This window comes from Dasypus novemcinctus, unplaced genomic scaffold (genome assembly GCF_030445035.2).
Source record: "Dasypus novemcinctus isolate mDasNov1 unplaced genomic scaffold, mDasNov1.1.hap2 scaffold_274, whole genome shotgun sequence".
Classification (NCBI taxonomy): Eukaryota; Metazoa; Chordata; class Mammalia; order Cingulata; family Dasypodidae; genus Dasypus; species Dasypus novemcinctus.
In genome coordinates, this window is record NW_026688239.1 from 6,806 (window position 1) to 144,201 (window position 137,396).

At 52.0% G+C, this 137,396-nt stretch overlaps 9 protein-coding genes across 22 annotated transcripts in view; 5 read left to right on the top strand and 4 right to left on the bottom strand.

Moving 5' to 3' along the window:
* Positions 1-16,311, bottom strand: part of SLC2A11 (solute carrier family 2 member 11) — a 19,484-nt gene extending 3,173 nt beyond the window's left edge. Inside the window, exons 1-12 of one of the 6 annotated variants that reach the window (XR_009184803.2) lie at positions 16,212-16,311; positions 12,471-12,569; positions 10,551-10,711; positions 5,525-5,649; positions 4,968-5,097; positions 3,932-4,080; positions 1,733-1,920; positions 1,505-1,615; positions 1,068-1,169; positions 906-981; positions 534-661; positions 46-364 (exon numbers count right to left, since the gene is read on the bottom strand). Coding sequence is in view for 3 of the 6 variants with exons in the window: in XM_058292759.2 (XP_058148742.1) it covers positions 164-364; positions 534-661; positions 906-981; positions 1,068-1,169; positions 1,505-1,615; positions 1,733-1,920; positions 3,932-4,080; positions 4,968-5,097; positions 5,525-5,649; positions 10,551-10,711; positions 12,471-12,569; positions 16,212-16,232 (1,491 nt within the window). In the remaining 3 variants the exon portion in view is untranslated. Of the gene's footprint in view, positions 365-533; positions 662-905; positions 982-1,067; positions 1,170-1,504; positions 1,616-1,732; positions 1,921-3,931; positions 4,081-4,967; positions 5,098-5,524; positions 5,650-10,550; positions 10,712-12,470; positions 12,570-14,804; positions 15,526-16,211 lie in introns of those variants that run through there. The other 5 variants (XR_009184804.2, XR_011648211.1, XM_058292759.2 and 2 more) reach the window with 5 other exon arrangements.
* A 10,388-nt stretch (positions 16,312-26,699) lies between these two features.
* Positions 26,700-30,304, top strand: DERL3 (derlin 3). Of its 3 annotated transcripts, none has more exons than XM_058292762.2 (7): positions 26,828-27,181; positions 27,362-27,427; positions 27,594-27,667; positions 27,785-27,878; positions 28,226-28,421; positions 28,852-28,942; positions 29,485-30,304. In XM_058292762.2, exons 1-7 carry the CDS (start codon positions 27,089-27,091, stop codon positions 29,645-29,647), a joined length of 777 nt encoding a protein of 258 aa, XP_058148745.1. In that variant the 5' UTR covers positions 26,828-27,088; the 3' UTR covers positions 29,648-30,304. The 3 variants fall into 3 exon arrangements, with proteins under 3 accessions (XP_012383696.1, XP_058148745.1, XP_004466478.1); XM_004466421.5 differs by having other exon boundaries at positions 26,842-27,181; positions 29,050-29,618; XM_012528242.4 differs by lacking the exons at positions 27,785-27,878; positions 28,852-28,942; positions 29,485-30,304 and having other exon boundaries at positions 26,700-27,181; positions 28,226-28,706.
* Positions 30,305-30,307: 3 nt separating this feature from the next.
* Positions 30,308-75,349, bottom strand: SMARCB1 (SWI/SNF related BAF chromatin remodeling complex subunit B1). 2 transcript variants are annotated; one of them, XM_004466420.5, is made up of 9 exons: positions 75,067-75,349; positions 71,745-71,856; positions 69,868-69,997; positions 66,530-66,667; positions 62,664-62,791; positions 47,057-47,223; positions 38,039-38,229; positions 30,869-31,000; positions 30,308-30,626 (listed from the first exon to the last, which is right to left on the bottom strand). In XM_004466420.5, exons 1-9 carry the CDS (start codon positions 75,157-75,159, stop codon positions 30,587-30,589), a joined length of 1,131 nt encoding a protein of 376 aa, XP_004466477.1. In that variant the 5' UTR covers positions 75,160-75,349; the 3' UTR covers positions 30,308-30,586. The 2 variants fall into 2 exon arrangements, with proteins under 2 accessions (XP_004466477.1, XP_004466476.1); XM_004466419.5 differs by having other exon boundaries at positions 71,718-71,856.
* A 1,259-nt stretch (positions 75,350-76,608) lies between these two features.
* MMP11 (matrix metallopeptidase 11) lies at positions 76,609-83,959 on the bottom strand. The gene is made up of 8 exons (XM_004466418.5): positions 83,841-83,959; positions 80,459-80,661; positions 79,485-79,628; positions 79,267-79,400; positions 78,901-79,142; positions 78,565-78,781; positions 78,231-78,488; positions 76,609-77,427 (listed from the first exon to the last, which is right to left on the bottom strand). Exons 1-8 carry the CDS (start codon positions 83,943-83,945, stop codon positions 77,294-77,296), a joined length of 1,437 nt encoding a protein of 478 aa, XP_004466475.2. The 5' UTR covers positions 83,946-83,959; the 3' UTR covers positions 76,609-77,293.
* Positions 83,960-86,882: 2,923 nt separating this feature from the next.
* CHCHD10 (coiled-coil-helix-coiled-coil-helix domain containing 10) lies at positions 86,883-88,789 on the top strand. The gene is made up of 4 exons (XM_004466417.5): positions 86,883-87,039; positions 87,271-87,487; positions 88,336-88,483; positions 88,579-88,789. The coding sequence occupies exons 1-4, from the start codon at positions 86,999-87,001 to the stop codon at positions 88,596-88,598; spliced, it is 426 nt and encodes a 141-aa protein (XP_004466474.1). The 5' UTR covers positions 86,883-86,998; the 3' UTR covers positions 88,599-88,789.
* A 258-nt stretch (positions 88,790-89,047) lies between these two features.
* Positions 89,048-92,487, bottom strand: CUNH22orf15 (chromosome unknown C22orf15 homolog). 5 transcript variants are annotated; one of them, XM_058292767.2, is made up of 5 exons: positions 90,733-92,487; positions 90,326-90,412; positions 90,093-90,230; positions 89,832-89,906; positions 89,048-89,741 (listed from the first exon to the last, which is right to left on the bottom strand). In XM_058292767.2, exons 1-5 carry the CDS (start codon positions 90,755-90,757, stop codon positions 89,596-89,598), a joined length of 471 nt encoding a protein of 156 aa, XP_058148750.1. In that variant the 5' UTR covers positions 90,758-92,487; the 3' UTR covers positions 89,048-89,595. The 5 variants fall into 5 exon arrangements, with proteins under 5 accessions (XP_058148750.1, XP_058148748.1, XP_058148749.1 ...); XM_058292765.2 differs by having other exon boundaries at positions 89,048-89,906; XM_058292766.2 differs by lacking the exon at positions 90,733-92,487 and having other exon boundaries at positions 90,326-90,578.
* Positions 92,488-93,278: 791 nt separating this feature from the next.
* VPREB3 (V-set pre-B cell surrogate light chain 3) lies at positions 93,279-95,339 on the top strand. The gene is made up of 2 exons (XM_004466415.5): positions 93,279-94,218; positions 94,896-95,339. Exons 1-2 carry the CDS (start codon positions 93,957-93,959, stop codon positions 95,234-95,236), a joined length of 603 nt encoding a protein of 200 aa, XP_004466472.1. The 5' UTR covers positions 93,279-93,956; the 3' UTR covers positions 95,237-95,339.
* A 1,177-nt stretch (positions 95,340-96,516) lies between these two features.
* Positions 96,517-104,349, top strand: ZNF70 (zinc finger protein 70). 2 transcript variants are annotated; one of them, XM_004466414.4, is made up of 2 exons: positions 96,517-96,656; positions 100,003-104,349. In XM_004466414.4, the coding sequence occupies exon 2, from the start codon at positions 100,083-100,085 to the stop codon at positions 101,427-101,429; it is 1,347 nt and encodes a 448-aa protein (XP_004466471.1). In that variant the 5' UTR covers positions 96,517-96,656; positions 100,003-100,082; the 3' UTR covers positions 101,430-104,349. The 2 variants fall into 2 exon arrangements, with proteins under 2 accessions (XP_004466471.1, XP_071069745.1); XM_071213644.1 differs by having other exon boundaries at positions 96,633-96,736.
* Positions 104,350-133,496: 29,147 nt separating this feature from the next.
* On the top strand, positions 133,497-134,341 carry MIF (macrophage migration inhibitory factor). Its single transcript, XM_004466413.5, has 3 exons — positions 133,497-133,724; positions 133,899-134,071; positions 134,168-134,341. Exons 1-3 carry the CDS (start codon positions 133,617-133,619, stop codon positions 134,232-134,234), a joined length of 348 nt encoding a protein of 115 aa, XP_004466470.1. The 5' UTR covers positions 133,497-133,616; the 3' UTR covers positions 134,235-134,341.
* The last annotated feature ends 3,055 nt before the right edge of the window (positions 134,342-137,396 follow it).

A 137,396-nucleotide genomic window follows, 5' to 3' on the forward strand; every position in this document is an offset into this window, starting at 1 on the left:
ATTGGCAGATTTGGTAAACTATCACACTGGTCCAAAGGTGCACACCTTGGAGGTGGCTGGGCTGGAACCCAGGGCTGTTGGATGCAGACAGAACCTGGGCCGCTTCTGCCGCTGCATTCTCAGGGGGGAGGTGGCAACGGGGAAGGGGAGGGGAACTGTGGAGCTAGAGTGCCGTGGACCCAATGGCCTCCAGGCCCCTCCACGTGGGCTCCCGATGCTGTTTGGGAAAGTTGAGCCTGCGCAGTTCCTCGGAGATCTCCAGGAAGGTCTTGCCTTTGGTCTCAGGCAGGAAGAAGCCAGCGTAGATGGCCGCACAAACACAAACACAGAGGAAAGGAAGGTAGAGGAGGTGGGACAGGCCCTCCTGTGGGTTAAAAGAGACTCGGTGTGGTCCCAGGGAGGACCCCAGGTGGAAGGGCCCGCGTGGGATTGGCCCTTTTGTGCTAAGACCCAGCCCCTCCAGCCTGGGTCTCCATGGACCCAGGTCTCCAAAGACCTCCCAGCTGGCCCCCCAAGGGGAAGGGCAGGCCTACCGTAATGAAGGGGAATGCCAGCCCCACCAGGAAAAGCATGGTCCACATGAGCACCCCACAGACCACGTAGGCAGCTGGCCGGGCCATCTGGTCAAACAGCTCCGTGGCCAGGATCCCCGTCACTCCGGCTGCAGGGAAGGGTGGGGATGGGGAGGTGTTGCCAGACAGGGCTCCCTGCCCACATCTCCCCAGATGTGGGTGTGGGCATCCAGGCCCAGTCTGTACAAGGGACCCCTAAGTGCTCTTATCCAGCCGTCCCTCCCCTACCCCAGAAGCCTCAGCACGAGTGGGCTCACATCCACCCAAGGCTGGTTCAAACCTCCATCAGGCCTTCAGCAAGACCCACAGCCCACAGCCCCCTGGGCCACTTACCAGGGCCGATGCCAAAGCTGAGGATGAAGGCAAAGATGCAGGACACAGCCAGGTAGGACATCCAGGGGAGGGCACTCTGCAGCAGAGGTGAGGGGTGGGGTGAGGCAGGCAGCAGGCTGGCACCTGGCCGTCCCGACCCTCACCACCACCACCCCAGGCTACCTGTAGGCACAGGGCCACTGTAAGGAGGCTCCCCCAGAAGGTCATCAGGCAGTATCCCCCCGTCAGCAGCACCCGCCGACCCACCCTCTCGATCACCATGCACTGCAAACCAAAGGAGCCTGCTCAGCCACGGACCCAGGCCCCGATGGTTTCGGGATGGCGAGTGGGGAGAGTCAGGGAAAGGCTTGGTTTATTGCTTCAGAAGTTCAAGACATTGTTTGTGAATTTCCCAGAGCACCTTGGACCAATGCTCTGCTTCAGTTTCCTCATCTTAAAAGGGTGGTGTGGGTATCCGGCAAACAAGAAGTGCTCAATAAATGCACGCTAACAGGGTGACCTGGAGTGGAAAGGGACTTCACACAGAGGACTGAGGTCTTAACAGCCTCAGCGGCTGTGGGCCCAGAGCCAGGCCTGAGGCCCGGCCGGGCTGGACTCACGCTGACGAAGGCCGTGAGCAGCTCGCAGCAGCCAGTCCCGAGGATGGCATACTGGACCTTCTCTTGGGGAATTCCCGCCTCCTGGAACACCGAGGAGGCGTAGGCGTACACCTGGGAGAGGCAGAGGAATAGGGGGCCCATCAGGACTCCCTTCAACCTCCCTTGGCTGCCCGCTGCCGAGAGCACACAGGCCCACGGCCCGGGGTGGAGGTGGGGGGGGGGCCTCACCGTGTCGTTCCCACAGAGTTCCATGGCACTGCCCAGCACCACGAGGCTGACCACCTGCCTCCGTAGCGCCCGGGCCCGGAACAGCTCGCAGGGGTGCCGGGGGCGCTGGCCCTCGCAGGCCGCCTGCTCCTTCTCCAGCTCCTCCAGCTCTGCGGCCACGTCTGGGCCGCCCCGCAGTCGCCGCAGCGCTGAGGAAAGAGGCCAGCCGTGCTGAGCTGCCCCTCCCACCCCTCGTGGGCTCCCCGCCCCCCAGCTCTTTCCTCTCTGTGGCTCGGTCATTTCACAGGGCCGCAGGGGGAACCAAGCGCAAGGGAAGGTCCGAGCCTCAGGGTGGTGGGTGGATTATGTACCCCAACAAACACATATTCTACAGCTTCCTTTGCCCTCCTGTGGGGGGTGAACCCATTGTTAACTAGGACCTCCTAAAGATGCTATTTTTAGCTAAGGTGGGGGCCCAACTGAATGAGGGTGGGTCTCTATCCCAACTACTGGAGGCCTCATAAAGAGAACCCTACTTTATAGAAACCAGAATGGAGAGGATGTCACCACATGGCGGGAGGCAGAGACAAACCAAGGAACCCCAACGATTGCTGGCTGTCCGTACCAGAATACTGCAGACTTTGGGGAAACAGCATCACCATGTTGATGCCTCGATTTTGGCCTCCAAGCTCAAAACTAGGAGCCAACAAATTCCCGTCATTTAGGCCCAAACCCATGTGTGACAGCAGCGTAGGCCAACCAAGACGTGGGGACTTAGTGCGGCCACATGGGAGAGGAAATGACAACTGGGGAGATTGCCATTTCCTAATCCTACACCCCTCCCTGCATCCTCACCCTTTCCTAGGTGATTTTAAAGCTCCTCCCACTAAATGGGCAAGTATGTGACCCAACTCTTAGCTCTGGGTTCAGCCATGTGACTTGCTTTGGCTAAAAAAACAAGGCTGAGGTGAGGGCATGCCCATTCTCCAGTCTCAGCCTTGAAAAACCTTGGTCATTTCTACTTGCTTTTCTGCCAGGATCAGGAGGAGAGGCAGGCCAACTGCATGTGGAGCTGAGATGGCCCAAGATGGGCTGATGCTCAGCCAGCCTGCACCTGCATGCACGAGGCCCTCCAAGACCATCAGAACCAACAGCCAACTTCGGCCTAGGTCAGCCACTCTCAAAGGACTTGCAGCTTTGAGCAAAATGACTGCTTCTTTAGTCTGCCACTGACACTGTGATTGTCTGTTATGCATCAAGAGAAAAAGGGCTATATAAATAGGTACCAGGAGTCACTGCTACCATAGCAAAGGCCTACGGTGTGTGCCATAGGTTCTGAGACCAAGCAGAGGATGGTAAGAAACTGGAGGAGGCTGGAGAGGCAAAGGCCTGACACAGAGGATTGAACTTTGTGTCCCACAAAGACACGTTCAAGTCCTCAACCCCAGCCCCGGGGGGTATGAGTACATCTGTAAACAGGATCCTATTAAGATGAGGCCAAATGGAATCACGGTGGGCCTTAGTCCAAAATGACTGGAGTCCTTAGAAGCAGAAGATATGCTATAGATTTTCCAATCTCTACTTTGACTCACTTTGGCCAATGAAATGTTAAAGGGTACAAACAGACCAAAGGTTTGGAAAGTGCCTGTGCAACTGGATTTGCTCTCGTGTGCCTCTGCCACTTGTGTAATAAGAACATTCTGGGCCTAGCTCACTGGTACCAGAGAGACATGCAGTAGATCTGAACCACTCCAGCCCACACTAGCCTGGATTGGTCCACCTCAGCTGACCCCCCAAGATGACATGAGCTAGCCCTGCTGAGTAAATGTGGAAAAGATGCAGTAAATGATTGTTTTCAGCCACTGATATTGTGTGATTGTTTCTTGGATGTCGTCACTGTAATGGCAGCTGAGAAGACGGCCGTCACCCATTTGGCATGGACATGGGATGTCTTACACAGGTGTTTCTTCCACGTGTGTATGTGTGGCTCTTTCTCCACATGACCTTGGGAGGCCTGGATGGTAGGGACTGCATCTGGCCCATCCCTCTACCCTTGACAATGAGTTCTGAAGTAATGGTTGGATGGATTGTGCAATTTAGGCACAGAGAAGGAGAGCTTTTCCCAAATAGAAGAAATCCTAGATAATGGGGATCACCCACTTTGGTCAGATAGCCCACCCTTGGCCAAGGTTGGCCTGGGACCAGAGGGCAGGGACTCACCTGTCAGACAGGCCTCTGTGTCTCCGCGGTCAATGAGGAGGAAGCGTGGACTCTCGGGGAGGAAGGGCAGGGAGACGAGCTGGAGTAAACCGGGCACCAGGCAGCTGGACAGCAGCAGGGGCCAGTCCTGTGGGCTGCCCAGGAGTTCCCTGGAGGAGGCAGAGGAGAGGCCAGGGCCAGGCACTTCCAGGCCAGGGCCCTGCCCACCAGCCTGCAGGGGCTCTGCACTGCCCTGACCCTCTTCCTAACCAGTTTTGGGTCTGGATGCCAAGATCCCTTCCACCCAGTTAGGAAAGGGCAGGGCCATTGTCCCACCTCAACCTTAGCAACTCCTCTCCCCAGAGTCCTGCATTCTGCCCTCTTTTCAGCTTTGCCAAGACACGCTCCCCTTTGAAGATCCAAATCGTCACCTTCTCTGTCAAGACCTGTTCTGGGGAAGCGGATTTGGCTCAACTGATAGAGTGTCAGCCTACTATATGAGAGGTCCAGGGTTCAAACCCAGGGCCTCCTGACCCGTGTGGTGAGCTGGCCCTCGTGCAGTGCTGATGCGCGCAAGGAGTGCTGTGCCATGCAGAGGTGTCCCCCGCATAGGAGAGCCCCACGTGCAAGGAGCGCACCCTGCAAGGAGAGCCGCGCCACATGAAAAAAGTACACCTACCCAGGAGTGGCACCGCACACAGGGAGAGATGATGCAACAAGATGACGCAACAAAAAGAGCCAGATTCCCGGTGCCACTCCCAAGAATGCAAGCAGACAGAGAGAACAGACAAGGGGGGGGCGGTAATAAATAAAAAAATAAATCTTAAAAAAAAAAAAAAAGACCTGCTCTGTGCTCACTGACCTGGAGAAGATTCACACTGAACTGCGGTTGAACAAGACCCCTTTTGTGTATCACCCAGATGGATGTGGACAGGGTTTCAAAGCCCTCAGGCAAAGAAATGATACCTGATCTATCAGGTTGGTTGGGGAGAAATTTAGGGGATAGGCTTTTACTGGTCCCCTTAAACCACTCAGTGCATGTGGTGGTGGGAGTTACCTGAGTCCAACCACCTGTCCCATCACGATTCCCAGGGCCGTGAAGATGGCTGAGGTCATCGCTACAGCTCCTCGGAGCTCCTTGGGGGCACTCTCTCCCAGGTACATGGGCTGGATGTTCATGCTCACACCTGGACACACGTCATGGCAGAGACGCAGGCCGGTCACCAGGTCGGGTCCCAAGACACCTGCCCACCTCCTCTGCCTCGCTTGGCATTGCCCTTCACCCAGTCCACTCGGAGTGACTCCTCCTCAGCTGCTGGAGGACTCCAACTCCCCCCCCAGCACTTTTGAGGGAGATGCCTTTCTCGGAGCCAGTTCCCATTCTGTTCCCTCCACCACAGTCCCACTGTGTGGCAGTAAATTGTAGGTGTCAACCTGGCTCTAAAGGTTATTATGTCCAGTTGTTTGGTCAAACACTGGCCTAGCTGTTGCTGTGGTGGTATATTGGAGATGGGGCTTTAAATGTTTAATTATATTATCCTTTTCGAGGTTACCCATGTTTAATCACAGTGCAACAAACAAATCACAGATCAACAAAGGAAGTAGAGAGCATACCAGCATTGACTCCCATAAGCAATCTTCCCAGCATGATCATCTCAAAGGATCCAGCTTTATGGCTAAAGCCAAACAGGATGGCGGCAGCCAGCACAAAGACGTTATTCACCAGGAGGGACTTCTTCCTGGGGCAAGGGGAACACAGACCAAGAGGGGCGCTCGGTCCGAAAGGACTGTCCTTGGGGAACCCCCCTTTGTAGTTCCTACCAGTGCTGATCAGATCTGAGTGTGTGTCTGAACTGTCTCAAGGTGTCCAAGCTCTATGAATGGGAATGATTACTAGCCATTACCTGGGGTTGCCTGTGGAGCCTTGGGGTGCAGGCTCAACTCCCCACCCCCCACAGACCCCCAAATTACTCTCCTTTTTGCCTTGCACCACAGCAGGACTGTGGTGGCTATATAGCTCTTGCCAAACTCCTTTGTAAACTGGAAGGACTAATATTTCTAACCTGAGGGAGGAAGAGCAGGGTCTCAGAATGAGGGAAGGGAGGCCTGGAAAGCCAAGGACAGTTCCCTCGCATTTTCCTTCACATATTATAGGGTCACTTTTGAAAACTTCCAGGTGGTTTGGTATCCCAAAGTCAATGGGACAGACTCCAAACCAGGGAGGGGCATGTGAAAACGTCAGTTGCTCCACCACAAGAAAGAATCTGCTTTGGGTTCCTGATACCAAGCTCAGAAGTACTGTCAGACAGGTCACCCAGGAGAAACCCATAGTAGATCATACAGCTCGTGGCATGGATGGGAAACTGACGACCAGAGGAGGCCCATATTCTGCCCAAGGTCAATGGCACATCGGTAAAAGAATATGAGCCAAAGATTAGCTCTCCTGGATTTACAGAATGGAGAATGCCGGTAGATTATCATAAACTTGATTGTAACTAATATACCACGTCTGGGTTCCTCGCCGTTGTAAATTAATAAAGCATTTCAGTTGTGACTATTAATCTGGTGAGTGCATTTTGCTCGATTCCAATACACATACAACTCCAGAAACATTGAGCTGTCGCCTGGCAAGGGACAACTTTATACATTTACTGACAGGCTACAAGCAGCTCTCCAGCTCTGTGCCATCATGTAGTCTAAGGAGACTTGTGCTTCCACTGCCCTCTGCCTTGGGTGGCATTCTGCTGGCCTATTTCTTTGATGACTTCATACTGAAAGGCTCCAGGGAAAAGAATGGAGCAAGTACAATAGATGTCTTGGTAAGGTACTAACATGACCAAAGGTGGAAGATGGAAAATAAGGGAAAGGGGGAAGCTGCCACATCAGTAAAGATCCTGAGATCTAGTGAGCAAAGATATATCAACATATTTCCTCCAACATGCACAATAAATTGCTCTTCTAAGTAGCAAGGACAAATTTCAGAGGGTTTCTTTCCATTTTGGAGTCAGCAGATACCACACTGGATGTCAGGATCTGACACATTGGCCAGGTAGTTCAAAAGGAATCTCTCCAGGGTGTTGAGGTCAAGTTCAAAGAGCTCTGCCACCAGGCCTTTTAGATCTGGTAGATCCTATGGTGCTCCAGAGTTCTGCAGCTGAGTATCCTCAAAAAGAAGACTCACTGCCTACAACTGAAAACAGGAGGACTGCATCCAGCATCCATGTAGAATCTAAGCCCCCTCTTGATATAGATGTGGAATGGACACAACCAATCCAAGGTCCACAGGATGGAGGAATAGAATATGGATTAGAGTGGACGTACTGATATTCTATTCATGAACTATTGTGATTAGTAATCGAAGAAAATGTGGCATTGGTGTGGAGAAAGTGGCCATGGTGGCTGCTGGGTGTGGGGAATGGGAGGAAGAGATGAGACGTGGAGGCGTTTTGTGGACTTGTTGTCCTGGGTGGTGCTGCAGGGACAATTACCAGACATTGTATGTCCTCCCATGGCCCACTAGATGGAACGTAGGAGAATGTGGGCTATGATGTGGACCACTGACCATGAGGTGCAGCGGTGCTCAGAGATGTATTCACCAAATGCAATGAATTTCTCATGATGATATAGGAGAATGTTGCTATGGGGGGAAGAGTGGGGTGAGGGGGGTGAGGGATATATGGGGACCTCATATTTTTTGAATGTAATATTAAAAAAATGAATAAAGACAAAAAAAATTTTTTTAATTAAAAAAAGAAGACTCACAATGTAAGACTTTGGGTTTTGGAGTAAAGCTGCTTCTACTACAGTGAACTACTAGCTTCTTCACAAGAAACAGCTCCTAGTTTTGTCACTAGGCCACTATGGGGAAAAACACCAGACTGGGGGTCAGCAGGTGGGCATGAACCCATCATGAACCAGATGCCATAGGACATGCCTATCCTAAAGGTGAGAGAGCCAGGAGAACTCCATCGCTAATGGAAGTGGTACGTACCAACCTTGCCCCACTCGGGTCCTTAAGATTCACAAGAGCAGGCGACTCACATGGGCAAGCTGACTCCTACCATACTGCCCGCCTCTCCCTCAAGTCACACTCATGGCCTCTTGTCTGAAGTTTAAAACAAAACCAAACGAACCTGCCCCAGGTTTGCAGATGATTGTGTGTGTATGCTGGTTCTAGCCAAGAATGGAGAGCTATGGCTTGAAAACCCATTCGAAAGTGGCTCTCAAAAAGATGTTAGAGAAGTTTAAACTCTTCTGAGATGCAGGGTTTTGAGCATGGAGTTTTGTCCCTTTTTCAAAAGGTTTGGCTGGAGAGTCAAAGTCTTAGATGAAGTGAGATTTGAAGACTGGCTTCAAGGAGGAAAACAGATGGATCTCTCAGAACTGGCCCAGAACCTGAAAACATACGGTGGTGGACGGAGTTAAGTACCCCAATTTAGCCATGCTCTTGATCCACATTTCTGTGGGTGTGAACCCACTGCAAATAGGATCTCTTGAAGATGTTTTTTTTTAGTTAAGATGTGGCCAGCTGAATGAGGTTGGGCCCTAATCTGGATGACTGGAGGAGACATGGAGCTTTTTCCTGTAAAGTTTTTTTTTTCTCTTTCTGATACAAAGTATTGGCCAAAAAGAAATACCCCTTCCATTGGATGTCACTGCATCTGAGTCCAGCCCTCGGAATGGCTGTAGCTTCCCAACTACAAACCTGAGAACAAAAGTGACACCCAGTGAAGAGTGCAGCTAAGGGCCTCTCAAAGGGGCAGACCTGGAGTTGCCCTGAAGTCACCTACCTATAGACTTCTTGTGTGAGATTTTAAAACTTTTTGTTTTAGCCAATTGAGTTCTGGTTTTTCACCACTTGCAGTTGAAGACATCCTACAGATATACCTGTTAAATACACAAACATGGTACCTATACAATTTTGCATACAGCCAAGGAAGTTATGTTCCAGTAAAAGAAGAGCAGATGCCCAGGGAATTCACTACTGTGTTGTGGATTCCATCACCCAGAAAGAGATGACCTTAGAGTGTAAGCGCTTACTGTAGATCCTACTAATCAGGACCAAGCCCACTCAAGAATGAAGATATGAATCACCCCGATGGACAAAGAGCCTCAACCAGTTGATGTGCTGGCCCAAGTGAAGACTGGAAAACTGGAGGATAGAAGTCCTAAATACAAGCAACAGCTTCATGGCCAATTGCAAACACCATGAGTAGAACCTCTACCTGTCTTTCCAGGCTTTCTGTATCATGAGCTTTAAAATAAATTCAGGGAAACGGACTTGGCCCAGTGGTCGGGGCGTCCGTCTACCACATGGGAGGTCCGCGGTTTAAACCCCGGGCCTCCTTGACCCGTGTGGAGCTGGCCCACACGCAGTGCTGATGCGCACAAGGACAGCCCTGCCACACAGGGGTGTCCCCCGTGTAGGGGAGCCCCATGCGCAGGGAGTGCGCCCTGTAAGGAGAGCCACCCAGCGCAAAAGAAAGTGCAGCCTGCTCAGGAATGGCGCCGCCCACACTTCCCCTGCCAGCTGACAGCAACAGAAGCGGACAAAGAAACAAGACGCAGCAAGTAGACACAGAGAACAGACAACTGGGGGAGGAGGGGAATTAAATAAATAAATAAATCTTTTTTTAAATAAATAAATAAATAAAATAAAATAAATTCAGTGCTTTCCTTTTCCTTAAGTATTTCCTACTCTTCTTTCCTCCTTCTAAATAGTATCTTATGGTGATTATATTTATTATTAAGTGTGTGATTACAGAATATCAAGACAGGTTAACTGCAGGGCTGGCAGAAAACAATGGTCATCATCTGGGAATCCTGCACTCAGGAAAAAACATCTCCACTATATTGTCCCTGGTGGCTGTGGTGAGACATGGCTCTGAGTGTTTCACTCAGGAAGGGATGCTGATTGAATAATGTTAGGTAGGGGCCACTTATGGAATTGACTAAATGGGAGAAAGGTGTCCACCCAGGCTAGGTGTGTAGCACAGGGGTGGACTGAGGTAGCCAGTTTTTTTCTCCCCAGCATGGCTTCTCTCCCATGCTTTCAAAGATATAGGCATGTGGCCGGCATGGGACCAATAAAATCCCATCTTCCACATTTCTGGACCTTGAATTGAGACACTTGGAGGTAGAATGATATGCTTGGAGCAGAGCACACTGAGAGCGCTCTCCCTAGAAGAAATGTCCAAAAGCTCTGGCTGTTGAGCTCTTCAACACTGCTTTGGTTCCTGCTCTTCCCAAGTCATGGCTTTTAAACACCTCCTTTTTTTCTATGAGCTGCCCCAGAATCCTTCCAGTCATTACAATTTTTTACTAAGTTCACTAGTTCAGTTTCTGTTGCTTCCAATCCAAGAACTGTATCAAATAGATGAGGAGACCCAGGGAGAGAAAACTTATTTAAGGGCAAAACGCACTTGTGGGCAGATGTGGAACTAAAATCAAAACTTCCTCATAGTACAGGGCTCTCTCCTCTACCAAATCACCTTGAAAATGTATGGGGAGGAAGAGGCTGGGTGGGAAGCTGGTCTGTGCCTGGAACCCAACAGCCCTCTTTCTTCTCCCACAGTCCTCAGCCTGCAGACCAGGGGCCCCTCATTGAAGGACATTTAGGAGGTAAACAGGAAGCACTTACCTTCCCAGCACAATGGCCAAGGGTCCAGCAAGCAGCGCCCCGAAGAGGCCCCCCAGGGGGTACAGAGATACGATGAGTGACCACACCAGCAGAATCAGGTGGTCAGGTAATGGCCGGCCAGTCCGCGCCCGCCATGTCTCATTGGTGAATTCCTGAATATGCTGTGGACAAAGCCACCTGTCAGACTCCTGGCGAAGGTGCTTGACAAGACAGGTGGAGTAGCTACCAAGAATCCCCTTGGTCAGGCAGTAATGAACTTGACAGAGCACCAGCTCTGGCAGGGCGCCAGGTTGGCTCCTTTTGCATTCAATCTCTCCTTTAGCATGGACATTTTCCATTTGCTATGAATTTAGCCAACTCAGACCTTCTTTTCTCAAATCACTCATTTTTTTTTAATAACTTATTTCAAATTTTTCAAAAAATTAACAGAAAAAGGCAGCTGAACAAGTTATAGAGCATTACTCCTAAAAAGTTCTGTTCAGGCATTTTTATCTTATCTAATTCCAACTACTAACTCAATCGTTCCTCTAAGTGTTCAGGAAGACACACAGATGAACACAGATTACTTAAATGACAAAGTCAAGGTCTTCCTGTTAATGAAAAAAAATGAAGAGAAAAAAATGCTTCATCATTTTTAAGCACTAATTTTATCCTTTCTCCAAGGAGCTGGCTCACCGTAATTGCTTCAGTCCAGAATATGCTCCCACTTCTGTCTTCTGCTAGCGCCTTCCTTTGGGAGAAGTTCTTGCCCAGCCTCTAGGCCAGTCAAATACAAGCCCAGAATGATTATCACCTGACTCAGACCTGGCTAATCCCAGCGCTCCATCCTCCTGACCACATGACTAATCTGGGTTAGAGGGGAGAAATGTGATCTAAACCAGCCAATCAGACTCTTCCAGGATCTGGTGTTAACCTGAAAGACTTTTGTTGGTGAGGGAATGGGTAACACAGCTGGTAGGAAGTGAGTCTGGTGACAGCACTGTCACCCCCTGGTGGAGAACGAAGGTGCTTGTACCATCCCACATCCTCCCAGCCCCCAGTCCAGAGGCAGGATTCACAAGCACCCACTGAATAGCTACACGGGCCAGGCCATGGTTAGCTGCTGGGATTCAGGCCTCAGGCGCTGAGAGCAAATCAGCAGGAGAGATGAGACAGATGCCCCAAAACAACACAGCCCCATGGATGATGGCCCCCTGCAAGGGCTGGGTGGGGAGCTTATTTCCAGCTGTGGGGATTGCTGATGCCGGTGATGAGATATTTGGGATGAGCCAGGTGTACGGGGCTTCCCAGTGGAAGGAGGCTTAGAGGAAGGACCATGCCATAGGTATCTGGGGAACTGATTAATCTGCTTTGGTAGCAGGATTAGGGGAATGAAGGTGGGACACAGATGAACAAAGACAGGTCCTGATCCTGGGAGGCCTTGAACTTCAGATGGATGAGTTGTTTTTATTCCTGTAGGCACTACGGAGCCACGAATGTTTCTGGGCAAAGGGAGTGACTTGATCAAACTTAAGAGGATATAGGAGGCTGAGCCAGTGACCCAGGCAGGAAAGACAGGGTTTCTAACTAGGGTTGCAGCAGGCAATGTGAGAAATGGCTGGATTCTAGAGGTAGATAGGAAGGATTTGGGGTCTGAGAGAAGGAAAGAAGAGTCTAGGACAACTCCCAGATTTTGTGGGGGTGGGGTGTCACTGGGCAGATTTATCATGCAGATCAGGGACAAAGGAGGATGTGCAGGTTTGGGGGAGGATGCAAAGCTTGATTTGGAGCCACCTGTGGGTCATCCCCATGGACACAGACATGGACATGGAAGGGAAAGAGCCTTCAAGTGGATGCTGGGCTGAAGTCCCACATGGGGCAACTGTCGGCCCTTTCTCGGCACCCACTCAGGTGGTGACTGTGGGTGCAGAGGGTACATACCAAGGTTGGAGCATTGATGATGGAAAGATTGTAGCCAAATTGAAAAGTCCCTCCAATGCCAGCTGCACAGGTAGTCAGGAGCAGGACTCTGCCCTGAATCTGAGAAGAGAGAGAAGGTGGCAGGATGTCAGATAACAGCTTCTACCCGCCTCCCTGGCCTGGAGCCTACAGTTTCCAGCATTGAACTGATTTGAGCCAGGCAATGATGTCTCCACTTTACAGAGGAGGAAACTCAGACTTTGAGAACGGCAGGAGTTACCTAGGAGGTTTTCTACTCAGCCCAGAGTCCCACCACAGTCCTGGCTGCACTTTCTTGAGATGGAAAGCAGTGCCATGCCTTCCTTATTGGGCTGTCTCTTGGCATGTCTGCTCTGGCTTGGAAGGACAATCCCTTGAGCTGGGGGTCCCTGGATGGACAAGAGGAGATGTCATGTAGAAAGTCTCCACAGTTCCAATCAAAACATCCTCCAATGGAATGGCTGGGCCCTGAGAATCTGAGCTGAGCCGCCTTCTCTTATCTTCCATCAGCCTATTCTACAGTGAAGTTGCAGAGAAGCCAGAGGCTCAGAGAAGGGGCCACCTGGACCTAGGTGTGTGGGGCCTGGGGGTAGGGAGCAGAATTAGGAGCCTGGAGAGGCAGCTGCAGCTGGTCCCAGTGCCCGTTTCCCAGGGCCAGCTCTGCCTTTACTCCCACATCTTCTCTGATCTACTTCCTCATCTGGATATGGAGATACCTGCTGCATACTTTACACTGGGTGACTGCTGGAGGTATATCTGTGCCATACCAACCTGGTACTAAAGGACAACTTTTTATCCTAATGCAATATCCTTCTAAATGGAGAAGTAGTTCCCCAAGGCACCCGGCCATCGGGATGTTCCTGGTATTGCGTCCCATTTAGTTGGTATGCTTTTGGGTTTCATAATTTTATTATATTTTCCTGTTACAATTTTTTTTTTAGGTACTAGGCACTAAACCCAGGACATTGTACATAGGAAGCAGGACTCAGCCACTGAGCTAACATCCACTCCCCAATGAGAGTTGGTTTTTCGTTTGTTTGTTGTTGTTGTTTTTAAGAGGTACTGGGGATTGAACCCAAGACCCTGTATGGGGGAAGCAGGCGCTCAACCACTTGATCCACTCCCCAATTTTCCTGTTATAATTTCTAATGACAAAATAACATGCTCATTAAACAGCTTTTAAACTTCAGAATGTACTGAAAGTCTTACACTTCTCCAAAGGTATTTTGCTTCCATCAAGATATTTTCCTAGGTGTTCACAAGGTAGTTGATTTCACAAAAGTCAAATCGGTAAATCATCTCACCTATTTTAAGTCCTGTGAGTATTTATTTATTATTTTTTTTTAATTTATTGAGGAACCCAGGCCCTTGTTCATGAGAAGCAGGTGCTCAAACACTCAGCTACATCTGCTCCCCAAATTTACTTTTTAAAATACTTAAATTTGAGTTTCATGGCAGAAGGTTGTCGGGCTAAAGGTTTTCTGGGGAGTTTCCAGGACTTACAGACCATTAATTCATTCATCAGTCAAATTCATCTATTCATTTACCAGCTCCTGATCCTGTCTGGGCCAGGGACTGTTCTAGGGATGCTGATACAGCTGGGAAAAGACAGACAGGGTGCAGATATAGGTGGGAAGAGACAGATGGGACCCTGTCACCATCACACGCACCACTAGGTAAGCTACTGTACTGGGAGGGAGGCAGGAGAGAGAAAAAGTTCTGCAGGATATGATCTGGCCGAAGCCCTTGCCACACGTCTGGAGGGAGGGTCAGTGCCAGCCAGGCACCCTGGCTGGAAGTCTCATAAGCCCCACAGGCTTCCCATAGTTCCCATAAGGCCTACAGAACTTCCTCCTAAGCAGGAAGTCATAGGAAGAAGCCAGGTGAGAACTCCAGTCTGGTCCTCTGGGGCCACACTGCAACTCCAAGTGTAGCTACATAGAGGGGAGAGCACCATGATGACAACAGAGCTTCCAGAAGCAGTGGGAGGCCTCGGGAAGCATGGCACCTGATGACAAGGGAGCCTGTGGCAGGGGATGCTGACAGGTCTCCAGGACAGCAGGGAACCATTTCATTCAATGAGATCATGCAAGGAAATTGCCACGTGCTGCGCCTGAGCTTGATAAGTATTCAAATATTAGCTCTGATGATTATTAATAATTCAGCAGGCAAATATTTATTGCCTCCTTACTGTAGATGACAAACTATTCTAGGTGCTGGGAATATAGCAATGAGGGAAAAAAAAGACAAAAGCCATGACTTCACAGAGCTTTACTTCCAGTGGGGAAAGACAGGCAATAAATAAAAGGAACAAACCAAACCCATCGGACATCAGCTGGAGCTCGAGAGACATCATGCAGGGAAGGGTGAGCGGGCGTTTGAAGAGGAGGGTGCTCTTTTTAAGTAGAGTGATCAGGGGAGGCTCCCCGAGGGTGACATCTGCAGAAAGACTTGAAGGAGGTGAGGGGGTGATGCCATGCAGGTATCTGAGCGAAAGCCGTCCAGGTGGAAGGTAAACCCAGAGACGTGGTGGTGGGCAGTAGCGCGGGTCTGCTGCAGCCCCATTCCCTCTGTGAAGGAAGGCGGCAGGGAGCTGATAGGGGAGCTTAGAGGAGGGGGACAGGGTTAAGGAAAGACCAGGATGGGAAAGTCACAGGAGGGGACGAGCCGACCAGGAGTGCGGAGCTCAGGAGGCTACTGCCCCTTGGGATGTCTGGGCAACCCGAGGACTCGAGAGCCAGGGCCGTGAGACCGACGCTAGCCCGGGATGCAGCCCGACCCGCAGTCGTCTGAACTCACGCAACCTGCAATGGCCCCCGGGCCCGGCTCGGTCTCAGGGAGAATGGGGCCGTCGCGCCTCTGGTAGGAACCCGGGGACCTCCAGAGCGCTGCCCGCTCTGCCCAGCCCTCGGACACCTCCTCGCTGACCCGCGACGCCGCCAGGGCTGCGCGTTCCGGCCGCCGCGCCGCGCCGGGAACGCATGCGCACTGAAGGGAGGACGCCGCACTAATTTCAGGCCCACGCCAGAAGAGGATCGGAGGGCAGAGCAAGGCGCGTCAGGGAGGGGGCGGGCGGAAACGTCTGCGCAAGCGCAGTGGCTGTTGCGAAAGGCCTGGCGGGCGGAAGGCTTTCTCGCAGCCTGCCAGTACCAGGGCTGCGTCGCGTTGCACACGCAGGTGCGGTAGCGTGCGGAGCCTACCTCGCGCGAGGACAGCACCTGAGACGCATGCGCAGGTGCAGGGGGTGCTATAGGCGCAGGTGCGCGCTGCGGGTGGTTTGTCGGTCCGAGGCGGTAAGGGACCTGTTAATTCTTCATCCCGTCCTTTCCGCAGCTCCGAGGCTGAAAGCCACTCAATCCCGACCCGGCCGAGCCCAAGGCCCGTTTCCAGACAGGGAGGGAGCTCTGGTCCGAAGTCATCCCTGCCATCCCCCTGCAGCAGCTCCTGCAGGTTCCAGCGGGCGGCCCTGATTATCAGCTCCCTCCCCCGAAATTCCATGCCTGGCCATCGTCCCCCGTCTTCACTGTCCCCCTATTTCCCCGACCCCTCCACCCGGCCTACCTTTGACGCCCCTCTGCCACACGCCTCCCCCACCTGGCGCCCCTGCCTCTGGGCTCTTTGAGGGCCAAGCCCTAGATGTTGCACGGAAAGCCCCCACCCCAGGTGTCCCCACCCTCCCCCAGACGAGGGCCAGACTTAGGAGACACCGAAGAACAGACCCACCAGTCTCTGGAGCGCTCTCATCTGTCGGTCCTGGGCAGAGCTGGTGACTTGGCAGAATGCGGAGAGGAAAAGAGTGTCCGGTTGCCGCCAGGGAACCCATTAAGTGAGAGGCAGGCCTGGCCTAAGGTCCGGGTCGGCGCCCGCATTGGAGGAGAGAAACGACGGGGTCCACTGGGCAGGATTAATCTTTTATTTCTCAGGGCTGCTTAGGCCCTGCTTGAAATCAGGGAGATGGACAGAGGCCAGACTGAAACCAGCCTTGCCAAAGATGCTATTTGTGGTCACAGAAACAGCTGAAAGTGATCTTAAGTTGTCTTTGCATTCCTGAGATAGGACATATACACTGAAATGGATTCTGAAGTGTTTCTCAGGCTTGGTTTTCATGTGATTTTTGCTTGATTTCTAAAAATGCTATGTGGGGAAGCAAACTTGGCCCAGTGGATAGGGGTCCATCAACCACATGGGAGGTCCCCTGTTCAAACTCCAGGCCTCCTTGACCATGCGCAGTGCTGATGCGCACAAGGAGTGCCCGTGCCACGCAGTGGGGGGCCCTGCCCCCCCTCTTGTAGGGAGCCACATGCCAAGGAGTGGGCCCTGTAAGGATTGCCGCCCAGCGTGAAAGAAACTACAACCTGCCCAGGAATGGTGCTGCACACATGGAGAGCTGACACAACAAAAGGAAACACAGATTCCCATGCCACTGACAACAGAAGCAGACAAAAAAGAAGAACACGCAGCAAATGGACACACGGAACAGACAACTGAGGGAAGGAGAGGGAAGGGAAGAAAAATAAATAAAAATAAATCTTTAAAAAAATAAATAAAAATAAAAATGCTGTGTGTTTTTAAGGGAAAATACAATGCCTAAAATGCTAGCAGTTATCAAGAATGGGCATTTTACTGCATGCTTTTTCTGCATCTATTCAGATGATCATATGGCTATCTCCTTTAATCTAAATATGAGATTGCGTTCAGCAATAATAGATTTTCTAACGGCAAACCATCCTGGGCTTCTTGGAGTAAACACAACTTGTTCCTGTTGTTGTGCTGCCCTTAGGACATTGTTGGTTTCAACTGCTAATATTTTATTTAGATTTTTTTTTTTAAAACAGTCATTGCTTTACTTTCCCTAAAAAATGCATGGTGTTTTAATGTATGCTACGTTTATTCATGCAGAAAGTTGCTCAAAGGTGCATACTCTGTAATGCCTGTATATGAAGTTTAGAAATACACAAAACCACACTTCATGCAATGTGTGCATATGTATATGTACCAAAAGCTTGAGGGCACACATGGGGAGGACAAGTACCAAATGCAGAACTGAGTTTATCATTCTGAGTCCAGAACTCCTCCAGCTGAACCCCACACGGGAGTGCTTCTTATATCCAGCTGTCCCTTGGTCGTCCCTGAAATGCCACTTGGACCCCCTAACCCCACCCCTCACTGGAGTCAGGCTCTTAAGGTCCCGGCTATGAATTATAACTCTCCTACCAGAAAGTTCGTTTACCTGGACCCTGGGAGTTTAATTTTGAGCCAGAGACAGTCGTGGCTACCTGGATTTGTGGCAGTCAGGTGCTCACATCGCCCCGTTTGGGGCTAGGTGCTGATTTTCTAATCCTCCCAGCTACCAGCCCACACACAGGTGACCTTCAACCCCTTTTCGGCGGGAAGCCCCCCCCACCCCCACCCCGCAGAGCTCATGGCACTCTCAGTCGGCTCCCAAACCCGCTGCCTACCCCGGCCCGCGCCGGCCTCGTTCCAAAAGCACCTCCAAACCCGAAAGGAATTAGGGAGGGGGGTCGAGAGAACATCCCCAGACTCTCACAGCACTCAGGCTTTCTGTATTTGATTCCCACGTGGTCTCTATTTCCCAGGAGAGAAAGCCGAAGGGGAAGGGGGGAGGGCAAGAGTGGCGTGACCTGCCCATAGCCACCAGCTGGTCGGGGACAGCGCGACTGGTGGCCAGTCGTGGGTGGTGATTCCTTCTGCCACCGTGGAAGACCACGCTCCTTCCTGCACCCTCGGGCCTCCTACTCTGCAGATATGGAAACTGAGGCCCATACCGGACGGGGATGTGTCCCTGCCATACAGGGACACTAAACATAATCAGTACTGAGAAACCGGGAGGCAATAATTGCCTCCTACCGGTTCGTACTCGGCCACCAGCCGGCGGGCCCATCGGCTTCTATCCCCGCGGAATTGCGGGGCCGCCTCCCCAAACCGGGAACGTCCCAGATAATGCCCCTGCCGGGGACCCGGGCCTGGGGACCCGGAGCTCGCGCTTCAGGAGCATCCCCTGGATTCTGTCCCGCCCGCGGCTGTCAACCCCGCCCCTCCGCTCGCCCCGCCCCTCCGCTCGCCCCGCCCCTCCGTTCGCCCCGCCCCATTCAGGCCCCGCCCCCACCAGCCTCCCGGAATCCTCCCCAGGTAGCGGGGATCCGCTCCGGCCGCGCGGGGGCAGCAAAGCTCCGGCTCTGCAGACGTGAAACTAAGGGGCCTGAGCCCTTGCCCCGCCCCAGGTAGGATGGCACGGTCATCTGGAGGGAGCCACCCCATTTTCTGTCTCGCCTACCAGCCTCAGGGCTTTTTCACTTCCTCTGTCCTCAGCACCGCTCCGCGGCTGTGCCAGGTGTCGGGGCAGGGCCGTGTTTGGAAGCTGAGGACCGGGCTGTGTGCTCTGCGCCCAAAGCCTCGCCTCTCCGCCCCAGCAGGGACCGTGCAGTGATCTCGGTGGGTGCATCCCACCTGAAGTTGGGGGTCAGGCTGGACACCAAGTCCTCAGGCCTCCCCGTCCATCACTGTGGGTGAGCAGTGGGTGGGCTGACGGCGGATAAGGGGGGATTACAGGTTAGCCTCCGCAGGCTGAGCGGCCCTGGGCGGCCCTTTGGCCCCTGGAGCCTAATCTTCTCGTTTGAAAGGCCATGGTTTCTAGGTGCTTCAGTGGGAGCCACCTGTTGCCCTCCAAGTCCCTCCCCCTGGCAGCCTTCCCTGACTGCCTCCCCAGCCCCACACCAGAAGCCTCCTGAGGGGGTGAAGGGCAGGAATCTGGAGGCCGAGGGTGGACCTCAGGCTCTGTCCTTCTGTCACTGACCTCGGGCCACCAGGCTGCCAGGGCAGGCGGCATAGCAGGCCAGCCATAGGCCTAGCTGCCGCGACACCCATGAGTTTCTGCGGTCCTGCACAGGTTCTTCCTCTCTCCCAGCCTATTTGCTCTTCTGTGAAATGGAAACATCCTAAGAGCTGGCCTGCTGCCATACAGTGTGACACAGTCATGCTCCTGAGGATGGCTGGGCCCTCAGGCCCTCCCTGGGCTGGTCCTCTCCTGACTCCTGATAGGCCCAGCCATTGCAGGGAGTGATGGGGGGCGGGGAGGCCTGCCCAGAGGAGGAGGAAATGGAGGGCAAGGCCCTGGGACAGTTCCTGCAAACTGTCCCCAAAATCCCGTGTCTGCCTCCTCCGCAGAGCTGGCATTCACTCAGATTCTGGGTCTCATTTCCAACTTCAAGTTTCTAAAAGAAACACAGGGACTCAGACATGGCTCAACTGATAGAGCATCCGCCTATCATATGGGAGGGCCCAGGATTCAATCCCCAGGGCCTCCTGACCCGTGTGGTGAGCTGGCCCACGCGCAGAGCTGCCACGCGCAAGGAGTGCCATGCCACACAGGGGCACAAGGAGTGCCTGCCCCTCATGAAAAAAGCACAGCCCCCCCAGGAGTGGCGCTGTACACACGGAGAAGCAAGATGATGTAACAACAAAGAGACGCCATTTCCTGGTGCCCCCAAAGGTGCAAGTGGACACAGAAGAACACACAGCAGGTGGATACAGAGAGCAGACAATGGGGCAGGAGGGAAGTGGGGAGAAATAAATAAAATAAATCTTAAAAAAAAAAAAAGAAACATGACCCAACAGCCAGCTGAGACGGGCCCCTCCTGGCCTCCCCTTTGATATTTGATGACTGAACAGGGGGCTGACTGGTTCGAAGCTATCTTAATTAGAAGGAAAGAATGTCTTCGCGGTTGACTGCTCTAAAAATACACATGGGTGCAGCCAGCTGTGCCCACATCTGGAGGGAAGGAGGGGGCTGGGTTGGGGTGGCGGTTAGGCCACAGTCTGAAACGCTGATGACTGTGTTCCTGGACCGAGCAGGGAGCAGAATTGAGGTGGGGAGATAGGAGGAGGGGAGGGGGTGCCAAAGTGACTTGTGCCCAGTGACTGGGCCACATGCCTCAGATTTGAGAGATGGGAGGGTCCCAGGCAAATGGACAGGTCCTTCCTGGAGCCGCCCTCCCCAGCGCCAGTGAGTCCCACCCCTGCCCAGCCTCAGTTTCCTCAGCTGTCCAGAGAGGACACAGAGGGCCTGGACAATGCACACTGGTTCTTCTGCCAATCCCAGACCTGCCCAGAGCAAGCAATTGAAGTTCAAGCTTCTGACCTGATGATGATTTGGGGTGGTATTGGTCAGCTTTTAGGGATTTGTCATTTGTTTTGTTTACTTTCTTCCTCCAAATACATGTTCACCTTTATACCTAATTTTGCATCAGTTGCTTAAAGATGCCCGCCCCCCAAAAAAAACCCACAACGACAACAAAAAAAAAAACCTGGATCCATCCCTGGAGGAGGCGAAGGGCATGCTAGGGCTGGAAGAAATGTGGGGGCCAGAATTCCCATGGTATCCGGTGGGAGGATAAAGACAGCTGGTTCTCATCCTAGCTTGCTGGTAAGGAGCTTCCTGTCACAGTGGCTGGGCAGCCACCTGGCAGGGCCCGGGCCGTTTGGCAGGAATGTCACAGGGTAGGGGGGCTGTCAGCCAGGGGGGAGGTGGGGTGGGCCTGGGCCTTTCAAAACTTCTCCTGCCAGCGGGTGGCTCTGAGTTCCCTGTCCTGGGCAGGGGCACCCAGAGTGGCGATGGCCTCTGTCCCTCCAGGCCTTTGCCAGGCCAGAGGCCAGCAGGCAACATGCATGTAGCCGGCAGTGCAGTGTGGTCACAGGACCCAAGCCCACACCCCGGAGCCTTGGAGGTCAAGGGCGGCAAGTCCTCAGGGGTGCAGATAGCAGGACAGACACACTCAGGGACCCGTATCTCCACCCCCCTCCCAGGTCTCTCCAGTTCTTGCATTTCCGTGAGGTCACAGCCCCGGCCCTGCCATGCGGCCAAACCCACCAGGGAGATGATCTGCTTCTCCCCAAACCCCGCCTGGCCCCACCAGGCCTGAAAACAGCCGAGGCAGGGGAAGGGGAAGGCCCTGCCAGACGAGCCAGACGTTTTGACTTTCAGGCAGCGGCTGCAGAAGTAGGAAATGAGAATTAGGGGCAGTCGCTGAGGCCCATGCTGAGTCCAGTGGGAGCATCTGGCCAGCCATCACGAGCTGGAGACAGCAGAACTGAAGTCAGAGAGGATCCAACCCATACATGCCTTTGCTTAGCCTAGAGACCAGGCAGCACAGAGCAAGGTAGGGTCACTCACACCAGAGTCAGGAAAAAGTTCTTTCTCCAAAGCAAGGCTGATTGCTGGGGCATGGCAACCCAGAGCCCTGGTGGAGGAGGGTCCCAGGGGTTCCCATATGTCCTCGGCTGTGTGTCCTCAGGCCGGTAGCTTAACCTCTCTGTGCCTCCGTTTCCTGCCCCTCTAAGGAGGTGTCTACATAAAACCCCCGGTGTAGAGTCTAGCACAGATGCTGCTCTGTATAAGCAGCTGTCACCAGCCTGACTTCGGCCCTGACTTCTGAGCTCCTCACTTCTCCCAGGAGCACCCCAGATTTATTCCAGCCCCTGCAACTTAGCTCAAGCCATTCTCCCAGCCTAACATGCCCTCTCTCTCCTTTTCTTCCCGCCACTGTCCTCCTCAAGAGTCCCTGCCAAGGCCTGCGGCCCCTCCTTCATGCAGTCGAGCACCCCTCCCCATTTGGTGTGGGCTCCATGTCTCTCCTGGCCAGGGAGACCTCCTGCAGGACTGGGGGGGGGGGCGGGTATCCCCTCCCCTCCCACGCCCTTCAGGCCTCCAGCTTCTGTGAAGGTTCCAGGGCAGGAAACAGGTCACAGGACACAGGGCTTGTGGGCGGAAGGTCAGAAAGGGCTGATCTCGATGGGGGCAGCCGGCCGTGACTGTCACAGGAAGGGGCCCCAGCCCAGAAATCTCTGCCCTCACCATAGGACAGAGTAGAACCTTCGAGCAGGAGTGGATTCTGGAGACAAGTCTTTAACAGGCCCATTTCACAGGCAGGGACACTGAGGCCCAGAGGGGCAGGTCTCTCTCTTCACTGGGCCTGGGCCTGTCACAAAAGCATCACTGGGGATGGAAAGAAGCCTCATGTGAGCAGACGACGCAGGTTTCTGCAGCCAGGACCAGGGCTGCAGAGGGGAAGGGCCTGGGAAGACGGGGATGGGGTGGCCAGGGAGGGCTTCCCCGGGGTGGTTGTATCCCTCTAGTACCCAAACTTAGCCTGTTCCACATCAACTGATGGTCTTCCTAAAAACCAGGCCCTTACTTATGTCTCCATCAGACCTCACTGTCCCTGAGGTGGTTGTGTACCCCCCTAGCCCTCCTACCCCCACCCTCGGTCAAGTGCTCCCAGAAGTCTAGGGCTTAGACTTTTTTATTTTTTTAAGATTTTTTTAAAAAAATTTATTTCTCTCCCCTCCCCACCCCAGCTGTCTGTTCTCTGTGTCCATTTGCTGTGTGCTCTTCTGTGTCCACTTGTATTCTTGTCAGCGGCACCGGGAATCTGTGTCTCTTTTTGTTGCGTCATCTTGCTGCGTCAGCTCTCCATGTGTGCAGCGCCACTCCTGGGGAGGCTGCACTTTTTTTGTGCTGGGTGGCTCTCCTTATGGGGTGCACTCCTTGCGCGTGGGGCACCCCTATGCGGTGGACACCCCTGCATGGCACAGCACTCCTTGTGCTCATCAGCACTGTGCATAGGCCCGCTCATCACACAGGTCAGGAGACCCCAGGTTTGAACCCTGGACCTCCCATGTAGTAGGCAGATGCTCTATCTGTTGAGCCAAATCCACTTCCCATCTATGACCCATTTACTCCCTCTCTGTCATGTGTACCCCATCACAACTGCTGCCATCACCTTCACTCTGACAACCGCTTTGACCCTTTTCCCCCTTCTTCCTACCTACAGTCACCATTGGATCATATATTCCTTCATGCTTCAAGTCCTCTGTCCCCTGCCCCCAAGCTACCTCAGGGCCTTTGCATAGACTATTCCCCTGCCATGGCCTAGCTAATGCCTGCTGCTCTCCCCACCCCACCCCACCCGGGTATCTACTTATTTCTGGCAAGTCCAGATTCAGCTACCAGGTTCAGAGAGCCAAGATGAGTTGCTTCCTCTGCTGCCCCAGCACACCTGGACGGTTTGCTGTTCTTGGGCTTTGGCCTTGAGCAGCTGCTACCACGTGGGTTCCAGATTCGGTGCTATAAATACCCCATGACCCAGACAAGAAGGGCTGACAGGGTCACAGCTGCTCCTGGGAGGGCCCTCCTGGAGCTGCAGGGGAGGCCCACCCACTGTGCTGGGAGGGAAGCTCAGAGCCCCCCTGATGAAGAAGTGCTGAGGCTGGCAAGGGCCCGGATGTGTTGTCAAGAGGAAATTGCAAGCTGCCTCCAGCCGGCGTACAGATATCCATCTCGTCTCTGATTCTTCTGGTTTATTACCACAGGCATGTATTGCCTTTTGAGAAAAGGGCCTTGAAAGAAGATAGGTAAGCTCTGATTGCTTCCAGGGGTGAGCAGAGAGGCCTTTCTGGGGTAGGAGGCATTTCCACCATCCCCCCTTCCTCCCTTCTTTTTTTTTTTCCCCCAATAATTTTTTTTAACGTTATTGCAGTAACATATATAACATAAAATTTCCCACTTTAACTACTTTCAAGCATGCAATTCGGTGGAATTTATTACATTCACTCTCCTTGCTTTTTATAGAATATCTAAGCTGGTAGGGAGGAGAATGAATGAGTGAGTGAGTGAGTCAGAGAGCTGAGGCAGTCTGAGGAGGAGAGCACCATCGTGAGGAGGGTTGGAGAGGGCGGAAAGGATGAGAGCATGTCAAGGGCATTCGGCAATGTGGAGCTCAGGGCAAGGGAGGCCAGAGAGGACCCCAGGTTTCTGGATTGTCGCAAGGGCTGGGAGTATCTCCCTGCCCTGGTCTCCCTGTTTTGCAGCAGGCAGGGGCACAAGACAGGGAAGTGTCTCAGGGGGCAGGGCCCATTGCCACCTTGTGCCATCCCCTTGGCATTGGGGGTTCCTTCCTCTCCTCCGGTCCACTGACCCCAACACGGGAGAGAGAAGGCAGACCCAGCCAGCAGGTCTCCGCCACCCTGATCTTAAGACAGATAGCAAAACAGGTGTTAGCATCCAGCACCACTGGCTGTGTCTCTAGACCCCTGGGTTCAAGCGATGCCCAGGGCTTCTCTCCACAAATAAGTGCCTAGAAGGGTCTAAGAGGAGGGGACCTGTTGTCAGCAGAGTGGCCTGGCCTGGCCTGCGACTGGACAGGAGAGGGTCTGCTCCAAGCCCTGCGTTCTGCCAGGCCTCAGTTTCCCCAGCTGAGGATACTTCAGGCGTCTGAGAAGGACGCGTCGGCAGTAGAATCCAGCCTCTGCTCCCCTGGATGGCCAACTTGGCTCCCTCCCAGCCCCCACGACTGCCCTCCCCGCCACCCCCCGGGTTCGCAGCCTCCCAGGAATGTGCAGCCCCTAATCCTGGCGCCTGCCTTATCGGGGCCCCCAATCAAAGGGGAGATGGACGCCCCCTGCCATGTCGACAATGGCAACCCCTCCCGTTGGCCCCAGCCTGACCCTGAGTGGGGGGCTGGCCAGTGCCTGCTAACTGCCTGCAGACAGGAATACCTCCCCAGCCCCCTGTTGACTCTGAAACCCGACCCTCCCTCCCACTGGCGGCTCCTTCACGCCTGGCAGGCGCCCGCCCTGGCGTCAAGGTGGGGGTAGTGGCAGTGGGGGTGGGGGTGGGGGCTGGCATCTCTGCCCCACAACAGCCAGGGAGGAATCTGCCCTACCCAACCAGTCTTGGACATGACCTTGGCTGGCCTCGCTGGAAAACCAAGCCCATTAGAGAGGGGCTCCCTCAGCCCACCCCCGACCCCCACACACACCTCTCAGCATCCTGGTTTAACACCCCTCTGGTCTGGCCTGTGAAAATGTGACCCTCCTGCTGTATCACTAAATGGGGACAGACTGCTCCTGGCCCCTCATCCAAAAGCACATTCCCCCTCAGTGCTCCCAGCCCCTCCAGGGCAGGGTCCTCTGACCAGCTGTCATCAAGCACTGGTCCCACCCTCACTCCCAGAGGACCCCCTCTCAGGGCCCTCGCTGGACCCTCGTGCTCTTGGGGTGCACCTGAGACACCCGCTTGGCCAGTTCTCCCCCTGTGTCTCTGTCCACCTTCTTTTGGGCTGCAGGACCTGTCCAAAACAGCCCTCAGCTTCACACCACATCCCAAGCTGAGCTCCCTGTAGGGGTAAAGGGTGTCTGTCAAGAAGGCTTCCCCTCCCTCAAGCCTCCTGTTATCCCAGCTTCCAGGGACCTTGTGTGGCTGCAGCCCCAGGCCCTTCCCAGACCACTGGGCCACTTGCAGCCTTGTTCCTGAAGCCCTGTCCTGGCTCAGCTCCTGGACCCCAGAAACCAGTCCCAGCCTCAACTCTACCCTCACCCCTTGGGCAGCTCACACAGGCCCATGGACCCACTGCTGAGGCCAACCCACATTTAGATGGCCTGCCTGGCAGCAGTCGTGAACGTAATGAAGCTGGAACAGGACTCTCCATCCTGTCTGCCTTCTCCCTCAGGGTCCCCGTCTCAGGAAAGGCCACCACGTCCATCTACCCTACGACTCAGGTCAGAGTTAGCCTGGACTGCTCTCTCACACCTGTCCAGTCCACGAGCAAACCCCCCTCCCACTGTTGCTGGTGGCCTCTTCCTGCTCACTGATTCCTCTCCAGCCTTCTGGCATTCTTCCGTCCACACAGCATCCAGTGGAACTTTTTTCCTTGCATAAACATCCTAAATGACCGAGTATCAGCAGCTATTATTGTAGCACAGGCCTATTTACTCCCTGTCTTCTCTGCTAGACCTTTAGGGATGTAGCCTTTCATTGGCTGCTGTCTCCCAGGATCTACAATGCCGGGCACACAGTAGGTGCTCAATGAATGTATGAATAAATGGAGTTCCTTGGTCCCCCCAAAATAACGAGGCCCTCTCCAGGCTGTCCTCTCGCGCAGGCTGTTCTCACCACCCCCACGTCCCACCAGCTCTGAGAGTCCCTAGCCCGGCCCCCTCTTCTGTCAGGACCAGCAGGAGACCGCAGATTGGTGCGGGGCCCTGGACGTCTAGGGAGACTTGGACAAGTTTCCAGATCCTTTTTTACTGTGAGGAGGGTTGGATCGTCTCCGTTTCTCACAAGGGAGCAGGGCCCGGAGCGTCTCCCACCACGCCACGCCCCCGCGCGACCCGAAGCACGCCTCCCGCCACCGGCTTTCCGCTTCCAATGGCGCGAATCTTCGCCCCGCCCCCGCAGCGACCCGTGGGTTCTCGCTATTGGTCCTCCCCTAGAATGCCGCGAAGAAACGGCTCCTTATTGGCCACAGGTTGTCCGCGCTGCCACCACCGCCACCACAACAAGCGCCACGTGCGCGACCGTGGGCCTGCTCATTGGCCACCAGTCTCAACACGCCCACGCATCCTCCCCGCCCCCGGCGGCCTGCTTCCACTCCTCATTGGCTCCCCGGCCCAGGGCCCCGCCTCCCGACACTGGCGCCCTGCGCATCCGATGCGGATTGGCCGAAGGAAGGAGCGGGGCGGGGCCCCGAAGGCGGGTTAAAGAGCGGGCTGCAGGGCCAGCCACGCGTGTCTTAGAAGCTTCGATGGCGTGGCAGGGCCTGACGGCCGAGTTCCTGCAGGTGCCGGCGGTGACGCGGGTCTACACGGCGGCCTGCGTTCTCACCACCGCCGCCGTGGTGAGAGGGCCGGGTGGGCGGGGCGTCGTCATGGTTACAGCACAGAGCAGAAGGGGGCGCTGCTGTGATTACAGCCTCTGGCCGGTGGGCTTGGGGATGGGGTGGCCCGAGACACTAGCGTTTCGGCCCTGGGCGGGGCATGGATCCCGGGGCAGCCCTGACACGCCCCTGGTTCCGCAGCAACTGGAACTCCTCAGCCCCTTCCAGCTGTACTTCAACCCGCACCTCGTGTTCCGGAAATTCCAGGTGAGGCCTCCCCGCCCCCTGCACCTGCCGGTCCCGCCATACCCCTGGCACCTGCCGGCCCCGCCCCTTTCTACTGAAAGCCCCGCCCCTGACTCTGAACGCCCCGCCCGGTCCCTCCCCTGGCACCTGCCGGCCCCACTAGGAGCCTGACCTCCCTTCCCCGTAGATTTGGAGGCTCATCACCAACTTCCTCTTCTTCGGGCCCCTGGGATTCAGCTTCTTCTTCAACATGCTCTTCGTGTATCCTGCTGTGCCCGGGCAGGGGCAGGGGGTGGGCCCACCGGACGGGGAGCCCCGGGAGCGGGAAAGCTGAGCCCCGACCACCACCGAGGGGTGCTTCCTATACCTAGGGCGCAGGTTCCGCTATTGCCGCATGCTGGAGGAAGGCTCCTTCCGCGGCCGCACGGCCGACTTCGTCTTCATGTTTCTTTTCGGGGGCTTCCTTATGATCGTATCCTTCCCACGGACTCTGGAACCTCCGGCCGCAGAGCGCCGGTGTAGGGAGAGCCGGGTCACTCCAACTGAGGAGGACCTGAGGGTCCACTGGGTGCTGGGGTGCCCCAGAAAACCAGGCTGGGCGTGGCGTGCCGAGCCCTGAAGGCCCAGGATTGAGGGGAGGTGGTGGGGTGGGCAGGGTAGAGCTCCTGGGGACCTGCCAGGTGTGTCTTGCAGAGGAAAAAGAGACCACCAGGAGACTCCAGGGTTGTGGTTAGGGTTCGAGATGGAGGTGGGCGTTGGGTGGGGAGGTAGGACCAGACTTCGCTGGATGTGGCCTCCTGGCCCCTTGACTCGGGCCAGCTGCTGGGCTTTCTGGGCAGCCTGTTCTTCCTGGGCCAGGCCCTCATGGCCATGCTGGTGTACGTGTGGAGCCGCCGCAGCCCCCAGATCAGGGTCAACTTCTTCGGCCTCCTCACCTTCCAGGCGCCCTTCCTGCCCTGGGCGCTCATGGGCTTCTCCATGCTGCTGGGCAACTCCATCCTTGTGGACCTGTTGGGTGAGCCCACCTGTCCCCAGGGGCCCGCTTTTGCCTTTGGGACCCTATCCCCACCCCTCTTTGTCCTTCTGCTTTCCCAGGTGGTTCTCATGGTCCCCTGAGCCAGCCAGGCCACAGGCTTTGCATCCTCAGGACTGACTGGCTGACCTTGGCCTGGGACTGGCTGGGGGAAGGGGTGAAGCTGAGGCCTGGATTTGGGTTCCTGCTCCTTGGTCCCAGCTCCTCCCATGCTTCTGTGTGGTAGCCTTTCAGGCTCGGCCGACCCTGTGTTCTGCCCACTTCTGGGCCCTTCTAGGCCCAAGATGGGGGACAGTCTGCACAGGACTTGGGGCACTCGTCCTCTGGGACCTGCCTCCAAGGTGGGCTGTAGATGGGCTGGCAGACTGCACCGTGGAGGGTGGCCTTGGCAGTCCGGTAGCTTCTCCTGCAGGGATTGCTGTGGGCCACATCTACTACTTCCTGGAGGATGTCTTCCCCAACCAGCCTGGAGGCAAGAGGCTGCTGCTCACCCCTGGCTTCCTGTGAGTGCTGGAGATGGCAACCCTTCCCTCACCCCCCAACCCCCCCATGGCTCCCACCCCTTGGGGGGCCTGGTGCTGGCCTTATCAGGGTGGGCCCCTCCCCACAGGAAACTGCTACTGGATGCCCCGGAGGAGGACCCCAATTACCTGCCCCTCCCTGAGGAGCACGCAGGACCCCACCTGCCACCCCCACAGCAGTGACCCCCAACCCAGACCCAGGCCTGGAGGTTGAGCCCCTGCTGCACATATCCCACCTACCCTGGGTGGCAGTCAAGTAACCTACCCAGGAGGCCTTGCCAGCACCCAGGACCAGCATGAATAAACAGTGACCTGCAGCCTTTGCCCCTGCCAAGCCTGCCCTCAGCCCATCTGGAGGCAATAGGTGGGAAGGCCCAGAGAGGGCCAGGTACCTGCCCAGGATTGCCCAGCAGCGCTTTGGGTTCACAGATGTCAGCCTCTGGGTTCTGGTCCCAGGCCTTCTGGGGCCTTGGGCAAGTCCTACTCACTCTGGGACTCTGTAACCGGCTGTCTCTTGCCTGAAGGGCCAAGTCGCCCATGAGCGCTTCAGCAATGGAACTCTACAGACAGGGCCTGGAACCGTCCCCCTTGAACCAGAGCCTTCCATTGACTCCCAGGCACCTGTGGAAGTTCAGTCCAAGCCCAGCTGTCCCTGAGTGCCTGCTCCCCAGGGCTGTCACATCCTAGGACTCCATCGCATCCTGGCAAGCGACAAATCACTCCCTAGGCTGGGCTCTGCCCTGGCCCAACATGGGCTCAGGGTGGGAGCCAGGTCCCAGGGAGCAGAGCAGCTTCAGCCCTGCTCTTCCTGGGAAGGGACTGCCCTGGGCCAAGATGCTGCCGGCCACCCATTATGTTCATGGGAAAAAGCTGTGTACCAGGTGAGGCCACAGAGCCGGGACGACCTCCAGGGCTAGCCCTAGGCTGGGTGCTGGGAGCACTGCTCCCACTGCACCTCACAGCCAGCCCAGAGGGAGGCGCTCGCCCCAGCCCAGTGCCAGTCAGGTGGACATGGGACCCCAGACACCCCCACTGGGGCAGGAAGCACCCCCTGCTGCCTCCTTCCTCTGGGGGAAGGAGCGTGGGTGGCAGGGGGAAGCTGCAGGGCCTGCAGAAAGGCAGCATGTGCCTCTGACCCAGAGCCTTGCAGGGGCTGCGGGGGCTGAGGAGGGGTACCCTGGAGCCCATGACCCCTGCCTGGGGATTGGAGGGAGGGTGAGAACCCTTTTACATTAGCCCCAGCCACCCCCCATTCCCCCACCTCCCCACCCAGCAAGGCCCAGCCACCCAGGACCTGGATCTCCCCTCCTGCTTATCTTTGTATTACCACTTTGAAGAAACACAGTATGACTCGCTGCTTTTTATTTAAAAAGTGAGGCTGGCCCCACCTGGGGCTCCTATACAAAAACTAAACACAACTCAAAATGAGGCCTCTTCCTGACCCCAGAGGCTGGGGGACTGGGGGGCTGGGGGAAAGGGGCTCAGCAAATGGAATGTGTGCCCAGGGGAGGGTGGCATGCCCCTCTGGACGGCTCCGGGCTGCCCCCTGCCCCCTCGCAGAAGATGGAGGAGAACCAGTGCGGTCTGCAGAGACGCTCCCATGGGAGCTGAGTGCCGAGGGGCTGGTTACCAGGCTGGAGCGGTATTGGCCAGACGCCTCATTCGCCTGCAGGAGGGAAAGGGCAGTGAACCAGGGCTAGCCCCCTGCACCCCTCTGCCTGGCCTGAGCTCTCCCCCACCCAGGCCCTGCACATCTCTCCAGACCTGAACCCTGGGGCTGGGCTGTGGTCGGGCCCCACCTGAGGGCTTGCTTTTGGTCCAACAGAGGAACCCACCTGGGGCTGGGTGGGGGCTCACCCCCAGGGGCCTGCCACTCCACCGAGCCAGATACAGGGCAATGGGGGCTACCTGGTGTTCCTGTCCTGGTCGCGAATCTTCTTCTCCATCTCGGCATCCGTCAGAGTCTCCAGCAGTGGGCACCACTGGTCGGCGTCTCCTGTGTTCCGGATGGCAATCTCCACGGTGGGCAAGGGATTCTCACTGTAGGGTGAGAGGAGTAACTGCTAGTTCCCTGGGAGGCCCCCAGAAACCACGCTGCGCCCTGCCCCTGCAGCCCAGCAGCGGGAAGGCAAGAGCCAGGGCCTAGGCGCTCCTGCTCCTCAGAGCTGCAATCCTGATGGGGCAGCTGCAGGGTGCGCTTGTCACCCCAAGTCCCACCCCCAGACACACCTGCTGGAGGCACCAGGCCCAAAGGCTCTTCAAAGCAGGTTCTTGGCAGCCCTTTGCCACCGCAGCACCTCTGGGCTATAGAAGTGGCCCCAGTTGACAGGGCCGTATTGACAGATCCTGCCATGAATCACCCCCTACGGCTGGGGTGGGGAAGGAGACCATCCACATGCTCAGTGCCCAGGGCCAGGACCCTTCAGGGGGCACAGACAAGGGAGAGGGAAGGAGGCAGGAGAGAGGAGGAAGAGTCCTCCAAAAGTCCTCACTCCCCAAGGGCCTCTGAGTGTTATGTGCCCAACCTTTTGGCCCACCTCGGGGGGGGGGGCAAGCTAAGCTCTTTTTTGCTAAGGGTCAGAGAGCTGGACTGTAACCCATATCTCCCACCTGTCCCACTGCTCCCTGCTCCCCCAGCGGTTGACTCAGCTCCACCCCGAGGGGCCCCTGAACCCTCCTCCTGCCCAGGGGCCACTCTTGAGGGCAGGGTCTAGGCACAGTGAGGGCGGGGGAAGCATGAGCAGAGGCCACAACCGTGACAGGATGGGCACACGAGGAGTACCTGGGTGGCGCAGGGCTGCCACCCCTCTGGGCCTTGCTTCCCCCAGGAGGGCTCAATGCCTCCCCACCTCCACAGCTCCGTCCATGCTACCTCTGGAAAGCAGCGGAGCCTGGCAGACAAGCTTCAGAGGGCGGCCCTAACTGTGACCAGCTCCGATCCCATCCTTCCCCCACCGCAGCCTTTTCTTGGTTCTCTGCACACGCCTCCTCTCTGCCCTCTGCTGGGCGGCATCTGCTAGTCTCCTGACCCTTGGGTCGCCAGGAAAGACCTGCCCTGTGTGTATTAATAACCCCCCCTGGCCCCTGCCTACGCGCAGCCAGCCTTGCTCAGGCACAGCTCACTCTGGGAGGAAGGAGAGTGGACGGCACCAGTGAGGCAGGCAGGGTCCCAGGAGGTTTGTGGAAGAAGGGGACAGGTGCCTGGACAGGTGACCTTGGTGGCTTTGGCACCTCAACTGTGAAATGGGGGTGGTTTGCTGCTGTGAGGGATGGTGGGGGGAGTGAATGGTGGCAGCAAGTGACACAGCCACTGGGTGAGCATCTTGGAGGCCAGGTGCTGGCTCCCACTTCCCTGTGGCTTGAGCTGAAGGCCACATTACTGGGTGGCTACAAGTCCCTGAGCATGGCACACGCCCACCATGCAGAAGGCTCTTGGTCACGGACAGCCTGGGTCCGTGCCATCCAGGGCGGGCTGGACGCGGTGCTGCCCAGGGCTCACGGCCACTACACCACCCAGGGTGGGCTGGCTGTGGGTGTCCCCAGAATCAGACCTCCTGCTCCTCGTGCTCAGCCCACTGGCCCCAAGTCTGGGACCCAAGCTCGGGCTGTGACTCAGAGCCAGGGCCTGAACAGCGCCTCCCTCCCCACCCAGCAGACATCCCGGGGCAGGCCCTTCCTCAGCAGCCCTCACAGCTGTTCTCCAGCCAGCGCCTGTGGTTTGGCAATCCAGGACGGCCCGACCACAGACCCCAAACATCATCAATCACCTCGAGTGCCCCAAGCCGCCTTCTGAGGGAGGGTGGGCATACGAGGAGCCATGTCCACACCAGGGGAGCAAAACATGTTTTTCTCTTGATTTAAACAAGAGCTGGTGAGTAGGTCCCAGAGGCCCCTCTGTTTACTTCCCCGTGACTCTGGGAAGATTCGTGACTCTGGAAAGATTCCACTCCAGCGGATCTGTTCTAAAATAACTGCTCAAGTCAGCCACAGAAGAATGGCCTAGGGCCAGGCAGGCACAGCCGCTGCCCTGAGTTCCAAGAGGTCCTGGGGCTGCCTGCGGGAGCTGCCCCTGCTTCCCACTCTACAGAGGGAATAACAATCCAATGGCATCTGGGCTGCCCAGGACCCCCAACCTTCCTCCAAACCCCATGGAGTCCAGGTCAGACCCACATGCCCCAGGAGGAAAGGGCTGAGTCAGATGACAAAGGGAGCTAGACTGAGGCTCGGGGTATCTTGAGCCTCCTTTTCAATGTGCTCTCACTTGTACCTCACTGGATACACCTGACTAGCAGAGCAGGCTTCTCATCCCCACTCTGTAAGTAAGCCCAGAGAATGCCCACGACCTCTCAGCTGGGAGAGGGAGACAAAACATCATGTCACTCTTACATCTCAATCAGTAGATAGATAACAGGAGTTTTAAGACAATTCAATGAGGAAAAATAGTCTTTTCAACAAATGATGCTGGGATAACTGGGTATTCATGTACAATAGAATGAGGCTGGACCCTTACCTCACACCACATACAAAAATGAACTCAAAATGAATTAAATGTAAGAGCCCAAATTATAAAATTCTTAGAAGAAAACACAGGCATAAATCCTAATGACATTGGATTTGGCAATGGATTCTTAGAAAGGACACCAAAAGCATAAACTACAATAGGAAAAAGATGACTAGAACTTTATCAAAATAAAAAACCTCTGTGTTTCAAAGGACACCATCAAGAGAGTGAAAAAACAAACCTATAGACCAGGAGAATATTATTTGCAAATCACCTATCTGAGAAGAGACTTGTATCTGGAACATATGAAAAACTCTTACAACTCAACAACAAAAAGAAACACAACTCAAAAAATGAGCGCGTGGTCTGAATAGACATTTCTCCAAAGAAGATCTACAAATGCCCAATAAGCACATGAAAAGATGCTCCACATCATTAGCAATCAGGGAAACGCAAGTCAAAACCACAAGAAGATACCACTTCATATCCACGAGGACAGCTATAATCAAAAAGAGGGGGAAGCGGACTTGGCCTAGTGGTTAGGGCATCCGCCTACCACACGGGAGGTCTGCGGTTCAAACCCAGGGCCTCTTTGACCTGTGTGGAGCTGGCCCATGCGCAGTGCTGATGCGCGCAATGAGTGCCCTGCCACGCAGGGGTGTTCCCCGCATAGAGGAGCCCTGCGCTCAAGTAGTGCGCCCCGTAAGGAGAGCCACCCAGTGCAAAAGAAAGTGCAGCCTGCCCAAGAATGGCGCCGCACACACGGAGAGCTGACGCAACAAGATGATGCAACAAAAAGAAACACAGATTCCCGTGCCGCTGACAACAACAGAAGCGGACAAAGAACACGCAGCAGACAGACACAGAGAACAGACAATTGGGGTGGGGGGGGAAGGGAGAGAAATAAAATAAATAAATCTTTTTTAAAAAAAAGTATACTACATCAATGTTCACAGCAGCAGTTTGCCTAATCATTGAAAGAGTGGATACAACCCAAGTGTCTATCAACTGATGTATGGACTGTTACTCGGCCATCAAAAGGAATGAAGTTCTGATTCCTGCTACAACATGGGTGAACCTTGGAAACATGCAGTGAGAGAAGCCAGTTAACCAAAAATCACCTATTACATGAGTCCATTTAAATGAAGTGTCCAGAAAGGTAAATCTAGAGAGGTAGAAGGTGGACGAGTGGTTGCCAGAGGCTGGGGGAGTTGGGGGACATGGGAAATAACTGCTAAGGGATCTGGGGTTTCCTCTGGGGGGGACAAAATGTTCTAAAGTTGACAGTGGTGATGGATACACAACTTTGGGAATCTATTAATAACCACTAAATTGTCCCCTTTAAAGGGGTGAATTTTAAGGCATGTAAATTACATCTTAATAAAGCTGCTATTAAAAAAAAATGCAAAAAAACCCTGTCAGGTCAGGGCCCAAGGGTAGAGCTCCAGGAGTACTGGCTGCAGCTTACACTTAGTCAGTCCCAAAGTGACTCTGGGAGCCTTGGCCTGACCGCTGGTGCTGCCCCAGTGACCCTGGCTCCCTGCCCATTACTCAGGCCCTGCTGCCAAGTTCCCATGCCCTTGGCCCACCTTCCCCTGCAGCCCACTCTGGGGCACCCCAGATGTTGTGAGGAGCCTGAGGGCCGGGCCTCCTTTCGGCCCTCCCCACCCCATTCCTCCATTCCTGCCCCTCCTTGCCTGCTCACCATGGCCATGGCACATTTGTGGCTGACAGATTAAGGCAGGCCGCTGTGTCCTCTGTGTGCCCACCGTGGGGCCAGGGACTTTGCTGGAGAAACTCCCCTCAGAGGAACAAGCAGTGGCTCGCACGTCCCAGTGCCTCTCTGCCACTGCCTTTGTCCCCAAGCCACTGGCTCTAGGACATCCACATCCCGATCTGGCCCAGCTCTGTCCTTACCCAAAGCCATGCTTGCCCTGCCTGCTGCCTTCTTCCCCTCTGTGCTGCAGGGAAGCAGCCCACTTTCTGCCCTGGGTCCCCCAGGCTTGTAGGCATCTCAGCCCCACTCAGACATATGCCCCCTCCCCCACCACTGTGTGCAGTGACCCCTGTGGGAACCATCCAATGCCACTATCACCATGGCAGGAGCCACAGCCAGGCGCTGGGCTGGGCGCTGAGCATTGCAGCAGACGAGACTGGGCCTGGGAATTCAGTAGCCTTCTCACGTGGGCAACAGGGACCCAGAAAGTAAAAAATCCCTTTGAGGGAGCCCAATGACCTGCAGCAGCCCAGTTTGATGCATGGCACAGAGACCAGCTGGAGGTCCTTGTCAGCCCTCTGGGGCCAGTAACCCCCCGCGCAGAGATCCAGGAGCCCACGCTCCTTCAGCCAGCAGGACCTGTGGGAACTTGGGCAGGCTCTGCCCCTCAGCAGAGGCCTAAAGAGAAAACAGAGCTCCTATCTGTCTCTCCAGGGGAAGAAATGAAGAGTCACTTGTTTTACGCTCTGGAGGGGTGGTGGGGTGCAGGAAGAATGTGGCCTAGGCTCAGGAGTCACAAGTTCCAGGCACCCGCTTGCTGAAGCAGGCTGCAATCCTGTGCCTCAATGGGGCAGCATGGGACCTGACCCCTCTTCATCCGTGCTGCCCTCTTCCCGTGGGGAGCCTCCCAGTGCCCAGGACTGACATAGCACCCAAAAGCACACGCTGCCGGGCCCAATGCAAAGAGCAGCCCGCAGCTCTCCTGATGCCCAGAGAGGTGCTCGGCTGCCTCCCCAGGTCCAGTACTCAGCAGACAGCTCAGCCTTGAACCCCAAGGACTGGAAAGCTGTACACTGAGCACCACCAACCACCATGGCTCAGGGACTAGGCCACTCCCAGTTCCCCATGGCTGGATTAACTGGCCACGTGGATGAAGGAGGAATTCTGCTTACAGATCCTGATTTGCCACCACCAAGGAGCTAAGGGAGGGCTGCCCAGGAACTGCTAAGCGCATGGCTGACAACCCAGAGAGGGGCTTTAGGGATTCAGAGAGAGGCCCCCTCAACCAACTCTCAGGCTACAGACACTCAAGGATGGTGAACAGACAGCTCAGCACCATGCCCGCGGAGCAGGCACCCCACTGACCTCGGCTCACAGGCCTCCTCACGAGGCCCAGCTCCCCTTGCAGTGCGGTGGGACCCCCTGGTCTGAGGATGATGGATGATGGATGAGCCACCATGGGGCTCAGCCACCTCCCAGACCCAGGAACCTCACCCTCAAATTTATGACCAAGAGCCATCTCTTGGGATTTCTGGGAAAATAAGTGGAGACACAAACCTACTGACATACTCCATTAACTGTCATGTCTTTGCAAAAGGACCTTCGTACTTTTTCCTCATCTATCATTTTAAGCCGGAGTCCCTGCCTACATAATGACTACCAAATGTGGGACAATGACAGCTTGATGAACAGAATAAATCCTAACATCCTGTTTTGTTGTGCTGTATTTCTTTTTTTTTTAGGAGGTACCAGGGACCTCATATGTGGGAGGCAGGTGCTCAACCACTGAGCTATATCTGCTCCCATGATTTGTTACATCTTCTAGTAATTTTTTTAGGAGGTTCCAGGAATTGAATCTAGGACCTTGTACATGCAAAGCAGGCACTCAATCACTGAGCTACACCCACTCCCTAACATCCTGCTTCAATGCAGGGACACTTGGCCCCATCCCACGCCTCCCAACCTAACATGGAAAAGGCGATCAGAAGACAGGGTCAGGAATTCTGGAACGGGAGCCTAAGCGTAGCTCTCCACTATCCTCCTGTGCTGCCAAGGCAGGCAGGCTTGACCCCACAGTTGACCCAGAGCTCCCACCTCCCCTGGGAAGGCCAAGTCCCCCTCAAAGAGCCTTCATGCCCTGACCCATCCCTACCCGCACATAGAGGATGCTGGCCCAGAATGTTCCGCTTGCTCTTGTGCATCCTCAGCTGGCTTGAACGCTGCAGGCAAGCATCAGGGTGACCTGGTGAACTCACCAAGCGTCCTCTAAGGGAAGGCGCAAAGGAGGGGGAAGCTGCGGGGGAAGGTTGTGTGGAGGAGCCTTGCTTAGGACAACACACAGGTCTGTCATCAAAACAGTCTGTCATCACACACAGTGACTCCACTGCGGGGACAGCCTGGGCACAGGAGGACAGAGCACTGGGGCTGCAAGGGGATGCGACAGGCTGCAGAACACCAGGGGGCTTCAGGAGTGAGCTCTGGGAGGACGGACTAGTCACGGGGTCAATGTGGGGGATGAAGCTCAGACTCTGCAAGGCACCTCGCTAAGGGTTTCCAGATGTGCTGCCTCTTTAGATTCACTGTTACGGGGGAGCTCAGGCTGTGCACCAAGGTTTCTGACCTGGGGGTGGGAGTGGCAGCACCTCCAAGACTCCTGAGCTGGAGAAGGAACAAGCTCATGTCCCACCCTTCCAGTCTTTGCTCTAACTGAACAAATAGCTGCTGAGCCGGCTGAGGCCAGCCCTGCCCGGATCAGTCTGGGGTTGGAAACAGCCCCGCAGGCCTCACCACCCACCTGGAAAAGTCTTTTCCCAAAATGGCATGGCAGAATGGTGAGGGAGGGCCCGGGGCCGGGTCCTACCTGAAGGCGTAGGTCTTCTGGTGCCAGCTCAGCTGTCCTCGGATGCTGTAGGCGATGGTGGTGACAAACTCCCCACCTAGCCCGAGCTCGGAGCACAGCTTCAGGGCAAACTTTTCGGGCGAGTTCTCCTTCTCTGACATGTCCCACTCAAACTGGTCCACCAGGGATATGTTGCCGACGTGGATGTTCAGCTAGACAAGAGTCAGGCAAGTGCGAGTGAGAAATGTGGGAAACGCCGACCCCGAGAGGCCACAAAGAGGTGAGGGCAGCCTGATCTGGGGCAGCGCAGCCAAGGGTGGATCCTGGCCCCCAACTTAGCAGTTGAGAGCCTGGGCTGGGCCCTGTCCTTCTGCTGCAGTTTCCCAAAAGCAAATGGGGCTGACCCACAAACCTGGGGCTACCCTGGAGGGGCTTCAGCTCAGGGCCTGGTGTGGAAGAGCAGGCATTCTGAGGGACATCCCTGATGTGGCTCTGGGCAGCCCAAGTCCCAGGAACCTCTCCCCCTCGTCCCCTTCCTGTCCCCTGGCTCCCTGCACCAGCCATCACCTGCTCTTCTGCCCAGGCCCTCTGCCTGGAACCCGCTATTCGCCGATCTTTACATGACTGCACCCAGCAAGGTGGCCACTCATGCACTCCTTTAGTCAAAAATAAAAGTGAGGGGCCTCCCAAGGAGAGGTAGCAGGTAGTAGCACCCAGATACACAGGAAAGGCCAGCCTTGGGGAGCTAATATGCCCAAGGGAGGAGACAGACATGAAAAGTTAAATCAGTGATGGACATGGCATAGAAAACTGTGATGAGGGCTAAGGGGGAAAATACAGCAGGAGAATTCAGATGGTAGAGTAAGACATTTCAGGGCTCTGTCCCCAACAGAAATCCTGAATGAACAGCAAGAGTTGGCAGAAGCATCTTCCACAAAGCTCCAGAAAATAGTTAAAGAACAAGAGTAACAAGGGAAGCACTGAATCAAGAAAAAGGCTCCTGGGGAGCAGATGTGGCTCAAGCAGTTAGTGCCTGCTTCCCACATGGGAGGGCCTGAGTTTGGTTCCCAAGGCCTCCTAAAAACAAAAAAACAAAAACAAAAACAAAAAAAACAAGCAAAAGCAAGGACAAACCAATTCAGGTGAGCCGCTGTGGCTCAGTGGTTGAGTGCCGGCTTCCCACACAAGAGGTCCTGGGTTCAACCTCAACCTCCCGTACCTCAGAAAAAAAAGAAGGCTACTTAAAAGTAGGAAGACACCATGGCACGCTGGGTATCACCTCCCCCACCCCTCACTGGGCTCAGCATGGAGCAGGCCCACGTTCCAAGTGCAGATTCCTGGTCCCTTGTGCATAGACCGGGAGCATGTATGTCTGGCCCAATCTGTCTGGTGGTGGCATGAGGGACTCCCCATCCCGGAACTTGCCCTACATGTAGAAGGCGGCTCACAGAGCTCTCCTATGGAAAGCTGTGGGAGAACAGTCAAGTGGCTGCCTGGGGCAGGGGACTGCTGGCTGTAGGATATATAGCGCAATGCCTGCGACTGAGGAAAGTGTTTCCTGGACATTCATATCCTTGCAAACGGGGATTCCTAGGGCCACAGGTGCATGCCCAAGAAAAGCAGCATGCGCAGAAAGGACCAGGGTGGCGCCGACACTTTGACCTCCAGCTATTCTCTAAACCCACTGAATGGATAAGCCCTAAGGAAGAGCACTCCCACAGGACAATCTGTGAAGACAGGGAAAGCTCCTTTTTTTCCTTAGCTCCTGCCCTTCAAGGAATGCTCTGTCATAACACTAGCTGGATACAGGATTAAAGAGCAGACACCTCAGACATAAGATCCCAGGGGTAGCACATTAAAATAGCCCAATGTCCAGGTTTTTCTACAAAATATTTTAAAGCACACAAAGCAACAGGAAGTGATGGCCCAGGCAAAGGAGAAGATTAAAGCATTAGAAACCATCAGTGAGAAGGACCAGACCGACCTGGGATGTGCCAGACAAACACTTAAAAAAAAAAAAAATCAGGGAAGCGAATTTGGCACAACTGATAGAGCATCCGCCTACCATATGGGAGGTCCAAGGTTCAAACTCAGGGCCTCCGGGCCCATGTGGTGAGCTGACCCATGCACAGTGCTGATGTGCGCAAGGAGTGCTGTGCCATGCAGGGGTGTCCCCTGTATAGGGGAGGCCCACGCACAAGGAGTCCACCCTGCAAGGAGAGTCACCCCATATGGAAAAAAGCGCAGCCTGCCCAGGAGTGGCGCTGCACACATGGAGAGCTGACACAGCAAGATGATACAACAAAAAGAGACACAGATTCCTGGTGCTGCTGACAAGAATGCAAGCGGACATAGAACACACAGCGAATGGACACAGAGAGCAAACAACAGGGCGGGGGGAGCAGCGAGAGAAGAGAACAGAAAAAAAAAAAGATCTTAGGAACAGATGTAGCTCAAGTGGTTGAGCACCTGCTTCCCATGTACAAGGTCCTGGGTTCAATTCCTAAAAATAAAAAAAAAACAACTCTCCCTGGGGAGCAGATGTAACTCAGTGGTTGAGTGCCTGCTTCCCATGTACGAGGTCCTGGGTTCAATTCCTAAAAAAAAAGTCATATATATATAACATACATACACACAAAGAGCCAAAGGAAATCAGGAAAACAAGAGATGAACACAAGTGATTATCAATAGAGATAGAAATTATGAAAAGGAACCAAACATAGTTGAAATTAACAGTAACAGAAATTAAAAATTCACTGGAGGGCTTCAACAGCAGGTTGAAGCTGGCAGAAGAAAGAATCAGTGAATTATTTGAAGATCAGACCATTGACGTCATTCAGTCTGAGGAGCAGAAAGAAGAAAACGTTGAACAGAGGCTGAAGAACCTGTGGGACACCACTGAGAGAACCAATATATACAGGAGAGTCCCAGAAGGAGAAGACAAGAGAGAAAGAAGTTAGAGAGAATGTTTGAAGAAATAATGGCAGAAAACTTCACAAATGCAATGAAAGACATGAATACACAACATCCAAGATTCTCAACAAACTCTAACCCAGATAAACCCAAATAGACCCAAGCTGCACCATATTATAATCAAACTGTCCAATACCAAAGATAAAGAGAGAATTCTGAAAGCTGTAAGAGAAAAGTGACATGTCACATACCAGGAAGCCTCAGTAACATTAAATGCAGATTTCTCATCAGGAACCATAGAGGCCAGAAAGCAGGATTACGTAAAAGTGCCGAGAGCAAAAAGCTGCCAACCAACCAAAAATTCTCTGACAAAACTATCTTTTCAAAAATGAGGGAGAGATTAAGACTTTCCCCTATAAATAAAAGCTGAGGGTATTCATGACCATTAGACCAGCCCTACAAGAACTGTTAAAGACAGTTCTGTAGGTTTAAAGGAAAGGACAACAGACAACAGATCGAAGTCACATTAAGAAATAAAGGTCTACAGGAAGGGTGATAACACGGGTAAATATAAATGCCAGTAGTAGTGTATTTTGGCTTGTGACTCCACTTTTTACTTCCTAATGTCTTTTAGCAAAAAACTAGTTTTGGACTCATAATACATAAACATGGAATCTATGACAAGAACTACAAAAGGTGGGGTGACAAAGGGGTATAGGAACACAGTTTGTGTATACTGTTGAAGCTAAGTTGGTATCAAAGCAAATGAGACTCATAGATTTAGGATGCTAAATTTCAGTCTCATTGAAACTACAAAGAAAAAATCAGAAATACATAAGTTTATAGAGACAAAATAAAGCACAAGTTACCAGGAGCGGGGGAGGGAGAGGTGAGCGACAACAGGGAGAATGGGGAGTAGGGTCTGTTCAGGAAGATAGGAAAGTTCTGGTAATGAAAAGTGGTTGAGGGCACCACAATATTGTAAATGTGATTAATCCCACTGAATGGTAGCTTAGGAGTAGTTGAGATGGGAAAGTGTTATATATGTTCCCTTGAGATAGAACAATTAAAAAGGCAATGACACTTAAATAGTTACGTGGGGAAACGGACTTGGCCCAGTGGTCAGGGCATCCGTCCACCACATGGGAGGTACGCGGTTCAAACCCTGGGCCTCCTTGACCCGTGTGGAGCTGGTCCGTGCGCAGTGCTGATGCGCGCATGGAGTGCCCTACCACGCAGGGGTGTCCCCGTGTAGGGAAGCCCCATGCGCAAGGAGTGCGCCCCGTAAGGACAGTCATCCAGCGTGAAAGAAAAGTGCAGCCTGCCCAAGAATGGTGCCGCACACACAGAGGGCTGACACAACAAGATGACACAACAAAAAGAAACACAGATTTCCATGCCGCTGACAACAACAGAAGTGGGCAAAGAAACAAGACGCAGCAAATAGACACAGAGAACAGACAACCGGGGTGCGGGGGGAGAGGAGAGAAATAAATAAATAGTCTATATAGTATATGATCCTGGATGGGATCTAAAAAGAAGAAAAGGCTCAAAGGAACACTATTGGGATATATGAAAACCTGGAATATAGACTGTAAGTTTTATGTCAATGTTAAATTTCTTGAACCTAATAACTGCACTTAAGGTGGTTACATAGGCGAACATCCTTGTTCTTAGGAAATGTACATGACAGTATTAAGAGCTCAAGCGGGAAACAGACTTTGGCCCAGTGGGTAGGGCGTCCGTCTACCACATGGGAGGTCCGCGGTTCAAACCCCGGGCCTCCTTGACCTGTGTGGAGCTGGCCATGCGCAGTGCTGATGCGCGCAAGGAATGCCGTGCCACGCAAGGGTGTCCCCCGCGTAGGGGAACCCCACGCGCAAGGAGTGCACCCATAAGGAGAGCCGCCCAGCGTGAAAAGAGCAGCCTGCCCAGGAATGGTGCCGCCCACACTTCCCGTGCCGCTGACGACAACAGAAGCGGACAAAGAAACAAGACGCAGCAAATAGACACCAAGAACAGACAACCAGGGGAGGGGGGGAAAATAAATAAATAAATCTTAAAAAAAAAAAAAAAAAGAGCTCAAGTGACACAATATATACAATTTATGCTCAAGTGTTCAAAAATTGGATTGATAAATAGATAAATGGACTGATGATGGACAGAATGATATGGCAAATGTGGCAAAATGTTAAAAGATTTGTGGATTTAGGTATCCGGGGACATAGGGGTATGTTGCAATTCTCTGTATGGGGTTTGTATTGTTTTCCAACTGTCCTGTAAGTTTGGAAGTACTTCAGAATAAAATTTTGGGGAGAAAAAAAAACCCAATGAGACAGCAGATGGCACTCAATACATGTAGCCCAGTTCTCAACACCAATAAATGCTAGCTCTCCAAATCCCATGCTTCCTACATATACTTTTAATTAGGTCAAAAGTAAATTTCACAGAAGCAAATGCTATGATTTCTGGAAAATAAAGTATTTTCAAGGGAAAAAAGAAAAAAGGCCTGGAAAGGCCTACGGGGAAAGTCTTAGTTTGCTATGACTGCTATGACAAATATCACCAACCAGTTAGCTTAACAAGTGAAACCTATTATCTTTCAGTTTTGGAGGCTCTAAGTTCAACTCAAGGCACTGGCAGGGCTGCTATCCCCCAGAGTCTGTTAACTTCCTGGCAACCCTCCAGCACAAGGCAATCTCTCTTTGTTCTGCTCCTCTGGTTGCTGCTGACTTCTGGCTTCTTCTGATTTCTGGCTTCTACTTCTGTGTCCAATTCCCTTTGCTTATATTCTTTCATTTTTTTTTCTTTTTTAGGTACTGGATCAGGGGATTGAACCCAGGACCTCATATGTGAGAAGCTGGCACTCAACCACTGAGCTACGCTGGCTTTCTCCTTTGCTTATAAGGACTCCAGTCATATGGACTAAGACCCACCCTGTTTCAGTTTGGTCTCATCTAAAAAGGACCTTCCAAGGTCCTATTCACAAATGTGTTCACACCTTAATATATAACATCTTCAAAGGCCCTATTTTTTTCAAAAGATTTATTTATTTCTCTCCCATTCCCCCCCACCCCAGTTGTCTATTTGCTATGTCTTCTTCTTTGTCTGCTTCTGTTGTTGTCAGCAGCATGGGAATCTGTGTTTCTTTTTGTTGCGTCATCTTGTTGTGTCAGTTCTCCACATGGGTGGCATCATTCTTAGGCAGGCTGCACTTTCTTTTGCGCTGGGCGGCTCTTCTTATGAGGCACACTCCTTGCACGTGGGGCTCCCCTACATGGGGACACCCCTGTGTGGCACGGCACTCCTTGCATGCATCAGCACTGCGCATGGGCCAGCTGCACACGGGTCAAGGAGGCCCGGGGTTTGAACCGCGGACCTCCCATGTGGTAGACAGACGCCCTAACCACTGGGCCAAGTCCACTTCCCTCAAAGGCCCTATTTATAAGTGGGTTCACACCCACAGGAACACAAATTTAAAAAGGCTTGAGGGAGCAGGTGTAGTTCAGTGACTGAGTACCAGTCTCCCATGTATGAGGTCCTGGGTTAAATCCCCAGTTCTTCCAAAAAAAAAAGGAGCAGATGTGGCTCCCTGTGCCTCCTAAAAACAGTAACAAAAAACCACAAACAGCAAGGAAACAAATGAAAAAAAGCTCAGGGGAGTTGATGTGGCTCAGTGGTTGAGCACTGGCTTCCCACATATGAGGTCCTGGGTTCAATCTCTGGCCCCAGTGTCTCAAAAAAAAAAAAGTGAGGGGTGGGGGGTATATGGGGACATCATATTTTTTAAATGTAATATTTAAAAAAATAAATAAAGACCAAAAAAAAGCAAAAAAAAAAATTTTTGGATACATCTTTATAGGGGATGTGATTCAATCCCCAACAGTGACATTTTGGTAAAGAACTTCAGTTTGAGAACAAGCTCAGGGCTCTCTGGGGAGGGGAGGGCACGTGAGTGGGGAGCTCAGCAAGTGCAAAAGGTGAGAGGTGGCTGATGACCTGGGCATCCATGGATCTGGAGAGGCCAGGGGAGGGGACTGGCACCAAGACTGAGTGGGGCCTTGAGGCCATCATGAGGACGATGCTTCCCCAGCAGAATGTGGGAAGCTTCTGGAGTGTGCTGAAACCAGCTGCTCACTAAACGGGAAGGGCAGAAGGAGCTGTTTGGTGGTGGCTGAGATGATGATGTTGGCAACAGGGTGGTGAGAAGTGGCTATGCTTAGGTGGGCTTCCAGAGGTAAAGGTGGGCACTGGCTGGACCCCAAGCAGGCACACCCAGGAAGGAGCCCGATACTCAGCAGCACTAAGCCGTAAGCACCCTCAAGGCAGCCAGGTCTGGGTTATGCTCCAGGCATGCTGGGAACATCAGCCAAGCACCACTCCATCCAAGGCAGTACTTTGAGTGGAAACACTTCTCTTGTGCCTCACTCCAGAGATGTGCCCCACAATCAAGACAAGGAAGGAAACCCTTCCGGGAACACCCATGCTTTTGGCCAGCTCTTCTGAATCCTGGTTATAAAATGGAGAACCCTGGGCATGACTTTTCTGTTTCCCACCTCACTGCCACCCAGGCCTTTATCAAGGCCTTCGCAAAGGGCAGCAAGGGCTTCTTGGAGCCAGCAGGATCCGTCCCTTGGGCCTGGCCCAGCCCCAGTGAGGTGGGCCTGGCCAGCCCGCATGCAGCCGGGCCAAAGGGCAAGCAGTGGGAGACAGCACTTCTCAGTCAGGGAATCAGACCTGGGGACATCGCCCCACAGGTGGGCTTAATGATAACTTTGAGGGGCTGAAGGGACCTGGGAAAGCCTCTGGTTAGGGGGTGGCAGCCCCAAACTGGTTTCAGCTGCCTGACAACTTTTTGGTTGGCTCCCCGACAAGCCCTATCAAAATAATGACAACAACAAAAAATTGTTGCTCAATTCTAAGACAAACATGGGAGTAGCCCAGGTAGTCAGAGCTCACAGGATCCTGCAACAAAGACCTTGGCCAGGTGGAACCGCACTGCAGGGCAGGCTGACCTCGGGAGGCCGCGTGCTCACCAGCTTACTGGGCAGTGGCGGGACACACAGCTGAACCTTTCACGGTGACCTTCGACAGGCTGCCCATGGGCCACGGGCCAGGGACACATGCCCTTCCTCTCTCCAGCGCCTATCCCCTCCACTTCTTTCTCAGTCATATCCTTTTCCTGCTAGCTGGCCACAGTGAGAAATCAAACAAGTAAAAAAGAAAGTAACTTAGTTCCCTGCCTCCTTGGGGGAACAGAGGGCTGCAGGGGAGACCCTCACTCCCATTTTCCAAATTCTTTGTAAAGAGACTGTGGAGACCAGCCGGAACACCGTGGGCTGAAGGAGCCCAGGCCATGCCTGGCACCAGGAGAAGCTTCCTTCCTCAGGCCCTACCCTGCTGTCCCCCCACAGCATCCCTGCCCCAAGCAGAGTTTCACAGTCCCTCTGTAATGTGGTTCTATTACCTTTTTTTAATTTGTTTAAATTTGTTTAGGAGGTACCAGGGATTGAACCCAGGACATCTTAAATGGGAAGGAGGTGCTCAACCACTGAGCTAATCTGCTCCTTAATGAGAGTTCGTTTTTTCATTCGTTTGTTTTTTAGGAGACGACGGGGATTGAACCCAGGAACTTGTGCATGGGAAGCCAGTGCTCAACTACTTGAGTTACATCCACTCCCCAGTCTATTACTTTTATACATATATTTTTTTCCCTAAACTTTGTCAAACATACAGAATCAGATCAAACAAAACCACTGACATTTTAGGACTAGCAATGATGCCAATTTCACTGACTTTTCCTCACCTTCATTCCTGAGATGGGGCTCTGCCAACCTCTTCTTGCCAACACCCCAGTCTAGCCCAGTGGGGTCCAGTGGGGCTCTGCGGGCTGAGGTCCCAAACCCACTTCTCAGGGGGGAGGTTTGGGGTAGGGGACCTCACCTCTCCAAGTCCCACCTGAGGGTCAGGCAGGGCACACCCTGCTGGTATCAGATGCCTGGCCCACAGCGGCATCCCAAGAATGTGATCTGAGGCAGGCTTCTGCCCCACAGCTCCCGCAGGAGAGGACACATTCCCACCCCTACCTCCCCAGCCCTGACCCCAGGCAGGGAGGCATGAGCCCACCTTGATGATGACACGCTGGTCTGACTGGTCCTCCAGGAGGCTGTCCGTGGGGTAGGACTCGATCTGCTGCCGGATGGCCGAGGCGATGGCCGGCACAAATGTCAGCGGGTTCAAGTCCAGGTCATCACAGAGGATTTCCGAAAACATTTCGGGGGTCATCAGCTTCTCTGCAATCAGAGAGAGGGAGAGGATGGCCGGCGGCCTGGCAGGGCTGATCTCGTCTGCTCAGAGCCTGGCTGCACACCCCACTCTGGAGCAACTGGGCACCTGGACAGAGGCCCTCCCAGAAGCAGCGGGGAAAGAGAAGGCATGGGAGGAGCCCCTGCTCCTGGCCATCTCCCCACACATACACCCTTCTCCACAGCCCTGGGTGCTCAAGGCTCCAAGTGCATCCCAAGCCTGGCTGTTCCCCTCCCACGCTCAAACTGTGCTGTACAGCATCCTCACAGCTGGGTGGAAGCTGGGCACTTCAGAGCTCCTGGACCACCTCCTCCCCCTGTGGAGACCTGACAGACTTGCATTGAGTTGGCAGCATCCTGGGTCCAAGAAGGCACAGTACCTCTGCCGCCCACCCTCACTGGGCCTTGTGGGAGCCAGGCAGCCTGCGCCAAGCCTCAGAAGCCTCTGGGTCTGCTATTGCCATGGCACCTCACTCACCCAGCCCAATGCACTGGCTCTGTTTGAGCCTTACACAGCCCTCTCCAGAGGACCTGCCTAGCAATCCAGCCAACACACTCATCTGGAACCCATCTGGATGGCGAGATGGCAGCCAGGGCAAATCCCTCTGTTTAAATTGAGGACACTGAGCCCAGACAGGGATCAGGGCTTCCTGAATTCAGGCAGCAGGTCCTGAGCTGCAGAGAGATTATCAGTGGTCCCAAGCCCATTCCACCCAAAGGTTCCAATGAAAGCCTTTTCTCTTCCCTCCAAGTGATCCACTCACCAAGCCCATCCGAGATGACCATGTGCCTAGCTTAAATGTCACTGCTTCTCTGGTGCCTTCCTAGCTGTCCCTCTGGGGCCACAGCACTGTGTCCCTTACCCCGGACTTGCATCATCACACATCACATGTTCCAGCTATGGGCCAAGACCCCTGCCCAGAACTTGGGCTCCCAAGCACCTTCCCAACTGGGACCCCTGATGCTTGCAAGTCTACCACCTCTTGCTTTACATATTTTGCAGCTCTGTTTGTTTGGGGCACACAGATTTACGACTGCTATGTCCTCTTGGTGGGTTGACCCTGTTAGCACATAAATGTCCCTCTTTGTCTCTGGTAATTTCCTTTCCTCTGAAGTTCTACTTTATCTGCTATTAATACTGCCACTCCTTCCTTCCTTTGATTAATGTTTGCATAATATATCTTCTTCTATCCTTTTACTTTCAACCAGTCTATTATCATTATATTTGAAATGAGTTTGAAGAAAGCATTGAGTTGGGCCAAGGTTTTAATCCACTCATCCTATCTCTGCCTTTTAAATGGTATATTCAGACCATTTAAATTAATATAATTATTGACATGTTAGGGTTGAAGTCTGCCGTTTCATATTTGTCTCGCCTTTTGTTTTCCATTTGTTTTCTTTTTCCTGCCTTCCTGTGGGTTTCTTGAAAATTCTTTAGAATTATTCCATTTTTATTTACCCAAAGCATTTCTAAGTGTACCTCACTGAACAGCTTTTTACTGGCAGTTCTTGGTGTTTTACTAAACTTACATAATTCATCACAGCCTACTGGTGTCTTCATTTTACTGGTCTGAGTGAAGTGTGAGAACCTTATCCACCCTTTATGTCCCTTTCCTCTCCCCCACTTATAATTGTCTTAAATATTTTTTCTATATACACTTAGCACCACATGACAGTGTTTCATTTTTGCTTCAACTCTCAAACATAATTTAGGAAACTCAAGGGAAAAAAGGAAGCTTCTTGCACATTCACATATTTTTGCTCACAGTGTTCTTTCTTCCTTCCTGGTATTCCATGGTTCCTTCTTTTATTGTCCTCATTCTTTTAGCCATTCTTTTAGGATAGGTCTGACAAATTCTTGGTTTTCCTTTATCTGAGAATGTCTTGATTTCCCCTTCATTCCTGAAGGATATTTTCACCAGGTTCAAGATTCTGAGTTAAGAGTTGTTTTCTTGTAGCACTTGAAAAATACTGTGCCACTTCCTTCTGGCCTTGGGGGTTTCTGATGAGAAATCCGCTGTTATTCTCATTGTTTCCCCCCAATAGATAAGGTGGTGTTTTTCTCTGACTGGCTCTCAAGAATTTTTGTGTTTAGTTTTCAGAAGTTTAATTATGTGTCTTGGCATGGAATTCCTGGATGGGATGAGCTCAGCTTCTTGAATCTGTTTTTTTGTTTGTTTGTTTGTTTTTTAAAGTATCTAATTGGAAAATGTGGATACGAATCTCTAAAAATATGCCTTCTGGAGCTAAGCTCTGTGGGGGTGGGGTGGGGGTGGGGGCTGCTGAACACCCTTAGGCCTATATGTGCCAGAGAAGATTCCAAACCTTTTCCTGAGGCAGCTCACGGCCCTCCCCTGGGATTCCCACACCTCCCTTCCGGGCAGAGGTGGCATCTATGCAGACGTGTGTTCACAGGCTGTGTTCCTGTTGAGCAATTCCTATTTTCTGGAGGATTTCAACACTCCACTTAGCTCAAGGGACAGATAAGGCAGATAACACATATTTCACGAGCAACTGAGAAAAGCTACATTTCAAGTCCTCTTTCAAGAGGATCACCTCCAATTTGCCACAAACTGATAAATAATCCTAGTTAAGAAGGACAGTATGAAGGACAAAACAGTCCATTCATGCAGCTGGACCAGTGTTGGTTTCTATCTTTCAAACCCTTTTCCCCTTTGTGATAATGACTCTCGGGCCCACCATTAAGGATACATGAAATTCCAAACTGAATTAAATATGACCACAACCATAGCATAAAATCAATAGCAATTCTGAATATGCTCTTTCAACCACCACACTGGGACTGGGGGTGTGGCCTCCTAACGACTGGTTAAGAATCATGGCTCCTGACACTCTTAAGTCAGAGGTTCTTAACTGTTTTTATTCCACAGACTCCTTTGCCAGTAGGTGAAAACCACAAACCCTTTACTAAGTCCTGGCATCCAACTGCTTGAGCCACATCTGCTCCCCTCAAATTCGTTCTTCTTTTTCAAGATGACATTGGCTATTTGGGGTCTCTTACTCTCCCATATAATTTAATGATTGAGTTTCCATTCCTGCAAAGGCAGCTGCAATTTTGATTGGGATTGTATTTGAATCTGTAAATTGCTTTGAATAGAAATGACAGCTTAACAATATTTAGTTTTGCAACCATGAACATGTAACATCCATTTATGTAGATCTTCTTTGATTTCTTTTAGCAATGTTTTGTAGTTATCTTTGTACAAGTCCTTTATATCCTTGGTTAGATTTATTCCCAGATATTTGATTCTTTTTTTTAACTTAATTTTTTTTCTTTCTCCTCCCCCACCCTGCTGTTTTTGCTGTCTGTGTCCATTTGCTGTGTGATCTTCTGTATCTATTTATCTTTTGGTCTTCTCTTCTTGTCTTTCTCCTCTAGGATTCACCGGGATTCGATCCTGGGGACCTCTGATGTGGAGAGAGGTTCCCTGTCAATCGTGCCGCCTCAGTTCTTAGTCTCTGTGGTGCTTCACCTTGACTCTCCCCTTTGTCTCTCTTTTGTTGCCTCATCATCTTGCTACGTGACTCACTTGCACGGGCACTGGCTCACTGCACAGGCAATCGGCTTGCTGTGGGAGCACTCAGTTCACCACGAGGGCACTGGCTCACCATGCAGTTACTCACATGGGCACTAGGCTCACCAAGTGGGCACATGTCTCGCTGCATGGGCACCTGTTTGCTGCGCAGGCACCAGCTCACCATGCAAGCACCCACATGGGCACTCAGCTGGCCACGCGGATACTCGTGAGGGCAGTCAGCTCACCGCATGGGTGCTTGGCTTGCCACATGGACACTTAGCTCACCGCACAGGCACTCAGTTCGCCAAATAGGCACTAGCTTGACGCACAGGCATGCTTTCTCTTCTTCTTTTTCACCAGGTGGCCCCAGGGATCCAACCCAGGTCCTCCCATATGGCAGGCAGAGGCCTTATCACTTGAATCACATCCACATCCACTTCCCAATATTTGATTCTTTTAGTTGCTATTATAAATGGAATTTTTTCCTGATTTTTTTCTTCTGATTGTTCATTACTAGTGTATAGAAACACTACTAATTTTGGGGTATTAATCATGGACACACTACTTTGCTGAATTAATTTATCAGCTCTAGATTTGCTGTGGATTTTTTCAGGATTTTATGCATACAGGATCATGCCACTGGCAAAGAGGGAAAGTTTTCTTTCTTTCCAATTTTTATTTCTTTTCTTTCTTTTTCTTGCCTAATTGCTCTGGCTAGAATTTCCAATACAAGGCTGAGTAACAGTGGTGACAGTGCACATCTTTCTCTTGGTCCTGATCCTAGAGGGAAAGATTTCAGGTTTTCACCATTAAGCATGATGTTAGTTGTGGGTTTTCATATATGCCTTTTATCATGTTGAGGATGCTCCTTCTATTCCTAGTTTTCTATTCCCATTTTATCAAGGGGTGCTGGGTTTTATCAAATGTCTTAAATGTCTTTTCTGCATCAATTGAGATGATCATTTATATAGTTTTTTCTTTCATTCTGTTAATGAGGTGTATTCTATGAACTGATTTTCTTAAGTTGAACCACCTTTGTATACCTGTAATGAATGCCATTTGATCATGGCGTATAAATCTTTTAATGTGCTTCTGGATTTGGTTTGTAATTTCTTGGGGATTTCTGCTTCTATATTCATAGGAGATATTAGTCCGTAGGTTCCTTTTCTTACGGTGAGTTTATCTGGCTTTGGTATGAGGGTGATGTTAGCCTTGTAGAATGAATAAGGGAGTGTTCCTTTCTCTTCAATTTTTTGGAAGAGTTTGAGCAGGACTGGTGTTAATTCTTAGGATATTTAGTACAGTTCCCCTGTGAAGCCCTCTGGTCCTGGAATTTACGTTGTTGGCAGGTTTTTTATTATTGATTCAATCTGTTTACTAGTTATTGATTTGTTGAGATCTTCTCTTTCTTCTTGAGCCAGTAGGGAGGGTATATGTTTCTAGCAATTTGTCCATCTCATCTAGGTTATCTAATTTGTTGGTGTACAGCCATTCATTGTATTCTCTTATAGCCCTTTTTATTTTGGTGGAGTTAGTAGTAATGTGCAACTTTTCTTTTCTGATTTTAGTTATTCTGTACTTTTTTTATTCCTTCATCAGTCTAGACAAAGGTTTGTCCAATATATTGATCTTTCAAAGTACCAACTTTTAGTTTTTTTATTCTATTTTTTTTTTTATTTCTCTATTTAATTTATCTCTCCTCTTACCTTTCATTTCCTTCCTTCAGCTCATTTTGGGTTTAGTTAGCTCTTTGTTTTCTAATTCTTCTACTTTTATGCTTAGATCCCTGATTTGAAGACTTTCTTCTTTATTAATGTAAGCATTTTAGAGCTATAAATTTCCCTCTCAGCATTGCCCTCACTGCATCCATGTTTTGGTATGTTGTATTTTCATTTTCATTCACTTCAAGATATTTCCTAATTTCCCTTGTGATTTCTTCTTTAATCCCCTGTTTAAGAGTATATTGCTTAATTCCCACATATTTGTGAATTTTCCATTTCTCCATCTGTTATTGATTTCTAGCTTCATTCCATTGTGTCTGGAGAAGATACAGTGTATGATTTCAATATGTCTTAATTTATTGAGATTTGTTTTCTGACCTAAGATAGCTCTATCCTAGAGAATGATCCATGTGCACTCGAGAAGAATGTGTATTCTGGGATTGATTCCTGGAACTATCTACTTCATCTTCACATAGTCCCTGATCCTTATTGGTTTCTGAGTAGAAACCACATCACTGGCTTTGTTTTATCGTCCCCTTTTTCTACTGTTCCATTCATTTTTCATTTGCTTTATGCTTTTTTTCTCTTCATTTTAAGGACAATCCATTGAAATATATCATTCATACTAAGTGTATAGTAAAAGTTGTTAACTTACAGGAAAAATAGCTAGAGGACAGGCATAAAAGGCCTGGGGAAAAAAAGTTCTAGGGTTTAGGACACCCAGGGAAGGCTGGACACCACCCCAAAGAAAGGGGGGCACAGGAAAAGAACATTGACAATAAGAACATGAGTGGGGAGGCGGACTTGGCCCAGTGGTTAGGGCGTCCGCCTACCACATGGGAGGTCCGCGGTTCAAACCCTGGGCCTCCTTGGCACGTGTGGAACTGGCCCATGCACAGTGCTGATGCGCGCAAGGAGTGCTGTGCCACGCAGGGGTGTCCCCCACATAGGGGAGCCCCACGGGCAAGAAGTGCGCCCCATAAGGAGAGTTGCCCAGTGCGAAAGAAAGTGCAGCCTGCCCAAGAATGGTGCCGTACACACAGAGAGCTGACACAGCAAGATGACGCAACACAGATTCCCAGTGCCACTGATAAGAATAGAAGCAGTCACGGAAGAACACACAGCGAATGGACACAGAGAGCAGACAACTTGGGGTGGGGGAGGGGGAGAGAAATAAATAAATCTTAAAAAAAAAAAAAGCACCATCTGTCCACCAACATTGAAGTGCATGTAAGGAAATTAAACATAAAAAAGGCGTTTTCCAGCCTTTACAGCATCCTTCCCCAAGGACCTTGGAAGCGGCTCTGCAACCCATTACTAAGCCAAGGGACAAGATTTGAGCAACTCACAGGAACAGTCCTAAAGACCTATAACAGGTTGAACTACGAATCAAACAGTAACACATAGCCTCCTGCTACTAAATACCTATGAAAGCGAACGAAATAGAGCAGCAGAGTAAACTCTTATGTCATAATCAGATGCCTAGACATCAACAAAAAAATTACATGCCATACTAAAATAATGGAAGAAAGGGCCCAAGCAAAGGAATATATCAAAGCCCCAGATGAGACACAAGATTTAAGACAACTAATCAAAAAGATTCATACGAATTTCCAAAACCAAATTAATGAGTTAAAAGACAATATGGCTAAAGAGATAAACATCAAGAAGACACTGAGTAAGCACAAAGAAGAATTTAAAAATCTTTATAGAAAAGTAACAGGGCTCATAGGAATGAAAGACACAAAAGGTGAGATCAAAAACACAACAGAGGCATACAACAGCAGAGTCCAAACGATAGAAGAAAGAATAAGTGACACAGAAGACAAAACAGCTGAAATTGAAGAGAGAAAAGAATGGAAAAAGTCTGAGCAGGGGCTTAGGGATTTGAATGGTAACATGAAGCACATCAAAAAAATGTGATATGGGAGTTCCAGAAGGAGAAGAGAAGGGGAAAAGGGGAGAAAGAGTATTTAATGAAACAATAACTGGAAATTTTCCAACTCTCATGAAAGAAATGAACTTACACGTCCAAGAAGCGCAGCATACCCCAATAAGAATAAATCCAGACCTACTCCAAAACACATACTACTCAGAATGTCAAACATCAAAGATAAAGAGAAAATTCTGAGAGAAGTAAACCATCACATACAAGGGATGTCCAGTGGATTTTTCATCAGAAAACATGGTGGCGAGAAACCAGTGGTGTGATATAATCAGGATACCTAAAGAGAAAAACCGTCAGCCAAGACAGTTTTTATCTGGCAAAACTGTCCTTCAAATATGAAGGTGAATTTAAAATACTCATAAATAGGGAAGCATACTTGGCCCAATAGATGGGCCATCCGCCTACCACATGGGAGGTCCACGGTTCAAACCCTAGGCATCCTTTACCCGTGTGGAGCTGGCCCATGTGCAGTGCTGATGCCCGCAAGGAGTGCCGTGCCACACAGGGGTGTCCCCCGCGTAGGGGAGCCCCACGTGCAAGGAGTGCACCCCATAAGGAGAGCCGCCCAGCACGAAAGAAAGTGCAGCCTGCCCAAGAAAGGCGCCGCACACATAGAGAGCTGACACAACAAGATGATGCAACAAAAAGAAACACAGATTCCCGGTGCCGCTGATAAGGATAGAAGCAGTCACAGAAGAACACATAGTAAATGGACACAGAGAACAGACAATTAGGGCGGGGGGGCAGGGGAGAGAAAAAAGAAGAAGAATTTTTAAAAAAATAAAAAATACTCATAAATAAACAGAAACTGAGAGTTCATAAAAACAAAATTTTAAAAATGCATTGGGAAGGGGATGTAGCTCAGTGGTTGGGCATTTGCTTCCCATGTATGAGGTTCCTGGTTCAATTCCTGGTACCTCCTTAAAAAAAAGAACCTGCCTTTCCAGGAAACATTGAAGGTAGCCTTATAGTCCAAAAGAAAAAGAAGAGGGAGGCTAGGAGGAGACTGTAGAAGGCAAAAGCAGCAGAAAGAAAAACTAAAAGACAGACAAAAATAAGATATGACATATAAAACCAAAAAATAAAATGGTGGAAAGAAATAATGAATTTACAGTAATATTGTTGAATGTGAATGGATTAAACTCCGCAGTCAAAAGATAAGACACCACACCTGCCACAGCAAGCTAGACATCTAAATGAGCAAATGCCACAAGCCAGCAGATGCCACAGGCCACAGGGGGAGGACGTGGACCAGGACACTGGGCACTCACCTTCCATTTGGGAGGTCCCAGGTTTGGTCCCCAGAACCTCCTAGGGAAGGCGAGCAAACAACAAGCAGAAAGACAAGAGAATTATGTGGGGCAGAGGGAAATAAATAAATAAATCTTAAAAAATATATATATATGTAAAAGATGGTAGTGGCATAAAGACAGACACATCGATCAGTGGAATAGAATTGAAAGTCCAGAAATAAACCTTCACCTCTACGGCCAAACTAGTTTTTGATAAACCTACCAAGTCCATGTTAACGGGATAAAATATTCTCTTCAATAAATGGTTCTGGGAGGACTGGATGTCCATAACCAAAAGAATGAAAGAGGACCCCTACCTCACTCCCTATACCAGAATCAACTCAAAGTGGATCTAACACCTAAATATAAAAGCAAGGACTATAAAACTACTAGAAAAAAAATGTAGGGAAACATCTTAAAGACCTTGTGGTAGGTGGTGGTTTCTTGGGCCTTGCACCCAAATCATGCACAACAAAAGAAAAAACAGATAAATGGAACTTCCTCAAAATTAAACACCTTTGCACCACACAGGACTTTGTCAAAAGGGTGAAAAGGCAGCCGACTCAATGGGAGAAAATATTTGGAAATCACATGTCAGATAAGGGTTTAATATCCAGGATATATGAGATGCTACAACTCAACAATAAAAAGCCAAACAACCCATATATGAAAAACCCACAGCCAACATCAAACTCAATGGGGAAGAGTTTAAAGTTTTACCTCTAAGATTGGGAACAAAACAAGGATGCACAATATCACCACTGTTACTCACCGTTGTACTACAAGTTCTAGCTAGGGCAATTAGACAAAAATGAATTACTGAATTAATTAATTAATTAACTTTAAAAAGCATTCACATAGGAAAAAAGGAAGTGAAAACTCTCACTCTTTGCGGATGACATGAGCCTACATTTAGAAAATTCGGAAATGTCCATGACAAAGCTACTTGAGTTAATAAATGAGTTCAGCAAAGTGGCAGGATACAAGAACAACATGCAGAAATCAGTAATGTTTTTGTACACTAAGACTGAACAATCTGAGGAAGAATTAGGGGAAAAATTACATTTGCAATAGCAACAAAAAGACTCAAATACCTAGGAACCAATTTAACCAAAGAAGTACAGAACCTACATGCAAAAAACTACAAAATAATGCTAAAAGAAATTTCAAAAGACCTAAACAAATGGAAAGACATTCTGTGTTCATGGATTGGAAGACTATATATCATGAAGACATCCATCATACCTAAATTGATTTATGCATTCAATGCAATACCAATCAAAATTTCAATAGCCTACTTTACAGAAATAGAAGAGGCAATTACCAAATTCATTTGGAAGGGAAAGTGCACCTGAATAGCCAAAAGCACTCCTAAAAAGAAGAGTGATACGGAAGGAATTTCACTGCCTGACCTTGAAACATATTACATAGCTATAGTGGTCAAAACAGCATGTTACTAGCATAAAGATAGACACATGGATAAGTGGAATAGAATTGAGAGTCCAGAAATAAACCCTCACCTCTATGGCCAAATGGCTTTTTTTTTTTAATTTTTTAAAATTTATTGACGTATAGCATTCATATATAAATATACATAAACCATAAGTATATAGTAATAGTTGGGAACTTACAAAATAAACACATATAACATCACACAGGCCTCTTATAACTCATCCTACTACCAATACCTTGCATTGTTGTTAAACATTTTTAACTAATGATTAAAGAACACTGTCAAAATATTACTGTTAACCAAAGTATTTTTCTCCCAACCCATCCTATTATCTTTATATCATTTATATATACACATATATAAACAATAAGTGTATAATAAAAATTGTGAACTTGCCAAATGGTTTTTGACAAACCTACCAAGTTCATGTTGATGGAACAAACCAGCCTCTTCAACAAATGGTGTGGGAGAACTGGATATCCATAACCAAAAGAAGGAAAGAGGACCCCATCTCACTCCCTATAATACAAGAATCAACTCAAAATGGATCAAAGACCTAAACATAAAAGCAAAAACCATAAAACAAGTAGAAGAAAATGTAGAGAAACATCTTCAAGACCTTGTGGTAGGTGATGTTTTCTTGGACCTTATACCCAAAGCACAAGCAACAAAATAAAACATAGAGAAATGGGACCTCCTCAAAATTAAACACTTTTGCATCTTACAGACTTTGTCAAAAGGGTGAAAAGGTAGCCAATGCAATGGGAGAAAATATTTGGAAATCACATGTCCGATAAGGGTTTAATATCCAGGATAAATGAAGAGATGTTACAATTCAACAATAAAATATTTCGTCCAATATTGGTATTGCTATCCCTGTTCTTTTTTGGTTACTGTTTATGTGGAATAACTTTCAACCTATCATTTTCAGCTGATTTATATCCCTGGGTCTATGGTGAGTCTCATGAATAGGCAACATTATGGACAGCCCATGATTTTTTATTCATCTGTCAGCATATATCTTTTGATAGGGAAGTATAATCCATTCACATTCAATGATTACTGAAACTGCATTATTTACTTCTACCATTTTATTCTTTGGTTTTCATATGTCATATCTTAGTTTTGTCAGTCTTTTTATTCTTTTGGTTATCTTTTCTGCTATTTCTTCTTCTATACTCTCCTACAAGCCTCTCTCTCCTATCTTTTTCTTCAGGCTCTAAGGTTTCCTTTAATATTTCCTGCAAAGGTGGATTCTTTTTTACAAATTCTTCTAGTTTCTGTTTGTTTGTGAATGTTTTAAACTCACCTTCCTATCTGAAGGTGAGTTTTGCTTGATAAAGAATTCTTGGCTGGCAGTTACCATAATTATATCATACCACTGCTTTCTTACCTCCATGGGTTCTGAAGAGAAATCCTTACTAAGCCTTATTGGATGTCCCTTTTATGTAATGTTTCACTTTTCCCTTGCTGCTTTCAGAATTTTCTCTTTATCTTTGGCATTTGGTATTCTGCATTTATGTGTCTTGGGGTAGGTCTATATGGATGTATCCTAATTGGAGTAGGCTGTGCTTTTTGGACACATATTCACATCTTTCATGAGAATTGGGAAATTTTCAGCCATTATTACCATAAAATACTCTTTCTGCTCCCTTTCCCCTTCTTGCCTCCTTCTGGAACTCCCATATCATGTATACTGGTGTGTTCCATGTTATTCAACTCCGTGAGGCCCTGCTTAATATTTTCCATTATTTTCTCTCTCTGCTCTTCCTTCTCTTCAATTTCAGCTGTTCTTTCCTCTACATTGCATATTCTTTTTTCCATGATTTCAAATCTGTATGCCTCTACTGTATTTTTAATCTCACTTATTGTATCTTTAATTCCCATGACCTCTGTTCTTTTTCTATCCAAGATTTCAAATTCTTCTTTGTGCTTACTCAGTGTCTTCTTAATGTCTTTTATTTATTGAGCTATGTTGTCCTTCAACTCCATGATTTGGTTTAGGAGATTGTATGAACCTTGTTGATTAGTTCTTTCAAGTCCTGTGTTTCATCTGGAGCTTTGATATATTCCTTTGTCTGAGTCACATTTTCCTTTTCCTTTGCATGGCTTGTAATTTTTTCTGATGTCGAGGCATCTAATTCTTTTTTTTAAGATTTTATTTATTTCTCTCCCTTCCCCACACCCCGCCCTGTTGTCTGCCCTCTGTGTCCATTCACTGTGTGTTCTTCTGTGTCCGCTTGCATTCTTGTCAGCGGAACCAGGAATCTGTATCTCTTTTTGTTGTGTCGTCTTGGTGCGTCAGCTCTCCGTGTTTGCGGTGCCGCTCCTGGGCAGGCTGTGCTTTTTTCACGTGGGGCGGCTCTCCTTGCGGGGGCGCACTCCTTGCGCATGGGGCTCCCCTACGCAGGGTACACCCATATGTGGCACAGAATTCCATCACCACTGTGTGTGGGCCAGCTCACCACACAGGCCAGGAGGAGGCCCCGGGTTTGAACCCTGGTAGGCATCTAATTCTTACGCTGAGTTTGAGCCGATGTCTAATTTCTCTCTCTTGCCTATGGATTTACTGTTAAGTAACTTAATGCTACCACTGTTCTTTGACTTCTGGTCCAATCTGTTCTAGATATTTAGGACTGCCTCTATTTAACTGCTCAAATCAGGGTTAAGAACCCAGTAATTGGATGCAGGCCAGTTTCCAAGGGGCTTGGAAAGGGTGGCAGTAAAGATGCCTGCTTGCTTTTTCTTTTTTCATTTTTCATGCATTTTTCTGGTCTGGCCAGTAGATGACGCTCTTTGCTCTTTGCTCAGACCTCTCAGCTCAGACCCCAAGTGCTAGGGTAGAATGCTTTAGTTGTAACTCCTCAGGCAGGTGGGCTGTGCAAAAGCAAAGTCCTCAGGGTTTACCAAGCCTCCTAAGCAAACTTTCTCAGAAGTGTTCTCCAGGCTTGGCTAGCCACACCCTCCCTCACTCAGCCTCTTCAAAAATCACCCCAGGGCAGTAGGGAGGGTGTTTAAGAAGGCAAATTATCTAGCTAATTATCTTTAGCTTGCTGCAGGCTCTCCGGGCAAACAATGTCATGGCCCCACCAGGCCTGCAAGTGTGTGACCTCCCCAAGGCAGCACACCAAGTTCACCAGCCAAAACCTGAATTTGCTGTAGGTTCTGTTCCTCCCTCTCCCTTTTCTTGGGGAAGAGGACCCTTGCAAACCCCTCAGTACCCAGCCATTGCAGCACACAGTCACTACAGTCTGTAGACTGCTATTTGCTCCACAGGTGGAGGGAGTGCACCCACTGCTCTAGCAGCCTGCTGAGACTTCTTTCCTTTGCCCCCTCTCTTCTGGGTAGCTTGCCTTCCCCTGGAGTCCTGAGCCCCCAGAGCAGCCCTCCAGACAGTCCTTACCTGTCCTTTAGCTAAGCTATTTTTTCTGGGAAAGAAGTTATTCCACACCTCCTTAAAATCCTCCATCTTTCCAAAAGTTTGCTTTATGCTTTTATACTGTGCATCCTTAGGTAAAACACCTTACAAGGAACAAGTTCAAGTATAAATAAATAACAGAAACTTTTTATGTGTCACTGTATAGAAAGCAAGGTAATAATACATCTAATGATTCAATTTAAACAACTGCTGATATTTTCTTACTTTGGGCCAAGTCCTAACCAAGGTCCCTGACCTCAAGGGGTTTAAAGAGAAAGGAAGAGATGAATTAGCAAACAACTGTCACCCAGTAGCATGGGGCAGCCTAGGCAAGTGAGGAATTCAGCAAAGGTGGCCGATGACACGTATCACTGGTGGTGGCTCAGCCCCCAACAGGCTGTCCCAGGCATTGTGTTTGGATGTCAAGTATGCTGCACAGACCTCTATCTACATTATCCCCAGCCTCCTGGAATCCCTTGCTTACATCCTTTCACATCAGCTGATCTGGTAGGCGCTGGAGGGCAGGCACTCCAGCTCACAGGCCTTGTTCCTCCGTGGGGGAGACCTGGTGTAGTTTGCTCTGGCTTGTCCCTCCAATCAATTACTGGAGATGATGCAAGGACACATCCTCATCCTTCCAAAAAGTACAATGCAATCACATACTAACAACTATACACACATTCCTCCCCCAGGGTACCTGCTTCTGGAAGAAAAATGTTGCAAGCAGATAAGTGATTTATGTGGGAATTGCTAATATCAGAGGAAGTTGCAGCAAACTGAGGTAATGAAAAATTCTGCCCCAATGCAGAATGAAATCATCAATGCATCAATGAAAATTTCTGTATCAATCATGAAGACATAAGAAACTAGGAAGGGAAACGGACTTTGGCCCAGTGGTTAGGGTGTCCGTCTACCACATGGGAGGTCCGCGGTTCAAGCCCTGGGCCTCCTTGACCCGTGTGGAGCTGGCCCATGCGCAGTGCTGATGCGCGCAAGGAGTGCCACGCCACGCAGGGTGTCCCCCGCGTAGGGGAGCCCCACGCGCAAGGAGTGCACCCATAAGGAGAGCCGCCCAGTGCGAAGGAGGGAGCAGCCTGCCCAGGAATGGCGCCGCCCACACTTCCCGTGCCGCTGACGACAACAGAAGCGGACAAAGAAACAAGAAACAAGACGCAGCAAAAAGACACAGAAAACAGACAACCGGGGGAGGGGAGGGGAATTAAATAAATAAATCTTTAAAAAAAAAAAAAAGAAAGAAACTAGGAAGATACATATGACAAGTGAAAAAGAAAACACTTGCACTATACTTACAACTATTTTAAATATGTATGCATGTCAAGTGAATGGAAAGGGAAACACAAAACTGAAAATATTAGGGTGGTGAGATTCTGGTGATTTTTAAACTCTCATTCATTTAAAAATGCTATCCACTATTTTTCTGTATGAACGTAATAAATATGCTCCTTGGCTAAAGTCTGAAAGATTCAGGACAAAAATGAAGAAGAAAATAAAGGTCATGCCAAATCCTCCTTCCCAGATAGCATCAACACCCTAAACACCTGGGTACACATATCCCCCCCCCCAAGCTTACCCTTCCACGTGTGTCTGCATATGGAGCATCATTTTAGGACTCTGGGGGCCTAGGGAGGGCGAAAAGGGATGGCATCTGACCCAGGACATAAAGAATGCAGATGCCCACAGGAAGGGAAAGGAAAGGCCCCCTGATCAAGGGGATGGCAGAGAGGCCTGAAAACGCACATATGGGGTCATGGAAGAAGGCCCGGGCAGTGGAGATGGCTAGGCTGCTGGACCCAGGTCTGCTCAGGATCACCACCGTCATCTGAGCGACATGGATGGGTGGCTTGCCCCTGCCGGATACTTTCCTCACACAGCCTCCAAGGATGAGGAAGGAAGCCCGCAGCAAACAGTGGCAGAACCAGGATTTGGACCTGGAGTCCCCACCCTCCAAATTCTACCACAATGCTCTGAATATTTCCGGTTCAGAACCCACAATTGGCCAAGGCAGGGCAGGCCCAGCAGTGTCCAACTCCACATACCATTCATGTTCCAGGTGAAGGCGTCCCGCAGCTTCTGCCCATCAATCTCCATGTCTAGCCGGATGGGCACCAGCACCTCTGGCTGAGATGCGTTCTCATGGATCACTGCTGGATCATGGTCATCAAAGCTGGAAATCAAAGGTGGCAACACTCAGCAGGGGGCACCATGGCTCCCTGAGGCCCAGGCCCTCAGGATGCCAGTTTTCAGGATCCCTCTCTGCACCACTGGTCACCAGATCCCTGGCTCAACAGGAAAAACCCATATGTTCCTGGTGCTTGTTACCTACCAAGGGAATAGAAACAAGGACGGCAGGGCCCCAGGCCTCAGTCTAACAAGGTGAAAGGGGCCATAATGACAAGTGGTAGGACAGAACTCCCTGCTTCATGGACAAGCAGGGACTGGAGAGGGGCTGCTGCCTTAGGCAGGGGAACAGGGCCCAGACATGCTCCAAAGGTAGGGAGATTTATGTCCCAATGTTAGCAGGGCTTTCTTAGAAAGCTGTGGAAAAGGGAAGGATAGTTCCAAAGGAGAAAATGTCTGAGCAAAGGCCAAGAGGCAGAAAACCAGAGGAGCTTCAAGCACACCACTGAAGGTGGAGTGAAGATTATACATGAGGAGCAGCTATAAGGGATGCTGGAAAGCTATGTGGGGGTCAGAGTGCAGAAGGGTTTTCATTTCAAGCTGTGAAATCTGGCCTCTACCCTGAGGGAGCCCCAGAAAGATCTTTTATTTATAACTGGAGAAGAGTAGGCTCAGTGGTTTGAGTGCCTCCTTCCCATGTACAAGGTCCCAGGTTCAATCCCCAGCACCTTCTAAAGGAAAAAAAAGCTATTTATAACTGTGGTCACATAAATGCAACATAATGTTTCCTTTTTTATCCACTTTCAAGTACCCATAAAGATTTTTGAACAAGGAAGTTATGTGATCAAATCTGTAGTTTATGAAGAGAGGCAGAAGGTTGGCCAGTAGGTGCTGGATGACAGGGGTAAATTGAGGGACGTCTGCAGAACAGGAGAGAGCTGAGAACTGCCCTCAAGGAGCTTAGGAACCAGACAGTAACAAACATACAAATGTAACCTGGCAGACACAAGTTCTATGGAGAAACAAGAAGGGGGCAGGAGGGCCAGGGAACGAGGTGCTATTCCTCACAAAGAATGCCACGCTGAGAAAGAAACAGGAGGAAAGTAGGGTGGGCCACGCAAATGTTGGCAAGAAGTGAGCTCCAGGCAGAGGGAGCTGCAAAGGCCCTGGGGAGGGAGTTTTTGGTGTGTCTGAAAGCAGAAAGGAGGCTACTGTGCCCAAAGCACAGTGAGTGAAGCAGAGGACAGCAGGAGATGAAGCTAAGAACAGAAAAGGAGGCCCAGGAGAGGAGGCCCAGGAAGGAGGAGAAGGGGCTGAGGAAGGGAGGAGAGTAGGCTGAGTAAGGAAGGAGATGAGGCCAAGAAAGGGAGGAGAGGAGGCCGAGGGACAGAGGAGAGGAGGCCAAATGAGGGAGAAGAGGAAACCAAGGAAGGGAGGAGAGGAGGCCGAGAGAGGGAGGAGAGGTGGCTGAGGGCAGCAGCACAGGCCAAGCTAGGCTTGGCAGCCCTTGCAAGGACTGGCTCTCCTCTGAGTAAGATGGGATCTTCAGAAGCACTCACTGTGTTTCCGAGGCACACACTAGGTGTGGTGCAGACAACAGCCAGGAGGAGGTGGGGGTGCAAGCTGGGAGGCTCGTCGGGGGTTGCTGCAAACATCCAGTGAGAGCTGGTGAGGAGAAGGACCAGGGCAGGGGGAGTGCAGCAAGCGCCATGTGGTCTGATTCCAATATTTGGAAGTCCAACCAAATGGGAAGCTGCTGAGGCTGGATTTGTGGTGTGAGAGGAAAGAAAGGAGTGGAGGAAGAGTTCCAGTATTTTGGGCCTGAGTAACCGGAAGGATGGAACTACCATTCTCTGGGATTAAAAAGCTGGCAGGCAACACATAAGGCGAGATACCTATGGTGATCTGGAACCATCTGTACCCCAGAAAAACATGTTCTTAAATCTAATCCATTCCTGTGGGTGTAAACCTAATTTATTTTTTAAGTTTATTTATTTTTAATTTTATTATTATTTTTAAATTTATTTCTCTCCCCTTCTCCCGCCCCAGTTGTCTGTTCTCTGTGTCCATTTGCTGCGTGTTCTTCTTTGTCTGCTTCTGCTGTTATCAGCAGGATGGGAATCTGTGTTTCTTTTTGTTGAGTCATCTTGTTGTATCAGCTCTCTGTGTGTGTGGTGCCATTCCTGGGCAGGCTGCACTTTCTTTCGTGCTGGGCAGCTCTCCTTACGGGGCACACTCCTTGTGCGTGGGGCTCCCCTACGTGGGGACACCCCTGTGTGGCACGGCACTCCTTGTGTGCATCAGCACTGCGCATGGGCCAGCTCCACACAGGTCAAGGAGGCCCGGGGTTTGAACTGTGGACCTCCCATGTGGTAGACGGACGCCCTATCCACTGGGCCAAGTCTGCTTCCCCTAAACCTTTTTTAAGTATAGGATCTTCTCATGAGACTACCTCAGTTAAGGTAGCCTTCATCCAGGATGGAACTTAATCCTCTTACTGGAGTCCTTTATACGTGAAATGAATTCAGAGAGAGAGACAGAGACAGAAACAGAGACAGAGGAGAGAGAGAGAAAGCCACGGAAGCAAGAAGCTGAAATCCCTGAAACCGGGAAGAAAAGGGAGAGACCAGCAGATGTCGCCACGTGCCTTGCCATGTGACAGAGGAGCCCAGGATTGCCAGCAGCCAGTCTCTGGGAAGAAGAAATGATGATGCCTTGATTTGGACATTCTCCCAGACTCTAACCGCAAGCAAATAAATCCCCATTGTTCAAGCCGAACCATTTCATGGGATTTGTGTTGAGCAGCCTAGCAAACTGGAACAATACCCAAGTGGAGACATCATGCAGATTTGTGGGGCCTCTGGGGATGGTGTTTAGGGGATAGGTATGGGCTGGAAAGATGACTGTGGATATGGGAGGCTGAAAAATATCCCCCTGCCCAAAGACATCTAAGCCCTAATTCCTGGAACCAGTGAATGATAATCTATATAGCAAGGGAAAAAAAAGGGGTGGGAGGGTTCTCTGTAGGTATGGTGAAGTCAAGGGTCTTAAGATGGGGAGATGACCCTGGATTGCCCAGGCGAGTCGCAGACACAATCCCAAGTGTCCTGATAAGAGGGAGGCTGAGGTGGGGGCACAGAGAGGAGAAAGCCACGTGCCCAGAGCAGAAAGCAGTGATGCAGTCACAAGCCAAGGGAGGAGGCAGTGGCCACCAACAGTCGGAGAGGCCAGGAGTAAGTGTTCCTGAGAGCCTCCAGAGCATCTCAGCCCGGGGATGCTAATTTTGGACTTCTGGCCCCCAGAATTGGAAGAGAATAACTTTCTGTGGTTTTGAGCCACCCCCGTTTGTGGCCATTTGCTACAGTAGCCCAGGAGACTAAGGCAGTAGGCATCAAATGGATAGCATTTAAAAGCAGCGAGAAACACTGGCAGAGAAAAGGTCCAAGGGCCATGCTCCAAAGGAGCCATACTTGAGGTACAGGGGAAATGAAGAACAAATGGCAAAAGGGACTCAATCAGGAGAGCTGGGGAGGCTGGAGAAAGTCAGAGACTGGGGCATCCTGGACACCAAAGGAAAAAAGCATTTGCAGGAGGAGGCCAGGTAGTTTTTTTTGGAATGCAAGTTCAAAGCAGAGTGCTTTTCCAGAAAGGGGACTGAAATATGGCTGAGAACTAAGAAAGAACAATGTGGCAGAGAGGGCGAGACTGAAGGTGCCAGGCTTTGCCCAGTGGCAAGGCCTTGCCAGCTGAGGAAAAGTGGCCAAGCTTGATGGCGCACGCTCACCAGAGAGGGAAGGTCCTCTTCTTGTCCCGGCCCATGCGGTTCCTGTTGATGGTTGTAGAGCATGGCACGGCATCCAGGTGGTGGGAGCTGTTGGGCAGGGTGGGCACCCACTGGCTGTTCCTTTTTGCTTTCTGTTCCCTGGGAAAATGTGGGAAATCCCCCAGTCAGTGTAGGAGTCCATGACAGTTCACCAAGCATCAATCTACACACGTGGATCCCTGCCACACCCCACTGGGCTCCAAGACCCTTGCTGAGGGCTTCTGTGCACCCCAACTCTGTGAGAGTATCTATCCCAGGCTCTCTCCAACACCCACCCAGAGGTGCTCTAGGCTAGGAGAGGAGCTCCGAGGCATGCCAGCTACCGCGGAGCAGCTTCCAGTCAAGGTTGACCCAAGGCCGTGGGGCACTACACCAAATGCTAAGTATGCTCCTCTGGCAGAAACTGGCCCTTCCAGGGGAAAAGACACAACAGAAAAGGCTTCCCGGAAGAGGGGACACGTTCATTGGGTATGGTCAACAAAGGAAAGGCAGAGGGAAGAGAGAGCTGAGAGCAGTCCAGAGACCAGGCAGTGTGAGGATGAGGGCCCAGCAGGGGCTTAGGCTGGAGACACAGGAGGAGCCCAGGCCACAGAGAGGAAATCTCACACATGCCCTAAGAAATCAGCTTTAGTCAGCAGGGGGCTGGGAGTCCCCGAGGGTCTGGAGCAGGGGGAGATGTGACCAGACTCTTATGTGGGATGTGTGGACTGTCCTGAGAGGGCCTCTGAGCTTCCAGGCCAGATTGGGAAATACATTCTAGAAAAAGTGACAGGTAATCCCACTGAGGATTGTGTTTTCTACGAGGAAAGGCTCTAAGCTATTTTAAGCTGTGGTTCCAGGACTGGACCCATTGAGCCAGACACCTGAGCTGCCACTACAGTCCATGCAGTTCTTTACCACCCTTGGGTTCTTTCTTCCCTGGTGAGATCGTGATCAACATGAGGGTGACTGTCCCTCATTCATCTTTTTATCCCCAGTGTTGACACAGCATCTCCTTCCTTACTTGTTATAGTGCAGAGAAAACTGCTAACAATCAACCAACTTCCTGCCCTCTGAGGAAGCCTGAGAAGCCAGACTTTATACCTTCCATGGGGTGGTGAAGAGTGGAGGCAGCTGCTGAGACCTGCCTGGGTCCTGGTTCCTGTAACTTTCCTCTATCTGGGGCCACGGGCACCTCAGATGTAGAGGTCTGGGAGTGCCCCGAGAGGAGGTTGGGCCAGGCAAGGATTACCGTACCCAATTTGGCCCGGATTAGATCAAGTCCCCTGTACTGCAGGTCCTGCTGCAGCCTTATGACTAGCTTTGGCCTTAGACCTGAGACATGGGAAATGAGGAAGTGGGAGCTAATTAGGGAAGGGGATAAGAGCTGGAATAGTAAGGCTGGGGCCCCCACTGCAGCCTATGTGGGCCAGTGGTTCCTAGTCCTGGCTGCAGAGACTCACTCAGAGTACAAAATGTACGTAATAAATCCCCGAGCCCCACCCAGGTCAAGCGAGCCCCACCCAGGTCAAGCGAACCCCACCTCTCTGCAGTAGGGTCCAGGAATATGGATTCTTTATGATTCTGTGCAGCTGGGTCTACATTTGAGAACCTCAGCTCTATTCAGCTCCTTTCCGATCTGCTGCCCTCCCAGAGTCTGGAGCTGAACCCTCAGCGGCAGTCTCTCATTTCTCATCTGCACTGCTCCGTCCATCCTCCTGTCTGCTGGCACATGCCACCCACGCCTTCCTGCTTGCTCAGCTGGATGAACGCAAGGGGTGCACAGATGCAGGGAGCATGCATCTGTGCACTCAGCTGTGCACAAAAATCAATCAGCCTGCCTTTACTCCGTGAGAACCTCCTGAGAGCCCCAAGGCAGGCACCTGGCCTCTATCTGAGCTGACCGGCAACGAAGCAGGGCAGAGGGCACCGGATCCTCCTGCTGGGCTGATAGTGATAAACACACACTTCCCACGTGTGGAGCTGCCAAATCCGCTTCCCCTGCACTGCTAGCCTGTGGCTGCAATTCTGACCTCCAGGCTAACAGATTCCTCTTCCTTAGATGGTCCTCATATGACACAATCATCAGGAAACTATTTACCACCCCATAAAAGGTTCCCAGCTGATGTGTACAGAGTTCAAAGCCCTGTCCTTATGTACCTAATTGCCCTCGGAGACTTCCCTGGGAAGGACCTATGTTCCTACTGCCTCCCTCAGGGGAAAAAGAATCTGCAGCACTCATGCGGATAGTCCTGGCCAGGTTGGATAGTGCCACCTTTTTTTTTTTTTTAAATCATAGCAAGTTGACTGGGATTCTGGAAAGAAAGAATTTCTCTGCATCATTCTGAATAATAATCCTTCCTTTGCTTTGGGGGGGAGGCCTTAATGCACTCCAGTTTTTATACATATAAATGCACGTTTTCTTGAGCTGAAAGCATAAAGCATTATGGAAATAGGTGCTATCTTCTATTTTGCTCATCTCACTCACATGAACCAAATCTTGGGCTACAGCAGAGTCTGCTTTATCAAAATTTCTGAGAGTTCGGTCTAACACATCAGGGAGACTAGCGCTGTCATTGACTCAGCATTTCCCTAAGGCCAGATGCCCAGGCGGCGCCGTATTTCTCATTATTATTCACAGCGCTACAAAGAACATCTCTGTACACATGATTTTATTTCTGTTCTTTTAAACTTTCTTTGAGTCAAATTCACCATGGTGAAATTACTGGATCAAAAAACAACAGCAACAAAAAAAAGTTTTACATCCCAATGCTTTCAAAAAGACCATGGGCAGGCCACTCTATCACCCTGTCCCCAATTCTGTGTAATTTTTTTACTGTTTGTTTTTTTTTTTGGGGGGGGTCCTTTGAATTTTTAAAATGATACACAAGGGCAGAAAGTCTCTTTCCTGGTGGTGCCCATCCTTCTCCTATTTATCTACTGGGAATCCAAGTTTTCCTTATAAATCGGAGTAGCCTTTTTATGTAACATAGCAACATCCCCCTCTGTCACCAGACTCTCAGTTTCCTGTAAGTACTCTTCTGTGAGTTTATCTGGGCCACTAATTTTTCAGACAAATGGACCAGATGTTCAAAGTATTCCTAATGACTCTCCGGCCTTGAGGACTTTGCTTATGCTTCTTATAAATTCCAAGGAACACAGAAGAAACTTAGAAACCTGGCTGAGACAGTCTGGAAGCACAGTGGAAAAAGTGTTGGAAGTATCTTGGTTCCACTTATGCCCAGTTCTCAAGCATGAAAAAGCAAACTGCACCTTAAATAGCGGGCCTTCCATGGGCACCTGGGCCAGGAGTGCATTACCTGAGGTAGGTGGGGGGCTCTGTGCTGATGGAGACAGCCTTGTACTTCTCATCGTTGCCATCCAGAATCTCTTCCACCTCCGAGGCTTTTAATAGAGTCACGCTGGTGGCCAGGGTGGTATAGCCATGATCTGTAAGCAAAGGGTGTGGCTGTGAGCACCCTGCTGGCAGCAGCAGCAAGCAGACAGCCAGTGGGAGCAGCACATTAAGGATCCTTGCGTGCAGGAGGTAGGAAAAGCGAGGTGTCAAACTTACTACTGCCGCGTGCTGGCCTTGTCCGAAAGGGCCACCTGCAGTGAGCACTTGGCTCACAAAACCTACCAGGTAGTGACACCAAAAGGGCTGTTTGGGTTCACTGGTCCAAGGAGCTCTGGCTCTGGGGACAGGGGCAATTGTGCACCAGCAGCGACAGCACAGTGCAGCCACATGAGCTGAGACTCCAGAACGGAGTCTTCAGGGTCCCCTCTCAGGAGGGAAGGAAGGTTCCAGAACAACAGCCCCAGAGGGAGGAGGTTTGACACCACTGCGATCCACGACACGAAGCAGAGTGGAGACATGGAATGAAAGATGACAAATGCATTCTTTTAAAACAAGAGCCCAGAGAGTTTGAAAGAGCTGCTTCACACCAAACAAGGACTGCTCTCCCTGCATCAGTCAAGAGGAGCTGCTTGGAAAGCAGGACAGGTAAGAGGCAACTTGACCCCATAGCCCTTCTAGGGAACCACAGACAGGAGCTGCTACCCTTTTCCTGCAGAAATAAGGCAGTTATGGGGACGAGATCTCCAAAGCACAAGGTGGCTCAGTCACCAAGACCTCATTCTGGAACTTGCAGAGGGGAACAAAGCTAGGAACTCACTGTGTTAGTGACTGGTGTTCCATTGTGAAGGGAGAAAGGAATCTTTTTTAAGCAATTAAGTGGAAATGTTATAGCAGCAGATAAAAAAGAAGCTCCGGCTCCTGGATTAAAAGAACCACTATTTGGCCCCAATGGACAAAACCACAGCAGCATCTACAGACACAACCAAACTGGACAGACTTCAAAGCAACACACACGTATCCAGAGCTTCAGGCAGAAGTCTTTGCCTGAGGGCCCAAGGCAGCTCTCTACAAGGTGCCCCCAGGGAGGCAGTTACACAGCCGGGTCTTTGCCTGAGGGCCCAAAGCAGCTCTCCTGAGGAGGCAGTTCCACATGACCAAAACTCTGATGGCTCTGCTGGGTTTGTGCTCGAATGTACCCAGGGAAGTCTCTCTTGCTGGAGACTCTGATGCCTGAAGAGCATCTTCTGGCCCTGTACAGAGCTGCCTGTGGCCCGAGGCATGCTAATTTGCTAGTGTGGGCACACTGCACGTCCACAACAAGCACAGCCATGCACAGACTCTAGCACACTGTCTGCCCGGAATGAGGAAACTACAGGATGGATGTGCTCTGGAAAGCAAGCGGTGAAAGACCCAGAGGGGAGCGGGAGGTGGGGCCGCCACCCCTACTCGGGCTGCATGGAGGATGACGGCGTCAAGACGCCCACGGCAGATGGCAGAGCACCGCGGCATTCCTAAAACGTTTTGAGACCAGCCTGTCTTCACAGCACCCACTTACCGGCCTGGTCCCACCCCTCCCACACACCCACGGACCCTACTGAAAACACGGAAGAATGGACCGCTGGTGAGCTAGCTCAAGACGCCGTCTTGCTTGAGCTGTAGCGGGTGCTGGCCAGGGCAGCATGGCCCTTAGGATGCTCCCTGCCAGGCTGAGACTTGGGCTGCGGTGAAGACGCTCTGGGTTGAAAACGTTTTATCTCAATGACAAAAGCGAGTGGTTTTGAAACAGGTTTACAAACCCTCGTGAAGACGCACCCTTAGTGTTAGGTTTTGTTTTTTTACCATGTGACGATGCAACTATTTTCTTCCTTTCTTCCACAGTGGCTAGCCGCCGCCAGAGCGAGGGGTACCTCTTGTAAAGAGAACCTCGGAACATACGCAGGTAGTTTCCCACCTGTGAGTAAAGCAAGAAGGCTCATTATGAAGGTTGGGTCTCACTGCAGAGGGAAGGGTCCAGCACGGAGGTTGCGCTGGATATGTGACAGCCGGCCCCACGTCTGGCCCCCGAGTGCCAGTCTTTCGGTGATGATAAAACACATTCCGCTGACGTTGAGGTTCAATGGTAGTGCACATCTGGCCCGCATCTGCCCTGTGAGGCAGCGGTGATGTCTGCATTCTAACAACAGGGTCACCTTCTGAGAGGCCTAACCAGACTCCCCATGAGCCCATGGTTGCCCCCTTGGGTCACCCAGAGTACATGAAGAAGCTCGCCGGGATTCTGATTTTGGACCAAAGAACTCTGGCACTTTCCAGAAATGTAAGGTCTTCAAGACCTTCTTTTATGTTAAGAACAAGACTTTGATATTTTACTAGGCAATAAACACCAGAAAGGTCTTTTAATTTTCTACAGATGCAGGATAATTTCCCCTGTGACCTGTGTTACTTTGTTTAGTAACTCAAACTCAAACCAGAGACACCAAAAGAATTTTCCTAAGAGCTAAAAAAGCACTTATCAGCAATCACCAGAATGCTAGTAAATCTTACTTCCCCAAACAATAGCTTCAGTTTACTCGTACTTCTACTGAACAGAGAACTTCTTATACGAAAAGAAATCTCTTCCTGAAGGTTTTACAGAAAAACACCATTGTCTCCTTGATTCTTCAGAGTCACCTGGCTGGGGACAGCCAGAGACCTAGGTTATGGGGACCAGCTCCATCTGTAACCCTGAATCACTTTCTCTTTCTGGATATCTTTATTTATCTGTCAGACAGCTAGCAACCCTGAACTTTACCTCCTTAAGGACCACTTCGATTATTCGCTCCCATTTTAGCTACCTAGTGTATTTATTAACTAAAGATGTACTTCTCCATTCATCATCAGTTAGAGGTTTACATACTAGACCACCAGAGCTTCTGAACAGCAAGAGAGGAGCGGATGTGGCTCAAGCAGTTGAGTGCCTGCCTCCCAGACGGGAGGTCCCGGGTTCGGTTCCCGGTGCCTCCTAAAAGAAAAAAAAACAAAACAAAACGAGCAGACAATGAACAGGGAGAGAGAAGAGAACGGCTGCCCAAGTCACTTGGGCTTTTATAAAAAGCAGACCCCTCCACATTATTTGCCATGTGTGTCCTTACCCACTAAGGGCAGACAGTCTCCACGAGGTTTTGAAAAGAAATGGTTGCTCAAGCCCTACCTTACAATTCTCACAGGTCTCCGGGGCACTCAACCCTGCCCTAAGCCCCTTCAGAACTCAGGAAACTGGTGAATGGCTTCCTGGGCTTTCCCAGAACCAGCTTTTGCTCTCTCTGGATCCAGGGCCCTAACCAGTAAAATGAAAATGCTATACTTGGTGATTTCTTAAGGTGCCTCAGCTCTGGCTTGGTGACCCCAGGGCCTACAGACAGCAGAAGAGGGACATACACTCATAGCAACCGTGAGTGCTCCTCCACCCAAGGCAGCTCCAGAGGACGCCCCATGAGGCCCACACGAGGTGGTAAATGAAATCACCAAGGGCTAGTCCACCCCTCTGAATAAAGAAGCAGTTTTCCAAGGAGAAGGGCCCATCCTAGGAGCTACAGGATAGCAACAGACAGTATTCTGACCTTGAACCCTTCCCCGAACTCCAAAGGTCTGACTACTGCTGATCTTTGACCCCAAGAAAGCAAGCTGCCTCTCTAATCTGGGACCCTACAGATGGGATCTCAGGATAAAGGGGCTCACATGCATTTACTCTTATCCAACAGGGAGAGCTGAAGAGAAGACTGAAATTTGCAGTCTAGAAAGTAAAATGTGTTAAGCAAAGATCTCAGAGACCATTTAGTGTTAAGCATCTCATTATACTAAGAGGTGACACAGAGGCACAGCAGGGCTACCAGCCTAGTCACATGCTTCTCAGCTACTTCAGACTCCACTTGGTTCCACTAATAAACGAAGGCTTTCTTTTCAGAAATATCACATACTGAGTCAATGCCAAAAGGATTGCCTTTTCTGCACAGTAGATTAGGTAAAGGTTCTTCTTTCAACAACCTGCACAGCATTGTGTCTAGTGACTCTCCGAAACAGCCTTCTGTGCCCTGCATTTTACAGCTGATGGGGCCAGCCTGAGCTGAGGCACTGGCTCTGTTGTCCCAGCCCAGTCATCTCTGAACAACAGTATCCATGTGATAATGTGAAGAACGTATCCCACACTGCCCTTAGTGTTTTACAAAAATTGGTGAAAAATGTAAATCTTAACGTTCCTATGCTACTGACAACATTGGTCTCATAAAACTTGACCGGACTAAGACAAGCTGGGCATCATGGGTGTCCTCAAAGCCTGTGTGTGACTGTCACAAGGCCCTATTTATTCTGTTATGTTCGATTGTGAAAAAAATTACAAAGTTTTTTAAAACATGCGTGACATAGTGGCATATGGTACTGAAAACGGATACCAGGAGAGAAAATTCTTGGCAATCTGTAATTGCTTATCTCTGCAGGATTGGCATTTACCTTTTTACATGAGAGACTCTACTGCTTGACACTTGCACAGCTCAATTTTATATCCAGGATTTAAGAGGGGTAAAAGAAATATACAAGCTGGGAACGGCTTTCAGACCAAAAGGGGCACGTTTGAGGAAGTTTGGCAAAATTTAATATACCGAGTTAAAACCCCCACTGTTGCAGAGAAATGTCAAAACACCTTCACTATCCACTCAGAGGCAGCAAACAAAAGGGGGGGTGGAGTGGGGAGGGCGGGGGAGTGAGACGATGGGGAGAAGGGCTACAAAGTTTTCCACCATTTCAAAAGGTTCAAGGGTAGAGATACAGCTTCCCTATGCGCTTCAGGGCTAACAGAAGCATCCCATTTTCTGTGTATCTGGCTGGAGATGTAGCACTGGCACCTCGTGACGCTCGAAGCCCCGGCGGCGCGTAAAGGAGGACCAAAACGAAACGCATAAGTGAACTCAGATCGCCGAGATGCGTGGGGGCGGGGTCTGCTTAGACCACGCCCACAGGGCACGCGCACGCCTCACGCCCGCAGAGGCCCGCTCCACGCCCGCCCAGGCCCCGCCCCTCAGCCACGCGCGCGCCCGAGGCGATGAATGGAGACGCGCGGGGAGCGCGCGCAGACCCGCCCCTGGGCTCCCGCGGGGCCGGGCCGGGAGGACGAGGGCGCGCCGCGGGCTACCTCAGAGCCGATCATGTAGAACTCGCCGTCGTCCTCCAGTTGGAACTTGACGGGCTTCTGCCCGAAGGTCTTGCTTAGCGCCATCATCATCATTGCGCCGGCGGAGACGGGCGGCCGGGGCCGGGCTGCGAGGGGCCTAGAGGACAGAGGCGGGACCGGGACACGCCGCCCCGAGAAAAGCCGAGGCCGAGAGGCAAAGACCGGGCCGGGCCGGGCGTTGCGGCCACTGTAGAGCTCCTCAGCCGCTGCCGCCGACGACCAGGCCGCCCCCGGTGCGCATGCTCCGGCCTTTACGTTGACGCGCGCGTCGCCGCCGCCCGGACAAAAGACTGGAGCGCGCTCCCGCGGGCCTCTTAAAGAAGCCGAGATCAGTTTCCCGCCTCGCTAGTGGTGGTGCAAAGCAAATCTTCTCGCCGACAGAAATAGCGACTGAGGTCCTGACTCTGGCTGTGGCTTGCCCGGTCCCTCAGCCGGGACTGAAACAGCCCAGTGGAGGGAAGAATGCAGCAGGGTCTGAAGGCCGGGTGTAGGACAGACAGCTATGTCTGGAAACCAGAGTGGCCTGCCCGTGCTTTGAAACTCCAGGCCAGTCTCTCGATTTCCCTAAAGCACAGTGCAGCTGAGCAGATAAACAGGCTCATGGGAATTGATAGATGGCGGGGATGGACAGAATGACAACACTGAGATGGGCGCCGGCCCGCGCAAAGGCTCAGGGACTTGGAAGGGTTCAAAGACCCCCGTGGTGTTCGGCTCGGCTGGTGCAGGAGGCGTGTGTTGTTCCTCCACTCTGCAATTCTGCCTTGCTCAGGACTTGCAGCCGGGAGCCCCACCTCCACAACCCTGCCCTGGGGCACTGACAGCCGAGAGTGGGAAGTGACCCCCAGAAAAGTATCAAAGCAATCAATGTATCCTGTTGAACCACGATATGGGTTAAAAAAAAAAAAAAAAGGGGGGGTGGGTGGGCATCTGTTGTCAATTCCGTTTGGTTCAATAGAATAAATGGAACTGTGATGGACTCTTCTCTGAAGAAGCCACAGATGGGGCTAGGCGTCAGGGCAAAGAGATGCTAGAGGAATAGGAAGGGGAGACTAGCAGCAATGAGTTTTGTTCTGTGCCCTGATAGCAGTGGGAAAACAGAGTTGTTGTTTTTTTTTCAATTTTAGAAGTACCAGGGATTGAACCTGGAACCTCCTACATGGGAAGCAGACCCTGAACCACTGAGTTACACCCACTCCCCAACCAGAATATTTTAAATAGGGGCTGGGGCGTGGCATGATCAGTGGAGGATGGATTGAGGGGGGTATACATGGAAGCCAGGGGCTTGTTAAGAAGCCACTATAAAAGTCCAAGTGAGATCTGATGGTGGATTAGAGCAGAAGGAAACCTGAGCATGGCGCACAGCCCCAAGAACCAGAGACTTGGAAGAGAGTGGCTAGGACCCTGGCTACAGCCACAGACCAGGATCTGAGCCAGGCCTCTTGCCTCCAAGGCCTGGCTTTGTCCCCATCTTGACTGCACACAGATAGACAATAGGCAGGCACGTAGAAAATGACAGTGTTTAATGACAGTCCTCCAGTTAAAAAAAAAATTTTTTTAAGGTTTTATAAACGCTGTATACACTTTTACATGGCTTCAGAGATGCCCAGTGAAGTGGCGCTGGGATGAGAGCTGTGGGAGGAGCCAGGCCGTGACAGAAATGAGGTATATTGGGGCCTCCAGGACCCCAGGGTCTCTGGCAGGAAGCACCCTTTGCCCAGCTCTTCAGGCTCACCAACCGGAAGGCAGCCAGATCTGCAGAGCCAGGTTCTCAGGAAATGGCCCTTGACTCCTGTCTCAGCTGCTCAACCAGGACAGAAGGCCAGGGGGCCCCCTAGCACCCTTGCTTCAGCACCAGTAACTGGCAGGAACCTGGCCAGGAGGGATGGAGCCAGGCCGCTCCCACTCCCCCAGCCCTGCAGTGACTAAGAGCAGCTGGGTTTGACAGTGACCCGCACAGCAGGGTGACCCGCACAGCAGGGTGACCCGCACAGCAGGGTGACCCGCACAGCAGGGTGGAGCCAGCTCCCAACACCACCACCCCTCACCCTCAAGTAACGCCCAAGCTGAAATCGTTGCTGGCAGGGGACCGTGGCCTGCATGGTCTTCCCTGCTGTTGTCTCAGTGGAAGTGGCCCTGTCTATGCCCTGAGGAGACACAGTCCACAGCCATGCACGTGTCCGGGCCACGGTCAGTGGAAAGTGTTGGCAGGCTCCACGCAGCCAAAGAAGTCAGGGCCCACGAGGCGGGGGAAGCCCTGCAGGACCTTCACCTCCACAGGGTCAAACTTCCAGTACTGGTGGCCACGCAGGAAGTAGGCATAGCCTGGGGAAAGAAGGAGGTCAGAGCTGGACCAGTGGGCAGGAGACCCTGCACCTGCCCAGTAGAGGGGGCAGGTGGGCAGGCCTCAGCTGCGGCTGTGTTCCTTAACACCTGCACACCCCAGGGGGAGGGCCCTTCCAGAAGCTTCCCTCCCCTGGTTCTCTCTCCTCCCAGGACCCTCCGGCCTGTCCCAAGACCCACCAGCTCACCTAGCCTGACAGACCCCCAGAGCCTCAGAGATCCAACTCCTACCTCTCAGGAAGGCACATCCCCGCTCCCCTCACAACCTCACAACCTCCGGGTCACCCCCCACCCACCCAGACTTCAGGTGGGCATCCTGGGTGACACAGGAGACCTGGAGCCCAAGTGCAAGACCCCTTGCGATGACAATCTCAGCTGATCCAATGTGAGGGCACCAGCAGGAGATAGAGCACTTGGACTGCCTGGGTGGGAATCCCAGCTCTGCCACATCCACCTACATGGCCCACTTATAGACCTCATTGCCTGCGCCTCTGTTTGCTCCTCCTGGAACTGGGTCAATAACAGACCCCATCTCAGAGGGTCGTTCTGAGAATCTGAGACAGTACATGGCAGGAACTTAGCGCTGTGCATGGAGGGTCAGCCCCACTGTGCATTAGTTGTTATGGTAACCTGGCAAGTCCTGTCACTTCTCTGACCTGTCTCCTCATCTGCAACACAGGGGACAGCGCTACCCCGCCATGAGGAGGAGGGAAATGGGGCACAGATGTGGGGATGGCCGGACTCCCTCACTCGCTGCCCACCAGCCACCCCTACCCATAACACACCTTCAGCATCCTGGAAGGCGGCGTCGATATTAAAAGGCACCCCCCGCCAGTCGGTGACACGGCGGGGCATGGGGCTTTCCAGGCGGTGGGTGCTGGGGTAGAAGCGCCAGTAGTCCCCACCATGGAAGAAGTAGATCTTGTTCTTCTTGCGACCCCAGACCAAGGCAGCGTCGACTGGGAACCTCACCAGGCCCAGCTCCGAGAGGGGTGCAGGGCCCAGGACTAGCTTCTCACCGTTGTACATCCAGTACTGATGACCTGCCAGAGACAGGAGGCTGCCAGGCCTGCCAGGGAGCTGCCTGGCCACCACAGAGCCACCCGGCCAACCGCTCACCTTGGAAGAACCAGATGTGGCCGTGGTCATCCTCGAAGGCCGCGTCCAAGTTGCTGGGAAGTCCCTGCCAATGGCGGAAAGCCAGTGCCGGGTAGCCAGGCTGCAGGTGGCCTTCTCTCAGCCGCCACACCCAGCCTGCCTTGAAGAAGAAGAGCTCGCCGCGGATGGTGGCAACAGCGTCAAAGGAGGCCTGGCAGACATCGGGAGGGTCTTCCGGCTGGGGTGGGCAAGAGGGGCCAGGAAAAGACCCACATTGGAGCCACAGAGACGAGTGTAGGGGGTAGGGGGGCCAGAAGGGGTCTTCATCTCCTGTCCTTCCACCCTCCCAAGCCTCACCTCCAGTGGTGCAATCTCATTAGTGTCCACACTAGTCCATGGGCCTGGGGCCAGGGTGCTGGGGGTGGGGGTCAGCCGGGGCTGGCCATAGAGATACTGGATACCCTGGATGTCATCGGGGCTGAGGCTCAGTGGGTACCGGAAGACATAGAAAGGGGCCATGATGGCCTTTACCGCCATCGTGTGCTGCAGCCCCAGCATGTGGCCAAACTCGTGGGCTGCCACCTGCAGGAGGTCTGTGCCTGGAGAAAGGAGAGGGCTCAGCTTCTCCAACCTGCCCCCAAGACACCCAAGCGCTAGGCCCCAGCTCAGGGACCCATTCTCCCCAAGCTTCTGGAAAGTGGGGTGGAGTCTCCCAGCACCTACCCTCCTCATCCCCGATAGTCCAGGTCTCATCATAGTCAAAGTGGACTTGCCCTTGCCGGGGGGTCTTGGGAAAGAAGGCATGGGCCAGGACAGCCCCAGGCCCATCAAAGGGCAGCTCGTCCCCGTGTGAGTACCTGTGGGTAAGTGGGAGGGCGCAAAGTCAGTTCCTGTTGGCAGGAGGGGCTCATTCCCATAGGGGGTCCCAGCCTGCCATTCACCTGACGAAGTCAATCATGATGTCGGCGCGGCCCTCATACACCTCAGTGAAAGTGAGCGGCGTCACCTCGCTCCACACCTGCAGGGCCTCGGCCATCACCTGCCGCACCTGCTCCTGTACCAGCTGCCATGGGAACCGGAGGATCCTGGGGGGAGGGGGAAGGGCCTGGGCCTTGGGACCGGGATGCGTGCGTGCACGTGCATGTGCATGTACACACGGGACCTGGGTCATGTGTGCCTGGGCCTCAGGTACAGCTGGCCACACGTGCACACCTTTACAGAGTTTGCATATGCCTGGGTGCATAAGTGTCGATGCCATTTGGTGCAAAGAACCCGAGACACTAGCGCTAGACCTGACCGTGCCGCTCACTGCGGGGAGACCTCGGCCTCTTGAACCCCCTCCTGGTTCCCGGTTCCCGCAGCCTCATCCCTAAGGCCATGAGACGCATGTCTCTCCCAGGCTGGCTCCTCCACCAGAGGATGTGTGCGTCTCAGCCTGCACATCAAGCCACACACCCCTGCCCCCAGAGGCCTTCCCAGACCACCCAATTAGGAGCCACTGTTGCCAAAACCCAAACAGCAATGTTTCCACCTCTCCACCATGGCATGCACCCCAAGCTGTGATCAGAGATCTGAACAATTTGCCTGACTCCCCATAAGGAATAGGCTGTGTCTGTCTCATTCGCCATGGGGTGCCAGGGCTGGCCTGAGTCAGTCCGCGGTGAAGACACAGGGTCCCGGGGTCAGCCTGAGGGGGCTGAGTGCATGTCCCCCTTCGTGTCAACAGGTGATCAGGCTTGTTGACAGCACACTCTGCTGACGGGGGATGGGGATGGGGATGTCTTAAGTCAGGAGTCACAGATGGCGTGTGGGACAGTGGACACAGTCTGTTGATTGCTAGATCTCACTTGGGTGGGCCTGGGGCTCTCCGGGGGCTGACACACAGGTGGAGGTCTGGGGTCCTGCTGTCCCCTACCTGTAGGTGAAGTCCGTCTTATCCCAGCGTTCACCGGACAGCGTGTAGCGCTTTTGTCGATTGTGGGCACTGAGCCAACCAGGTGGGTCAGGCACACCACAGCGGGGACGTCTGAGGCTGCCGGCGGGCTGGGGGTCCTCCTGGGTGGCAGGGGCGGGCCAGGGCTGCAAACCCCTCTGTGCGGGGTGGTGGCGGTGGGCATCCTGGGTGGGAGAGACAAGATGTCCTGGTCAGGTCTCAGGTCACCATGACCTGCAGCTGGAGGTGTGATCCAGCAGCTCCCCACCTTGCTGGGCAGACAAAGGGCCCAGGGAAGGGGTCCCATGTCAGGGCCCCGGTGGCTGGGCTGACCTCGGTTTCCCCTGGCTGCCTATCACCGACTCCAGCCACTTGGGGCTGGGTGAGGTCTCGGAGAAGGGGTCGGGGATACTGGGACTGGGAGACTGTAAGGCCAGCAGTTGGCTGTGCTCTGCACACACTCCCAAGGATGGATGCCCAAAAAGCTTCAGAGGAAATGCCTCCAGGCACGAAGAACCCAGACAACCTCCTCTGGCTCTACCCATGGCCACCACCCCATCCCACCACCAGCAAATTCGTTTCCACCTCCCTTCCCTGTGTCCACCAGGCTCAGGCACACTCACCCCCGCTCTGCCCTCCGCAGTTAAGTGACTGGGTGGGCTCTGCCGTCTCTCCTTGCCCAGGACACCCACCATTCTCCAAACTCAGTTTGCTCCCCTGATAAGTGGGGATGATGGTAACTCCCCCTAAGATTGATCTGAAGATGAATTATATGTGCAAAGCACTTGGCCCAGGGCTGGCACCCAGCAGGAGCTCAATAGCAGCTGCCCTCCCCCTGCCTGCTCAGACCCACTTCCTGCCAGTTACCAGATGATCAACCCTGCTGGGGCTGCAGGACCATGGAGAGCCACTCAGACCTAGAGCTGCAAGTCCCTGGGTAGGAAGTTTCCCTGCTTGAGAAAAGCAGAGGCTCAGAGAGGTTGGGAGACCTCTCCAAGATCACCCAGCAAGGGCTAATGACACCGTCTGACATGCCTGCTGCAGAATCTGACCCAGAGAAGAAGCTGCTCTCCTGGCCCCCCTCCCACTCTTGGAAACCTACATTTGCCCAATTCTCCACAGCTCCCAAAAAGCACCCCACTTCCAGTGCTGTCACCACTCCAGACTTGAAATCCTAAAGTGGAAAGTCACACTAGAAGGGGGCTTTCCAGATGCCTCTTCAAGGGGGAGTGGAGGCCCAGAGGAGAAAAGGGACTTGACCAGGGTGGCTCTTGCTCTCGTCCATGTCACATGCTCCTGGAGACTAAGTGAACAGAGGTGTGAGAACCCAGGCCTCCAGCCAGTAGGATTTTGGGGGTGCCCACCCTTTTAATGGCTCTGAGCCTCAGTTTTCCTTTTAAGGCCTTTCAGGTCCTGGGGCTGGACTGTCCAAGCTGCCCGGCCTGGCAGGAAGCAGCTTACCTAGTCTTAAAATGGGATGTGTTCTGGGAGTCAACGAGGGGGTCGGGGTGGGCCTCATCTGCAGCCCTGGGGGTATCAGAGGGCAGGCATCACCCCATTTTCCAGAAGAAGAAAGAAAGTGAGCCCATAGAGGTCAAGGCCTTCGCCCAGGGTTACACAGGAAGTCAGGCAAAAGCTGGGCCGAGACCTGGGGATCATACTTCCCTGACTCCATCCCCCTCCCACTCCCACACTCAGCTTCTGGCCTATTCAAAGTCAGCCAGGACCCACGTTCCTGAGAAGTGTTTCTCTTTCTAGGACATTCTCTCTTCCTCCTTGGCCAGAAGCCAATCTTGGCCGGCTCTGGGGTCAGTCGGTGCCTAGCTTGCCTGGCCCTGCCCTCCTCTGGCAGGCACCAAACCAAGCCTCAGACACACTTCAGGAATCTCTCTTGGCTGACCTAGTCCCCTGGTGGAGCTCAGAGGCTCTGGGCCACCTCCTGAATCCACTTCCAATCCAGAATATGGGAGGCATTTGATTAGAGGGAAGATAAAAGGGTGGGACCCCAGGCTAGGGAACTACTGGGTAAGGCCAGGTGAGTTGTGTCCCTCTCTGGGCCTCAGCTTGCCCTGGCGTGAGGACCGAGGAGGGGGAAGTGCTTTGTTAGTCTGAGGAAGGCAGGGCAGCACCACCCTGCCCAGAAACTCAGAGATGTCGAGGAATGTGCCCAAGTCACACAGCCAGGCAGCAGGCAGCAGCGTTTTCTCCCCACACCCTGAAGCCTGATCTTCCCAGTCCCGCCTCTTGCCTGCCTCTTGCCTGCCGGCTCTAGGAGGAAAGAAGGATCCTTCCCGCACTCCGCGGGACTTTCATCAACCATGAAAGCTGTGAACTAGGACGGATAAATATTTACAGAGCTCTCCCAGCGCCGTTGACTGCAGGCAGGCAACTGGGGGATAAACACTCTGGAGGCGACCCCAAATGCTCCCTGGACGTCTGCAGAGTGACAGCCAACTGCCCGACCCAGACCCTGCCCCAAGCTGGCCCCCAGCCCAGGATCTGACCCTGCACAAGTGTCAAGGTGGCAGTTCTCCAGGGATCGCCCCGCAGCAGGCACTGTCCCCCCGACCCCCACCCCTGAGTTCCCAGGCTGAGTGGTGGGGTTCAGGGGCCAAAAGGGCTTATCCAGGGTCACACAGAAGGAACCCAGATCTCTCCAATGCCCCAATCCATGCACTCAATCACTACCCAAGGTGGTTCCCGACTCTGCCCCCCACTGAGATGCCCCCTACCCACCCTCTCCCACCCTATCCCCTTCTGCTCCCACAGTCAGAGCAGGGCAAGGCTGGGTGGAGGCAAAGCTGTGTGTAGTTGGCCAGAGGGTCCCAGTCTGGCCAGGCCTCCCTCCTCACCTCACCACTCCCTGGAGAGCCCTGCCTGTCACCCCCTGACACTCCTCAGTTGGCCGGACAACCAGCAGTTGGCTTGTCCCGCTGCGCCAGGCTGCAGCTGCCCAAGCCCTGCCCTGACTTTGTCCTCCCATCCCACTGCACACCTGGAGGGCAGCCACACACCTGGAGACTGACACCACCCAAGACCTGCTCTGCTTTGTCCCTACTGCGGCTAGAGCCCTGTAACCACTCCCTCCACTCCTGCTGCCCCCACCCCTCCACCAGGAGCCCAGAAAAGGGGGTCGAGTCCGGCTTGGACTCCTCCTCATCTGCCCTAGCGATGGGCAAGCGTTCCATTTGCACACCTCCGGGAACGGGAAGCTCACTATCGCTCAGGCCCACGGGGGACCCAGGAAGCTTTCCGGGTAACCGGCCGCGTCTGGGCACCCCCGTGGGTCCGGCTCCGCCCTTGGGCCCAGCCCGCGTGCCGGCGCCCCTTGGAGAGGAGCGACCGGCAGGCAGCGGACACTCACCGGCAGCTGCAGAGTCCGGGCCAGCAGCGGCAGTGGCGGGAGCAGGAGCAGCAGCAGTAGGAGGGCGCGCGGGGGCGCCCCGCGGAATCCAGCGGCGCAATCCATCCCCCCCGGGCGGCTGGGCCTGCTGGGCTGCTCTGGGCCGCCGCCCCTTATAAGCCTCTGCCCCGCCTCCAGCCCCGCCCCCCGCCCGCCGCCGCCTTTTGTTCTACAATCTTTCTGCGGCGGCCTCCGCAGGGTGGGTGGGGGTGAAGGCAGGTGAACCAGGAGGGTCAGGGGCCCAGAGATGGGGACCTGCCTGGGGATGGGCCAAGGCCCTGGTCTCGGAGGCCTGGTGCTGGGTGACCCTGGCCAGTCCAGGCTGCTCTGAGCCTCAGTTTCCCCACTGTGGGTGGGCCTCCTTAGACCTTGGAGTTTAAGGGGGAGTCTGAAAGGAGTCGGGTTTCATCGCTCCAGGTCCTACCCCCACCTTTGGAAATGCATCTGGCCATCTGGGTCTCCCCGGTGGCCTGACCTGCGACCTTTGGATAGAGGGCAGCTGGAGGCAGGTGGTCACTCAGGCAGGCAGGTCCCCCCACCCCTCATATGAAAGATGGCACAATAGTCCCTGTCTGTCCTTCTTTACCCAGGGAGATTAAAGTGTCACAGGCTTTGAGGTAAGAGATATTAAAATGTGCCCCGAAGGGAAACTGAGGTTTATGGTGGAAGTCGACCAGCTCTCCGGCTTGGAACAGAACTAATGGACAATTTACAGATGGGGAAACTGAAACCCCTCATGGGAGGGGCCAGGTGTTTCTAGACCCATATGCAAGTGAAGAGGGGGTCAGGAGACCCTCTACTGGTCAGCTTGTGGGGGGCAGGTTGGCTGCAGAAGACTGTAGGGAGGTGGGGCTGAGGGAGCAATAGGGGTGCAGACTGGGTGTCTGGTCAGGCCTCCACGGTCACCAGGCCCTATGGGGAGCCAGCTTTCTGAGGCCAGAGGCACAGGAGGTGGGGGTGGGTGCTCATAGACTTAGGGCTAGAAGGGGTGCTCCAGTCTCCTCATCCCCGTCTGATGTGGGAGGAGGGTTGCCCAGTCCTGCTTGTGAGGAGGGGGCTTCACCACCTCACCGGTCAGTCTGCTTCGTGGTGGGCAACCCTTAGATCAGTGCCAAAATCTAAGCTGCCGGAGGGGCAGAATTCTGAGAATTTGGACTGAGGGAGGGAGAGAGGAAGGAAGGAGCAGCTGATTAAATTCTCCCTCAGGCCAGCTCCCAGAAGAGGCCAGAGCTGTTGCTGGACTGTTAGAAATATTTTTAAGTGGCTCATTAAAAAAAAAACGAGCCACTTCAGCTTCAATCTTAACAATCTTGGTCAAGAACGGAGCAGATGTAGCTCAAAAGGTTGAGCACCTGCTTCCCATGTAGAAGGTCCCAGGTTCGATCCTCAGTACCTTCTAAAACCCAAACAAACGAAAAAACCAGCTCTCATTGGGGAGTGGTTGTAGCTCAGTGGCTGAGTGCCTGCTTCCTATGTATGAGGTTCTGGGTTCAATCCCTGGTACCTCCTAAAATATGTATGTGTGTGTGTGTGTATATATATATATGTCAAGAAATCTGGGGTTCATTGAGCTCATTATATATTTTACTGTTACCCATGAAAACAGGCAGTGAAGTAAATAAAAACCGTGCATTTCTATGACTACCTTAAACTGACTTGCAAGCCTCCAAGGGTGCCTGGCTGTGCTTGGGGGAAGCTGCAGTCCACCAGTCCTGGGTGCTGAAGGAGCAACGGGAGGGCACAGTGACAAGCCAGCAGTGCACCCAGCAAAGGAGAAGGACCCTGGGAAGTCTAGAAGGATGGGTCCAGTTTGGCAGATAGGAGCCAGGTAGGCAGGGACCGCAGGAACTGAGGAGTGGAGGTGGAAAGCCCGGCAGGTCTGAAATACTCCTCTTTTCCATGCTCCACCACACCGTAGAGTCCACCCTGGAAAGTGGGAGCTGTCACACCCACTTCAGAGAGGAGAAAACTGAGGCCCAGGCTCAGGCAGGAGTCAGGGCTGGACCCTGCTTAGAGGCAGTAAGAAAACGGGCACTGCAGGAAAAAGAGCTCTGCACAGGTTAGCTGGGAGCACCAAGGCAGAGCAGGATTCCAACCTCCAACTCTCCTACTTCCCTCTCTCACTCCTCTTCCTCAGGGGAGGGCCTCCGCTCTCACCCGAAGCTTTTTCTTTTGGTGATTGCCCCCTCTGGCCGGGTTTGGGGGGTGGGGGTGGCAGAGCCGTCTTACTCTCAAAGGCGCAGTCTACCCGCCCCTCCGGACCATCCTGGTGCCACGCTGTGTCCCTGGGCAGGGAAGGGTAAAGAAGTCTGGGTGTCCCCCTCCCCGCTAAGGGTAATATGACAACTTCGAATTCACCGGGAATACAATGCATGAAAGCATAAAAATTGTGAATTCCTGAAGGACGGGGGAAGCGTCCGATTTACCCCTAAATCCGCGCCTTGGCGCTCAGCGCACACACCTGGACAGCGCGGCTCACGGCGGCGGGCACCTGCGGCGCTTTTTGAGACCATAAGGGTCGAAGAGGGGTCGGGACGCCCCCTGGCGGAAGTCGGGGGTACGGGTCGCCAGGTCCTCCCCGGGTCCCTTCCTCCCCGCGACCCCACGTCCAGCCTCGGACAGCAAACGCTTATAGGAGGGGAAATCCTTGGGAGCTGGGCCCGGCCTGACGCCTCGTGGCCCCCTCCCCGACTGGCCTCGACTCGTCGCCTCTGTGGCTTCTCTTTCCTGGAGTTCGCGACCGCCCCCTACTCTCTCCCTTCCGCGGGGATCCTTCAAACAAAAGGACCTGGCCCCGTGGCCCCTGCCTAAGCCCTCGGGCGCTGTGCGGCAGTGCGCCCGCGTGACCAGGCCCCGCACGGCTCGCCCCAGGCGCAGGGAGGGCGCAGGGTCACTTTTCCAGCCGAGACTGAGCGCCCGTACGAGGGACGCTGGAAGGGTGAGGTGCAGGGAACACGCGAGGGGGAAGGGGTGCTCCCCGCTCCCGCTGGGGGGCGGGTCCCAGAGGCGCCGCCCATTTGCGCCCGCTGCGACCGGCACTGCCGAGATCCTCCGCGAGATAGAACCTGCGCCACAGCGCGGTCTTTGACTCAACTCGTCCGGGTCTCGCCGCCGCCTCCATGCCCCGGGGGAGCCGCAGCGCGGCCGCTCGGCCAGCCAGGTGTGCGGGGTCCCCGAAGGCAGGGGAGCCAGGGAGCGTGGGCACACTCCCGAGGGCGTCCGCAACGTGACCTTGGCGCTGCTGCGCCATCTTGGCGGGAGAGGGGCCGGGTGCTGTAACCACTTGTCTGGGAGGGGCGGGGGGGACGTTTCCAAGAGCTGGGGACCCCGCAGACCCCAGGGGGCCACCGCCATGAGGACCCCCGGGTTAACGCTGCCATCCTCGCTGCAGCCGGCCGGCCGCGCCTGCACACCTGCCTGCACACCCGCCGCCCTCGGCCGCAGCCCCGGCCCCGGCGTCCTCCGGCCAACCCGGCCTCATGGCGCAGATGGCGACCACGGCTGCAGGGGTGGCGGTGGGCTCGGCTGTGGGCCACGTCGTGGGCAGCGCTCTGACAGGAGCCTTCAGCGGAGGAAGCTCAGAGCCCGCCCAGCCTACTGCCCAGCAGGTGAGCAACCTGCATAGGAGAAACTGAGGCAGGACTCTGCGAAGGTCTGGTGTCAGGGAGAGGCTGGAATGGCCTGAAAGGAGTGTCCAGAGCTGCGCCTCAGGCTGGGGACTTTCCTCAAGGAGGGTCCTGTTCCTCCCTCTGCTCTTGCCTTCCCAGCCCCTCCCAGGTAGACTCTCCTGTCCCCTCTCCTAGACACCCAGGGACAGGTACCATCTAACCCCTCAAAGATGGGGAAACTGAGGTCCTGTGAGAGACCCTAGTAGTGGGTGAGAGATACTGGATTTCCTGAACCCCTGTTTACTTGTCCCATATCTACCATCTTGGCCCCAAGGCCAGAGGGTGAAGGATAGACCGTGACCTTGGGGCCTGGTCCCTGCTGGCCTGTCCTCCACCCAGCTCCCCACACCTCATTGCCAGTCCTGAGCTAAATGCAGCTTAGCATCTGGGTCAGGGTTTGGGGGGTCATGAGCATCAGTGTGGTTGAGCCAAGAAATTCTAGAACTTGTAGGGGTGGGTCTCATTTCCAAGAGTATGCAGAACACTGGCCTTTTCTAGAACCTCCTCCCCACTACCCTGCCCCCCCCACACACACACACCTGCCCACTGGGTCCATTATAAGGCAGCAAGAAAATTGCTGGTCATACTGGCTGCTGGTTCAGGCTGTTTCACAGATAGGGCAACCGAGGCTGGGTAGGGGTAGGCTGGCCATTGGCCTCTCAACCTGCCTGGGACCCCTGGGGCACTCAAGTTAGGGGTGTTGGGAGGGGCAGGTGGCCCCCAGATTTGGAGTTCCCCTCTGGGTGTCAACTCCCAGCTGACCCTGCTGCCCCCACACTGTGCCCCAGGCCCCCGCCCGTGCCACCCCACAGCCCCTGCAGCTGGGGCCCTGCGCCTACGAAATCAAGCAATTCCTGGACTGCTCGACCACTCAGAGTGACCTGACCCTGTGTGAGGGCTTCAGCGAGGCCCTGAAGCAATGCAAGTACAACCACGGTGAGCCAGTAGACCCGCTCCCAGGTTGGGGCCTGGGGGGGTTGTCCCTCTCCCCGCACTTACAGGCTAACCTGTGCCACCCCTTGCCTCCACAGGTCTGAGCTCCCTGCCCTGAAGATGCCCAGCAGATTCTGGGCCAGGTCTGAGAAGGCTCCAGGGCACAACCCTGCACCCACCCCCCACCCCCACAGTCAGCCAGACCACGCTGCCAGATTGTGGGGCTGGGATTGGGAGTGAGGAGGGTTTTCTCACCCCATCCATGACCAGAGACGCAAATGTGCAATTAAAGGAGTTTATTTTACACCACCAGGTGCATGGCCTCTTACTGGCCTCTCAAACCTGCAATCCAGCCTCTGTGGATTGGGGTGGGGCACAGGGGCTGGGAAAGGACAGATGGATGTCTTACTCTGGGGTGGGATGCTTCACCTGCAAGTGAGGTGGGAGGAGCCCCGTGGCAATCAGAGGACAGACCTCCTCTGGCAGTCCAAAGAGGGGTGGTGAGACATTGGTGGGTGACCCCAAGGGCCTCTGATTCTGGGGACTGGGATCTCCTGTTATCTTGCACCCTGTCTGTGTGGCCTTGCTCTCTTGCTGGTGCAACTTCTCAGCAATTTCAGATTTTGCAAGAGGAATCTTGCCAGGTGGACAGGCTGGGTCTGATCCCACTAGGAGAGGTCAAGGTCAAGCCCCTGGCTCTGGGTCCAGCTGGGCCACGTGGCTCTGGTGTGCCGAGTCACGGGGTCTTGTGGAACAGAAGAGCAGGCCCTTTAAACCCTGTGGGCCACGGCCAAGGACCACGCGCCCTGAGCTGCCGCCTTCCCCGAGTTCTTTCAGCGGCTCTTCTTTGAGAACCTACTGTGTACCAAGTTCTATTCTAGGTGCTGAGGACATGGTGACTGGAAAAACAGCCTTCCTGCCTTTAGGGTGCTTGTGCGTCAGTGGGAATGGTGGGGTCGTGTCTCCAGGGAGAGCATGTTCCAACCGGGAGGGGTATATGTCTGTCCCCTGCTGGGAAGGGGTCACACTTCTGTACCCCTCTTCCCCCGGTGCCCATATCTTATCCATACCAGGCTCCTGGCCCCACTTCAGCAGCTCCAGAGGTCTGGCACCAGCTAACGGGTCCTGGAGGGCAGGGAGCCCACCCGTCGGGGCCTGCAAGGGGGCCTTTGTTCCAGGTGGCCATGCCGAGTTCCCGTGCGCCGCCGCCTCCTCCGGCCGCCGCCTGTGGGGGGCAGGCCTGACAGCCAGCGGAGCTCATCTGAAAGACCCAGGAAGCCCTCCCTGTAAGGGTTGGGGGGAAAGGGTGTCCTCCCCCACCCAGGGGGGTGGGCTTCACCCTGACACTCACCTGCCAGCTCCGGACACTGGTCATCCAGGTTCTCCAGTAGGGACTCATAGCGGGTGGGGGCCCCATCCTCCCCCTCTGTGGAGGGGGACAGACCCCTGATTGGCCTGAGCACATACACACACACCCCCCCCCACCTCTCTGGACCTGTTTGCTGGCCCAGATTAGGGTCAGGAGAGAAGTAGGGTCTTGGCTAGCGAATGGGTTGGGGTTAGGGTTCCGGCTGAGGGTGGGAGTTCCCCCCTCCCCTCGGGTACCACTTACTGATAATCTGAACAAGGATGTAGGTCTCCCGTTCTCGCAGCCGGGTCCTGCCCAGGGAGGGCACCTGGGAAGTCCCCTCCTCTAGGCTTTCCTCCAGGCTCACCAGGTGCCCGTCCTCAGCCAGGAGGGCGATGGCTGCTGGGAGGGCATGAGGGAGGCCGGGCAGGGCTGGAACCCACCTGCCTGGGGGTCCTCAGCCCCTTCTCCCCAGCACCCCCTCCCTGCCCCCTCACCATCTGCAGGGACCCGTCCCCGTTGCCTCAGGTGGGCAGTGAGGGTCACCAGGCTGCACCAGGGGTTCACCAGCTCCCAGCAGCCTGCTGTGGTGGGGGAAGCGGGCAGAGGTGAGTAATGGGACTTCCTCTGTTTCCCCTCCATCTAGGACCCGCTGCCTTTCGCGCTCATCTCTTGCTTTCCCAGAGCTGGCACTAGGACTGTGTCGCAAAACGCCGCCAGCCCTTTCCCGGAAGCTGTGATGCATACTTCCCACCCAGCCCTACCCCAGAGGCCCGGCAGGAGGATCCCACAAGAAGTAATCAGGACCCAACCTCTCCAAGGCACTTCCCCAGGCTCCCATCCCCTTCCCCATCTGCACCCACCCTTCCCCAGGTCAGAATGGGGAGACAAGGGCTCCACTTACCTCCAAACATCACTGTGATAAACATGGCAGCAGGGGAGGGTGGCGGATGTGGGGACTTTCATCAGCCCCACCTCCAATTCCCCACGGAGAAAGGGCTTGGGGCCGAGATCTATCTTCGGTGGGGAACTGGGAGATGTGGATGTGGGTGGGTGGACCCGAGCCCTTGCTCCCTCAGGGGTCCCTGCAGCTAGACCTGGAACCCAGGCTCCCTCTTCCTCCTGCTGGATCACTCTGGCCTGAGGGGACAGAGACCCTCCCTTTAACTCCCAAGTTGGTCTCCATGGCGCTGAGCGGTGCCAACATCCAGGCAGGAAATGCCTTTCGCCCCAGTATCCCAGTAACCGGTCCGTTTAAGGGAGGCATTCCTTGTGACCAGGCTCCAATTAGGCCCCAGCTGGATGACGGCTCCCAGAGGCCACATCCCCCACCAGTTTGAGAGAGCTCCTAGGCTGAGAGCCAGAGAGGGGGTCTGCTGGAGGGAGGGCTCAACTTCAGACTGCCCCTCCCAGGACATGGGACAAGCACAGGGTCTTGGCCGGGCACAGGCCCTGGGAAAGCCTGGACTGTGAGTTGGTAATGGCCATGGCCAGAGCGTGGGATCTCCTGCTGGCTTGCCACCAAGTCAGCCTCAGTAAAACTCACCCTTTTTAGTGTACAGTTGTGTGGGTGTTGACAAATCTCACGTAACCACCATCACGGTCAGGATACATCACATTCCCCTCATGCCCCAAATCCCCTTGTGCCTCAGCCCCTGGCAACCAGGTTTTTGTGGGATCCTAAGCACCAGCTGACTAATTTCCCAGTGTGCCTGCACCATTTTGCATCGTCCCTTCTTCTGTCTCTCGTCCTTGCTGGGCCTCCCTGACCCACAGGAGGTCATTAGTAACTTCTTGGCACTCGTCCCTCTCATGATCTCCTCCTCACTCATCCTCCCTCTTTTTTGGTCGTTTGTCTCTCTCCCTCTTGCCCCTCCTTCCCCTCCTCTCTCTCTCTCTCCTTCATTCTCCCTTTCTGGGTTCTCATGCTAAACCCATTTCTCTCCCGCTGTTTTCATCCTTTCTTGGTCTTCTTTTCTATCCCTTTCTGTCTCTGTCTTCATCGTCCTACCTTTTTTTCCTTCCCGCCTCCAGCTTCTGCTCTGTCCCCTCTCTGTTTCTGTCTCCCTCCCCCTCCCCACCAGGGCCCTTCATGCTTTGGGATCTATTCCTGGAAGCTGAGGCCACCTTGGCAGCCCTCCAGGGAGCTGAGTGCCCCAGGCAGCCTCCTCCCCACCTCCATGTCTAGAGCTCTGCCCACGGAGGACTGGGTCACACTCTGTTCCCTGGATAAACACTGGGTGGCCTCCGTGTTTCCACCTGTGAAAAAGGGGGTAAGAATCAATATTCCACAGTCATCATGAGGATTAAAATTCAGCATCAGGGGAGCAGATGTAGCTCAAGTGGTTGAATGCTTGCTTCTCACATACCAGGTCCTGGGTTCAATCCCCAGTATCTCCTAAAAGAGAAAATAAAAATCATCACTGGTTCATTGTGCCAGCACTTGTGGAAACAGGAGGTATTCCCTAAACTTACTTAAACCCAGAGCACTTCCTTCCTGGTTCAGCACAGTATCTTGGGACCGGGTTTCTGCAGAACACAGCTCAGGAAGCTGTGAGCTGAGTGGCTGGAGCTACCTGGCCACACTCTGGAAGGAATGGCAGCCACGTGCTCCCGTGCCCAGGGGCTCATCTTCAGTGCTGCCCTGAGGAGGGTTTTTTTTTTTTTAACTTTTTAATTTATATATACGTACATATATATATACACATATATATATATATATATATACTTAAGTCATTAATTTTACTTACCTGCTATTAATACATATCCACCAAATATAATTTTAATATATTTTATTTAACTCAATATACCCAGACTTAAAAAAAAATAACAAATAATAAATAAAATATATATATATCCCCAGACTTGTAAATGTTCTGTTGGATTTACAGCTTAATCATTTATTATTTGGAGCTATATTATTTTATTATTTTTATTTTTTTTAAAGATTTATTTATTTATTTAATTTCCCCCCCTCCCCTGGTTGTCTGTTCTCTGTGTCTATTTGCTGCGTCTTGTTTCTTTGTCCGCTTCTGTTGTCGTCAGCGGCACGGGAAGTGTGGGCGTCACCATTCCTGGGCAGGCTGCACTTTCTTTTCACGCTGGGCGGCTTTCCTCACGGGCGCACTCCTTGTGCGTGGGGCTCCCGCACGCGGGGGACACCCCTGCGTGGCACGGCACTCCTTGCGCGCATCAGCGCTGCGCATGGCCAGCTCCACACGGGTCAAGGAGGCCCAGGGTTTGAACCGCGGACTATTATTTGGAGCTATTTTAAATGACATTTAAAAACGTTTTGTTTTGGTTCCAAATAGTTTGTTGCTCGTATATATACAATTGATTCTTTGGGATTTTCTATGCAATCATGTTATATGCAAGTAAGGACAGTTTTATTTCTTCCTTTCCAAGCTGCATGGTTTTTAAAATTTCTTTTTTCTTGCCTCACTGTACTGGCTAGTTTTTCCAACACAGTGTGGAATTGTACTGGAAGTTGTGAAAGGAGAAATCCTTGCCATGTTAGAGAGAATGCATTCAGTGGATATGGGGCTCCCGGGAATTCTCTGCTGGTGGGAGTGCAAATCAATGCCAACCCAATGGAAAAACTGGCAGTATCCACTAAAGCTGATTGTGCGCATTCCCTAAGATCCAGCATTTCCACTCCTGGGTGCCTATCCAGCAGAAATGAGAACACAAGGGTAACAAAAGGCATTGATTGACAGTAAGATTGGCAGCAGCTTTATTTGTAATTGCCCCAAAACAGACAACTCAAATCCTAACACCAGGAGAATGGAGAAACAAGCTTTGGTATATTCCCCCAGTGGACTACATGTGGCAATGAGAATGAATTCTGTGTTGGTGCACACACACGGAGACTCTCCCAGTGTTGAACAAAAGATTCAGTCCCAAGAGAGGACACCATCATTCTATTTATGAAGTTCCAGAGCAAGCCAAGCTATTTCAAGGTGATAGAACTCCGCAGGACCATTAGCTCGGGGGTGGATGGCAATGTTCTAAATCTTTATTTGGGTGGGGACTTGATAGGTGTGTGTATGTTTAAAAGACCATAAAGTCTCTAAGATTACAACAGTTTACTGCATGTGAGTTATACCTCAATTAGAAAGCAAATTCTAAATGCTTCTGGGCTTCTGTTCTCAGAAGGCCTTATGGGGCGAGGACCCTGACATTTGGGAAGACTGTGCTTGGCCGTTGGGCCCTAGATCCCTGCCCCCCAGTCAATGGGCTGATTTGCATGCCCTGTTGTGGTCCAGCAGTCACCCCGCTCTGGGTGCCACACAGCACCTGGGTCTGGCAGAACGACTCCGACCTGCCTCCCTGCCTCTGGCTATGGCTGCCTGGCGCCTGACCTTCCTTCTGACTGGCGTCGTCCTGGCAGGTGAGCCCTTTCTGGACCTGACTCACTTGGGAGCAGGGTTCGGGGAGGGTGTCAGGTGATGTCACTGCATCACCCAAAAGGCCTTTGCAGTGGGGAGGGTCCTGAGAGGGACATCAAGATGGAGGGGGAGACCTGGCTCCACGCAGCTCTAGGGACCTCGGTTTCCCCATTGGTGAACGACCGGATTGCTGGAGTCCCTTTGGGCTCTGACTCTTTAGGGTCTCAGAGGAGGCTGGGGCTGTTCACCTTGTTAGCCCTTCACAAGGGAGGCTGATGTGGACTGGTCCCTACCCCACTGGGCCTTGAAGACCCCAGAGGATCATCAGTGGCCAGATGCCCGAGGCTGGCCTGATGAGTGGGTGGTTTGTAGCCAGGATGTGGAAGGGGACTGAGGAGCCAGGGCGACTGAGTGGATGGGGGAGGACAGGCAGCAGGAGGACCCGAAGGCCACCAATCATTTCCTCAACCAGACATGATCCCTGGGGACAGGGCACTAACGGGGACTTGAGTGTCACATAGAAACTCCCCATCCAGTGTTCATCCCATGACACTGGCTATGAATCCTTTGAGAGTGGGAGTCTTCCTGGAGGCTCTAACCAAGGCTTCACATGGCCAGGGAGAGAGGGGGACAGGAGGGAAGAGGGTCCAGCCAAACCTGATTGCTCTGTCTCTCTCAGCCTCTCAGTTAGCAATGGCCCGGAAAGATGCACTGCTGGTCTTTCCAGGCCAAGTGGCCCAGCTCTCCTGCACACTCAGCCCAGGCCACGCCACTATCAAGGACTACGGGGTATCGTGGTACCAGCAGCGGGCAGGCAGCGCCCCTCGTTACCTCCTCTACTACCGTTCTGAGAAGGACCACCACCGGCCTGCTCACATCCCCGACCGCTTCTCCGCCACTGTGGACGCAGCCCACAACACCTGCATCCTGGTCATCAGCCCTGTGCAGCCCGAGGATGACGCTGATTACTACTGTTGCGTGGGCTACGGCTCCCACCCCGAGTCACAGGGGTGGGATTGAATGCCCCAACCTTGGGCCCATCTCTGACTTCTTCTGAGCCTTGCTTTCAGCCGTCTGTGAAATGGGTTAATAATACTCAATATGCCAACAATAGCTATTGAGGTCCTGGCTAGAAAACTGATGGTGGTTGGTCTGGATGGGGGGTGGGGTAAGGGGACAAGGTATATGGTGGGGGTGCGACATTGTTCTGGGCATTGTTGCAGAAGAGGAAGCACCTGAGACCCTTGGGATGGGGCCCTGCCTCCTCCCTCGGCTCCCAGGGGAGCTCAGGCTGGTGGCTGGAGGGAAAGAAAAAGGAACCAGCCCTTGCTGCTCCCAGCTCTGCATGGCTGGCTGTGGTCCAACGCTCTTGGGACTGGGGTGGCTGGGCTGGATCCCCTGCTGGCTTGGAGAGAGAGAGCCCTGCCTACTCTTTGAAGTCTCTGCCCAAAGCCAGACCAAGCCTTGATAGGGCAGGGAGCCAGGTGTGTGTGGGTGAAGGCAGTGGTGGTGGTGGTATTCTGAGATGCCTGGGCGCCAAGGTGAAGGGTGCTGAAAGCCTCTCCCCACACACTCCAGGGAATGTGCACTCTCCAGGTCTCCAGCCATAGGGCAGCCGGCTCCTCCAAGAAGGTCTCCCAGACCCCATCCCAGGAAACACTTTGTTCCAGGGGGCCAAGGTGGGAGCATTAGGTGATGGTGAGGCAAGTCTTGCCATCAGAAGCAGAGTTGAGCCTCTGGGAATGGAGGGGGGGGGTTCAGGAACACACCCTTCTTCCTTCCCTGTTCCCCTGGTGGTCTGCTCTCAGATGCACGGAGTTGGGTGACTCCACTCGCAGCCACCTTCTGGGCCCACACCTGGACCCTTCCTCTCATCTCCACTCCAAGTGGTGGGCAGGGGAAAGGCTACTCTTGAAGGGGGATACATTCTGAGAGGGTCCCTGGCCTTGTGCAGGTGACGGGCTCCACAGCTCAGGGACTGCCCCTCCCCTTCTCCTGAGGACCCAGGCGTCCCGGCGGCCTCCGGCTGCACCCACAACCAGGGCAGATACAGGTGGAATCGTCCACCAGCCCGCGGCTCTGGGCCGGCCCGTTTCCTCTTCCGCACTCCCGCCAACGTCTGCCCGCCTCTATCTTGCCCACCGCCGGGACGCGCTTAAGGGACAGTGCGGAATACCACGCCAATGAGAAAGATCCTCCTGGAAGTCCGTGCTAGAGCGCTCTCGGGGCAGGGAGGCTAGCGGCGGGATCACCGAGACGCGGAACCTCCGCGCGGCCTAGAGCGGCCCGGAAGTGCTCTTGGGCCGGGGGCGGGCTCTGAGCTCGGGCAGCCGCGGGCTCCGCGTCAGCAGCCGCCGCCGAGCGAGGCCGCGTTGGCCGCGGGTTGGAGCAGCCCAGGTGCAGCCCCGCCCCGCCCGCCTGCGGCCCCGCCCCGGCCCAGGTGAGTGGCCTCGCGTCTGCCGGAGTGACCTGGTGGCCCCGATCCCCGAGTTCAGTGACTGGTCCCTTCGGTGGTCCTGGGTATGGGCGTCTCCGGTCGGTGGGAAGCGTGTGTGGGCTCCGGTGGCGTGTGCTGGCCCGAGGCCGCTCGCGGGCCTCCAGCCGGGAGACCTTGACCGAGGGTCTGCCCGGAGCCGAGGAACGCCCCGAGGGATGCTTGGGTGCCAGACCTTTGGATGTTCGGTCCAAACACATTTTTAAAATTATTGGGGACAGGTAAAGGACTGACAACTTTTAATCCAAGGTGGCGACTTGGACGGGTAGGAGATAATGGGAATGGAAACCCCTAAAGAGGGAATCTGGGAAACATCAGGATTTAACAGGTGTGTGGAAGGAAGAACCACAAACCACAGATACCAAGAAGGAGAGATCAATCAGAGAGCATGAAAATCGGGGGAAAAACTTACAGAAACCAAGGGAATAAAAGAAAGGGAACACTTTCAAAGCTCCAGGTGCCCAGGCAGGCAACGGAGTTTAGATGGAATATGATGAAGCAACTGGAACGGGCAGGCACTACCCAGCTCTACCTAACGTTTGCTGAGTGGGCCCATATTGTCACATCTTACCCTTTCTCAAGAGTAAGCCAGTAACCTATTGAGTTTTACAGTTTGGCAACTAAATAAAACAAAAAGGCAGAGCACTGCTCTTTGAGAGCCAAACAAAACATGTCTGTGGCAGGATCCCCTGCCTGGCTGCCTGACAATTTGCAACCTCTGAAATGAAGGGTTTGAGAAGGAGGTATTGGTGAACAATGCCAGGTGGGGCAGGAAGAGGACTGTGAAGAGAGAGCTGGCTTGGGCAATTAGGAAGTCGTTGGATGTGGTAGCTGGGTGCTACAGTCCCCGCTGTAATTGGAAACTGGAAATTTGTCCTGGTGCCATGCATAGTCGTATGGTTTTCCTTGGCAGCATCTTCGGAGGTGAAGTATACGATCAGAGTCAGCTGAAATGCTGTAAACAGGGTGTAAGCTAGACAGGGAAGGGGTGGAGTTAGAAGAGGAGGGCCTGGGTGAAAACTGAGGATGGTCAGACTTGATGGGGCTGCAAAGCACAGATTGAGTGAGAGAACTGGAAGGACTGGAGTGTGCAGGTTGCTGAAGAGGGGATGGTAAGAGTTGAAATGGTCAAAGAATATTTCAGAATACTCAATATTCTCTGTGCTTTTTGCACATCTGGTCTTTCTACTGGATGAGAAATTATTTTAATTAATTTATTTTTGGAGCTACTGGGGCCTGTGATTGAACCCAAGACCTCATATGTGGGAGGCTGGCACTCAACCACTGAGCTATACCAGCTCCCTGAGAAATTATTTTAAATCTTTTCCAGGTAGGAATGCGTTTCATTGTGACTGTTCTGATTCATTTAGAATGTCTTTTGAGCCAGTTACTCTCTGAGTTTCAGTGTAAGAATAATAGTACTTCTCTATAGGGTTGGAAGGATTAAATGAGATATGCTTGTGAAAGTTCAAGCCATGCCCATGCACACAGTAGGTCTCAATATATACAAGCTGTCGTTGTCATCATTATGTCACCCCAGGAGTGTCCCTTTTTCTAGCACAGAAGATGCTTAATGGGATTCTGAGGAGCTCCCCCAGGGACCACTAAAGGGAGTGGGAGGCTGAATGGTGGGGTGTTATCCTCCTTCATTGTCTCTACTAGAACATCCCCATTCAACTGGAGCAGCTCTGTTTTTTGTCTACTTTACTGACATATCTTCCAGATAATTTATTTGAATATGGGGTTCTTTGTAAAAAAAAAAAAAAAAAAGTTTGACAATCAGTTCTAGCGTAAAAACAAATAGCCTTTTCTCCATCTAATATACATGTGGGATTGTGCTGATGTGCTGGGGATTCCAAGACAAAGGACTACAGCATTTACTATTAAGAAGCTTGAAGGCTGATGGTGGGGAGAGTCTGGTAAACTGATGTTCACCATCCAGGGTGGTAAGTGCCATAGTGGAGGCATGGACCAAGTACATGTCACCAAGGAGACATGTCGAGGTCTGTTTTAAGATATCAGAGTCTGAGAGTTCAGAGGAGAGGGTTACATCTGAACCGAGTCTGGAATGCTGAGCAAGTAGCAGTCAGAGAACAGGAAGCAGCACAGAGGCTGGAAACAGCAGTGCAAATGAGTACTGAGCTGGGGGGAGAGGGGAGAGGCAGGCAAGGGGCCGGAAGGGCTGGATGTGAGGCCTTGTGAAGGAGCTGCGCTGTTGCAGGACCTTGAGAAGGGGGGGGTGACACGAGCAGGTGTGTGTTTTGGGTATTTGACTCTGGTGTCAGTGTAGAGAATGGACTGGAAGAAGAGACAGAAGCTTGAGGCAGATGGCCAGTTAGGAGGTGAGTATTGAAATAATCCTGGGGGGAAGTAGATGTGGCTCAAATGATTGAGCTCCCACCACATGGGAGGTCCTGGGTTCAGTCCCTAGTGCCTCCTGGAGAAGACAAGCTGGCAGGATGGGCAGGCAACAAGATAATGCAACAAGGAGACACAAAGAGGAAAGACAATGAGAGATACAACAAAGTAGGGAGTTGAGGTAGCTCAAGTGATTGAGCACCTCTCTCCAACATTGGAGGTCCCAGGTTCGGTTCCCAGTGCCTCCTAAAGAGAGGACGAGCAGACAAGGAGAGCACACAGCAAGTGCAAACAAGGGGGGTAGGAATGGGAAATAAATAAAATCTAAAAAAAAAAAATCATGGGGTATAATGAGGAGGCCTGAGCTTCAGGGTGGCAACGAGGACAGACAGGCAAAGTTCTCAGGAAATTGACATGATGGGATGGATAGGGTGAGGGGCTGAGGAGGTCTAGGCTGACCCCCAGAATTCTGGCTTGGGTATCCAGTTGGAGATGGTTTGGTGACCTTAGTATAGGAAGGGAGTACTCTCTCCCCTGGTCCCCCAGCAAATCATCCAGTAAGCTGAGTCTGGCCTCTTTTCCATAATGATTCCACTTACTATTTTAGCTCACCTTTCTAATTCTTTATTTTTTTTATTTTTTAGGAGGTACCTGGTATTGAACCTGGGACCTCATAAATGGGAAGCAGGCACTCAAACCACTGAGCTACACCCACTCCCCAAGCTCACCTTTCTGAATACCACAGTGTAGCACTTGCTTGTTCTACCTGTCCATCTGTCTCTATCTTGCCAAGGCTTCTGGTAAATCAAATTTGTCTCTAACTCAGTGGGCATCCTTTCAAGGACAAGACTGTGCCTTATCCTTATTTTGTTGTGCCCGCCATGTGGCACAGAAAAGAGGCACATACTTGACAATGTCCCTTTTTTCTTTTCAGATTGTGAGAACTGTAGATGTGTTCCAGAGAAGACCAATTTTGAAGAAATACAATAATTAGGGAATGATACTAGATTCACAATGGAGGTTCCCCCAGGAACCAAGTTTGGTGAGACGTTTGCGTTTGAGGACAGGTTAGAGACGCAGCAAGAACTTTTCCCAGGGGAGGACCTGGGGAACCCTTTTCTTCAGGAAAGAGGTTTAGAGCAAATGGCTATTATCTATAAGGAGATCCCTCTGGGGGAGCAAGACGAGGAACACGATGATTATGAGGGGAATTTCAGTCTGTGCTCAAGCCCTGTTCACCATCCGAGTGTGCCCCCAGTAAACAGACCCCAAGATGATGACCTATTTGGCCAAACCTTCCTCCAGAAATCAGACCTTAGCATGTGTCAGATAATCCATGGGGTAGAAGAATCTAGTAAATGTGATTGTGAGAAAGCAGGCAAGGGGATGGCAGTACTTAACGAACCGCATAGAACTCTACAACCAGTCAAACCCTATGCGTGTCGGGAATGTGGGAAGGCCTTCAGCCAGAGCTCACACCTTCTCCGACACCTGGTGATTCACACTGGGGAGAAGCCCTATGAGTGCTGTGAATGTGGGAAGGCCTTCAGCCAGAGCTCACACCTTCTCAGACATCAGATCATCCACACTGGGGAGAAGCCCTATGAATGCCAGGAATGTGGGAAGGCCTTTCGCCAGAGCTCAGCCCTCACACAACATCAGAAAACCCACACTGGGAAGAGACCCTATGAGTGTAGGGAATGCGGGAAGGATTTCAGTCGGAGCTCAAGTCTCAGAAAACATGAGCGAATTCACACTGGAGAGAAACCTTACCAGTGTAAGGAATGTGGGAAATCCTTCAACCAGAGTTCAGGCCTGAGCCAGCACCGGAAAATCCATACCCTCAAGAAACCCCACGAGTGTGATCTCTGTGGCAAAGCCTTTTGTCACAGGTCACACCTCATTCGGCACCAGAGGATTCACACAGGAAAGAAACCTTACAAATGCGAAGAGTGTGGGAAAGCCTTCAGCCAGAGTTCAAACCTCATTGAACATCGTAAGACCCACACTGGTGAGAAACCCTACAAATGCCACAAGTGTGGGAAGGCCTTCAGCCAGAGTTCCTCACTCATTGAGCACCAGCGAATCCACACTGGCGAGAAGCCTTATGAGTGTGGCCAGTGCGGGAAGGCCTTCTGCCACAGCTCGGCCCTGATTCAGCACCAGAGGATCCACACAGGGAAGAAACCCTATGCATGCAATGAGTGTGGGAAAGCCTTCCGCCACCGGTCAGCCCTCATTGAGCACTACAAAACCCACACCAGAGAGAAACCCTATGAGTGTAATAAATGTGGCAAGTCCTTCAGGGGGAGCTCACACCTTATCCGGCATCAGAAAATCCATGCTGCAGAAAAGCTGTAGAAGAGCTGTCAAAGTCTAGGAGCACTTGCCAGATGGAGCCCATCTCTGTATCGCTTTGTCTACAAAACCCCACTGACCTCCCTGATAGCAGTGCCAAATGGAAACCCTGCAGTCTGAGTGCTCCTGAACATGCACACTAGCAGGTATGCCTTCTCGTGGCTCCTGGTCAAAAGCGCCATGCTCCTCAGGTTTACTGAGCAGATGGGAGGGTGGAATGTCAGGGAAGGCAGCTGAAATGATGGCAAGCCAAAAAAGAAAGCTGCTGTTCAGTTCTTCTCACATTCACTTCTCAAGCTCATGAGACGTAGTCTTCCCTTCTACTAGCTTTTTCTGGAATCCAGAAGGAGGATAGACATCAGAGGGAGAAAGTTGAGTTAAACCCATGAAAATGTCAGATTAACCCTTTAACATTAGGTTGTGGTCTGGGCTTTTTAGAAGACAAACTGCCCAAAGCTCAAACCAGCTGAAGAAAAACGAATTCAAAAATAGAGATGTCAGCAGGCAAAATAGAATTTTCTGTGTGGGTCGGCCACTGGTGCAGACAACCAAAGTAGGTTAGGAGAGTGAAGGCAGGATTGGTCTTGAGATTGGGGAGATGGGTGGTAGACCCTTGGATACGGTCTCTTATGGTTCCAAGTTGTTAGAGTGAGGTAGTTTCTGTTGGGGCTCTCACAGGTGGGTAGCGCCTCAGCCCTTTAGGCCAGAGACCATGTGACACCTGGCTCTGACTAAGCCTGGGCACTAGGAATAACCTGGACTCAGTGTCAGGCCACAGTGTGCCTTGGGCATCAGCAGGGCCCATTTCTGGTGGCTGGGAAACTCCCTCTCTTTGTCCTCCAGTGTTGGGGGGCGTGGGAAGCAGGGTGGTTCAGTGGAGAAGGCCATGGTTCTGGAGACAGAAGATCCTGGTTCAAATCCCAGGGCTGTCCCCTCCTATCTGCATGACCTTGAACAAATTCCATAACCTTCCAAGGCTCAGTTTCCCCATCCGGGAGATGAGGATAATGGGACCTGGCCACAAACCTCTGACGTTGACTATGGCTCCCATTTGGAATGAGGCCACACGTGAAAGTGCTTTGGAAACTTAGGGGTCACAAGTGGTGATTGAAGATGGAGACCCAGAGCGACCCTCCAACCCATCCAGAGACACTTTCCTTGAAGACGGGAGAGGCGTCCGTGGCTTGCTTCTGAAGCAGCAGGGGTTTGCTTGCAGCAGGCCCTTCCCCTAAATCAGGGCTTTCCCTCCCTCACTCAAGTTTGCAGTCTGGGGTGAGCAGAGGGCCAGGGTCGGCCATTGTCTTGTGGTTCTCCAGCCCCCGCGTGGACCTTTCCTTCAGGAGGCACATTCCTGTGCTTCTTTATCCTCCCCTTCTGCCAACTGGAGTTCACCTGGGGATTGATTTAAAAAGACCATCACCTGCATCCCACCCAGACCAATTCGCTCCACAGCACTGGAGTTGGAGCCCAGACAGTCGTGTATTTTCAAAGCTCTTGAGGTGATGAGAATGTTCTAGCACGGAGCCAGGCTGTGACCCGAGCTGTACTTCCCTACCTCCCGCAGCATCTTTCAGTGGTCAGGCTGCTTACCCTGGCTGAGCCAGGCTTGAAAGCCTTTCTGTTTTGGCTTCCCCCTCGCCCCTCACCCTGCCCTCCAGGAATGGGCTCAGCCAATGACAACCTGTCTGGAGGACTGATAAGTATTTGTCCCAGGCCCTCTAGCCACAGTGTGGCCACAGGGACCACACTGGTGCTGGTTCCCCACTGGGTTCCTTAGAGCTAGGGTGAAGAGGGGACAATATCTGAGCTATTCTGAAGTTTCCAAAAAGTTGATGGCTGGAATCACATGGCCTCAGCCTGGCAGTGATGTACAGTTTTGATGAATAAACATGGGAAAACCATAATTGTCAACTCAGTGAAGTGGGGCTTGTACTTATAGGCAAGAACTTGTAAAACATTTGGGTCTGACATCAAAAGGAGTCCTGGTTTTGTGGGCACCTGCTGCCCCTCTGCCCAGCTTCTCTTTCCTGCGTATTTGAAACATTTGGCTGCAATCTCAGTCACCCGGAAAATGGTCAGCTGACTGCAGGAGCTTGGGGCCTGCGGTGACCACAGGCAGCCTTGTTCCAGTGACCTTTGATCCCTCATCAGGAGTGATGTGGACAGCAACGGCAGGCAGGCCACCCACCCCACCTCTCCTGCGTCAGCCTACCTTTGAGCTCTCCCAGTCCTTCCTGCACATCCCAGCCGAAATGATTTTCAAAAAGTGTCATTATTTTGCACATGTCACCGCTCTCCTTAAAATCAACCTTCAAGGGCTTTTCTGCACATAAACCCTTGTTTCACCCCATCTGGTTGACCCTCCACCCCCAACATGTCACATGGAGTTTGTGCAGGCCCCCTCCCAGGTTCCCAGACTCAACATTATGTGTTGGCAGTATGCACTTTTCTTCCTTATCCCTTCCTACCCTCCTTTTTGACAGTTTATGTCATATGGGGCTGAAAAGCCTTGTTCTGAAGGGTTGTCAGATCCTCACATCAACATGGTAAGACTGGGCCCTTTTCTTTTTGGAAATGTGAGTGGAGCCCCATTCCTTCTGTTCAGGTTCTTTTGCTGTTTTATTGGTATTTTTACTATTCCAGGAAATGTAGGTACTTGGGTATTTCATTTTTTCCTCATAGTTATAATTTTGTCTGCATCCCATAAATTTTTTTTGACACGTGGTATTTTTGTTATTGTGTTAGGGATTTCCCTTTGGCCTGTGTTAACAATTTTTTTTTTTAATTTCCAAGTGATGAATACTTAGGTTATTGCTGTTTATTTCTGATTATCCTGTGCTGTGCACCATTTCTGAACGCCCATAGAACTTGAAACATGAATATCTTGTCAGCTTATATAAAGCCGTTGAGTATCCTCAAGAAATGTGTTTTTTACCTCATCAGTTCTATTTTTTAATCAATATTCTGGCCACTTTATTGAAATTAATAATTTCCTGAACTTTTGTTTATGTCAGAGATTTTAAGCTGGTGGTCCAGACTGCCTAGAAATCTCTGAGCACATGGGGGTTCTAGTGGTTGGCAGACACCCAGGGATTGGACAGAGCTGTGTAGACAGGTGTACTTATGGATTGTTCTGGGAGAGGGGTCTGCAGTATTCATCATATCTTGAAATGGCTCTGTGACCCCAAAACAGTTAAGAATGCTCATTTACTTGATATCATGGTGTGATTTTGTATGGCTTTTTTTCTTTATGTATTTGTTTTGCTCTTAATTTGTCTCTGTTTTATGTATTTTGCTGCTATGTTAGTCATGCAGTTTTCTCAAATTCTTTTAAAGAAATAGGCAGAGTAAAAGTATCAAATAAGTGCCTTGGCATTTGAGGCATATATATTTTATACAGACATCAAAAAACTGTGCCTTTTAGAGTCCCCCTTAGCCTCTTTTAATGCTTCTACCTTAAACTTCATTTTTCCAAGTATCATACTGAAGCCCCTTGCTTTTCTTGAATTTGTATTTGTATGATAGATTTTAGTCTAAGTGTATTAGTCTAAGTGTAGCCAAAGGGGTGCTGATGCAAGGTACCAGAACTCTGTTGGCTTTTATAAAGGATATTTATTTGGGGTAGAAGCTTAGAGTCTTAAGACCAACAAGGGTAAGTTACTTCACCAAAATCTATTGCCACATGTTGGAGCAAGATGGCTGCCAGTTTCTGCACAGGTTCAGCCTTCCTCTTCCTTATAAGGCTCTGTGGTCCCAGCTTCTGATCTCAGCTGCAGGCTGGCACAGGCTAATTTCTCCCTGGGGCTCGTATCTTTCAGGCTTTCTCAGCTGTTCAGGGCTCTGGTCTCTTCACCTGCAAATTATCAGGTGAACGGCTGGCTCCAGCATCCAAAACTAAACTCTTGTGTTCTCCTTCTCTGTGTTATTTACTTCCTTATCGTTGATTGAGCATCCATTTATATAGCCCACAAAGGGGGTGGACGGTGGGGACTCAAACTGAGTTACCCTAACGATGTGGTCAAATAAAAGGCCTAATCTTGATTTAATAAAGTAAAAGCGAAACCTCTAAATCTAATACAATATAATACACCCAGAGGAACAGACCAGTTTACAAACACAGTCCAATATCTATTTTTGGAATTCATAAACAATACCGAACTGCCACACCAACATTTTATTTTATGGTCTGTATCCTTTTGCTATATACCTGTTAACTTTAAACAGTAACTTGTTGGATTTTGTCTTCTGATCCTATCTGTAATTCTCTCCTTATGTAAGAAATTCTATCATTAACACTATTTTAAAAAAATAAGGCATCATTTATGACTCTGTCTTAACATATTAACTCATTTAACCCCGAAAGGCTATATTTATTATTTTCTCTATCTCTATGAATTGTTAACCACATTTGGAATATCCTTTTTGGGTATTTGAGAGGTCTGTCACTGGGCACACCTGTTCCTATTTTCCTAGTCTTGTCACATAGCATGGGACTTGGGGTCAGGGCCAGGCCTCACTGTGAGCCTGCTCTTCATGTCACAGCCTCTGACTTTCAGTGTCCTCAGCTGTTACATGGGGGTGGGGTGGGGGGATGACACCCACCTCCCCAGCCTGGCAGGCTCAGATGGAGGAAGGAACGCAGACATGCTGGGAACACTGAGGTGCTAGTAATTATTACACCCTTGGTATTTTTGAAATCTTTCTTTAATTCTCTATTTTTCTTACTCTCAGATTTTTCAACAAAGGACATTACATTTTGCTTTACTCTTTACAAAATACTGTTAGATGTAGTGATGGATTAAACAGTAAGAATCAGTTCCACCCTCCCTGAGTGAACCTGCACAGTCAGTTGAAGAGAGATGGGAGCTAGTAGTCTCATTCCCACTCCCTGCCCTGAATCCCGGTTGTCCCCATTGTCTGTCCCAGGTCGGTTCCCTCACTCTGTAGCAGAACACCATGAGGGAGAGAAGGGAAGCCCTGTTACATCCCCAAGGGCTTAAGGAGATGGTCACTTCTGTTGCAGATGGGGAAACTGAGGCCCAAAGAGGTTGATGGCTTGCCCAAGGTGCATGACAATTTAGTGGCAGAGCTGGTGCTGGAACTCAGTGTTCCTAAGCCAGTGCTCTGTCCACCAAACCAGGGAAGGCGGGAGGGTGGGGCTGCACTCAAACGTTCTCTGCAGATGGGTTGCCTCTAAAGCAGTTGCCCTCAGCCCAACTGCACCTGGGGATCATATGGAGAGATTTAAAATACCGATGCCTGGGTCCCACCCCAAGATTGTGATTTTATTGATTTGAGGTGTGAATTTAAAATAAAAAACTCTAGGTTTTTGCCAGAGTGCAAACTGCTTTAGACCTGTACTTCTCAGACTATAACATGCAGACAGATCACCTGGGGGGTCTTGTTAAAGTGCAGCTTCTGATGGGGGGCGGGGATCTGGGGCCCAAGACTCTGCATTTCCTTTTTCTCTTTTTTTTAGGAGGTACTAGGGATTGAACCCAGGACCTCATGTGTGGGAAGCAGCTGTGTTATACCCACTCCCTAGTAGATTACATTCCCCCCACTATGGCTCCCTCTTCTGTTTGCGTGTTGTATGTGCTTGTCTGCTAATTTTTTGTTGTTTTTTTTCTTTGCTTGTCTGCTTTTGTTTTCTCTTTAGGAGGCACCAGGAACCAAACCTGAGACCTCTCATGTGGGAGGCACGTGCTCAACTGCTTGAGCAACATCTGCTCCCTGCATTTCTAACTAAGAGCTCCTAGGTGCTGCTAATGCAGCTGGCCCATGGACCCCACTTTGAGTAGCAAGGAGCTAGAAGGCTAAGGGCCAAGGGTTCTTCAGCTATCTACTATTTGGGGTATTTCCCCGAAGTGGAATTAGGTGGTCAAGGGCGTTGCCATGGTTATTGGTGCCCCTCATCCAAAGCAGTCCTCCTCCCCAGAGAAGATCCAGGGTCAGACAGTGACTCCCGAGCCTGGTCTTACATCACAAAGCTTCAGGAACGTTAGGGACCCCAAATTCCCACTGGTGTCCTGGGAGCAGATGCCATGCCTCCTATAGCCTTGTACCAAGAAGGGTCTAGAAGGAAAGTTAGCACTCCCTCCATCTTGCAAAGCTCTCCCTGCCCAAGCCTCTTGCTTCTGAACCTCCTTCCCCTGAAAATAGCCAGAATAAGCAGCGGGGTCTGTTACCGAGTGAGAGGGGGAGGATGAGGCTACAAAATGCCACCTGGGGAAGATACCTGACTGCAGAGCCTCCTTGGGCCCCTGGAGGCCTGTTTGCCGAGGAGTACAGCAGTACTGAGTCGACACTGGGCTGGTCCGTCCAAGCCAGGGTGCTCTTGGTTTGTCAGGGGATATAGCATAGAGCTGTAGGGCTCTCCCTTGTGTCCTTATCCAGCTGCCCTAGATGAGGACAATGCCAGGCTCGCCTGGATCTACAAAGCAGCCGTGGGAAAGGACATTCTCAGATGTTATACTGGAGTCCCAGCCAGTGGCTGCCAGGCCTTGCCAGAGGTGGCAAGTGGCTGCAGTGACCACACGCTGAGGGGAGAACCAAATGGCCTGAGTCTGCTCAGCACTGCCCAGCTCTTAGGAATGGGTGGATTATTAACCAGCACCACTCAAGGGCACTTGCAAGATGCCAGTGCATGGATTTCCCAGGGGGGAAGAGAAATCCTTCCCTCTTGTTAGGAAAGCTACTCACTCTCCAGAATCTGATAATCCAGAAAGCAGAAGGTGGCCTGGTGTTTGTGGAACTGGAACTCAAGGCAAAGTGTGAGGGCCCACCCTCCTGTGCCACAGAGGACAAACTGAGTCCTGAGAATGCTGGCTGGGGGCATGTGCTGGAGACTTCCAGCGTCAGTCTCCTCACTCCCTTTCTGTCCTGGGGCCTTTCTCTGCTGCCTCCTTCCTGGTGACTCACTGCCCTCTGCGGTCTAGAGCTGCCCTCTGGTGGCAGCATGCAAGCCTCTGACTGTCTTGGGAGATCTTCCCACATGGAGAAAGGTCTTGTCTGCTTTGTTTATTTGGAGGTACCGGGGATTGAACCTGGGACCTCATACATGGGAAGCAGGTACGTCCTGCTCCAGGGTCTTGTCTGATTTAAATCCCTGCCTCCCCTTGCCACTGCCTAGGGCTAAGACTACCTTTCCTACCTGCCCTAGAGATAACTGGAAGCATCCCTGCTTCCTCCCCTCTTCACCTAGGCCTTCCACGTCCTGGAACCCCAGAAACAAGAGGAGGGTCCCAAGTAGCCCAGTTGCAGTGTGCCCCCTACTTCTCTTTTGGTAAAGGGGAGAGGGCACCTCTTGTGGTCCTGAACTGGCCTTCTTCACAGGCACCCTCAAAAGTAAAGAGGGGATAGATGCATATTAAAAGATTTTTTTTAAAAAAAGTAAAGAGGGGAGGGAGTGGATGTGGGAGCGGTCAAGTGCCTTGAGGTCCTGGGTTCAATCCCCGGTATCTCCTAAAAATCAAACAAAAAAACCAAAAAACCAACTGTCATTGGGGAGTGGATGTAGCTCAGTGGTTGAGTGCCTGCTTCACATGTTTGAGGTCCTGGGTTCAATCTCTGGTACCTCTTTAAAAAAAAAAAAGGGAAGGGTTGCCCTGGGTTTACAGTGGAGACTTTTCATCTGGGTCTTGTGAAGATCTTATCCTGTGGCTTAGAGCCTCTCTCTCCCCCTGAACATCCTGGAGTCTGCATCTTCCTTCCATTCTACCTTCTGAGTCCTGGAAGGAGGGGCCTGCAGGTCTTACCACTGCCCACCATCACTCCCTGCTTGCTGTCCTCAGCCCCCTTTCAGCTCCTTGTTCCTTTGTCCAGTCTCTGATGTCAAGTCAAGAATCAGGACCCTGCCTCCTGGACCTTCTCATTCAAATGCTCCCCAAGTCCTGCTCACCTGATGCCTCCTTCTCCCCTCATCTTATTGCTGCCAGTTTACTGGAGGCTGCGGCTGCCCCTGGATGGCTCATGGCACGGCCTCCTCACTGGCCTCTCACCTCCAATCCTCATTTTCCTTCCATCCCTTCCATCCCTCTCTGCAGGTCTGATGGGGTCACTCCCTTACTCCTTTAAACCTATAGCAATGAGAGCAGCCCGCAGGCCCTTCCTGACCCAACCCCCGCAGGACTCCAGTCCCCCCCTGCAGTCACATTGAGCTCTTGTGGTCCCGGAACATGTTCCCCTCTGCCGAGAAGGATGTCCCTCTGGGGGAGACCCCGCCCCATCCACAGAGAGTGCAGCCGCCTTCTGCAGGGAAAGCGTGGGTTGGAGGGGGGGTAGTTCTGTTCCAGGGTTAGCAATTCTGAGAAGGCCAACTCTTCCCCCCCACACACTAACACCATGCCCCATCCCCAACCCTGTGCTGTTTTCTGGATGTCAGGAGCACTTGAACCAAAGACAAAGGCCAAGTGCAGGGTCAGGGCCTTTGGTAGAGTCCAGATGTAGCTGTATTCTTGGGTCTCATGGCTGTGCTCTCACATCATCTTAACATCTGGCATATTAACATACTTCCTAAGAGTCATTTCAAAAGTATGCAGCTCCACTTCTGCCTGGGCCCTGATCCTCTACAACCTAGTTCCTGACCGGGACGCCCCAGGGCCCTGAAAGAATCTCACAATGGCTGAAGTTGTCTTGCCCTTGGTGTCTTCCCTGTTTCATGGTGCAGGGGTCAGCAGGAATTCCGGGGAGAAGCCAGGCTCAGAGAATAAAATGGAAAGAGCTTGGGGCTTGGAGTCAATAGGAGACCTTGTCATTTCACGTTCTCAGGCACCATAGGTGAGCAGGCCAACAGGAGTCCACTTCCCCATGGTGCATGGAGAAAGGAATAAAAGGGAGGAAGAGAAAACCCAACCAGTCCACGGGGACAAAGGAAAATAAGCGCAGGGGAGAGCTGTACCCTCCTAGCCTGAGACCTCAGCACTGTCCTCGTGGGTGCAGGTGTGTGACACTGGGTGTGGGGCCACCAGGGGGCGCCGTGAGCCGGCCGAGCTGGGCTGAACAGGACCCACACCCTGCCTCCAGCAGAGCTGGGGTCTCCTCCTGTCCCATCTGTATCGCAGCCGTTCTGCAGACCTAGGCCCAGGTCTAGAAGCCTGCGGCCCTGGGCAGCCAGGGAGGGAGGAGTGGATTTGAATGAAGAGGTCTTGGGGCTTGGGATCTTGGTTGCAGAGAAAGGGCAGCCCAGTTGTGGGGCTCCAAGAAGCGGAGCTCTGGGCTCCTACTACTTGCTGTGTAGGTTTTACACAGATCTTTCTATAATTGATGGAATGAGCAGACCAAGAACCAGAAAGGCTAGGGAAGGCTTGAACCAGACAATTGAGAGCCAACCCCCCTGGCCATATATAGAACAGAGCATGTTCCAAGTACAGACCATGCAACCTTTTCAAGCATATGTGGAATGAAATTGCGCAGATGATGGGCTAGAAAGAAACTATCAAGTACCAAAGGGCTCACTTACAGATTATGTTCTCCGAGACCAATGCAATTATTCTAGAAATCAACCATAAAATCTACCATAAAAACACAACCAGAAAACCTTATCTCCCCCCAGCCAGGATTCATGGGTCTGGAGAGCCACCAGCAACATCTTGCTTCCCGTCTCCGCAGCTTTGGGCTCTGCTCGCTATTTTAGAGGATTTAGTTTTCCCAAAGGAGGAATGCTTCCGCCAGGCACACGACAATGATTCCATTGGCCTGGAAACTCAGTCCCCTGGCCACTCTGGGCTCACCATGCTGGTGAGCCACAGACATAGGATGATGGAGCTTGTGATGGCAACTAGGGTGCTGCTACACAATGGGTGATCCCAGAGAACCTCAGGGTACTTCCGTGGCATGTGATATAAGGGAGGATAAAGGAGAAACCAACACGGCATACATAGAGGCCACATGGCACACACAGAGGCCAGGCTGAGAGTGTCCCATGACATAGAAGAGTGGAGACGGTGACCCTGTTTGAAAGAAAAAGGCTAAATTTTGAGCTCCTGCAGTATAGTTAGAAGCAGCGGTCTCACCTCTTATCCCAGCACCAACCGCGCGTTCCCGCACAGCGTCCAGCAGCGCCTGAACAACACGTGCGTGAGCGCATCCGCCGCAGCGTGCCCGCCCTCTAGGCGCGCGCGCCCCCCAATTGCCCACTGCGCGTGCGTGACCTCATCTGCTTCTGCCTGGCCCTGGCTCCTCCCTCCTCTAGGGGCGCGCCCTGGAATGCCCACTGCGCGTGCGTGAGCCCATCTGCCTTGCCCAGGGTCCCAGTGCCTCAACGGTACCCGCTGTGCTCTTCTTGCACAGTCCCGCAGCCTCAGTCCTGGATTCTGCCCCTCAGGTCTTGGGTGCCCGGACAAGGCTCAGTCCCTTTGCGGGGTAGGGGTGGCTCTCGTCTGTGACCCGTTTTTCCCTACTGTCCCGCCCACCCCCTATTTTAGGGCAGATTTAGCCGGGTCACCCGGCGGGGGCTGCTGCTGAGCCCAAGACTCTGGGACCACGGTCTGCGGTGCTTTACATGACACCCTTTCATAAGGTCCTGACATCCACCCTTTCGTGACTTCAAATTGCCACACAACGCGGTGCCACCCGCTGCCTCACGCTTTTGGCCTGGGAGATGTGGGCGGCCGTAAGTGGCTCCCGCCTGCGCCCCAGGAAAGCGTCGCAGGGTTCCCGACCCAGGACCCAGGACCAGGCAACCAGCTTCTGTCGCTGTGACGGGGGTCTTTTGCCCAGGAGGTCGCGCCCAAGAGATGATGTCCGGCAACAGGAGCAGGGCTGGGGGAGGGGAGACCAAGAGGCGCGTTGGCGCCTCCTGCTGCCTGTGGACCTCCAGAGCCTCCAGCGGGCCGTGAGACAAATATGGGACAGCCACTTAAAAAGCCAGTGGACCATTGACCATGAAGTGCAGCGGTGCTCAGAGATGTATTCACCAAATGCAATGAATGTCTCATGATGATGGAGGAGGTTGTTGTTATGGGGGGAAGGGGGAGGTGAGGGGGGTGGGGGGTATATGGGGACCTCATATTTTTTTAATGTTAACATTAAAAAATCAAAGACAAAAAAATATAAGAAGAAACTGTCAAACTATTTTTTAAAAATAAAATAAAAAATAAAAAGCCAGTGGACCCACCGCGGGCGTCAGGGTCCCCTACGGGCTGGCTGCACAGGTAATGAGGAGCAGGAGAAAGCCTGAAGGAAAGGAGATTTGGGACTAATGGGGAGGCTTTCATGGCAGTTTCTGCCAAAAGATGCCTTGGACTTGCAAATGGAGATAAATGGACAGAACTGGACAGGACATTTATTTTGGAGGTAGCTGCAACAAGACCTGCAGACAGATTGGATAAAGAAGATTAGGATTTCAAGAATGGCTGCCAGGACTCCTGGCTTGAGAGGTGGGAGGATGGTGATCCAGGCAGCAGGGGAAGACTCAGAAAGAAGCAGGTATTGGGGGAAGGCAGGAGTGCCACTTGGGCCATGTGGAGTGGGAGAGTTCAGTGGACCTCTGACCTCAGAGCTCAGGCAAAGCCCACCTGGAGAGAGGACTGTGGGTTCCATGGGTGTCTTGATGGAATTTGAAGCCAAGACCAGCCCGGGAGCAGACTAGGGGAAAGAAGAAGCTGCTGCTCCCAACTCTTTGAGGTCTTGTAGCAAAGAGACACAGTACAGATTCATGCAGGTCTCTGGCCCCTGCCCAGGCCTCAGTTTCTCCATCTGTGCAATGGTTGGATGCTCCCTAAACTCTTTCCCCCAAACTTACCTGGACAGCCTGGTGGCTGTCATTTCTCAGGAGCAAGAGGCCTGGCCCAGTGCCACACACTTAAGCCAATCCCCATGAACCTTCTGGGGCCTTCACAGTCCCACTTGAAATTAAAATAGCTTGGCAAGGACCCTGCTCTGCTGGAACAGTGAAAGCCAGAAAGCTCTGCTGCCCTAAATATGCCATGGAAAGGACACTCGTTTACAGTCTGAGGGTGGGAACCAGAAGTTGCCTTTTTCGACCTCACCTGGGAATGTGAGCACTGGGTGAGTCAAATTTTTCGCCTCTCTGGGCATGTCCATGGAAGTACAAATGAGTATTGATTTTATAAAATAGGTAACTTTTAATTGTGGTAAAATATACATAAAAATCATTTCAAACATTTTCAGTGGACAATTCTGTAGCATTAAATATATTGACAATACTGTATAACTTTCACCACTATCTATAGCCAGACTATGTTCATTATCACACAAACCAAACTTCATATTTATTTAGCAATAAGTCCCCATTACACTCTCACCACCCGTGGGTCTCTATGAATCTGCTTATTCTCAGTATTTTATATGAAAGAAATCATACAGTATTTGTCCTTTTGTGCCTGGCTGATTTCATTCAATATGGTGTCTTCATGGTTTATACATGTCGTAGCAGGTACCGGTACTTCACTTCTTTACATCTGAATGACATTCCAATGTTTGAATATACTTGTTTATCCATCCATCTGTTGAGGGACACTTGGGTTACTTCCACCTTTTGGCTATTGTGAAAAATGCTACAGTGCACATTGGTGACCAAATATCTGTTTAAGTACCTGCTGTCAATTTTTTAAATATATGCTTAGTAGTGGAATTGCTGGTCATATGACCACACTATGGTTAACCTTCTCTGGAATGACCAAACTGTTTTCCGCAGTGGCTGCACCATTTTACATTCCCACCAACAATGTACAAGGGTTCCTATTTTTCTGTATCTTCCTCAACACTTACTTTCAGTGTTGTTTTTTAAAAATTTATTCCCCCACCCCCTTGTTGTTGGTGCTCTCTGTCTGCTCTCTGTGTCCATTTGCTGTGTGCTTGTCTTCTGTTTAGGAGGCACCAGGAACCAAACCTGGGACCTCCCATGTGGGAGAGAGGCCCTCAATCACTTGAGCCATCTCAGCTTCCTGCTTTTTTGTGTCTCTTATTGTCTTTCCTCTTTGTGTCTCCTTGTTGCTTCATCTTGTTGTGTCAGCTTGCTATGCCTGCCCATCATGCCAGCTCACTGTCTCGCTCATCTTCTCTAGGAGACACTGGGAACCGAACTAGGACCTCTCATATGGTAGGTGAGAGCTTAATCACTTGAGCCACATCTGCTTCCCTATAATGATTTTAATGTGACATTGGGTTTGGTTTGCTAGTGTTTTGGTGAGGATTTTTGCATCTGTATTAATAAGAGATATTGGTCTGTAATTTTATTTTCTTGTGGTATCTGACTTTTGTATGAGGGTGATGTTGGTCTTGTAGAATCATTTAGGGAGTGTTCCCTCCTCTTCAATTTTTTGGAAGAGTTTCAGCAGGATTGCTGTTAATTCTTCTTAGGATGTTTAGTAAAATTTCCCTGTGAAGCCAGCTTTTCTTTTTTAGGAGGTTTTTGATTACTGATTCAGTCTCTTTACTAGTTATTGGTTTGTTGAGATCTTCCTTTTCCTGTTGACTCAGTATAGGTAGTTTGTGTGCTTCTAGGAATTTGTCAGTTTCATCTAGGTTAAATAATTTGTTGGCATATGCTGTTCATAATATCCTCTTGTAGTCTTCTTTATTCATTAGGAATGTCCCCCTTTTTATTTCTGATCCTTTCTCTTTTTTTGTCAGTCTAGGAAAAGGATTGTCAACTTTATTGATCTTTTTAAAAAATAAACTTTTGCTGATTCTATTTTTTTCTAAAGATTTATTTATTTATTTTATTCCTTTCCCCTCCCTTCCACCCCCACCCCAGTTGTCTGTTCTCTGTGTCTATTTGCTGCGTGTTCTTCTTTGTCCGCTTTCTGTTGTTGTCAGCAGCACGGGAATCTGTATTTCTTTTTGTTGCGCCATCTTGTTGTGTCAGCTCTCCGTGTGTACGGCACCATTCCTGGGCAGGCTGCACTTTCTTTCATGCTGGGCGGCTCTCCTTACGGGGTGTACTCCTTGTGCGTGGGGCTCCCCTACGCGCGGACACCCCTGCGTGGCAGGGCACTCCTTGCACGCATCAGCACTGCCCTTGGGCCAGCTCCGCACTGGTCAAGGAGGACTGGGGTTTGAACCGCAGACCTCCCATGTGGTAGATGGATGCCCTAACCACTGGGCCAAGTCCACTTGCCAATTCTATTTTTTTTTATTCTCTATTTCATTTATCTCTGCTCTAATCTTTATTTCCTTCCTTCTTCTTGCTTTGATTTTAGTTTGCTCTTCTTTTTCTAGTTCTTCTAGTTTTGAAGTAGGTCTTTAATTTGAAACCTTTCTTCTTTTTAAATATAATCATTTAGAGCTACAAATTTCCCTCAGCACTGCCTTTGCTGCATCCTGTAAGTTTTGATATGTTGTATTTTGAATTGCTTCAAGATATTTCCGTGATAGCCAGGCCCTGAGCCTCAACAGACTTGCAACTCCTTCACTCTGGTTTATTGAACTTACCCCACTCAGCTAACATGGACGTGAAGAAGGTCAACCACCACACCAGGGAGCCAAGAGTACCTACAGGCGGCGGACTTGGCCCAGTGGTTAGGGCGTCCATCTACCACATGGGAAGTCCATGGTTCAAACCCCGGGCCTCCTTGACCTGTGTGGAGCTGGCCCATGCACAGTGCTGATATGCGCAAGGAGTGCCCTGCCACCCACGGGTGTCCCCCGCGTGGGGGAGCCCCACACGCAAGGAGTGCACCCTGTAAGGTGAGCCGCCCAGCGTGAAAGAAAGGCAGCCTGCCCAGGAATGGCGACGCACACACGGAAAGCTGACACAACAAGATGACGCAACGAAAGAAAACACAGATTGCTGTGCCGCTGACAACAACAGAAGCGGACAAAGTAGGCACAGGAAATAGACACAAAGAACAGACAACCAGGGTGGGGGAGGGAAGGGGAGAGAAATAAATAAATCTTAAAAAAAAAAAAAAGAGAGAGCCTACAACTGAAAGCAGGAGAATTGCATCTAGCATCCATGTGGAATCTAAGCCTCCTTTTGAAATAGGTGTGGAGTAGACACAACCATTCTAAGGTCCACAGGATGGAGGAATAGAGTATGGATTAGAGTGGACTTACTGATATTCTATTCATGAACAATTGTGATTAGTAATCGAAGAAAATGTGGCCTTGATGTGGAGAAAGTGGCCATGGTGGCTGCTGGGGGTAGGGAGTGGGAGGAAGAGATGTGATGTGGGGGCATTTTTGGGGTTTAGAGTTGTCCTGGGTGGTACTGCAGGGGCAGTTACCGGACATTGTGTGCCCTCCCATGGCCCACTGGGTGGACTGTGGGAGAGTGTAGGCTATGGTGTGGACCATTGACCATGAGGTGCAGCGGTGCTCAGAGATGTATTCACCAAGTGTAATGAATGTCTCATGATAATGGAGGAGGATGTTGTTATGGGTGGGGTAAGGGGGGTGGGGGGTATATGGGGACCTCATTTTTTTTAATATAACATTAAAAAAATAAATAAAGCAAAAAATATTCATTAAAAAAAAAAGATATTTCCTAATTTCCCTTGTGATTTCCTCTTTAACCCACTGGCTGTTTAGAGTATATAGCTTCATTTCCACCTACTTGTGCATTTTCCATTGCTCCCTCTGTTATTGATTTCTAGCTTCAGATGGTTGTCAGAGAAGATACATGGTATGATTTCTAAATTTTTTAATTTATTGAGGCTTATTTTGTGACCTACCATATGGTCTCTCCTGGAGAATGATCCATGTTTTCTTGAGAAGAATGTATTCTGCTGTTGTTGGGTGGAGTGTTCTATCAATGACCATTAAATCTGTAGAGTTCAAGCTCTCTATTTCCTTACTGATCTTCTGTTTAGATGTTCTATAAATTATTGAAAGTGGTGCATTGAAGTCTCCAACTATTATTGTAGAACTGTCTCATTCTCCCTTCAATTCTGTCAGTTTTTGCCTCATATATTTTGGGCTGTTTTGAGGTGCATATTTATAATCATCATACATCTTGAAACTTTTATCAATATATTATATCTTTCTTTGTCTCTTGTATTCTTTTTGACTCAAATTCTATTTCTTTTTAAGATTTATTTTTTATTTATTTCTTTCCCCTTCCCCGCCCCTCCCAGTGTGCTCTCTGTGTCCATTTGCTGTGTGTTCTTCTGTGTCTGCTAGTATTCTTGTCAGTGGCACTGGAAAACTGCATCTCTTTTTTTTTTTTTTTTTAAAGATTTATTTATTTATTTAATTTCCCCCCCTCCCCTGGTTGTCTGTTCTTGGTGTCTATTTGCTGCGTCTTGTTTCTTTGTCCGCTTCTGTTGTCGTCAGCGGCACGGGAAGTGTGGGCGGCGCCATTCCTGGGCAGGCTGCTCTTTCTTTTCACGCTGGGCGGCTTTCCTCACGGGCGCACTCCTTGCGCGTGGGGCTCCCTTACGCGGGGGACACCCTTGCGTGGCACGGCACTCCTTGCGCGCATCAGCACTGTGCATGGCCAGCTCCACACGGGTCAAGGAGGCCCGGGGTTTGAACCGCGGACCTCCCATATGGTAGACGGACGCCCTAACCACTGGGCCAAAGTCCGTTTCCCTGCATCTCTTTTTTGTTGCATCATCTTGCTGCATCAGCTCTCCATGTGTGCAGCGCCACTCCTGGGTGGGCTGCACTTTTTTCACACGGGGCAGCTCTCCTTAAGGGTACACTCCTTGCGCATGGGGCACCCCTGTGAGGCGCAGCACTCCTTGGGCATGGCAGCACTGCATGTGGGCCAGCTCACCTCGTGGGTCAGGAGGCCCTGGGTATCGAACCCTGGACCCTCCATATGGTAGACAGATGCTCTATCATTTGAGCCACATCCACTTCCCCAGTGTATATTTTGAAACCTCCAGATGGTAATATTAAATTACAAATGAAAATTCTTAAGCATTTATATTGATAAATAAAGTCTAGAAATCTTTGAAATGCCTAAATTGAGATAGTTTATTCTTTTTTTTCCACAGAACAGAATGAAGGATATGAGACTTAAGTAGATATAGAGGGAAACCGACTTGGCCCAGTGGTTAGGGCGCCATTTACCACATGGGAGGTCCGTGGTTCAAACCTCAGGCCTCCTTGACCCGTGTGGAGCTGGCCCATGCACAGTGCTGATGCGTGCAAGGAGTGCCCTGCCACGCAGGGGTGTCCCCCGCGTAGGGGAGCCCCACGCTCAAGGAGTTTGCCCTGTAAGTAGAGCCGCCCAGCGCGAAAGAAAGTGCAGCCTGCCCAGGAATGGCGCTGCCCACACTTCCTGTGCCGCTGATGACAACAGAAGCGGACAAAGAAACAAGACGTAGCAAATAGACACAGAAAACAGACAACCGGGGGGGGGCGGTAATAAATTAAATCTTAAAAAAAAAAAAAAGTAGATATAGAAAGAAATAAAAGGTTTGTGGAAGTGCTGACTAAAATTTGATGTTTGTTTAAAGGAATGTTCTTTTTTTTCCTCTAACATAAGATAGGTGATTTTTATGAACTTAGAATGGAAATATATAGGACAAAACTTGAATACATATGGCAAATTGTAGAAGGTATTATAGAAGATAGCATTAAGTAAGGAATGTGTCTTGTGAAGGTGGAATTTGTCTTGAGATGCAGCAACTATTGTCTATATGGTTATGGATAGTTACAAAAAGGCTGTAGAAGCAATGATGTTTAAGCTGAAATATTTGAATGGCTAATTCCAGTAAGTCATTATTAAACAGAAACTGAATTAATGCTAATAATAAAAAGTAGCTTCTTATTAGAAAATAACTGTCAGAGATCACCTCAGTCTGCATATTCAAGTGGTGGTAATGGAAGATAGTCTTGATTCCACGGGCATCTGTAAAATACCTGTTAATTAAGGTCTTCATGGTAAAAGTGTAGAAGTAAAAAGCAAAGTACTAAAAGGTTAACTTCATAAGATACGTTATACCTTGCTTTGGAAGCATTTAACATGCTTAATCCAAGTCCCCCTCCTAGCCCTTATTCCAAAATGTGTCCCACTCATATCCTGGGGAGGACTGGCAAACCCATATGCCATCCTGCCAGGGCTAGCATTTTTCTCACTGGGAAGGAAACAGCAAGTGAGGTGACTGGGATCCACTTCAGTTTAATCTCTTCAAGATAGTCTACGGGTAACCTTTCCTCACCCAGGATCTAGAAACCAGTTTCTGATCAAAATCTGCAAAATAAATTCCATCAACTTTGGAAAGATGCAGGCTTTAGGCACCTGGCTTTTACTATTTTTCAATAAAAGGATTTCATTCAGTTTCACCCAGGGTGCAGTAGCCATCTTCCTCCAACCATGATAGAATAGCAGGAGGGTTTTACACCTTGTCGGGTAAGGACTACTTCTCCTAACCAGCAGGAAGCAATTACAAAAGAATGACCATCGTCCCCCAGCACCTCTTTAAGAATGAAGGTAGAAGCTCTCAGGGGGAGGGAATCAGACTTGGGCCAATGAATAGGGCGTCCACCTACCACATGGGAGGTTCGGGGTTTAAACCCCGGGCCTCCTTGACCCGTGTGGAGCTGGCCCACATGTAGTGCTGTTGCACGCGAGGCGTGCCGTGCCATGCAGGGGTGTCCCCCATGTAGGGGAGCCCCACGCGCAAGGAGTGCTCCCGTAGGGAGAGCCACCCAGCGCAAAAGAAAGTGCAGCCTGCCCAGGAATGGTGCCGCCCACACAGAGAGCTGACAGAACAAGATGACGCGCAACAAAAACACAGATTCCCGTGCCGCTGATAAGGATAGAAATGGTCACAGAAGAACACATGGCAAATGGACACAGAGAACAGACAACTGGGGGCGGGGGGAAGGGGAGAGAAATAAATGAAAAATAAATCTTTAAAAAAAAAAAGCCCTCAGGGAAATAGAGGCTTTGGAGGGGGCTCAAATGGGCACTGATGCAAGCTCCTGTTCTGGCCCTTTCCTTCCTCGAGAAGCCTTTCCACCTGCTTGTTACAGTAGATAGAGGGATAGTATTGGGATTTCTGACCCAAATCTGGGGAGGTCAAAGGAGATCTGTAGTCTTCCTTTGCAAAATTTTTAATTCTGTCTCCAGGGGATGGCTTGGATGCATTCAAACTGTGGTGGCAACTGCTCTCCTGGTAGAAGAGAGCAGGAAGCTGACTTTCAGAGGAGCTTTAGTCGTTAGCACCCCTCATCAAGTCAGGACTATTTTGTCTCAGAAAGCGGGAAGGTGGTTGACTGACTCCTGAATTCTGGAGTATGAGGCTATCCTAATGGAAAAAAGATGATTTGCTGTTGACAACAAACCATAACCTAAACCTATCCTCCTTCCTTTGGAAGGGACCTGACCAAATGGAGGCTGCTGAGCATGATTGTTTAGACCTGATTATCAGACCTGAGTCCGGTTAGACCTAGGGGACCCTCCCTTGCACACAGGGGAAAAATTATTCATAGACGGGTCCTCCAGGGCCCTAGAAGGAAGGAGGTACAATGGCTATGCAATTATGGATGGACTAACTTGTGAGGGGAAAGAGCTGGAGTAGTTAGGAGTGACCCTAGATGATCAAGGGAGGTGGCTCCTCCCGGATGGCAGGCAAATATTGAATAAGCAAATAATGAGAGCAGTATTTGCAGTCTTACACCAGGGAAGTCATTGTGGAGTATAGGCCATGTGTGATCAGGTTTTTAAGTATTTGGGATGCGTAAGCCTTTATACTGTAGCTAAACAAGTAAGTGAACGATGTATCATTTGCCAAAAGGTCAATAAGAAAGTCTTTTTTAAGATTTTTTTTTTGTTTTTAAAGATTTATTTATTTTTATTTAATTTCCCCCCCCCCCCCCCCGGTTGTCTGTTCTCTGTGTCTATTTGCTGCGTCTTGTTTCTTTGTCCGCTTCTGTTGTCGTCAGCGGCATGGGAAGTGTGGGCGGCGCCTTTCCTTTCGCGCTGGGCGGCTTCTCCTTACGGGGCGCACTCCTTGCGTGTGGGGCTCCCCTACGCGGGGACACCCCTGCATGGCAGGGCACTCCTTGCGCATCAGCACTGTGCATGGGCCAGCTCCACACGGAGCAAGGAGGCCTGGGGTTTGAACCGCGGACCTTCCATATGGTAGACGGACGCCCTAACCACTGGGCCAAGTCCGTTTCCCTTTTTAAGATTTTTATTTGTTATTTATTTCTCTCCCCTTCCCCCCCGTTGTCTGCTCTCATTCCATTCTCCGTGTGTTCTTCTATCTCTGCTTGCATTCTTGTCAGGTGGCACAGGAATCTGTCTCTTTTTGTTGCGTCATCTTGCTGTGTCAGCTCTCCGTGTGTGCGGCGCCACTCCTGGGAGGGCTGCACTTCTCATGCAGGGCAGCTCTCCTTGTGTGTGTGGCTCCCCTATGTGGGGGACACCCCTGCATGGCATGGCACTCCTTGCACATGGCAGCACAGCATGTGGGTCAGTTCACCACATGCCCTGGGTTTGAACCCTGGACCTCCTATATGGTAGGCAGATGCTCTATCAGTTAAGCCACATCTGCTTCCCAAATAAAAAAGTCTTAAGGAAGCAAGAACAAGGGGGAAGGGAGTCAGGCCTTAGGCCACTCCAGAGTATTCAGGTTGATTGCACTGAAATACCCCCAATGGGTCGACTAAAATATGTTCTGGTTATTGTAGATCACCTGACAGGATGGGTGGAGGTGAATCCTCTGGCCTCAGCTACAGCATCAGGAACTTCTAGAATTATCCTTGAACAAATCATTCCTCATTATGGGTTAGTGGAAAATATAGATTCAGACAATGGTAGCCACTTTACCTCCCATGAGCTGCAGAATGTTATACGGAGCCTGGGTGTCATATGGAACTTCCATATACCCTGGTACTACCCACCATCCTTAGGGAAAGTGGAGAGAATGAATCAAACTTTAAGAAGCATCTTTCTAGTTTGGTCTTAGAAACAGAGTTACTCTGGATTAAATGCTTATGCATAGCCTATTGAGGATTAGAACTGCCCCCAGGAAAGAACTGGAAATATCCCCCTAAGAAATGTTTTTTGGCTTGCCTTTTCCTAGGAGGACTGGAGAACTCCCTTCCTTGGAGTGAAAGGATCTCTTTCTTAAGAATTTTATATCAGCTTTGTCCTCTACTTTTCATCCCTCAGGCATCATGGCTTGCTGGCCCAGACCCTGCCTCTTGAATTTGCTGTCCATCAACACCAACCAGGCAATTGGGTCCTATCAAGTCATGGAAGGAGCTCAAACTTCAGCCAACCTGGGATGGACCCTATCAAGCTTTGCTGACAACTGAAACTAGTCCAGACAGCAGAAAGAGGCTGGATCCAATACACCTGAGTAAAAGGACCGGTGCCTGAACCGGACGATAAGCACCCAACAACACCGTCCAAGTCCTGGAAAATAACTCCAACGTCGGATCCCTTAAGGGTCACTCTGAAAAGACAGTATTTGGGAAAGCAAATTGGAAAAGGGGGAGGGACTGGTTGGACTCTGTATCAGTGAACTTTATGGGAAGATACCCCTCCACTTACGGGGCAGGCCATTACCTATACCTACTTTGCCTGGGACCTTGGGAGACTGAGAGATGAAGGGTTTAAAGCTCAGTTGGAGAGTGAGAATAATTATACTGGCTATGATGTTCCAGATTTGGGACACAACAAGCCCCATTAAATTGGTAGTAAACATAACTGAAGTCCTAGAGTCCCGAACTATGCAGTTTGACACTTGCCAAGTGATGGATTGTGGGAATTTAGAATATCAGTGGTGGCTGAGTGGGCAAAACAAATATCGATGCCCAGAGAGAGACACCGAGAGGTTATCTCGACATACCCCCGCCCCCCCCCCCCCCCCGTCACTTGGTACCATGTGTGGTGGACAATCGAATACAAGGGGTGGACCACCAGAAAAGGGCAGAGGCTATCCTTGCAGGAAACCACTGGAAGACAAAATAGCCTATTATAAAGGTAATACCTGACAAGATTGCAGAAATCTCCAGGGCAACCCAGTGGTAATAACCATAAGAAAGGCAGATAGATTTGGCAACGACAACCATTATTCTTGCCCTGACAGAGTCTATGGGATAGGGGTGGATGTTACTGGTAAAGGTCCTTCAGGGAAGTTCCGAATAAGGTCCTTCCTCCCCCACCACACATAACACCAACAAAGCCCTCTCCGGTTAGCTCTCCAGTGATGCCACAGGGAACTCCGGCCAGTTCCCTAATTCAAAACAATCTCAGGGTAATCAGGATACTCAAGGCAGAAGATTTAAAGCAAACCATAGAAATAGAGACAGGATACAGGGACGCAAACACCTGGGTAGAATGGGTCAAATATACAGTCCAGAGTCTGAGCAAAAGCCACTGTTATGCTTGTGCAATGGGCCGGCCCACTGCTCATATCATACCCTTTCTGTTGGGTATGAAAGAGCATGAAAAGGAGTTTAGGTTCATGGTACTCCTCTTCCAGAATGCTACTCCTGGTGAAAATTATAGTATGCTGTTCTCTCTTTTCCCTCCAATCTAAAAAGGAAGCATCAAAACCATACTGGCTCTCTGCCTTGGTCCAGGAAGTCACTCTGCCTGTCTCTAAATGGGGAAAAGGGCTCCAGAACCTTGGGAACATGGCCTTGTGTACACGACTAGAACACTGAGTAAAGACAGTATTGTCAATTTCTCCAGTTTGGACATACCCCGAGCAGACCTTTGCTTGTACTGCAGAAAGAGCGTTCTCTGACCATTATTACCTGAGAAGTGGAGAGGAACTTGTGCTCTGGTTCAATTGGCCATCCCATTTACCCTGGCATTTGAAAAAGAGGAAGAAACACAAAACCAGGTTAAGAGAAAGAAAAGATGTTTACCTGATTCTTTTGATGACCAAATTTATCTAGATAGTATAGAGGTTCCCTAGGGAGTCCCAGATGAATTTAAAGCCAGAAATCAGGTAGCTGCAGGATTTGAGTCATTCTTGTTCTGGTGGGTTACCGTTAACAAAAATGTAGATTGGGGGGAAACGGACTTTGGCCCAGTGGTTAGGGCGTCCGTCTACCACATGGGAGGCCCGCGGTTCAAGCCCCGGGCCTCCTTGACCCGTGTGGAGCTGGCCCGTGTGCAGTGCTGATGCGCGCAAGGAGTGCCGTGCTACACAGGGGTGTCCCCCGCGTAGGGGAGCCCCACGCGCAAGGAGTGCACCCATAAGGAGAGCCGCCCAGCGCGAAGGAGGGAGCAGCCTGCCGAGGAATGGTGCTGCCCACACTTCCTATGCCGCTGAGGACAACAGAAGCGGACAAAGAAACAAGACGCAGCAAAAAGACACAGAAAACAGACAACCGGGGGAGGGGAGGGGAATTAAATAAATAAAAATAAATCTTTAAAAAAAAAACTAATTGAAATGGCCCTAACAAACAGATGCCCATACAGTATAACTTATACCCCGTTAAAGAGGAAGATCTCTGTGATGAATGTGAGGAAGCTCTTTGCAAATTTGGGAAACTAAATTGTGAATACTAAAAGAGGGGTGAGGGGAGGAGCTTTAACATAAGCAGGAAAACTAGCACCAAATTTGATATTGGCGCCAACTACCAAGCCACTGGAATTTAGGGAAGAAGAGAGGCAATTAAGAGCAGGAACCCACTTAATTAGACCCCTCAGATAGGCTTAACCTCTGAAGTACCCAGTCAATGGGGAAGAAGGGAGGGACCTGTATGTTAGGTTTAGGTATAAATGTCACTGTTTCTTTTTTTTTTTTTTATTTGATTCTTCGGCTAAGACAGCAGAAGAGATGATTTATTTTAAGACAACACTCGGCCACAACTGAGAATATAACTAGTCCAGAATGTCACAAATCCAGGGCAAAGGACCAAAGGGACTGCTTTGGTGTGAACAAGGTGGGTGTCTCTCAGAGGTTTTCACGAAGTTTGATGACTGTTGGAAGTTCTGGATCCATTGTGTAGAGTTCTAGACGCAGTCAATAACTTGTACCAGGTTCCCGGACCTATGGCAGTCCATATTCCTGCTCCCCTCATCTCCATGGGTGCACACGCTAACGGTTTACTTGGGGCTCTACCTCATCTTTCTTCTTTTGCGCTTCAGTCTGCGCATTCGCTTCTTCCTCCATTGGAAATCCCTACCGCCCAGCTCGCTATTCCGGACCGCTCACCTTGGCTCTCATGGCGTGGGGGTTTCCAACAATATGGTGCTAAGGCCGAGAGCCATTGTTTCTTGTTGTTTGGCGCACCAGCCATTTTATACAGGTTGCATGCCCGTTCCTGTAAGATTAATAAAATTCTTTTCTCCTCCACAATCCGGTGAGTTTTTGTTCTCACAGGTACAGCTTTCTTTCTAACACAGTTGCTTGAGCCACACCCACTTCCCTAAAATGTGTCTTGATTTAACTCTCTTAGCATCTATCCTGCTTGGAGTTCATTGAGGTTCCTGTATGTGTATAGACATGCCTTTCATCAGATTTGGGAAGTTCAAGTTCAGGCTTTACCTTCACATACTTTTTCTGCCCCTTTCTCTTGTCTTTCTGGACTCCACTGATGTGCATGTTATGCTTGATGAAGTACCTCAGACTTTGTTCATTTTTCTTCACTATCTTTTCTGCTCCTCACATGAGATAATTTCAGTTGTCTCAAGTGTGCTGATCCTTCATCCTGTTCAAATCTGCTGTTGAATCTATCTAATGAGTTTTTAAATTTCATTTACTGTACTTTGAAGCCCCAGAATTTCAGTTTGGTTCCTTTATATAATCTCCCTCTATTTTGTTCAGACAGCATTTTCCTAATTTCCTTTAGTTCTTTGTATATAGATTTCAGCTTATTGAACATATTTAAAACAGTTGATTTAAAGTCTTAGACTAATAGTTCCAATGTATGCACTTCTGACAAATTTCTGGCAGATGGTTTCTGGCAAATTTTTTTTCCCTGTGAATGGATCGTACTCTCCTGTTTATGTGTTTTGTGATTTTGTGTGTGTGTTTCTTGTTGAGGGCTGGAGCTGTCAATTTGTGACTTTCCCTAACTATTTTTGCTTCCCCCACCCCGGTGGTGAATGGAAAGAGAAGAGGAAACAAAACAAAATCCCTTACTGCCTCCTTAAGACTCCTTTTTAACTTTTTCCCAAGGAGAGTTAGAAAAATTGCCACCCTCACAGCTGGCCCCCCAGTGATTGGACACAAGTTCAAAAGCAGTGACTGGCAAGCAAACCACATACCCCTGGATTTTGGAGGACTCATCCTTATAGCTCACTCTGGCACCAGAAAGTTGCACCAGGAGCCCTGGCTGCAGTCCCCATGGCTGCCTGCCACGTGACTGGGTGATGGGGGGTGGTGAATTTACCAATATTTACCACAATTTACCAGCTTCTTTGTCCAGCTCTTCCCTGGATGTTGCACAATGTTTCCACTAGACTCCAGAGTTTCAAAATAGTTTATTGAGACAATTCCTTCTAGTTCAACCATTGTTTTAGACTGATTCCTGGAGCTTCCTAATGTGTCATCTTCCCCAAGAGTATGGTTTTGATGTCCCAAATGAATTTTAGTGAGGAGGCAAATTTGCAAACACAGAATCTGGAAGAGAGTGCCCCCAAGGACATCTGAGGTACTGCAGCCTTGACCTCAGCCATCTTCATGGCCCTGGGATTGTGATGTGACATTTTGGACACGGGTAACCAGCACCACCCACCTGGAGTGACTGGGCAGGGAGGGTAGCCAGGAAGTCTTTCTATTGCCAAATATTACTTCAGTTCCCATGGCCTAAAATCCCCCCCAGTTTGAACTTGGTCTTGGCTGAAGGCATCATTTCCCCCTGGAGCTGTTATTAGTCCTCTCCACCTAGGTGTGAATCACTTTAGGAGACTCCACTAGGATGGGGGGCAGAGTTGCCAGATGGATCAAGTGGGAAGTGGTGGTGATGGAGGGATTAGAGGGGAGTGTGCCTGCCTCACAGCCTGGTTATCTCAGGACAGGGAGAGGCAGGTGTGCCACCTCAGTGGGGAGGCACCCTGATTCCTTCAGTTGCTTTGGGCATGGTCTGTTTGGGTCAATGGCCTACAATGCAAGCACAGCTCCTCCCTTTCTGCCAGCCTCCTGGTCAACCCAGCCCCTTGTTACCCATTGGCCTCTGGTCTAGGTTTGCACTAGTTTCGTCTGGGAAGGTTTGCCCAGCCCTCCACAGAGCTCGTTTGTCATTTGTCTCTTCCTAATTGTTTTCAGGGCGAGGGGCTGGTGCATCTGATTCCAGCAGCTGGGGGGTCCACCCTGAGATGCTGCATAACCTGGAAAAGGAAGGCAGACATCAGGGAAAGAGCATAGGTGGGTGGAAGCCTGCTCCCTCCCCCTGCTCCCCCAGCTCCCTCCTGGGGTCCCCACCTGGTCAGATGTCCTAACCCAGAGCTGTTAGGAAAAGGCACAGGGCAATGCAGACCCTGTGAACGCAGGTGAGTAGGTGAACAAGTGGGCAGGGCTCTGGCAAGGAGGCACAGGGCCCCATCTCTCCTCTGCCTCCCCCAGAAAGCCCCTGCCTGGGACCTGTTACCGTCCAGAAGCCCTGATACCCCAGGTGCTCCACCCCCCCACACCCCACCCCCAGCCAGGGCTGCCTCACTGCCTCAGGGCTGTCACAGGACAACTCACTGTGGTTGAGTCTTGTATTTCTTCTCACTCACTCTTCATGGACCCTTTTGCGTCTCTGGTTTCCTCTTGTTGGGATGCTGTCTCTCAGCATCAGCCGAATCATTCATTTATTCCTTTGCCTTACACATGTTCACTTAGGACCTGCTACAGAGTCTGATGCCTCTGCTCCGGGTGCCTATCTTCAGGCTGTGCTGGGGATGGCCAGAAGGGTAGTGACCCGCCACCTCGGCAAACGGTGAAGCTATCTCACAACCGCCACAGTAACAGTGCTGGAGCTAACATCCCTGGAAGGTTTTCTACCCATCGGGACTCTTCTGGGTGCCTTGTAAGTGTTAGTTCATTTCACCCTAACTGGGATCTTAGAAAATAAGTACTTTCCTTATCCCCACCTTATAGATGAGAAACCGCAGCACAGAAGGGTTCAGAGGCTTGTCCAAGGTCACACAGCTACTAAGTGGCAGAGCCAGGATCACTGTAGCCCCACACAGTCCAGGGCTGTGGCAGATGCCCGGGGCTGATGGTGTCACGGGGCTAGTGATTCAGGAATGATGGCGTCGTGAGTCTGCAGCTCCAAGCTGTTTCCAAGCCCTTTTCTGTCTGTGGTGCTACCTGATCCTCCCAATCTCTCCTCCAGTTTGTTGGGGCAGCCTTTTGGGAGGCCCAAAGGCCTCCCCCAGGGGTCCAGGATCCCACTGTGAACCCATGGGAGAGGTGAGCTGAGCCAGTGCTCTCCATGGTGGCAGCTGGAGGATGTGGAATTGGACGGGGACTTGCAGGGGTCGTGGCCTGGGGAAGAGCCAGGCCCCATTTCCAGTCAGTGCAGGTGCAAATTGGGGTGCATGGGCCAGGGAGCCTGGTTCAGAAGGCCAGGCCGAGTCGGAATTTTATTCTGTGAACATGGCATGCCAGACAGCCCACCAAGTCACTCCCCATGTCAGTCCAATGACCAGGGTCCCTGGCCCTTGTAGGCGGCTGCCCTTGTCCCTGAGTGCGTTCCTTGCCTCTTCCGTGTCCCCAGGAGTGAGCATTTCTGAGAAGTCCCAGCCTGTCCTCACTCGGACAGGCAGCTGTGGGTAAGTGTGTGGCTCTTGCCAGCAGGGTCTGAGCCTGGCCACGACCTCGGTGGCCTCCTGGGTGGCAAATCCTACCCGGGGTTCCTGCCAGGTGCCACGTGGTTCTGCAGAATGCCAAGGTGGGCCATCTTTTCCCACACCTAGCTGGTGTTTCTGTTTATTGTGGGAGGTTCTCTGCCCTCCCCATTTTCTGCCCAGCAGCCCTTACCGATGGGATGCAGCACCCTGGAAGGCCTCTGCACCAGCCAGGAGAGGCATCTGGGCTGCAAATGACAGAAACCCAAACAAACAGTGGTTTGAGAAGGACCTGTTTTAAGCTGTCCCAAGGCAGTTATAGCGGCTGAGAGGAGACATCCAGGCTCTTTGAAGCATCTCCATCCCATCTTCTTGCACTCATGTTTTCCCAGCTCCTGGGTACCTGGTGGCTATCACATTTCCAGGGGGAAGGAAGAGGGTGGCACTTACACCAGCAACCCGCATTTACATCTCACCAGCCATGCTGTGGTAGCCCCATGTGTTGCCAGGAGTTGGTTAGTGAATTTCCTAACCAAATAGGGCTCTGTTGCTAAGGAGGAAGGGAGAAGGGCCATGGGGAGGCCAGCATCCACGTCTACCAACACCTCCTGGTGTTTTTTGATTTGTCCTATCATTCGGCAAATAATTATGAGCCCCGATGGATGCTGGATGTATTACTTTTCTTTTTGCTCCCGTAACAGATGACCACAGATTTAGCAGCTTAAAACAACATGTGGTCACCCCTCGGGCTGAAGTGTGGTTTGCTGGCCTGGCAGGGGAGCAGCCGCGGCAGGCCAAGCCGCTGCCCCCATAATAGGGTGGCTGGTCGGACTCACCGCCACCCCTGAAGGGAGCTCGGCATGGGCGCAGAGTGCCCTCGGGTCTCCCCTTCTCGGCAGCCATGCTTCCGCGGCCACCCCTCCTCCCGGATGGCGCCACACGATGCCTGTGGGGCAGCACCCTTCTTCTTTCTCCCTGCGCAGGCGCAGGGCGGAAAATTCCAGTCTGCCCTTTTCCCTCCCCCCGACAGCAGCAACAGCCAGGCGTGGGCGGGAAACTCAAGTCTGCCCTCCACCCCAGCAACAGCAGCCACCAATCCCTAAACCCTGCCCATTCCCCCAGCAACAGCGACAGCCAATCCCTAACCACCACCCCTCCCCCGTCCAGTACCGCCCACTGATCTTTTGCCGGCAACCAATCAGAACAGGGCGTGGCTTCGACCAATCAGCCTTCCCCAGCCCCTATAAAACTGTTGCCTCTCCCTCAGTAAAGTGGATTTGCGTGTTTACCTTGTCTCCGCGGTAGTTCTTCTGCCATGTGCCCTCCAGTCCTGAGAGCCCCCGACAAGGGCCTGGCCTCCCTTGTCCCCAGTTCGTTGCCTGCTTCTCCGGGCGACCCCATCAGCCGAACCGCGCAACCCCTTGTGAGACCGATCCCTCGTCTGCTGCCGGACCGACCCCTCGTCCCAGGTGGGACCGACCCTTCGTCCCAAGTGGGACCGACCCCTCGTCCAGAGCTGGACCGACCCCTCGTCCGCAGCCAGACCCCACCCCTACCGACCGAGCAAACCGTCGCACAACACACATTTATTATCTCCGTTGGCATGGGGCAGAAGTCCAGCACGTGGTTGGACCTTCTGCTTGTGGTGTAACAAGACCAGAGTCAGGGTGCTGGGAGGGAGGGAGGAATCTGCTCCCCAGTTCATTCTGGCTATTGGCAGAATTCAGTTCCTTGCAGTTGTAGGACTGAGTTCCCTGGCCCCCTTTGTCTTCCAAGCCGGTACAGTGCATCAGGTCCTTCTGCTGCTTTGAATCTCTCTGACTTCCCCCCTCTGCTGCACCTCCCTGACTGAGCTGGGGAAAATTCTCTGCTTTTAAAGGACTATGTGATTAGATTGGGGCCCCCCCCAGACAATCTAGGGTAATCTCCCTGTTTTAAGGTCCATCACTCTAATCGCACCTGCAAAGTCTCTTTGGCCCTGTAACATGTCACAGGTTCTGGGGGCAAGGGTCTGGACTTCTTTGGGGGCCTCCTGGTATACAGCTGTGGCCCAAATCAGACAGTCCCCAGCCCCTTGGAGCTAGATGCAAAGCATTAAGGACAAACAGAAATACAGTAACACGGTGGGAAAGGCCTTGAAGGACCTGTCAGAGCCAGAAGCTCCAGGGGCTTCCCCGGGGAACAAGCCAGTCAAAAGGGGAAGAGTGTGGGCAAAGAGCATTCAGGGCCCAGGCTCAAGCCAGGAGCAGGGCACTTAAGCGCGGCATACCCAGACTCAGAGAGGAGGGGAGGGTGATGCATGTCTGGGGGGTGGGAGGAGGCTGGCAGGGCCCAGGTCATCCAGGGCATGGCAACAGTGCTGCCACTGGAGCCAGAGCTGACAGCTACTGGCAATTCAGCTGCTCGGGCCTGACAACATCCCAAGGCAGACAGTACTATCACCCCTAAATTACAGATGGGGAAACTGAGGCTCAGAGAGGTTAGTCAAGTGTCCAAGTCTTGTTAGAGGTGGGCTTGAGAATCATATCAGCTCCTCAGATGGAGCTGACTGCTATGTCAAAAATGCATTGAGAAAGGGTAAGAGTAGATGCCAAACCACGCCAAACCTGTCCTGGCCAGGGACATCTCCCTTATGCTACATTTGCAACCTGAAAGTCCTGGTGGCTTGCCTGCGTGGTCACAGGCTTTGCCAGACCCCAGCTTGCACCCACTTCAACTATGGCAGACAGAGGACAAACCAGGGGTTGGCTCTTGAAGCTTCTGCCCTATTCCTCACATCACTTCTGTGTCCCTTCTGCCACATGTCACATGGCTAGGGGGTCTGGGAAATAGAGTCCTCCCCCCCAGGAGGAGTGGTCTACCATGGGGTAAGAGCAGCGATCCAGGCAAAAGGTGACATTAGCTAGCTCAGACTAAAAGTGCTAGTGGTAGGGGAAGAGGACAGCAGACAGAGGGCCATTTCATTGGCAGACAACCAGGTTTAGGAAGGGAGGTAGGTTGTGCATTCAGGTTTGGACATAGCGGGCCGGCTGCTGGAGCCAGAGGAGTGCCTTGGGCTGGAGACATGACATGGAGGGCCACCGGTGCATTCAGGGAAACATGTCCTAGGCACAGATGAGACCGTGGGGGTAGGAGAGTGAAGAGAGAAGTGGCTGAGGGCCCAGCCTGGAGGGACCCAACATGTCCAGTACAGGCTATCTGCATAAATGGTCCTGGGTCAAAATGGACCCTGGAACTCCTGCGTGGAGGTGGGGCAGGTACTACATCATTGCCACCATCAACACTTGTGCATGCCTGCCATCTTAACTGGATGGCACCTGCCAGAGACGAGACCAAGAACAGTTCTTCCTGGGGATCTCTTAGTACTGGGCAAATGCAACATGCCCCCCAAGGGTCTAAGAGAGGCCAGCCTCCCAGCGCAGTGCCAACCAGGGGGTATCCTTCGAGCTGGGAGCCCTCTGCCCAAGGATGGCTGGGTCTGCAGGCTCATCCCTGCGCTGGCCAGGCCAGGCTGTAACCTGGGTGCTGCCTTGTCCTCTTCTTGCTGTACCATTGCTATTTTTATTCATTCATTCATTCATTCACTCACCCTTTCATTCATTCCCTGCCTCTTGTGTGCCTGGCACTGGCTAGGTGCTGCCTGAGCTCTCAGTTAGTGGAAGTTAAGTAAAAAAAAATCACCAAGGGTGTTCCTGGTGGATTTGACTAGGGTGGGGCGACAAGGCTTCCTGGAGGAGCAGACTTTCCAGAGATGACTGAGAAGTAACCCAGTTAAAGGGGGACATGAGGGATGGGAACACGCGGTAGCACTGAGGCCCCAGGGAACTGAGCACCTTTGGGGCAGTGTAGGTGGGAGATGGAGCTCTGTCTGGGCCTACACCCTGTATCTTGCCCCTCTCCTCAGGGCCTCCCAGCATCCATGTCTCATCTTGAAGAGCAGGGATGCAGGGAGGGCCCCGTCCTTAACTCACGTGCACAAGCGCACGCTCGCAGGACGGAAGCACCCGGAGAGTTGGCCGATTGGCAAGAGACGCTGTTACCTCGGATGGGCGGGGGGAGGGGGCATCTGTCCCGTTAACCGCAGCATCCCACGCCTGGTGCAGTAAACTGCAGTGACTAAAGGAAAGGATCAGCAAAGACGGGTGGCCTGGAGAGAAACAGGCGAATTTCCAACCGCAGCGCACAGAAAGGCTTTGAGCGCGCGCGCCGGAAGGACCAGCTCTTGCGGGCGGGGCCCTGGAGGCAATGGCGTCACGGGGCGGAGCCGCGTCCTCGCGGGGCGGGGCGGGGCGGCGCGGGGCGGCGCGGGGCGGGGCGGCGCGGGGCGGGGCGGGGCGGTCAGCCGCGGGGCCTCGCGAGGGGCGGTGCCCCGGCGGGCGGTGTCGTTACGGGGGTGCGGACTGGCAGCCGGGCCGGGCGGAGGGCGGGGCCTTCGCCGGCGGCGACGTCACGCGAGGGCGGAGCCTTCGCCAGGCTCGGGGCGGAGCGGGGCGGTGGTCACGTAGCTCAGGTTCCCGAGCTGCAGCCGCTGCGCGTGGTGGTGCTCGGAGTCCGCTCAGTGTGTCCGTCCATCCGCCATCATGCCGATGTTCGTCGTGAACACCAACGTGCCCCGCGCCTCCGTGCCGGACGGGCTCCTCTCCGAGCTCACCCAGCAGCTGGCGCAGGCCACGGGCAAGCCGGCTCAGGTGGGCCGGGAGTGGGCGGGAGGAAGGGGTGTCCGGCGGGCCGGGGCGCTGGGGACGGGGTGTTGGTGGCTCGGGGATGAGACTCCGGGCTAGGGCCAGGGAACGGGGAATCGGCCCGAAGGGCCCCGGGGCCGGCGAGGTGGCGCGGGCCGGCTGACCCTTCCCCGCCCGCAGTACATCGCGGTGCACGTGGTCCCGGACCAGCTCATGGCCTTCGGCGGCTCCAGCGAGCCGTGCGCGCTCTGCAGCCTGCACAGCATCGGCAAGATCGGCGGCGCGCAGAACCGCTCCTACAGCAAGCTGCTGTGCGGCCTGCTGGCCGAGCGCCTGCGCCTCAGCCCGGACAGGTGCGTGGGCCCCGGAGGGTGGGGGGCGCGCAGCCCACGAAGGGGCGTCCCCGCCGGGGCGCAGCCTGCTGAGCCCACCTTTCCCCCTCCCCGCAGGATCTACATCAACTACTATGACATGAACGCGGCCAATGTGGGCTGGAACGGCTCCACCTTCGCCTGAACGCCGCACCGCCCTACCCGGCCCCGCTGTCCACAGTGTTCCCTGCCCGCCCGGCCCCCACGACCCCCACTTCCCGTCAGGAGAAATAAACGGTTCAGAGACCACAATGGTTCCGGGCTTCCTTGAGTGGGGAAGGGTTGGGGGCAGGGCTTCTAGGGACAGTGAATGGGGAACTAAGGCCGGGAGGGACGGAATTCGCCCGAGGAGGCCGTCGGGTCAGGGCCACTATGGCCAGCTCGAACCTCCTACCCTGGAGTCCTCTCTGCGGCCACCAGCCTTTTTCAATTACTGGTATGTGGTGGGGGTGGGGCGAGGTTGGCAGCCTGCCCTGGGCTACACACCCAGGAATCAAACTCTAGTCTGAGCCTTAGTGGGGGACGGAGGGCAGGAACTGGGAGCGCCACCACGTGGGGAGGGTTGGGGCGGGGCTGGCATGAAGAAGGCGGGGAGGGGCGGAAGGCAAAATCTGATTGGCCAGCAGGGCCTGGGCTTTGGGGGCAGCTTGCCCTCTTCCTGATGTGCAGAGGGTAGCCTGGGGGAGAGTAAACCCCCCTTTAGCCGTCACTGCCAGCCTGGTACCTCAGTTTCTTAATATGGAAAATCCCTTTTATCCTGCCAGGGACTTGGGGACAGTTTTCAGGTGTGCGGGTGGGGGAAGATGTGCAGGATGCAGAGTTCCTGGGTTATACCATGCTGCCCATTCCCCAGACCGAGCGCCTGGACTCTGCCCACTCTGGGCCCCCAGACCCTTACCACAGCAATTCCTGAACATGCGCCAGCCAGGCTTGGTGTTTCCATTGATGTCACATTCTGTGTAGAACAGCTCTGGGAAGCCTCAGAGGTGGCCAGCCTCCACACCAGGACAGGATGGAATGGGTGCCCAAGCTGGATGTGATGGGTCTCCTGGCCCTGGGTTTCCTTGCACCAAACTCAGGGGCTTTGGGTGTGTGTGGGTGTAGTTTCAACACTTCTACTTGGACAACAGGGGCCTCAGCTGCCACCTTCCGCGTGTGCTGTGCAGCTCACCCAGGCTTTGGGCCACAATTCCTCACCACCCACACCCCTGGTAGCAACTCCGTCCAAGCACTGTGGGGATTCAGCTGGGACCAGCACCGGGGCAGCTAAAGTGAGGGGTGTATTTAGCAGCTTGCATGGCGTGGGGAGTAGGGGGGGAGGCTCCTTGCCATCTAGGGGTGTCCTACAGGGGGAAGGGGGGCTCAGGAAAGGTGGGGCCTGGATTCCTACTGTGCCTGATCAATTGACACTCTTCGCTCTTCCTCAGCCCCTGTGAGAACATTCTAGATGGAAGACAATTTTCAAAGTTCCACGGAATTTAAATTTGCTTTTGGAAACAGGCTCTAGGAGAAAAAGGGTGCTTGCTTCCTGGGCTGAGCTTCTACCTGGAGCCTATTTCCATTGCTCGGTGGAGATGGAGGCTGCGGGGTGTGTACAAGCTCCATCCTTGCACTCTCATGGTCTACGCGGCCAATTGTCTTTGCTACCCCATGGGGCTTAGTGTGGCATCAACCAGCTAGGACCAGGACGATGCAGGACCTCCAGGCAGCCCAGCGTGGGCCCAGGGCCCTGCTGCGTCTGTTTCCAGGTGTCCAAACCATCCCTCCCTCTCCATGGCAGCTGGAGGGCAGCTCCCCAGAGGCCGCCGCCTTCTTGGTAGTGTGTCCTCTAGGGCTATCTCATGGGGCTGCCCACTCTGGCCAGCTTGCCAGTCGGCTTGCCTGAAAACTGCCTTGTTTTTCCCAGTCTCACAGGAATCCATGTCCGTGGGGGGACCCCCCATCCCCCCGACCACCTTCACCAGTCAACTCACTGGTCCACACCCATCCCGCCTTGGGCAGGAAGGATATACTTTTTAGGAGGGCAACAGGGGAAGGGGGTGATGTTTACAAAGAGGAAGGAGAATCAAAACTCAAGAAAGTGGAAAGGTTGGTCAACTCAGGCCGAGACAATGCCACTTCAGCAGGGAGAGACCTCTGTTCTGCCAAAGTCCCTGCAGCAAGACGTCAGCTTAAAACACCCCAATACCGGGGCTTTGCTCCAGCAAACCTTAGGTCCCATTCAGTTCTTGGAGGCAGGGATTTGGCACCTCATGGCCATTCCATGCTGAAGATATACTGGGGCGGGGGTTCCTCATCTCAGCCTGGGCTACGACTGGTGGGCTCCTCCTCATGGACTGAGCCCCAGTCCCTGGGCTGGCCCTTGTTCTGTCAGATGCTGTCCTCTCAGCTCCCCTGGAGACCCACCCCCTACCAGCCACCTAAGGCTTTGCTCAAGGACTGCCCCCACGTCCCCCAGTTTCCAACACAACCTCTTTCCTCTGCCCTGCACCCCCAGGAGCCTGCCTTGGCCACCAGGGGGGTCTAGTCCAACTCCCTCATTTCACAGATGAAGAAACTGACGCCCAGGTCCCCTGCTGTGCTGTCACCCACATGGCCCCAATTCACCTCCACTACCCCTGTGGGAGCTCCTGTCTGGGGTCTCAACCTGCACTCAAGTCAGAGTGCTGGGCATCTCCAAGATAGTGGCTCCTTGGAGTCCAAGGAGAAAAGGACCTGGACCTGTTGGTCACACGCCCTTGCTCTGTCCTGCCCATTGTGCTACCAAGGGCCACCCAACAACCCCTATGCCAGGGTCCCTCTGCTTCCCTATCCCAGCTACCCCCTGCCAGCCCTACGTCCTCCGAAGCCTGGGCTCCCCCACGCATAGCTGCCAGTCTTTTTTAAAACCCTCTGGGCCTGCAGGATGGTGGTCAGCCTTCGAAACTCATTTCCAAATGATACCTGACATGAGCTGCAAGTGGGGGGGCATAATGTCACCTGTTTGTCCCTCATCACTCCCCTGGTAACATGGCATCTGCTGGGTGACCCTGAGTCCGCTTCAGAGGTGCTATTCTTTCTACATAGAATGCCTGCCGTGCCACCTGCCCAGGCCCAGCACTACATCCACCTTTCTGGAAAGCCTTTGAGGCCACCTTGTGTGGGTTCACACCCACAGGTCCCTACTGCTTCGGTCCAGGCTCTGTGAGCTGGGGCTTCTCTCCCTGGGTCTCCCCAGCAGCTTGTAGATGTCAGATGGACCCAGCTCTGTCATCTGTGGCCCCAGAGGCCACCCAGGCTGGTACACTGGTCCACTCTGCAACTCCGG

Bases quoted from the DNA above. Each gene is read 5' to 3' on its own strand.
- CUNH22orf15 (XM_058292764.2), bottom strand. From the start codon at position 90,470: ATGGAGGGGAAACAGAGGAAGTCCCATTACTCACCTCTGCCCGCTTCC. The intron at 90,231-90,325 runs GTGAGGGGGCAG...ATGCCCTCCCAG, and splicing joins GGGACGGGTCCCTGCAGATG to CAGCCATCGCCCTCCTGGCT. The intron at 89,907-90,092 runs GTAAGTGGTACC...CCCCCTCCACAG, and splicing joins CATCCTTGTTCAGATTATCA to AGGGGGAGGATGGGGCCCCC.
- MMP11 (XM_004466418.5), bottom strand. From the start codon at position 83,945: ATGGATTGCGCCGCTGGATTCCGCGGGGCGCCCCCGCGCGCCCTCCTA. The intron at 78,782-78,900 runs GTGAGGCTTGGG...TGCCCACCCCAG, and splicing joins ATGAGATTGCACCACTGGAG to CCGGAAGACCCTCCCGATGT. The intron at 78,489-78,564 runs GTGAGCGGTTGG...TGTCTCTGGCAG, and splicing joins CCACATCTGGTTCTTCCAAG to GTCATCAGTACTGGATGTAC.
- MIF (XM_004466413.5), top strand. From the start codon at position 133,617: ATGCCGATGTTCGTCGTGAACACCAACGTGCCCCGCGCCTCCGTGCCG. The intron at 133,725-133,898 runs GTGGGCCGGGAG...CCCCGCCCGCAG, and splicing joins CCACGGGCAAGCCGGCTCAG to TACATCGCGGTGCACGTGGT. The intron at 134,072-134,167 runs GTGCGTGGGCCC...CCCTCCCCGCAG, and splicing joins CTGCGCCTCAGCCCGGACAG to GATCTACATCAACTACTATG.
- DERL3 (XM_058292762.2), top strand. From the start codon at position 27,089: ATGGCGTGGCAGGGCCTGACGGCCGAGTTCCTGCAGGTGCCGGCGGTG. The intron at 27,428-27,593 runs GTGAGGCCTCCC...CCTTCCCCGTAG, and splicing joins TCGTGTTCCGGAAATTCCAG to ATTTGGAGGCTCATCACCAA. The intron at 28,422-28,851 runs GTGAGCCCACCT...CTTCTCCTGCAG, and splicing joins CATCCTTGTGGACCTGTTGG to GGATTGCTGTGGGCCACATC.
- CHCHD10 (XM_004466417.5), top strand. From the start codon at position 86,999: ATGCCCCGGGGGAGCCGCAGCGCGGCCGCTCGGCCAGCCAG. The intron at 87,488-88,335 runs GTGAGCAACCTG...ACTGTGCCCCAG, and splicing joins CCCAGCCTACTGCCCAGCAG to GCCCCCGCCCGTGCCACCCC. The intron at 88,484-88,578 runs GTGAGCCAGTAG...TTGCCTCCACAG, and splicing joins GCAATGCAAGTACAACCACG to GTCTGAGCTCCCTGCCCTGA.
- VPREB3 (XM_004466415.5), top strand. From the start codon at position 93,957: ATGCTTCTGGGCTTCTGTTCTCAGAAGGCCTTATGGGGCGAGGACCCT. The intron at 94,219-94,895 runs GTGAGCCCTTTC...TGTCTCTCTCAG, and splicing joins GACTGGCGTCGTCCTGGCAG to CCTCTCAGTTAGCAATGGCC.
- SMARCB1 (XM_004466419.5), bottom strand. From the start codon at position 75,159: ATGATGATGATGGCGCTAAGCAAGACCTTCGGGCAGAAGCCCGTCAAG. The intron at 69,998-71,717 runs GTGCGTCTTCAC...CTTTGCTTACAG, and splicing joins AACAAAACCTAACACTAAGG to ATCATGGCTATACCACCCTG. The intron at 38,230-47,056 runs GTGGGCTCATGC...ACTCTTGTCTAG, and splicing joins ACCAGCGTGTCATCATCAAG to CTGAACATCCACGTCGGCAA.
- ZNF70 (XM_004466414.4), top strand. From the start codon at position 100,083: ATGGAGGTTCCCCCAGGAACCAAGTTTGGTGAGACGTTTGCGTTTGAG.